Source organism: Odocoileus virginianus, chromosome 1 (genome assembly GCF_023699985.2).
Source record: "Odocoileus virginianus isolate 20LAN1187 ecotype Illinois chromosome 1, Ovbor_1.2, whole genome shotgun sequence".
Lineage (NCBI taxonomy): Eukaryota > Metazoa > Chordata > Mammalia > Artiodactyla > Cervidae > Odocoileus > Odocoileus virginianus.
The window spans coordinates 25,426,197-25,537,344 of record NC_069674.1 but is presented as its reverse complement, the minus strand read 5'-3'; the positions used below and the strand labels follow the sequence as shown (position 1 = coordinate 25,537,344).

General features: G+C 47.6%; 1 protein-coding gene and 2 long non-coding RNA genes across 5 annotated transcripts; 2 read left to right on the top strand and 1 right to left on the bottom strand.

Annotated features, from left to right (window-relative positions):
* Nucleotides 1-10,443: 10,443 nt before the first annotated feature.
* LOC110151504 (uncharacterized) lies at nucleotides 10,444-34,114 on the bottom strand. Of its 3 annotated transcripts, XR_011487229.1 has the most exons (5): nucleotides 33,276-33,366; nucleotides 29,263-29,358; nucleotides 28,624-28,843; nucleotides 25,626-25,757; nucleotides 10,444-10,587 (listed from the first exon to the last, which is right to left on the bottom strand). It is a non-coding gene; the product is annotated as an uncharacterized lncRNA (long non-coding RNA). The 3 variants fall into 3 exon arrangements; XR_011487228.1 differs by lacking the exons at nucleotides 25,626-25,757; nucleotides 33,276-33,366 and adding an exon at nucleotides 33,508-34,114; XR_002318097.2 differs by lacking the exon at nucleotides 25,626-25,757.
* A 325-nt stretch (nucleotides 34,115-34,439) lies between these two features.
* On the top strand, nucleotides 34,440-66,303 carry LOC139035583 (uncharacterized). Its single transcript, XR_011488191.1, has 3 exons — nucleotides 34,440-34,725; nucleotides 65,197-65,394; nucleotides 65,508-66,303. It is a non-coding gene; the product is annotated as an uncharacterized lncRNA (long non-coding RNA).
* Nucleotides 66,304-106,403: 40,100 nt separating this feature from the next.
* On the top strand, nucleotides 106,404-108,695 carry LEP (leptin). Its single transcript, XM_020914886.2, has 2 exons — nucleotides 106,404-106,571; nucleotides 108,336-108,695. Exons 1-2 carry the CDS (start codon nucleotides 106,428-106,430, stop codon nucleotides 108,693-108,695), a joined length of 504 nt encoding a protein of 167 aa, XP_020770545.1. The 5' UTR covers nucleotides 106,404-106,427.
* The last annotated feature ends 2,453 nt before the right edge of the window (nucleotides 108,696-111,148 follow it).

Genomic DNA, 111,148 nt, shown 5'->3' with positions numbered 1-111,148 from the left:
AGAGTCGGACACGACAGAGCATACACACACACATGCATGCATGTTGCAGTAGGTATCGGTACTTCTTCATTCCTTTAAAAAAAATTAGTATTACTATTATTTTTGGCTGCACCATGCGGGATCTTAGTTCTCCGACCAGGGAGCGAACCTGCAGCCTCTGCACTGCAAGCACAGAGTCTTAACCTCTGGACCACCAGGGAAGTTCCAGTACTTTGTTCTTTTTAATGGGTGAGAAATTTCCATTGTACGGACGTATTACATTTTGTTTACCCATTCATCAATTGAAGGACCTTTCAGTTGTTTCTACTTTTGGATATTATAAACAGTGTTTCTGTGGACATTCACATACAAGTTTTTGTGTGGACATATGTTTTTAATTTTCTTGAGTATATACCTAGGAGTAAAATGACTGAGTCATACAGTAATTCTATGTTTAACTAAGGAACCGCAAAATTGTTTTCCACACTGCAACCATTTTACATTCCCACCAGCAATGTATAAAGTTTCAAATATTTCTATACCCTAACTGACACTTGTCATTTCCCTTTTTCTTTCTTTCTTTTTCTTTTTTATATATAGACATCCTTACTGGATGTGAGTGGTACCTTGTTGTGGTTTTGGCTGTATTTCCCTATTGACTCATGATACTGAACTTCTTTCTATATGCTTGTTGGCCAATTGTATATCTTCTTTCCAGAAATGTCTATTCAACTTTTTGCCCGTTTTAAAACTGGGTTGTCTTTTTATTTTGAGTTGTAAGAGTTTTTAATATATTTTGTATTGAAGATTTTTTCAGATTGATGATTCAGATTAAAGATCTATGCATCTTTTTCTTTCTTGATTGCGTCATTTGATGCACAAAAATTTTGGTGAAGTCCAATTTGTTAATCTTTGCTGTTAATTGCTTGTATTTTGGGTGTCATATCTAAGAAATCATTGCTAAACCCAGTCATAAAGATTTACCTGTATGTTTTCTTCCAAGAGTTTTACACCTTTAGCTCTTACTTTTAGTTCTTTCCTCCATTTTCAGTTGATTTTTATGTACTCTATGAAATAAGGGTAAATTTCTTTTTTTTTTTTGCTTGTGGATTTTCAGTTTTCTCACTACCATCTGCTGAAGAGACGGTATTGTGTTTAGTCACTCAGTCGTGTCCAATTCTTTGTAGCCCACCAGGTTCCTCTGTCCATGGAATTTTCCAGGCAAGAATACTGGAGTGGTTTTCTTTTCCTACTTTAGGTTATCTTCCTGACTCTGGGATTGAACCTGAGTCTCTTGCATCTCCTGCATTATTTCCCTATTGAATGGCCTTGGTACCCTTGTCAGAAATCAACTGACCACAGATGTGTGGGTTTATTTCTAGACTCTAATTCTATCCCATTGGTCTATGTGTCTATCCTTATGCCACCTGTTTTAATTTTTGTAGCTTTGTTGTAAGTTTTGAAACCAGCATTCTGAATCTTCCAACTTTTTTGTTCTTTTTCAAGATGTCTTGGCTTTGAGGGTCTCTTGCAGACCTACCTGAATTTTAGAATCAGTTTTTACATTTCTGGGGGGGAAAAAAGCCATTGAGATTTTGATACTGATTTTATTAAATCTGAAGACTACTTGAGGAGTATTGTTATCTTAATAATATCCGATTTTCAGTCTTCTGATCCATGAATATAGATGTCTTTCCATTTATCTATGCCTTTAATTATTCAACTTGTGGCTTCCCTGTTCTCATCCATTTCACACTCGGTCTGATGAGCAGCATCTGCTTTCCTTTCCCATATGCCGTTAAAGAGCTTTTCTTTTTTACTCCTTGAATTTTCACTTCACTTTTTTTGAAATTCTACCAATTGCAATAGAAATTCATTTGCGTTAATAAGATTTGGTCTGCTTAAAACTTGTTTTTAACTATAAAAAGGGAAGGGTTTGTCAGTTACTATAGTTTACCGTGAAACTGTTTAACCTCCAAGTCTCGCGCCTTGAGGAATGAGTCGGATTGATGGAGTGTAAGAGAAATGTTAGAAAACAGAGTGCCCCAGGTTTGGCATTTGGGGTGAATAAGGACATTGGAATGGCCACCTCTCTCTCTTCCCTCTGCGTGTTTCTCCCCCTGGGCCAGAGCTTAAGTTGGTACTAAAAATCTGTTCCTTTATAGGTTCAACAGACTTTTCAAGGTCATATGTAAAACAGTTCATATGGAGAAAATGCATTCTGCATTCCACGAAAGGACCAACCAACATATAAAACAGTGGGAAGTCTATCCCTTTTACTAGGAGGAATGCTCATCTGCATTCCTGGATGTGTGAGGAAAGCTCCCTTGGTGTAACTACTGGCTTTTCTAACACCCCTTTACTCACTTTTCCTCCTGGGCATGAGCTCTTCTCAGCCGGGAATGAGTAAGCGAGTCTGTCTTCCTTTGGGTCTCAGTGAGTGATTCTTTTTCTTTTCAGACTGAACTGAGCCTGGAAACTTAGGCTTGATCATCAGGAAAGGTGACATTTTATTTCTCCATCTCCTTGCTGCTGTCTTTTTCTTTTTAAAGATTTATTTATTATTATTTTGGCTATGGAGGCTTTCTGTTGCTGTACTTGGGCTGTCTCTAGTTGCAGCGAGCAGGGGCTACTCTTCACTGCGGTGTGGGCTTCCCATTAAGGTGGCCTCTCTTGCGGCAGAGCACGGGTCCAGGCACTTGGGCTTCAGCAGTTGCGGCACGTGGGCTCTATGGTTTTGGCTTGTCGGCTCTAGGCCACTGGCTCAGTAGATGTGGCGCACGGGTTTACTTGCTCCATAGTATGTAGGATCTTCTCGAGCCAGATCACACCAGTGTTCCTTAACCACTGGACCACCAAAAAAGCTCCAATGCTGTCTTACTTTTCAATTCTCTAGAACCTAGTCAGAGAAGAGAGATGCTGTTTATTAGACTTTCTCAACATCTTGTTGAAGATGGCTGGTTTTCAGTGTCCCACCACATCCTGGATCAGATCTAACTAGGAAGGGAGTCTTAAAAAAAATACTCTGTTCTACTTCACAAAACTATGGCCTGGCAAGGTCCCAGACATCATCAAGGTGAGTCTAAATGTGTGCACATAATCATTTATTCATAATCGCATCAGCAGAAGATTGAACGTTTCCACCTGTTCACACAGGAATTTTTATTATTTGCAAAGATTCCTTTCCCAGGCTTTTCCGGACTCGCCAAGGAATGTCCTGGCCTGATTACGAATCAGCCTTCAGCATCATTCGTCCTTGCTCTGAAGCCTGCCACAGCCCTCCCCAGCTGCTGCCTTTGGCAGTTCCATCTCAGCCAGACAACTGCCCCGTCTCTGCTGCCTGTGGGTGGCGCCAGGGTTCTGTGGTCGCTGGTCTGGCGGCCGGACAGAGCTGCCCCTGGGCTGAGCTGCAGCAAGTGGGGCCAGGGACCCTCGGCCATGGACCCGGGGAGGCTCTCTGGGTGGGAGGAGAGGGCTCTTTGGTGGGTGCATTGGATTGGGCTTAAGTTCTGAGGAATTCAAGTCAGTGAACCATTCATCCCAAAGCCTTCATTCTCTCCAGGGCACACTCACACCCCAGGGCAGATGAAACAGGGTAAGTTCTAGTGCAAGCAGCCACATGGCCCCTCCTGGTGCTGATGCCCATGGCTGATCTGGCTGGCTGGACCAAACTCCCTTCTCCCTTAGAGAGACCTGTGTACAAGCCCCCCACGGTCCCTGCCTACACCGTGGTCTCATCCAGCAGCCCCCTCTGCCAAGCCCACATACTGTGACCATGTGTCTCAGCCCCACCAGCACCCCAGCTCAGACTAGGTCAAGTCGATTTGCTTTAAAAGCCCTCATGTAAATGTGAACTCAAATGCATACTGGGGATGGGATGGGGAATGTCTACCATGGAGAACCTTACTATGTAAACAACCATCCTGCTAACTAGAGCTTTACCAGCATCCCTGATTGTTCTTAATGTGAGTCTTAAAAGGCCAGATGAGAGCAAATACGGATGAGGGCATGAGACCTTCAAAGCAGGAGCCTCATTTTAGGGTTGTGTTTAGAAAAGACCCTGTCTTCAGAGCTGACCCAAGCTGCTTCTGGAACCTCCTCAAGTCAAGAGTGGACTTGAGATGTTTACTCTGGAATGGGGGGTCTGAGTGGGCCCTGGACCGTGGGCCCCCTGGTTCCACCGCCCGCCTGCGCTGACTGGAGCCGAGGAGGGTGAGCTGGAGGCTGCATTTGGAAAAGAGCCCATTCACAGCAGCTTTGGGGTTTGCCACCCGCTTCCGGGGTGGGCTGAGGGAACGAGGCGTGAGAAGGAACTTCGGGAGCCCAGGGGAATTTGGCCAGGCCGTCGCCCCCAGCCCTCCGCTGGCTTGGAGGCAGTCTCACTTCTGCCCCGGGTGAGCCCCGCCCGTCCCAAGTCAAGGGGACCCGGGCGGCACCGCGCAGTGCCCCCGAGGCTCCACGAGGGGGCGCGCGAGCTCAGTGTCTGCGGCGCGGTGAGCCTGAGAGGCGACCGGAGAACCGCAGAGGTGACCCGGTTCCCGCGCCTGGTTGGGGCCCCTGCAAACCACGCACCTCGGGAGAATGGGCTTTACCTCGGAGGCACAGCAGGTCCTTAACAAGTTTTTGCTGATTGAGTGAGTTAGCTATAAACCCAATCACACTGAGGATTTTGAGCTTTGGCTTGCTGTATCCTACTTAGTTTCATCCCCAGACGAGGAAAATTCTTTTTACATATTAAAGGAGGCCTGCTGGAAGAGGGCAGTGCAAGCCCAGACGGTCTTATGCGGTCCGTTTGGGGGAAAAATGATCGAAGAAGCGAGGTGGGATGAGACGGCTGGGCTGCGCTGGACTGAGGCGCGGGAGCAGTTGTCCCACTGGCCCTATGTGAACTGTTTCTGCTCAAAGCCTCAGCTAGGTTGGACCCAAGCCCCGGGGAATTTCCTTGCCCTGGTTGATCCATTTCCTGGGAGTGTTTCAGGTTAAGAACAGCACCCCAGGGCCAGAGGCAAGGTTCGCTGGTGCCGGGGGAGGGCATCATTCTTCAAGCCTTCTCAGGGACTCTTCTCCTGTGAGACACACCCTACACACCCTTCCTCAGACTTGGGCCTTCTCTGCCTGCTTATCCTTCTGTGGGACTTGGGCATCACTTCTCCAGGAGTGTCCTTAACCAGCTCTCCCGGACACTCTGTCTGGGTTAGGGCCCCTCTCCTAAGCTGTGGTGGCAGCGGGGGATGGGCAGTTCTACAGACCCACGTTCAAATCCTTGTTAACAGCTGGGTGATTTGGAGCAAGTTACTTAATCCTCTTTTTTAAAAAAATAATTAACTAATTAATTATTTTTTGACTGCCCTGAATCTATGTTGCTGCGCTCGGCCTCCTAGCGGGGGCTACTCAGCACTGCAGTGCGCGAGCTTCTTACGGCAGTGGCTTCTCTGGTTGTGAAGCACCGGCGCTAGGCACGCAGGCTTCAGTCGTTGGAGCACACGGGCTCAGTAGTTGTGGCTCGCCTGCTCTACAGTGTGGACTCAATAGTTGTGCGCAGGGTCCTAGTTGCCCTGTATTAGTTGCTCAGTCGTGCCTGACTCTTTGCGACCCCATGGACTGCAGCACGCCAGGCTTCCCTGTCCATCATCAACTCCCGGGCTTACTCAAACTCATGTTTATCAAGTCAGTGATGCCATCTAACCATCTCATCCTCTGTCGTCCCCTTTTCCTCCTCCCTTCAATCTTTCCCAGCATCAGGGTCTTTTCCAGTGAGTCAGTTCTTTCAATCAGGTGGCCAAAGTACTGGGGCTTCAGCTTCAACATCAGTCCTTCCAATGAATATTCAGGACTGATTTCCCTTAGGGTGGACTGGTTGGATCTCCTTGCAGTCCAAGGGACTCTCAAGAGTCTTCTCCAACACCACAGTTCAAAAAGATCAGTTCTTCAGCGCTCAGCTTTCTTTATAGTCCAACTCTCACATCCATACATGACTACTTGAAAAACCATAACTTTGGTTGGTTTGGTCCATAGACAGACCTTTATTGGCAAAGTAATGTCTCCGCTTTTTAATATGCTGTCTAGGTTGGTCATGGCTTTTCTTCCAAGGAGCAAGCATCTTTTAATTTCATGGCTGCAGTCACTATCTGCAGTGATTTTGGAGCCCAAAAATATAAAGTCTCTCACTGTTTCCATTGTTTCCCCCATCTATTTGTCATGAAGTGATGAGACCAGATGCCATGATCTTAGTTTTCTGAATATTGAGCTTTAAGCCAGCTTTTTCACTCTCCTCTTTCACTTTCATCAAGAGGCTCTTTAGTTCTTCTTCACTTTCTGCCGTAAGAGTGGTGCCATCTGCATATCTGAGGTTATTGATATTTCTCCCGGCAATCTTGATTCCAACTTGTGTTTCATCCAGCCTAGCATTTTGCATGATGTACTCAGCATATAAGTTAAATAAGCAGGGTGACAATATTCAGCCTTGACGTTCTCCTTTCCTGGTTTGGAACCAGTCTGTTGTTCCATGTTCAATTCTAACTGTTGCTTCTTGACTTGCATACAGATTTCTCAGGAGGCAAGTAAGGTGGTCTGGTATTCCCATCTCTTTAAGAATTTTCCACAGTTTGTTGTGATCCACACAGTCAAAGGCTTTGGCATAGTCAAGAAAGCAGAAGTAGCTGTTTTTTTGGAATTCTCTTGCTTTTTCTATGACCCAACAGATGTTGGCAATTTGATCTCTGGTTCCTCTGCCTTTTCTAAAATCAGCTTGAACATCTGGAAGTTCATGGTTCACGTTGAAGCCTGGCTTGGAGAATTTTGATCATTACTTTACTAGCATGTGAGATGAGTTCAATTGTGTGGTAGTTTGAACATTATTTGGCATTGCCTTTTTTGGGATTGGAATGGAAATTGACCTTTTCCAGTCCTGTGGCCACTGCTGGGTTTTCCAAATTTGCTGACATACTGAGTGCAACACTTTCACAGCAGCATCTTTTAGGATTTGAAGTAGCTCGACTGGAATTCCATCACCTCCACTAGCTTTGTTCATAGTGATGCTTCCTAAGGCCCACTTGACTTCGCATTCCAGGGTATCTGGCTCTAGGTGAGTGATCACACCATCATGGTTATCTGGGTCATGAAGATCTTTCCCTCGTAGCTCAGCTGGTAATCTTCCCAGACCAGGAATCAAACCCCTGTCCTCCGCACTGGCACATGCTAAGTTGCTTCAGTCATGTCCAACTCTTTGTGATCCCACGGACTGAAACCCACCAGGTTCCTCTATCCATGGAATTCTCCAGGCACGAATACCTTGCCATTTCCTCCTCCAGAGGATCTTCCCAACCCAGGGATCAAACCCCTGTCTCTTATGTCTCCTGCATTGGCAGACAGGTTCTTTACCACTAGTGCCACCTGGGAAGCCCCCTGCATTGGCAAGCAGATTCTTATCCACTGCACCACCAGGGAGTTCCTATTTAATCCTCCTTTTCTTCCCGGTTACACCATTAAATGAGACCTATCTACCTCAAGAGTAGCTGAGAGACACTCTAAGACCTTAGAACCAGAACTGGCACATCTTAACTAACCTCAGTTGGGATTGCTGTGGTATCTTTTCTTTGTGGCGGAGTAGGTCACCGTCTCATTATCAGTAGGTGTCAGCCCTTCAAAGGCAGTGGCTGCTTTACTCATCTGGAGCAGCGCCTGCACCCAGGGCCAGGCTCATGTGTGCTTACTGGAGACAGTATGTCCTCCCTGGGACCAGGCTGCCCTGGGCAGGACCGAGACATCTCCCACCCACTCCCCTTTCTCAGAGGCTCTCTGGGTCCTTGCTGAGGTCCCGGGATGACTCCTTGCTTCTCCCCTCTCTCTGCCCCAAGCCAGCTGCGCAGCCTACAGCCCATCAGCTCGTCTGTCTCCAGAGGCACTCTTGGCTCAGCCTTGCGAGCAGCTCCCGGTCTCTGCATGCAGGTGGTCCCCTCAGCAGGGGACCCACACCCAGGAGGGCTGCTCCCTTATCACTCACCTCACCTCATCCAGGCTCTGCCGCTGACCCCTTGCTCCACTTTAAAAAACAGAATTATGTGCTTATTAAGTAGTTGCGGCAACAGGATCTTTGATCTTCACTGCGGCATGCCGAATCTTCAGTTGTGGCATGCGTACTCTTAGTTTCAGCAAATGGGATTGAGTTCCCTGACCAGGGATTGAACCCAGGGCCCCTGCATTGGGAGCAAGGAGGGAAGTCCCCTTGCTCCACTTCAGAGTGAATCTTATGGAGGACCCAGTTCTCTGCTCCCTGCACATTCTGAAGTGCATGGCTCTCAGATAAGTCTGAACATCAGTGTCGCCAGAGGTGAGAGATAGCTGCACCATAGGGTTGGGTCAGAGAGCCGAGCTAGGCCCCAGAATGGACTCTGTTCTCTAGCACCCTTATACCCTGGCTTCAGCCTGCATCCTGGAAGCACAAGAGTCTTGCTGAAATGAAATCCCTTACCTGGCTTTACTTTCTCTGTAGCACTTATTACCACCTGATGTATTATAGATTGTATTTATTGTCCATTCATTCCCATTAACATTCCCCGCAGATGTAAGGGCAATGATTTACTGGAAGATTCAGTTAGGAGCTGAGGTTTCCAGGTGTCAGCCAGGTAGAGACTGTAACAAGAAGTGCCAAAGAGAGAAAGGGGGGAGAAACCCGACGACCCTTTCTATTGGAAATTATAAAACACATGAGGAATTTTAATGCTAAAAAAGACAACAAAAGCAATGAATCAAGACAGTTCATTGCAGTTGGCATTAATTTATAGACTAGTTTCTTTTTAATTTATTTATTAATTGAAGGATAATTGCTTTACAAAATTTTGTTGTTGACAGTTTTTTAAGAATAAATGTGTTGAAGGAGCTCAAGAAGATGGTTGAAAGGATAACACCTATTAAATAAAAATTTTAACAAAGAACAATACATTCTAATAGGTAAAAGTGAGCCAAGAAGTAGACATCTTGGACATGAGAAAAAAAAATTAGCCATTAAAAAATGTGATAGGATAGATTCCACAATTGAAACAAAGGCAATACTAGTGAGTTTGAAGATAGTACAAAAGAAATAGCTTAGAATGCAGCAGAGAACGAAGAGATTTAAATAAAGGCTAATTAAGACACACGTGTGATAAGAGGCTCCAGTGCATGAAAATAGAAGTCCCAGAAGGCAAGAAGGGAGAAGTAATATCTAGAGAAAGAAAACTGAGAATTTCCTAGATTGAAGTGGACATAAGTGCATTCAAGGTGCCAAACAAGGTTAATAAAAATGGGTCCACACCTAGACACACTGTACTGAAACTTAGAAGATGAAAAATAGCAAGAAATCAGAAAATCCATTGTCTTAGTCCTCTTAGGCTGCTAGAATACATTACCATAGACTGAATAGACATTGCTTTCTCACAATTCTGGGCCCATTTGGAAGTCTGAGATCAGGGTGCCAGAATGGTTAGGTAAGGGCTCTCTTCTAGGTCACAGAACTTGTCATATACTCATATGGTGGAAGAGGCAAGAGATCTCTCTGAAGCGTCTAAGTCCCTAAGAGTCCTCCTGCCAATGCAGGAGAGATGGTGTCCATCTCTGGGTCAGGAAGATCCCCTGGAGAAGGAAATGGCAACCCATTCTAGTATTCCTGCCTGGGAAATCCCATGGACAGAGGAGCCTGGTAGGCTATGGTCCATGGGGTCGCAAAGAATCAAATACAACTTAGCAACTAAACAGCAGCAATCCCATTCATAAGGGCTCCAACCTCATGATATAAGTACCTCCCCAGAACCAACTTTCAAATGCCATCACCTTTGGGGGTTGGAATATCAACATATGACTTGCAACATTCAGACCACAGCAGCTATTATGAAGAAAAGATAAAAAACACCTAAAGCCATGTCCGTTAGACTGTCAGCAGACTTCCCATCAATAGAAATGTCTGCCAGAAGACAATAGGCGTGAATTCTTTAATGCTGTGAGTTTATCTGCAGCTACATTATCATGCAGCAACAAAGAGAAAATAAAGATATTTCCAGACACACAAAGTTAAAGAGAATTTACCTCCCACAGCTGTTCACCACAAGAAAAAGTAATTCAGCAAGAAAAAAAATGAACCTAGAAGGAAGACATGGGATGTGATAAACAATGGAGAGCACAGACATCAATAAAATGTATTAGTGAAGTTAGTGAACTTTAAAAAGAAAATTTTGGGGACTTTAAAAGAGTGAAACAAACTTTATAAAACAATTAAGTCATAAGGAAGAGTGGTGTTCACTGGTGGTTAAAATAAACTAATGGGCTTGTGTTTAAGAGATTAGAAGTATGGAATTTTTGACATGGCTAGAAAAATTTATAATTTAAAATGCATATTAAAATGTAAAGATAATTATTAAAAGAAAAGAAATACAATTCTTATTGTGTTAATCTGCTCAGGCTGCTGTAACAAAATACCATAGACTAAGTGTCTGAAACAGTAGAAATTTATTTTCTGACAGTTCTGGAAGTTGAGAGTCCAAGATCAAGGTGCCAGCCTGGTTGGGTTCTGCTGAGACCTTCCTCCTCTGCTTTCAGACAACTGTTTCCTTGCTGCATCCTCATATGACCTTTCCTCTGCGTTAAGACAAAGAGATAAAATAGAAAACATGGAAGTCAAAAAGTAAGCCCACATTCAAGGGGAGAAGAATTAGCCTTTTGAAGGGTGAAGTGTTGAATGCATGGACACTCCCTCCAACACATTAGGAGTGGCTTTTTTCTTTTTAGTTCACCCTGCTCAGAAACAATAAAGACTGATGTCTTTAATCAGTTTTAGAAAATTCTCAGCTATTATCTCTTCTGTTCTCCTCTATTCTATTTTCTCCTCTTGAACCCTTGTCAGATATAAACCAAACTCTTTCATATCTCTTAATCTTTTCCATAGTTTCTATGTTCTAGTCTGTGCTGAATTATTGGGTAATATCTTCATATTTCTCTTCCAGCTCACTAATGTTCTCTTCAACTAAGTCTTCAATTGGGTCTCTAATCTGCTATTCACCCCACTCTAACTTTTTAATTTTAAAATCATATTTTTCATTTCTAGAAGTGCTATGTGCTTATCAGTACTTGCAACTCTTTCCAATTTTGATAGTCTTTCAATGCTGGCCTATTTTCATGACTCAGTCTCTCATTTCTTTATATACCTGCTACACAGTTACATTATCTAATGATTTCAATACCCAGTTTCCTTAAGTACCTAACTCAATTGTTGGTTTTTCTCTTGACTTTCACTAATGGGAGTTCTTCCTTGTGTCTCCAGAGATCTTTTACTGTGAGTTCACATTGAGAGATATTAATTTGTGGAAATCTTTGGGCCTTAATTGAAGATGACTTTCTCTAAGGAAGATTTGCATTTGCTATTTCTAGATGCCAAGGCATGTACCAACCCAGCTGTGGGCACTTTAGTCATTTTTCAAAGGTCAAGCTTATTGCAAGGGGTTTGGGTTTGGCTCCTCCTGTTATTGGCTGAAAGTTTAGTCTTACAAAGTTTATCTTGTTGCACAAGATACGTGGACATTGGCACTCAAGGCCATCCCATCTTTCCTGTGTGCTTATAATTTCACACTTTGGTTTCAGCCTATATGGTCCCCTAAAGGTTTCCCTTGCTTCTTGCAATCCCAGCTGTGAATAAGAACCATTTTGGCAAGATAATTATGACTGTGGCCACAAGTCTTATCACAGCATCTAGGCTTCCTCTTTTAGAAGTCCCAGAAATTAAAACAAATAAACAAACAACTTTTTATTTATTTTGGCTCTGCCAGGTCTTGGTTGCAGCATGTGAGATCTTTAGTTGTGGTATGCGAGATTTAGTTCCCTCCTCAGGGATCGAACCTGGATCCCCTGCACTGGGACACAGAGTCTTAGCCACTGGACCACCAGCAAAGTCCTCCAGAAATTCTTTACCATGAAAATATCCTGAAAAATAAATAGAATTAATAAAAGAACTCAGAAATGCTGAAAGAGGTCAACTTAGAAAAATTCATACTATTTCTATACATATGTAATAACCAATTAGAAAATACAATAAAAAAGTAATTCACAATGCAATAAACTTTGAGATACCTAGGAATAAATCTAACAAGATGTGCAAGACCTTTATGGAGAAAAATGACAAATTATTATTGAAGGATATAAAAGAAGATCTGAATAAAGGGAGATTTTCTTTATAATGTTCATGGATAATATTCATAGGTTGGAAGATACTATCATAAAGATGTCATCTCTTCTGAATTTAATCTATAAATTCAATGCAGTACAAATGAAATTTCCTCTGAATTTTTTTTTTTTTTTTCGTGGAACTTGACAAGCCTATTCTAATGTTAATGTGGAAGACCTCCCTTGCCTAAAAAAAAAAAGACAAAAAAAAAAAAAAAAAAAACACCCAGAAGAAGAGCTGAAGCAATTGTGAAGAGGCATAACAAGGGGCAAGGGGTGAAGGGGACTTTCCATAAAAGATATGAAGTTTTACTATAAAGTTATAGTAAGACAATGAGGCATTAGCCCAAAGACAGAAAAGTAACTCCATAGCTTAGAATAGGCTAGAGTCCAGAAAATAAACCCTCTCATGTTTGGAAACTTGATAAATGAGCAAGGTTTCCCACATTAGTGGGAAAGAGAAGAACTATTTAATAAATGATGCTGGGACAAATTATTATCTTTATGGGATAATCAATCTTCACAGATACCATACAAAAATTCTATGTTGACTTCAATGTGAAAAGCAAAACTTCATAATTCTTGGAAATATAGTAAAGTATCTTTGATCTCCAGTTACGAAGGGAAGGATTTCAGTTTTTTAAGGAGGGTGTTTTAAACAAGACACAAAACCTCCCATTTACAAAAAATGATAAATTCAGCCTCATTAAAATGTAGAACTTTTGTACAACAAAAGATACTATGAACACAATTAGAGACAAGACAGATTTTTTTTTGCAATGTAAATAACCAACAATGAGTTAGCATCTAGAATATATTTTAAAAGTCCTACAGATCAATTTCTTAAAAAGACAGAATTTAAAAATGGCACATGATGCAAATAGGCATTTCACAGAAGTGGAAGCCCAAGAGGTCGCTATGCAATCTGAAAAATGGCTTGATGTCAAAGCTAATCAGGAAATTGCACATTAAATGCACATCTTAACCTTGTCAGATATTAAACATTTAATATTACTGCATGTTTACACTTTTAGGTATGTAAACTGGTATAATCTCTTTTGAAGAGCAATTTGGCAAAATCTAGCAGAGCTTAGGGGTAAATCCTTAGAGCCAACAATTCTATTCACAGGCATATTCCCTAGGGTAATTATTATGCATATGCATAAAAGACTGTAAACAGGAATGCTCACCCCAGCACTGTTTGTAACAATGAAAAAAAGAGAATAACAGGAGAATGGATAAATCGTGATGTATCCTTATAACCGAGTACAGTCAGCAGTTAAAGTAAATGAACAAGAGCTACATATATCAATGCAGATGCCCTTAACACAGTGTCTGAATCATTCAAGTTGCAGAAGGATGCATGCTGTCTGATGCCTTTTATGAAAATTTCAAAATATGCAAAGTGATTCTCTATATTGTTTATGGTTATGGTTATACCATAAATCTGTAGGAAAAGTATAAAAACCTGGATGAAAAGTAAGTACAACAAAATGTTAAAAATGGAAAAAGTGAGTATTTGATGAAGTGGGCACATGGGTGTCTTATTATTCTCTTGTCTCATTTTTCAAAATACTTGATTTTTTCTTTTTTAAAAAAGCACTCCTCCACTGTGTGTGGGTTGGACCAGAAGGGATCAAAACCCATTGGGTGGCTCTTGCAGTGGCAGGGGTGAGAGGCAGTGGGTGAATACAGGAGAAGGTGTGGAGAGAGGATGGTTTCAGATTTATCCTTGAGGATATGGGCTCCGGGTTGCTTGTTTTGTTTTGTCTTATCCTGAACAACTGTGTGGCTAAGTAAAAAACTGAGAAGTCTGACAAGTTGAGGAGTTGTCAGTGAAGTGAGGAAATTGCACCCTAGTGCGTTGCTGGCCTGGGTCAGTGGCTTTTTTGGCACAGAGGTGGTAGCTCCATTGAGGTCAAATGTATGTGGAGGGAGGCTCGTGCCAGGCTATTCATGTGGCAGCAATCCCAGTGTCCAACCAAAGAAGGATGGATAAGTAGGTTGCGGTAAAGATACTCTCTGGGAATCCTATGATACTTGCCTGAGGTCTTTGCCAAAGTGATGCTTAAAATTTTGAGAAGCTTTCTTGCACAGCAAAGGAAATCATCAACAAAATGAAAAGATAATCTACAGAATGGGAGAAAAATATTTGCAAATCATAATTGATAAGGGTTTTATATCCAAAATATATAAAGAACTCATACAACTCAATAGCCAAAAAATTCCAATGGAAAAATGGCCAGAGGAACTGAACGTATGTTTTTCCAAAGAAGACATACAAATGGCCAACAGATACATGGAAAGATGCTCAACATCAGCAGGGAAATGCAAATCAAAACCACAATGAGATATCACCCCACATCTGTTAGAATGGCTGTCATCAAAAAGTCAAGAGCTAAGTGTTGGCAGGATATGGAGAAAAGAGATGCATTGCGCCCTGTTGATGAGAATGTAAATTAATGCAGCCACTATGGAAAACAGTACAGAGCTTCCTCAAAAATTAAAAATAGGACAACCATATGATCAAGCAAACCCACTTCTGGGTGTATATCCAAAAGAAATGAAAACAGAAATTCAAAGAGACATCTGCACTCCCATGTTCATTGCAGCATTATTCACAATAGCCAAGACACAGAAACAACCTAAATGTCTGAGTATGTGATTTAGTCACTAAGTCATATCCGATTCTTGCAACCCCATGGACTATACCTGCCAGACTCCTCTGTCCATGCGATTCTCCAGGCAAGAATACTGGAGTGAGTTACCATTTCCTTCTCCAAGGGGAGTATATATCGGAGTATTATCCAACCATTTGGGACAACATGAATATACCTTGAGGGCATTTGCCAAGCAAAATGTCAGAGAGAGAAGGACAGACATTGAATGGTATCACTATATGAGGAATTAAAAAAAAAAAAAGTCGGGGCTTTCCTGGTGGCCCAGTGGTAAAGAATCCATCTGCCCATGCAGAAGACATGAGTTAGATCCCTGGTTAGGGAAGATCCCACATGCCGCAGAGCAACTAAGCCCATGCGCCCCAACTATCGAGCCTGGGTTCTAGAGCCCCAAAGCCACAACTACTGAAACCCATGTGCCCCAGAGCCTTGTACTCCGCAACAAGACAGGCCACCACAATGAGAAGCCCCAACACCGCCAACTAGAGTAGCCCCGCTCACCACAGCTAGAGAAAAGCTGGAGCTGCCACAGGGTCCCAGCGCAGCCAATGAATAAATAAAACTACTTAAGAAAAAAAGTCAAACTCATAGAAACAAAGGGTAGGGAAAGTGGTTGCCAGGGGCTGGTAGGTGGGGGAAATAGGGAGAGATTGATTAAAGGGTGCAAACTTTCAGCTCTAAGATGAATCAAGTCTGAGCTATAATGTATAACATGGGACTATAGCTGATAACACTGTACTGTATAGTTGAAATTTGCTAAGAGTAGAAATTAAATGTTCTTGCCAAATAAAAAGGATAAATGTGTGAGGTGATGGATGTGTTCATTAACTAGATGGGGGGGAATCCTTTCACAATATACACATATATCAAACCATCATGACATGCACTTTAAATATCTTACAATTCTATTTGTCAATTATACCGCAATAGAGCTGGAAAAAAAAGAGGAAAATGATCCATTTTCCTATGGCTTGAAATGCAAATACATGTGTACAGTCATTTGTCATCTGACTCTTCTTATGATACCTTTGGTCATACAGACATTTTTTTTTTATTTCTACATAGCTGAATTTACCAATCTTTTTCTCTTACGGCAGCTAGGTTTTGTTCTGTGCTTTAAAAGACCTTCTTCACTTTGAGATTACAAAAACTCCTTCTATGATTTAAAAAAAAAGAAGAAAGAAGTTAGATCAATATATATCAACAGGGTGGTGCTTATGCTCAGTTGCTAAGTAGTGTCTGACTCTTCGCGACCCCATGGACTATACTCCACTTGGCCCCTCTGTCCATTGGATTATCCAGGCAAGAATACTGGAGTGGGTTGCCATTTTCTCCTCCAGGGAATCTTCCTGCATCTCCTGCATTGGTAGGAAGATTCTTTATCACTGAGCCACCTGGGAAGCCATCAACATAGTAAATCTCAAATAATAATATTGAGTGAAAAAAGCAAGATGTTGAATGAAATGTGCAGTATAACACTGATTTATGTAAATGAAAACTGCAAAATAAAGTTATATATTTTCTGTGGATACAATTATGTACATAAATTGCATTTTTAACAAGTGGAAGGAAATTACCAAATTCAATATAGTGTTTCTCCTGGTGGTGGAAGGGGATTAAGATGTTATGGTGGTAGAGGTCAAGGGAGACATTAGCTTTATTTCTTTTTTAATAGTATTTATTTATTTATTTGTGACTATGCAGAGTCTTCAGTGCCGCACACGGGCTTTCTCTAGTTGCAGAGAGCTGGAATTACTCTCTAGTTGCCCTGCTGCATGTGGAATCTTCCCGGTTGTTGTTCAGTCACTCAGTCGTGTCTGACTGTTTGCGACCCCATGGGCTGCAGCACGCCAGGGAAGGCCCCATGCTTACTCTCCGGTGAATGCGGGTACTCGCAGCTTGGCAGGGTGAAGATAGTGTTGACTGCTGCCAGGAGCCCAAACTTTTGAGTAAGGTCACTTGGGTTCAATTTTTTACTCTGCCTCCAAGTAGTTATTTCAATCATATCAATGAAGTTGCCTGAGCCTCAGTCTTCTCATCTGTAAAATGGGGATAATGGTGCTTACCTTGCAGAGGTTCTAGTGAGCACTGACCTCGTTCTGCAGATCTTGAACTGGTTCCGTTTGATCCTCCAAATACCCCTCCCTAGCTCTACCCCTTTCAAGAATCCATGCCCCTTTTCTGGGGCTTGAGGAGTGTGGAAAGTTTGGAGAGGAGGCTGTGTTTCCACACATGGAAAGCCAAGGGTAGATTGGGCAAAGTATTGCCTGTGCTGGCAGTCACCAGCCAGGCTGAATGCTGGCAAAAAGAGCAGTGAAGGGAGGTCTGAGTGTAGGTGGACGCAATACTGTTAAAATGAACTGGAGGCACTCTGGGACAATGACTCAGCTTCCACCAGGTGCTGGGGTTTCAGATAATCCTCCTTGCAGTGTCTTTGGCCAAGTCTTCCCCCGAGCTCTTTTCAGGCAAAGGCCTCCTTTTTTTAGGAAACTACCCTCTCAGGAAACCCCTTCTCCCTCCTCAATTATTTCATAAAAACACTTGATGGCTCATTAACTGAGAGTATGAGTCGATCCCTCTCTGGGAAGACGGACGCCTCCTGGCAAAGAACTGGAAGGCAAAGGGAAGATGATGATCTGAATCTGTGGCTGCAGGAACTGAGACCTTTCCTCACCTGGCACAACGCAGGTGCTGGTAGATGATACCAAGCATGCTTCCCCCTCCCCGACACATTGGATAAGCAAGTGATATTAAGAGGTAGACTCCAGTAGCTAAGACTCCTAGCTCCCAATGCAGGCGGCCTGGATTCAATCCCTGGTCTGGGAACTAGATCCCACATGCCACAAAAGTGCAGCCAATAAATAAATAAAAATAAATATTAAAAATAGGCAGCTAACAAATTGGGGAATTGCTGACTTAAAGTTAAGCAAGTCTACTGTGGGAATTATCTGGGCCTTTAAAGTCTATTGCTCCTTGTGACTTCCCAGGGAGAAATTTACATGGGAATCCTGTTCACAGTTCCTTAAACTTCCTGCACTGTAGGTAGGGCTCTTGTTCAAGGTCCTGTGAAACCATATCTGAGAACACTGTTTCAGAAATAGATTGCATAATTGGATTACAGTAATTCTGACTAATTCATTATCAAAAGGATGATGATGATTCTGCCTAATGAAGCCTTGGCTTTTAAACTATGGCTGCAAGTGTGAGGGTCTCCCGAGCCCAAAGCACCTGAGTGTTCATTGGAAGGACTGATGAAGCTGAGGCAGGAGGAGAAGGGGATGACAGAGGATGAGATGGCTGGATGGCATCACCGACTCACTGGACATGAGTTGGAGTAAACTCCAGGAGCTGGTGATGGACTGGGAGGCCTGGTGTGCTGCAGTCCACGGGGTCGCAGAGTCAGACATGACCGAGCAGCTGAACTGAGCTGAACTGAGGCTGGATGTGCTTTGGGCTTCCCTGGTGGTTCAGATGGTAAAGAATCTTCCTGCAGTGCAGGAGACCCTGGTTCAATCGCTGGGTCGGGAAGATCCTCTGGAGAAGGGAATGGCAATCCACTTCAGTATTCCTGCCTAGAGAATTCCATGGACAGAGAAGCCTGGTGGGCTACAGTCCATGGGGCTGCAAAGTCAAACATGACTGAATATGCACACACACAGAGGATATATGAGTGATGGTTAACCAAGGGAGAAGGGGGCAGGGTCCCCATATTTTAGTTACCTGGGGAACTGCAGCCCATACAACCTCTTTCTCCCCATCTGTCTGAGTTCTGTGTTCTCTGTACATGCTCCCCTGAATTCTAACTTGGTGCTCTCAAGTCTTGCTGCTCAAGACACATGTGGTCTTTTAACCACAATACAGCTTCTCACCTGGGCATATTTTTTTTTAAGCATTTCTTATTTCTAGGGTGAGGTATATTAAACTTCGTCAGATTTGAAAAAGAGTGATTGTGCTTGGCTAGTGAGAGGATGTATTCAGATAAAGATAAAAGAGAAAATTGTTTCATGAGCCCCATGAGGGGATTTTGCTCGAAAGCTCAACGTCTAACTTGTTGATTATGATTGCAAACCAGGATTTTTAAAATTAAACTTTTGATTTTCAGATAACTGTAGATTGAAGGGCATTTGTAAGAAATGACAGAGAGAGATCCAGTGTGCCCTTTATCTTGTAGCACAAAATCACAACTGGGAACATGACATCGATACAACCTACCGATCTTATTGTGATTTCCCCCACTTCACATATCCTCCTATGTGTGTATTTATTTCTACACAGTTTCATCACTTGTGTATGTTTGTGTATCTACCCCCACCATCAAGATACGGAGCAGTTCTAACATCCCAAGGATGCCCTTCTCCCACAACTGCAATCAGGGGGGCTTCAAGTGTGAAATGGGAGAGACTAAAGACAGGGTAAGTGCAGGGAAAGGAAAAAAAAAAAGAGGTAAGACCCTGGGTGACAAAATACAAAATATGTATTTGCTCTCTGCCCCATTTCCTGGAGCAGAACTCCTAAACCCCTCAAATTTCCTGTGATTTTTTTTTTTTTTTTTGGTCTAAGGAGGCAACTCCTGGTGGGTTCTTGGGTGGGGCTTGTTGTAAGAAAAACCAAGCCAGAATTAGAAGCTTAGATCTTTCAGTCCTGCCTCCCCTACTCCCAGGAGAGAAGTGGGGCAGAGACTGAATTAATAGCTGATCAAACATGTATGATGAAACCTCCATAAAACCCCCTACAGTACGGGGTACAGAGAGCTTCCAGGTTGGTGAGCACATCCACGTTCTAGGAGGAGGAGGACGCACCCCAAATCCATGGAGACAGAAGCTCCTTTGTTTGGGAACCTTCCACACCTCTTTCTATGGACTGCTTCATCTAGCCGTCCCTCTGTATTGCTTGTGATAAACGAGTAAACATTAAGTGTTTCCCTGGAGATCTATGAGCCATCATGGTAAAGTATGGAACTTGAGGAAAGGGCATGAGGACCCCCTAATGATGAGATAGATGCACTCCAGGTTAGATATTTACAACTGGCCTCCTGTTTACATTTCATGGGGCACAAAGAAGTGGGCTTCAGGCTGCATCCTTACAACTGTTAGCATTTTCTGAGACAAGAGATAGGTGTGCTCCAGTTAAGGCATTTACAATCGGCCTCCTGTTTGCCCTCTGAAATGGAAGTAACAACAGAAACAGGGTAAATAGCCAGTGTTTGTCTCATAAACACGTCAAGGTAGCCATGGCAAGGACAAAGAGGGGCAAAACTCGGTTTGAATAAAGAATTAAGGGGTCTCCGTTCTCCCCTCTTTGGGGACAAGGGAGACATTACGCATAGGCAGAAAGGTGCCATGTGGGTCAAAAGTCAGGGGATAACACCAGGCCATAATGAGTCTTGCCCCTCCCAGAAGCCTTCACTTTGAGACCCATCTTGGCTGATGGGTTTGTGTGCGCTCAGGGGAGGGTCTCAGGGTAGGTCAGGCAAGGAGAAAAGAAATCAGATAACTGGCTAAAGGTAGACAAAGACCCAGAAGAGCTGACCTATATAAATGACTTAACCACCTTTTTTCTCCTCCTCACTAGGGTGGACGCCCTCACCCTTTCTGAGTGTGCATCTCTGCCTTGTTTCTGTCTTAACTAAACAAACCATTTCTCTGTGTGCTCTCCCACTTGTTGTTATACTCTGTCTCTAATAATAAACTGTACCTGCCTTTATTGTTTCTGCCTCCATGATAAATGCATTTTTCACTGAGGTCAAAGATCCAGGGGCAAATAGCTTCTAGCCACTAGCCCTTGCTGGTCTGGTGGCTAGGATTCCTGGTTCTCATCCAAGCTACTCAGGTTCAATTCCTGGGCAGGGAATTAAGATATTGTTTCACGCCATGGCTCACTGCCACCTTGTTGAGACCCCTGTTTTCAGACACCCCTGGTGTCTGAAAGTGGGGGCAGTATAATGGGACTGAGCCCCATCCCCATGGAAACTGTGTCAAGTGCAGGTAGTTAATGTCAGGACTGAATTGTAGAGCTCAGTTGGTGTCCAGAGAGTTGGAGAACTGGTCATTGTGGGGGGACCCAATACATCTGGTGTTAGAAGTATTCCATGTCAAGAAGAAACAGTGGTTTTCTTCATCCTAGAAGACTCATGTGGCTGCAATAGTAGAGGGACTTCATGGAAAGAATAGAGGAGTTTAAAAGGAATTTTCAGAAAGTTCTGACATGCAATGAGTGATTCAACCTTTCATTCGCACCCTCCTCCCCTACCCCCACCAAAAAAAACCCACTAAAGACTCTCCCATTGATTCCTTCAGAGTTAGATATGTTTGGGAAGGGAGTGTTGAGATACCAGATCAAGTAGGAATCTAATCAGGGTCACATGAAATCTCTTCTGATTCTCACCACTGCCTAGACAGGGATGGGCATGAGATACTATCTCCATATTTGAGAGAAGAAAAAAGACTGGACCAGGACTTCCCCGGTAGCCCAGTGATTAAGGATCTGTAATGCAGGGGATGTACATTTGAGCCCTGGTCAGGGAACTAAGATCCTACATGACTCAGAGCAACTGAGCCTGTGTACTCTGGAGCCCAAGCACCACAACCGAAGAACTGGTGCGCTACAACAAAAGATCTCACATGACACAATGAAGACCCGATGCAGCCAAATATATAAATTAATTAGTTAATTTTTAAAAAGTTTGAACAGAAGTGACCACAGGGTCACACAGCTTGTAAGCTGCAGGCTCTGGGAAAGTCTCGGTGTGGACAGGCCCTACCTCCTGGGTTCCAAATCGCATCTGGTGAGTGTATTAAGACTCAAACTTGCAGATTCCTATGGTCCAGTGGTTAGGACTTGCCACTTTCACCACTGAGGGCTCAGGTTCAATCACTGGTCAGGGAACTAGTAATAAATCCCACAAGCCTCCACTTCCCCCAGATTCACTCCTTCCCTGTGGTCCTCAGTGAATTCCAGGCATCTGTGACCCCTCTCCTTTCTCACCCCACATCTCACTCATCAGCACATCCTGAGCCTCAATCCCTAACAGGCATCTCACCCCAGCATCCTCACCATCTCCACTGCAACCACCCAAGTCAAGCCTTCTTCACCTCCTGATGGAATATTTCGCAAAAGCCTCCAAAACAATTTTTCTGCTTCCATAGTCATCCAGCTCGAGTGATGTAAATCAAGCTTTGGCCAACAACAGCCTGCAGGCCAAATCTGGTTTGTGAGCTAAAAATGATTTTTACATTATTAAATGGTCGGGAAAAAACCCCAAAGAATAATATTTTGTGACACGTGAAAATATGGAATTCAGATTTTATGGCCCATATGTGAAGTTTTATTGGCATACAGCCACGTTCATTCCTTTATGTACTGACTGTGGCTCTGCCATCACAGAGCAAAACACTGCACAGAAATATCACTGTCTACACAGGCCAAAACCTTCACGGAAAAGGTGTTCTGATGTCACCTCTTTCCCAGCCTCCTCTGTGGGCTTCCTCCTCCCCTCAGAGTAAAACTTGAAGTCCAAGAGTCCCCTGCCCGCCTCTCTGAGTCCTTTTCTTTCCCTTGTGTCCACCATTATCACACTCCAGACATGTTGGCTTTGGGTGGGCCCCCACCTGGGCACCCACCCTCGCCCCCGCAAGCACTGCTGCCCATTTACTGTCTTTGCTAAGGTCTTTCCGCCTCAGGTCTCTGAATTGCTGTTTCTCTGTCTGGAATGTTCTTCTGCTCTTTGCATGACTGACTCCTTTTCTCCAGATCTCTGCTCAAGTGTCATCTCTTCCAAGAGGCCTTTCTTGTCTACTCCTTCACCCATTACTCCATTTCATTGCGTGTCTATTTCCTTCATTGCACTTTTGTCTATTACTTCCTGTCACCCCCACCATGACATAAATTTCACCTGGGCAGAGCACACACTAGACACTCAATGATTATTTGCAAATGAATGAATGAATGAGTAGCTTTTCTTGGTGCAAGAGTTGTGTGTCCATTTCCCTAGCAGGGTGACAGCCATCTCATGGATTGAGATAATTCCCATAAACTTCTCCCCAGCATTTTGTTCTCCTCTTGGATCCATTGCTGTTGTTAACCATTATGAGTCTATTTTCCTAAAATGTTGGGTCTTTCTGCAAGAAGCCAAGGAGACAGCTGGTACTTAGTCAGTTTAGGGAAGAACTGCATGTCCTTCTCAGCAGGTAAAGGAAGTCTTTCTTCTACTATCAAGAGACCCAATCCATAAAAAAGATTTATCTGTAAACATCCAAGTCTGGTGACTGGCACACTCATAAAAAGTTTCAGTTCACTTCTTTTTCTCCGTAACGGGGAAACAACCTCAGCTCAACAACCTTGGTGATAGGAAGCAACCTCAGGAACACAACAGATTGCTGGGGGTTGTGAATACATGAAACATACAGAGACTGAGCAGGATTGCCTAGGTTATAAATAAATAAATAAAATCTCCAAATTTTAGTGTGTGAAGACAACACGTTTATTTCCTGCTCGCCTCCATCATGGTTGGCAGGGACCATTGGATTCACTTAAGAATCCGGGTCGGTGGGGCGCTTTGCTACCAGCCAGGGTTGGTCTCAGGGGCTTAGTCCCCAAACACAAGGGACAGGAAGGGCAGTCTCTCCTGTGCCTGAGAGGGGTGGGGGTGATTGACGAACAACTGTAAGGACAACCACAGGCTTCCCAGGCGGCTCAGATGGTAAAGAATCTGCCCGCAATGAGGGAGACTCAGATTCAATCTCTGGGTCGGGAAGATCCCCTGGGGAAGAGAATGGCAACCCACTCCAATATTCTTGCTTGGGAAATCCCACGGACAAGAGAAGCCTGGTGGGCTACTCTCCATGGGTCGAAAAAAGTCGGACACGACTGAGCGAATAACACACAATGACAACCACAGGAGGATGAAAAGAGCATTTTCTCTTTAAAGGCAAAATGAGACCAGGGAAGAGGGCAAGAAAGATAGGAGCTGAGAAAGAAGGGCTTCAGAGGCTCTTAAAGGCATATCAGCGAGACTAACAGCTCTGGTCACACTCCTGTATTCACCTGAACTGTAAATTTCTGTGTCATCTATTGTCATGGTGTTTCAAAAGCTGATTATGCACTCTTAGGGAGCTCTTCAACGACTCTTTACTCTTAAACATTTATAGCACCCTTCCAAATGAGTGAGTTACAGCAATCCTCCTCAGGTGAAAGTATTCTCCAAGCTCTTGCTTCTGTAAGCAGATGCATGTAATCCTCAGGGACACACACAAAGGCATGAACTCTGACCAGGCTCAATTGCTCACAGAATCTCACACACACCTCACAGTAAGGCCTGAATCAATACCAGATGATTCATCTTTCTCTTTAGGGCTGACCCTAAAATGTGATTTCCGTTTATAGCCAACCCTTCCCGTGGAGCAGGAAACTTCTTCGATGACAGAGATGTTCCACCTGCCAATGCAGGAGACATAAGAGACACAAGTTCGATCCCTGGGTCAGGAAGATCCCCTGGAGGAGGGCATGGCAACCCACTCCAGTATTCTTGCCTGGGGAATTCTATGGACAGAGGAACCTGGTGGACTATAGTCCACATGGTCAAAAAGAGTCAGACACGACTGAAGCGACTTGGGACGTTCTATATCTGTGCCGTCCAATGTGGTAGGCAGACACTGGCTGAATGTGGCTCTTGAGCATTTGAAACATGGTTAATGTGACTGATGTGTGTGTGCTCAATAGCTCAGTCGTGTCCAACTCTTTGCGACCCCATGGACTGTAGCCCACCAGGTCCTCTGTCCGTGGAATTTTCCAGGCAAGAATACTGGAGTGGGGTGCTATTTTCACTCCAGGGTATCTTCCTGACCCAGAGATCGAATCTGTATCTCCTGTATTAGCAGGCGGATTCTTTACCATTTAGCGCCACGTGGTAGTACTTTATAGGAAGCACAGTGTGACTAAGGTGCTGAATTTTAAACTGTATTTAGTTTAAAATTTTTTTAATTTGAAAAGCCACATAGCCACACAAGGCTAGTGGCTGCTGTATTGAACAGCATAGCTTTGGAGTAAAAAGGAGAACCGTAGCTTTGTATTCAGCTCCCATCTTGGCTATGCCAAGAAAAAGGCAGCTATGCTGTGAAAGACCAATATAAATGCTAGTCATGATGCGTTCGATTCTATTATCTCCTTCTGACTCATACTGTCTTGCACATGGTCTCCTATTCAGGGAAGATGTCTAGACTGTTCCTTGTACAAGAGTGGCCTCTAACTGGAAGGGGTGGGTGGTGGTGGACCACTGACCAAAGGCTATCTACAGGCTGCCTAGAGCCCTGGGAGGTGGCCTGTCTGGAGTCTCTGAAGGAGCAGCAGTGATTGACTCAGCCTATCAGGGTGCCTCCCTTGGAATTTTAAAAGGTTTGGCCAATCAGCAGAGAGAGGAGGCGGGAGCAAGCAAGCCAGGAGAGACAAAGACACCAAGGTTCAGAGAGCTGGGTTCTCGGACAGCCAGCCTGTTCTAACCCCAATTGCCAGTCATATATATGCTTAAACAAGCAAGGAAAAAATTACCCTTTCCTTTCCTTTAAGGTGGACTGAGTGACTGTTTTTTCTTTACTTAAAAGAAATTCAGTAACTAAAAATTCCTCTAAGGAGGGGTTTCTCAACCTGGGTACCACTGACATTTGAGGCCAGAGAACTCTTTGTTCAGGGATGCTGACTTGCGCCTTGTAGGACGTTTAAGAGCATCCCTGGCTCATTCTCACTAGATGCCAGTAGCATGGCCCGCCCACCCCCACCAGTCGGCATTACCAAAAATGTCTCCAGACGTCGCCAAATGTCTCCTGGTGGGTGTGGGCATGGGGCAGGGGCAAGAATCTCCATTCTCCACCCCCTTGAGAATCGCCTCTCCAAATGTATCCCAAGTCCACCTCCTCTGGCCTCCTTGAGGACAAAAAGATAAAAATGGCAGTTTATTCCTAGCAACTCCCAGCTCTCCCTCCCTCTCTTCTCCAGGCTAAATAAAGATAGCTTTTTTAGTCTTTTTCCTAGAGTCTGTTTCACAGATATTGATGGCGACATCTAAAGATGAGACTGAGACCATTTGGTGGAGAGGAACTCTGTTCCCTTAGCTCTCCCTATTTATAGAGACAGTGGGCAGACACAGCTGTGCAACCCTGGGACAGTGACAGCTCCCTGGTCAAGGAAGGGGCATCTCCAAGCTCAGTGCTCCGTCCAGCCCTTTCTGCCCACGAGCTGATTAAGATCTGCTGAGCCAACATGCTGCTGATTTACGAAAAAAGAGGAAACGCTCTTTCAAGGCCCTCAGCTTTTGTCTCTTCACATCCCTTTGAATATTCCAATCCTTTGGTGGGAGTCTCTCCCCTTGGTATTCTCACAGACACCTCAAACTCAGTCAAATGAAACTCTTTATCTTCCTCCAGTGTTTTCTATTGTGTCCATCTCGTCTCCTGAGTCAGAAGCCTGAGAGTCATCCTCTGAAACGATGTGAAAGGAAGAGAGTGCTAGAAGAATCTGGAGAGGGAGACAGTAGCTAACTCAGGGAGGATTTTTTTGCGCTGTACTAAGGCTTTTCAATGTGGATGGCTGCCTCCCCTTTGTCATCAGCCAGTTCCTCATTCACCTCTCACAGTGTGAGCTGATTTTTTTCTTTTGGCCTCGTGTGCAGCATGTGGGATCTTGGCTTCTCAACCAGGAATCCAACCTGCATCCCCTGCAGTGGAAGCAAGGAGTCTTAACCACTGGACCACCAGGGAAATCCCTAGATGCCTCTTGAAAGCTTTCTTCATATTCACAAGTCCCATCCACGGGGAGGGGTTTATACAGGGTGTACAGACCATCAGGGTCAGAAATCTTGGAGCCACCTTAGAATTCTGCCAACGATAGACAATAAGTCTGTACTCTCCTACCCCATTTTGAAAATGTTTAAATATATATATATTTTCTCCAATTGACTCCATTTTCAACTTCACCATTTAAGAAAATGAGGCAATGGCAGAAATGGTTAGCTCTTTCCCAGTGCCCAAATTTCTCTTCTTTCATAGAAACGAAATTCATTTCTACCACAGGGGGTATCACTAGCTGGGTACAAGGCTACTTAGAAAATAAAGACCACTCTCCCTAGCTTCCCTTGCAAGTAGATGTGGTCACAGATCACTTTCCAGATAACGGAATATAAGTAAAAGTGATGAGTGGAGCTACAAGAAACCTCCCTCATGGAGCCTCTGGCTCTTTCCTTTCACCCATTTTTCATTCCTTTCTCCATGTGAATGCTAGAACCCAAGTGGCTCCAGCTGGTACCATGCCCCAGGATGGTAGATGAGTGAGCTGTCAGGAGCCTGGGGCTCCAAGGCCTTTGTGAACCAGAGCTGCCTTTCCAGATTTGAACTGCACACCACTGGGCTTTCAAGTGGTAGAGAAATAAACTCCCATTTTGTTTAAGCCATTGTTGATTTGAGTTGTCTGTGACTCAGAGTTAAATATAATCCTAACCAACACAGGGGGTTATTTCCTTAGTCCTGCTAGACTTGACAACTTAAATTTATTTTTTCTTCCTTTGATCCCTTTAAACTCCTATGTCCACGAAGGTCCTAACTCCTGTTGATTCTTCCTTTGCGCTTCACCTCACACTCATCCCTTCTTTTCAATATCTACTGACAGTTCTGATCCCAGACTATTCTCTAGGCTCCATCTCCCTCCCTCCCATCAAGGCTGCACAAGTCCCAGACTCCTGAGACATCACATTCATCATGTCAGTCCTCAAATTCAAACCCCCAAACCCAGGATCCTCTCGTGCTTATTAAGATAAGGTCCCAAAGAGTCTTGAAACCCTTTCAACATGGAGCTCCCACCATTTTTATTATTTTATTTTTTACTTTCTGGCTGCACCACATGGCATTTGGGATCTTAGTTCCAGGGAAGTGCGGAATCTTAACATGCTGGACCACTAGGGAAGTCCCCTTCAACCATTTTAGTTTCTCCTCCCTCTAATTCAGATCTTCCTCAACAACCAGGAAAGTCCCCAGAACAACCCAGTTTGTCTTTGCTTTATGCTGGAGATCTTCAGCCCTGGCTTGTATTAAATCATCTGGAGCCACTGAAAACAACCAGCGCCATGTGTCAGCGTTGTTCAACGCATGAAAACATTTTCTCATGTGAGGCACAAAGCAGCCTCATGAGATGTAGGCACTGGCATTGTCACCATCCTACTGATGAGGAAACAAGAAACTTAGGAACTTTAGGACATCATTTCTGGTCAGGTGGCCAGTGAGTGTGGAGGCAGGACTCCAACAGAGAGGGCTGCCCTCTAAACCGCTCCTGTGTGGTCCCTACAACTACAGTACAGAGCATTACAGATGAAAAATGGTTTCTGATGGCATGGCACATAATTGATGGCCAATAAATCACAAAGCACAAATGAAAATTTTAAAAAATACAAATGCCAGGGGATTCTCTGGCAGTCCAGTGGTGAGGACCCTGCACTTTGACTGCCAAGGGCACAGGTTCAATTCCCTGGTCAGAGAACTGGGATCTAGCAAGCTGTGTGGTGCCACCAATAATAATAATAGCAACAATAATAAATACAAATTCCAAACCTCCAGCCTAGACTAGTGGAATCTGTTTCTTGGGATTAGGGTCTGAGCACTTTTGTGTCATCTTTGGGTTGAGCCCAGGTTTATCACAGGGTGATTCCAAGCTGAGCTGGGGTTGAGACCCATTGCTTTACATAGTTGCTCCTGCCTATCTGTCTTCCTCTCATTCCCTCTCACCACCCCCAGGTTCTACTTACCTTTTGAGATTCAGTCCAAGTCTTACCTCCCTTTGTGGAGCTAGCCAGCTTTCTCCAGGCGGAGTGCTACCTTTTTTGAAATGTTAGTTGCCAAACATATCCACACCAGCTGAGCTGGCACCTCTTCTACCTCTAGGTTGAATCCAGCTCTTGGCTTCATGCCACTGGATCCTTGGCAGGTTTTTCCAAATTTAATCATTTGCTGCTCAGCTTTTTCCACCTTTGCCCAAAAAAGCAACAAGCATAATCACCCCTCTATCAGTAACAAGATCCAAACTTAGGGTCTTGCAAAGCCGTAACCTTGGCTCAGTGCTCCCCTCTCAGGGATTGAAAGCTAGGGAGATGCAGGGAGATGATGATTAAGGGGCAGGACCCCCAGCGCAGTAGAAGAGAGGAATGTGGGTGGGGCCTTTCCAGGACTCTCAGGTGCAGAGCTGGAGGTTGATAAGATGAGGGGGTGCTGGTGCCTCTAGGGGAGAGGTTGGACTCACAGACTGGAAAATCTTGAGAGCAAAGCTTGGGTAGGATATGGGATAAAATCTGGTGGTCAAGGAACAGAATCTGAGAGGGCAACAATTTGAGCAAAAATGATGTTGGTCCACTGGAGGTTGTTGAAGGACTGAATGAATGGATCTTCACCTGCGTTATTGGGAAGAATTTAGAGGGCTGTGGTATCCTTGCTTGCTGCAGGAGACCGCCAGGCAAGAGAGGCTAAGAAGGCATCAGATGAGGGGCCTGTTGGGGAAGAGAGGACCTAGTCAGACAGAGGCCAGATTCCGAGAGTAGTGCATTCTGCCATCTACTCCTCCCCCCTCGCCCCCAAGTTCAAGGGGCACAGGGCTCTTGCTGGCTGTCAATTTCCACTGAAGTCATGGGTGTGACCAGGTCTCCCTGTCTGTCCTGATAATCTTGCTTGATTATCTCCTTCCACCAGGCTATGAAGCAGGTGGTAAAAAGAGTCCCAGGGAAGGGGCATCACTTGTCTTGAGTTACATGGGGACTTAATGGCAGTGATGGAATTAGAAGCCAGTTCTAATTCCCAGCCCAGGGGTCTTTACTCTTGACTCTGTTGCCAAGGTAGTCACTTTACCCTTTGAGGGCTCAGAACAAGGCCTCTGGTGGGAGCGGCAGGACTAGGCGCCTCTTCTCCTGGTGGGTCTGTGTTCCACAGGAGTCCCAGGTCTTCTCTGACCGAACCTGTTCTTGGAGACTAAGTGGGGGCTGAGTGGGACAGAGAGCAGCCTCCGGGGAGATAGTCTGGCAGGCTCTTCCCTACACCTTTGGCCTTTCCGGTCCCATTGCCATCAGCTGCACACAGTGAGGTCGGCCACTGTTCTTTTGGGTCCTATGGGAGGCCTGGTGTGAAGATCAGCTCAGCAATGAAACCTGCTGTCCACATGATGAGTTTCCTGATTCACTCAGGCTCGGGATGGAGGGAGAAGTCAAGGTCTATTCCAGAACATGACTGTATTGGACAGGCTAGTCAAAGTGCTCAGTGCATCAAAGGAACATTTCCAAGAGACTCCCCATTCCTACTGCTCTGCCAAGGGCAGCCCCACCCCCACTGGATCCTACTCTAGTCTAGTGGGGAGGTCTGAGTTCAGGGTCCTAGAAGACAAGGGTTGTAGATCTCTGGACATCCTAAGAGCCCAGAGATGACCTGGGGCAGACACTCGTACTGACCAGGGACCCAGGCTAACCTGAGTCATTCAGGTTCTCTGCTTCTTAATAATTTGAACTAGAGCTGCAGACAGAGGGCCAGGAAGCAGGGATAAGTGAGCTGCTGAGCTGCCTTAGAGGCGGCACTCCAACCTGCAATCTTGGAGCTCCTGCTGCCTCGGGGCTACAAGACAGTCCAGGCAGTCAGAGAGACCCCTGGAGCCAAATAGCCCTCCAGGCTCCCCTGTGTTCCCGGGTCTACCAGGAATGATCACACACAGAACATCCCAGCCACCTTATTCCCAGGCATCTCTTCACAACACAGTCAGTCACCAGAGGCAACCTGAGTGAGTCTGTGTCACTAGATGGCCCCTGTGATGGGTGTGGAGACACACTCAAGGGGGGTTGCATCTAGGAGGCCAAGTGGGGGTGTCGTGGCCCCTCCCTGCACAGAGTACTCCTCCACTCCCCACCTGGGAGGATCAGAGTGTTCCATGAGGAGACCCCAGATGTGCTGACTAGGATGCAGAGCTGAGAGCCTGGGGAAGAACTGCAGCTAGGAAGGACCACAAATAGCCAGTCACAGTCCTGCAGGTGTGTGTGGAGGGGCTGGCTGCAGCAGGGCGCCTTCCTCACCCACAGTCTCCAGTTTATCATTGTTCTCTGAGCAGCAAATGCTGCTGTGGTCCAGATGAGCCTGGGGTCTGTCCCATCACTGCAAGACCCTGGCTTTTGTTTCAAACAGCTGACTGGGTAGATTGTGACTCTGACCCAGGGGGGTTTCTTCTTTCCATCACCTCCCCCTCATACTCCCAGGTTGCCAGACAGATTCTGAACTTCCTCCCAGGGTAGAAGAAAAGCAGGACAGGTGCTCTGCCAGGGCCTCCCTCCTCAGGTCTGGGTGGAGTGGGGCATCTCCAGACCAGATTGCTGAGGCTTCTCTCAGCCCAGATCTGCAGAGATACCACCATCAACATCAGTGTCCACCTCAAGTCAGGCCCTCAAATAAGAAATGGTGAACAGACCTGCAGCGCTGAGTTCAACAAACATCTCCTGAGCATCTACTGTGTGCCCAGGGTGGGCACAGCTGGGCAATGTGAGCCATGTAGAGATGGGCAAGACCCAGTTCTGACTCTGAGAGAACCAAGCAGGGAGGTGTAGAATTTACAGAGAGAATGGTAATTCAGGGAAGAATATGATCAAAGCCATTACAATCTTTTCCAACTGATTCAGGGACTAAGGAGAGTTGAATGCATATCCCTGGGGACAGAGAGGCCTGCATGGAAGAGTCAACATTTGACCTCGATCTAGGGGACTGGGGGCTTTCCTGGTGGCTCAGATGGTAAAGCGATTGCTTGCAATGTGGGAGACCTGGGTTCGATCCCTGAGTTGGGAAGATCCCCTGGAGAAGGAAATGGAACCCACACTAGTACTCTTGCCTGGAAAATTCCATGGATGAAGGAGCCTGGTAGGCTACAGTCCATAGGGTTGCAAAGAGTCATACACGACTGAGTGACTTCACTTTCTTTCTTTCTTTCTTTCTTTCTTTCTTGGGGACAGGGGTAGACTTTGATGTGGAAAGAGAGATGGAAATAGGCTGAAGCAGGAGATTCCCCAAAGAAGGACTGTCAGTCATTGGGTTACCAGTAATTAATGTCAGCTGCTGTGCCAGGCACTGTACCAGGAGGGGCTGGGGAACAGTGTGCCGCATGGCCCTCCCATGGTCAGTGGAGAACCAAACAGGTAGATGATGACTCTAGGCCAGTGGGACAGGAGCTGTGGGTGAGAAGGCAGGGGTGAGGGGGTCCCAGACCGTGTAGCCTTGGTGCATTGTCTGCTGGAAATTAAGCCTCAAGAAAGGGAATCAGAGCCAGACCATGTTGCCCCACTCCCACCCCACCCCCAGCCATCACCACTCTACTGAACTTGAATCTGAAAGCACTGCATGCATGCTAAGTCACTGCAGTCATGTCTGACTCTTTGCGACCTTATGGACTGTAGCCCATCAGGCTCCTCTGTCCTTAGGGATTCTCCAGGCAAGAGTACTGGAGTGGGTTGCCCTGCCCTCCTCCAGGCAATAGAACTCAGGTCTATTGCATAGACAGGTGGATTCTTTACCACTAGTGCCTCCTGGGAAGCCCCTGAAGGCATTAGAAACCTACTTTTCGACTTTGGTCCCCAAGCTGACAACATGGAGGAAAAGACCAAAGAGGCCAACATTTTGGGGGCTGGGACACTTCATGGCGCTGTTTACCCACTGTCCTTTGACCAATTTTCCCCCAAAGATATCACCAGGAAGTGTATCTATTGGGGAGCATGCGTTCACTCCCTACTGAGAAAACACCACCCACAGGAGGACCAGGAATAGAGTGTAGGTCATTTCTCCAGCACATTCTCGGGATCATCTCTTGTCATCTTCACAGCAGACTCTGGAGTGAGGTTTACGACCTGCTTTTCCAGATGGAGCCACTGCAGCAGCTAGGGGAGGGAAAGGCATGGGCAGAGGCGGACACACAGCTCACACGGGGCCTGTCTTCTCCAAAGCTTGCTCTTTGATCTGGTTCCTGTTTGATAGGTACGTCTGGGTTTGTCCACCAAAGGTTAGCGCGCTGGTTTTCTGTTTATCACCTTTGTGGTCAACGGAAACAAAGTCAAGAGGGGATACCTCGGGTCAGGGCGCTATTGCAGAGCCATTCCTTCCCACCAACCAACCCATCCCGGTGCTGCGGAAGAGAGGGCTGTGTGAGCCAAGTCACTGCCCTGAGCTCTGCGCACAGCCGAGAAGACACAGCATTTGGGGGACGTGTCTCCAAATCCCAGGCACCGCCCCCCGCCCGCCACTCCCCGCCCTGCCCCGCCAAGCCGCAGACAGCAAAGGCCAGAGAAGCCCAGGGTGCAATGAATCAGAGTGAAAGGATCTCTCTGCGACCTCTGGGAGGAAGGAGAAGTCTGAGCCGTCTCAAAAGACCCTCCCTCCCTGCTCCCCAGCTTACATTTAGGTGCCCTTGGGATCCCGCCGAGCCCGCTCCGCCCAAAAGGCGCAGCTTTTGCGCTCTGAGCTCCGGAGCCCTGCGCACCGCCTCCCTCCCCGCCTCCGCCCCAGGGCTAAGCGATTGCTATTTTGGTCGGGGTGGGGAGCGATCTCACCTCGCAGAGGTTGAGTGAACAGCCCCGTCACGGGAGGACGGAGAGCTTAGTAAAGAGCCTCTGAAGATGGGTGCTCACGTTTCTGTGTGTCTCGGGCCCCGCCGAGAGCGGGAGCGAGGTGAAGCTCAGAAAAGTCTTTCGCTCCCCAGCACAAATGACTGTGGAGTCTGTGACAGCAAACCCGACCAGTTCTTCCGTCCGAAATCAGTTCTCTCCCGATGCCAGAGAGTACCGGGCCGCCAAACTGTGGTTTGGCGGCGAGCTGGATCCCTGCAGGGTTTTTCCTCTCGCGGGGTCCGGGAGCCGCCGTGTGGTCGGGGGACGGTGGGGGGCGGAAAACGCCGGGATTTCTCGCCTGCTGTCCGAGAAAGGAGCCCCTCCCGCTCGGGTCTGTAGAGGTGGGTGGGGATGGGCATGTGGTGGGAGTTTGTCCCGCCCGCCAGCCCCGCGGGACGGATGGCTGGGCGGCGGGAGGGAGGTCGTCCTTCAAACCCAGCAGAGCTGGAGGCCCTGGCCTGGGCCTATCTTTTGCCCCGGGGATCTGGCCACACACCCCAGCAAGTCCCTGAAAGAGCCTGCATTCAAGGAGCGTCTGCCCGAGGTAGACAGACCCAAGTGTGTTGTGCACTGCGTGTGTGTGTGTGTGTGTGTGTGTGCACTCCATGTGTGTGCGCGCGCGTGTGTGTGCAAGGCGAGAGGGTCTCGGCGTCCCCCGCACTCTCTCTCCGGGATTCTATATTTTGCCATCCTTTGTTCTCAAAATAGGCGGCGAGCCTGCTCTGCTCTGCGCTCGGAGCCGGTGGGGGCCGTAGCGAGCTCGCTGGCGCGCGCAGAGTTAGCAGCAGGGTTACAAACAGTCTCTCCCTGCTCCCCCGGCCTGAATTAATGTGTTACTATTTTGGGCGCGCCAGTGTTTCCAGGGGAAACCTAATGACGCAATGACGTCAATGCAGGTCAGCAGCAGACTCTCCGGGAGGGCGGGCGGGCTCCCGGCTTTCAGGCTCCGCGCAGTCTACGGGCGGCAGGGCGCAGACGAGGTGGCGAAGGCGGCGGGCGCGGGGGCGAGGGAACCCCGGGCGGGACCGGGAACCAGAGGGCGCTCCCTCCTAGCGCCCGGACCCGGGTAACTTCCCATCGCCGGGCACGGAGTTTCCTTGCTGCCCACGGACAGGAGGCGGCTTGGAGGGCAAGCGGGGTAACCCCCTACGCCCACCCCACCTTTATCCAGGGGGAGCCAGAGGAGCCAGCAGGTTCGGACTCACTGAGAGGGCTCCACGCGGGGCCTCCCACGCACAGGTACGCGCAGGTCCTCAGGGTGTCCCCAGCATGGGGGAGGGAGACATTCACACTCATTCCTGTCCACACTCCTCTCGTGTTCTGGGACCGTAACTGGGAGTCTGGGGTCTGAGACCTAGCCCCTCCTCCTGTCTCCCCCACATTTCTGAGCCTAGGAGCCGCCTCTCTGCTACTCTCCAGCACCTTATCGGGTCGCAGGCTAGAACTGGGGCTTCGCCGCCGCTGGGCCTCCCTTAGAAGCGCCATCCGAGATCAGGAGACTAGGTGGAGAGGGACGACCAGGCCAGACGTGGGGGTGTGAGACTGGGGTGGGAGCCTCAAGAGCCTGGAGGGGGAGCCGGGCCCCTGTGCAGGGCGCGTGTATGGTACTGCTGGCGTACTTGGTGTGTGCGTGTTCTGGGAGCACGTCGTGTGTCCATGAGGTGTGTATGGCTGCTCTCATGGAAGTCTGCTGGGCGAACGTGTCAGTGGCATAAGTGTGAGAACACCTCAGGCGCTCCTCCTTGACCTGCAGCCGGGGTACCTGTCAGGAGTGTAGGCGGCCAGCAAGGGACCAGCCCGGGCCCAGGGTCTTTTCCCCCCAGCTCATCTGCCACGGCTGGCCAGGTCGCACCCTATTCCCAGCCACGCTGTGGCCCGCTTTGGCCTGACCTGGCTGTAGCTTCGTCTGGAAGCACAGTTCTCAAAGCTCAACCTACCTTCTTGGTCGCACTCACTTGTGCCCTTCTCTCCTTGGAGCGTGAGTGGAAGGGGGAATTCATTTCCATCCACCCCTCCCCACCCGGACAAGGCTTATGCTTGCTAACTGCTCCGCTCGGCGGCAGACCTCGTTTTCAGCACCGGAGTCCGGACAGCTCCACGCCCGCCCTGGCGCCGCCTCTTTCCTCCCAAAACTGGGTGCTGGGCCTGGGAATGAGACTCCCTGCCTGGGCCTCTCTGGCTTCTAACTTAACTCGTAGATCTTCCCACCCCACTGCCCCCAACACACACGTAAGTCTTGCCTTTGCTTCCCTTTCCCAGATCTCAGTCTGGAAGCTTGGAGGGGTAAAACCAGCCGGCAAAATCTCCAGAGCTGACTTGCCAGGTGTCTCTGGGTTGAAGTCAGGCTTCCTCCAAGGGATAGTGATTCTGAACAGAGGCTGCTAAGGCCTTGCTGCAAGTTCCCCGTTCCCACCTCAGTTTATTAAAATTAAGTAAATAAAGCCAGATTCCTTCCCTGAAAAGGCAAACCAGCCTTCAGAAGGCATTGTCAGGGTTTAGGATTTTCTGGATTCTCAAAACACAATTCATGGCCTCTGTCATCCCTTCCTGGGGCTTCCCAGGTGGCGCTAGTGGTAAAGAACCCACCCGTCAGTGCAGGAGATATAAAAGATTTGAGTTTGATCCCTGGGTTGGGAAGATCCACTGGAGGAGGGCATGGTAACCCACTCTGGTGTTCTTGCCTGGAGAATCTGTGGACAGATGAGCCTGGAGGGCTACAGTCCATGGGGTTGCAAAAAGTCGGACATGACGGAAGTGACTTAACTTGTTTTTCCTCCCCAGACATTTTTATAGCCCCGCCCATTCCTGTTTTCCTGAATCTGGGCCTCAGCTAGTGGAGGGGCAGTGAGGCTGAGTCCTGCTCACCTCTCTACCTCCCCTAGTAGTCAGTGGTCAGCTGAAAGTCATGTCTTTGGAGCTCTAGATGGAGCAATGTCTGCAGGAGTTCTCCCCAGAGCTGTGTCCTGGACGTCCCCAGAGGCCCCAAAAGTTATTTTTGTGGTTGGAGAACTCTGTGTAGCTCACACTCACTGCACTGGCCACATAGAGACCTCCAAGAGAGCCCACACTCCACACCACTCTCCAAGTGGAATCCAGGACACAGCCATTCTACCTGTGGTTCCCTCCACTCCTGGTTTCTTTGGCTGATGAAAGCACCAGAGGTAGTACTGGAATGTTGTCTGAGACACCTCTCTCCATTTGCTCAGGTGTCTCCTTACTGTCATCCCAACTCCTCCAAGAAGAGCAGATTCAGAGATGGATGAGGGAAGCCAAGAAGTCACCTCTGTCCATCCTGCCCCACCCCACCCTATTTCAGAGACCCTTGGCAAGGCTGGGGACCATGAACCACTTCCTCTACCTGGAAATGAGAACATTCTTCCTCCCTAGACATCCTCCTCTCCCAGATAGCAGAGATTAGGCCCCCCTTTTCAGAGCTGACCCAGGGGCAGATCCAGGTGTTGTCTATGTCCTACTGAGCCTGTAGCTCTAGAGGAGATCTGGGCTTACGGAGGAGGGTGCCTCTTTACAGAAGCTCTGGGACTTGGAGTGAAGCATACACATTGCCAGCAGGAAATGACCTTTTCTCTGAAGAAACTATTGTTCCACTTGCTTCCGAGCTATCAGAGAGAGGAGAGAAAAGAAATCCCAGGCTAGGGACAGGGAAGGAGGGACAGTGACCCCAGTCCAATGGCTTCCTTCTCACAAGGTAGAAGCCCAAAGCCAGCTCCTATGGCATCCTGAGTTTCCCCAGGTCTCAGGGGGAATCAGGAAAGGACTGTTATTCCAAAAGAATTAATTTTCATGATAAAGCTGTGGGTGGTGAAGGAGGTTGCAGTGTGGGCAACACGTGCAAACCACAAGGGTATATGGCTTCCACTGAAGAATAGTGCCCCCTACCCTTCACCCCAGGATTTCTGCAGCTCAAACTTGGTCCTCTGGGCCACCATCTGCCAAGCCCCACTCCTGGCTACTTTCCAGGATGCTCTGGCTTCCTAGCTTCCTTCTTCAGAGTTAGGTAACATGTGGCTGTGGCCTCAGGGGAATGCTGGCCAACGTCAGGCAGATAGATGTTCGCCCAGTGGACCCGAGCCTGGCTTATCCACTTGTGGGCACAATAGGGACCTGGGGAGGAGAGCCAGGGAAGGTGAGTGGTCCCAGCCCACAGGAAGCCTGCATGTAACATTGCACTGGGTGAGGGGAGAGCCCAGGTCTCTGAGATTGTCCTTGCCTGATCAAAGTCATCACTGGCCAGAGGAGCTTCGGTTCCACTCCCCAACCCTCCACCCTGCCTTCACTCCACCACTCCCATCAGGTACTCAGCAGGAAGCTGGACTGACTCAGCACCATTCCCTGCGTTAGCATGAGGCCAAGACTTGTTTAAGTAACTCTTTGTACCCAGCCTCATTTTCTCCATCTGCATAATGGGATTAGCTGAAGCAGGGATGATCCCCACAGCTTGAGAGTCCTGACAGTCAGTAGCATCTGAAATCTGAGATAGCCAGCTCCTAAAATACCTGGGTTCCTGAGAGGCTCAGGGTGCTGGTAACTTTCCTGCCCCCTGGCCAGGGTCTCAGCCTCTCCCTATGGATGGAAGCCCAGGTCCTATCAGAGCAGCAAGAATGCAGGAACTCACTGCTACTAGCGAGGTGCCCATAGGAAGCATGTGTGAGGAACAGCTCTGGGCTGGCCAGAGTCACACAGCTCTAACCCTCAACTCAGCGCTCTAGCTGGGAGCCCCCATCCCCACCCCCCAAACAAAGAATAGGAGAGCAAAGTGGAAATGGTCCTAGAGTTTAGTCTTGGGGCCTAGAAGCTCAGGGTATTTCCTTCCATAAGGAATCACATAGGGGTATCCTGATCACCTCACTATCCATCAGTGGGACCCTTGGGCTCAGCAGGGACAGAGACAAGGTCCAGGTGAGTTGGGACAAGGTCACTGTTCTCCTCCCTATGTGGAGCTTCCCAGGTAACATGGATCTCTTCCCCAAGGCTGACATTTGTATTCTGCAGCCCTCAGAAGGAAGACAAGGAGGGTGCCTCCTCAGTCAACAGGAGCAACCCCCGTGCACAGTGCGTCTGTTTCCCCAGAGGCTCCAGGTACAAGGTTGGCACTGACAGTGGGTTCTGAGTGACCTTGAACTAGTCATGTCTCTGCACAGCATGAAAACAGGGATGTAGCATCTGCCCCAGCCCCTCACAGGCAGTAGTTAGTCTGATGAGTACAGTGAAGACAAATGTGTCAGTGGGACAGGGGAGGCTATGGGTGGAGGACTGTTGACCCTAAGAGCCCAAGAAAACCCCAGAAAGCTATCTCCCCAAATGCTGTCTGGCCAAGTTCTGTTGTCAGAGTCTCGGCTTCTCTCTGTGCGTGGAAGCTGAGCACCGCCGTTCAGGAATACAAGAAAATACAAATGCACTAAATGTGATCAGATGGTTGGGCATACAACACCTGACAATGCACAGACGAGACTGGCAGCAGTTCATTAGTCACAAACACTCACAGCCTGCGGTGGGGGTAGGGGAGGACACCGCATACCTTGCAGGGCCACGTGACAGCCACACCAGGCTTGCCCTCCGGAGCTGCCCTTGGGAGCAGAGCAAGCCAGCAGGGACTGTGTAGTATAAGCTTTACAGTAATAAGAGGGCGCATGCCTGTGGGCTAAGTCGCTTCAGTCGTGTCCGACTCTTTGCAACCCCAGGGACTGTAGCCCACCAGGCTCCTCTGTCCATGGGATTCTCCAGGCAAGAATACTGGAGTGGGTTGCTATGCCCTCCTCCAGGGAATCTTTCTGACCCAGGGATCGAACCCATGTCTCTTACATCTCCTGCATTGACGGGGGTGGGGGGTGGGGTTATTTACCACGAGCACCACCTGGGAAGCCCAAGAAGAGGCTGGGTGCCCCTGATTCTTGTGGGAAGTCGTGATTGACTTATTTGAATAATTTCTTGTTCAAATGGTGGTCCAGGGAACCCCGCCATCTCCAGGTGCCCAGGAAGGCCCTTTCCCCTTTTAGGACAAGATTCTCAGCTGCTTTGCTTCTAGTTGAGTGGTAACCAGAGAGGACTGAAGGCCCTCTTTATTTCCTCTTGATCCTACACTGTGGAGCTAGGGAGTGGATTTGCACAATGTCATTGGCATTTTTACCCCGGTAGTCAGGATGGGGACAATGTATGGGGCTGAGGTGACCACGCTGATATGGAGGCCTGGCTCTCAGCCCAGCTCCTCACTCACCGCGTGGCTTTGAGCAAACTTGTCCCTCTCTGGTCTCAGACGTCTCCACAGGAAGCAGAAAGTGTTGGTTGAATTTGAATGCTCTTTCTGTTTTGTTGTGCTGTGACGCTCAAAGATTCTAACTGTGAAATACAAGGCTCCATACTCACAGGTAGAGGCATTTGAAGGTTGGAGGTGGGAGGGCATTTTGGCCCCTTAGAGTTGGGGTGAGTGATGGTGAATAGATTCTGGGGTGCTGGGAGTGTAGGTCAAGACCCTCCCCCAGCCTTTAGCCCAATTAGGGTCTCACGTGTCCCAGGAATTTGGGCTTTTCCCAGAAGAGGCCTATTTACAGAAGATGTGCTAGATACTAGATGTGCTAGAAGAGTTTGTGTTGTTTGGCTGTTGAGAAAACCAAAGCAGAAAACTGTCTGGTTTTCAGAACATGGAAGCCCCCAGCCCAGACCTAACTAAAACAGATAGGCCTTCCCATCCAGGCCTATCTCACAGGAGCACTTGCTGTTCCTTTTACTTCCTCTTTCCCTTCCTGGAGGCTTGCTGGATTTATCTCTGCCTGCAATGCAGAAGAACCAGGTTCAGGACCCTGGGTCAGGAAGATCCCCTGGAGAAGGAAATGGCAACCCACTTCAGTTTTCTTGCTTGGAGATTTCCATGGACAAGAGGAGCCTGGCGGGCTACAGTCCGTGGGGTCGCAAAGAGTCAGACACAACTGAGAGAACAACACACAGGCAATTTCAAGATTCCCTGGTACTGAGAACCCAGAGCCTGTTCCTAGCCCTTCTTCACACCTTGGGGCTCTGGGTTTCTGCTGCTTCCAGAGACAGAAGTGTGCCGGCTTGGTCCACAGCCTTTGTACGTGTATATATGATGCTAATAAACTGGAAAATGATAATCATAGTAGCTGAGGAAGCTAAGCCCAAGCTCAGGCAGCCAGGGGTGGGGAGTGCTGGTAGGAGGCCAGGCTTGAACCTGCTCTTTTTGTGTTCATTTTACACCCTTCCCGCAGCACCAGCATAGATTTGCAGAGACAACTCATCAGAAAGGAGCCTGTGCAGACCTGCAGGCTCCCTGCTATGGGTCAGGTGGCCGCGCCGCGGTGAGTGCGGAGAACAGCATTATGCCCTGTCTCTTCACAGGGCCAACCAGCCCACTGTGCAGCATCCAGGCTGCAGGCCAGAATGCCTCGCAGGGGTCGTGTTTGATTCCACCTCTCAGCCTGCCTACGAATGCAGGTCCCTGGGACGTCCCTGGTGGCCTGGGCTGCTCGTGAACCATCTGCTTCCTAACCAGACCTGCCAGAGACTGCCCCCAGCCATGGGCCTCCGAAGCCAAGCTGATAGGTGGGACGCAAGTCATGACCACATATGAGAGAGTGCAGACAAGCTCCTGTGTGGCCATTTTTCCCCATTTCATTTCCCTTTCCACTCCAGAAGACTTAAAATTAAAAATTGGGGAAGAGAATAACACAAAAGCATGTACACTACCATAAAATAGATATCTATAAAATAGATAACCAATGGGAATTTGCTATATGACTCAGGGAACTCAAATTGGAGCCCTGTAACAACCAAGAGGGGTAGGCAGGGATTAGAGGTGAGAGGGAAGTTCAAGAGGGAGGGGACACATGTGTACCTATGGCTGACTCATGTTGATGTATGGCAGAGGCCAACACAGTATTGTGAAGCAATTTTCCTTCAATTAAAAATAAATGAGTTTGGGGAAAAGAAAAAAAATTAAAATTGGGCAAGGAGGGCACATCTTTTTAATCTCATTTTAGTGATGAGGCTGAATTAACTGCTCCAAAATTATACATCACTGGAGAGCCAAGACTGGGGTCTGACTTCACACCTATTCTGCATCCTGGACTCCTTATCCCTCCAACCTGCAGCTCTTCCTCAGAGCCAGAGTCTGAAAACAATGAATTTGCAACCCTGGCTGCATATTACAATCACCCGAGGGCTTTAAAAACATTCAGGTCCAAACCCCAGAGATTCTGATTTAATTGATCTGGGTGGGTCCCAGGCTTCAGTAGGTGATTAAAAGCTCCTCAGCTGCTTCTAATAGGCACCCAGGACTCTGAGTCATCATAGGCAAACTCGGAGGTGGCTCAGGGTAGGAGTTCCCTGGCTTTTCTGCACATTGGAATCATCTGGGAATCTTTAATAATATTGCTGCCTGGCTCCCTCCCACAGACAGTCTGATCTAGTGTGGCATGCACCCTGGGCATCCAGATATTTTTTTTTTAAAGCTCTCCAGGTGATTCTAATAGTCAACAAGTTTAGAAACCATTGGCATAGGCTAAGGCCCGGCTCCTCAACATGTGTTCTGTGGACAGCAGCCTCAGGATCACCTAGGAGCTTGTTAGCAATGCAGAATCTCAGGATCTCTGGACCTGCTGAATCAGAATCCGCATTTAAACAAGATTTCCAGGTGATTTGTATGCACAGTCAAATCTGGCCTATGGAATGACAAAAAGGCAGATGAAGGCATAATTTTTTAATCAACCCATCTGCTCATTCATTTATTCAGTCATTATGCTGATAATCTAAGAGCGCTGGCTGTGTGCTAGCACCGTGCCGAGCACTGCTTATTCAAAGATGAATAAGGCTAGGGATGCGGTGAGAACGGAGCTGTCAGAACCCGAGGGCAATGCCAGCGCCCATGGAAGCGGAAAGGATGTACCGTGTGAGCGGGAACAAGGACTAGTGCCCTTCACTCTCTGGAGAGCAAAGGGCACATCTTATGAGGCAGGCGTGTTCAGGGGCTATGGAGACTCAGGATAGCCGCTGTGGACGTGGGTGCACAGGATAGAGAAGGGGTCCTGCGCCCTCCAAGGAGCCTCAGCTCGAGCTGTGGGCAATGAGGTGCCTATGGAGGCTGTAGGTAAGACAGAGGAGAGTGTTCTGACTCAGATGGGTCTTCTAAAGGGAGCTGTGAAAGATTAAGTGGAAGGACTGGAGTGGAAGAAATCTGGTGGCCATGGAGACCAACTGGAACATAGAAAGAGGTCCAATGATGAGGGGGTGGCTGAAAGGATGGAGAAGAGGGCCAGGTTTGGGAGAGCGTTCTGAGGGAGGATCGGCAGCACTTAGGGGCAGGTTGCATGTGGGCTGGAGGGGAGAGAAGTTGAGCATGGCTTCCGTGTGTGCAGTTTAGGCATCCAGGTGAAGGTGGCCCCGTCAGTTGAGGTGAAGAAACCAGGAAGCTGGGCGAGTTTGAACAGGCTGAGAAGTGACTGTGTGTTTGGGACTGGAGCTAAGGAGACAGGCTGAGGCTGGCTGGGGGTCTGGGACTCAACAGTGTCCAACGGTCATTGAAGTCACACGAATGAGTGAGATAATTTAAAGACAGAGGAAGTGGGGAGGAAGAGACAGAATACTGGGGCCTGACAGTTTGAGGGGAGATTGGAGGAGGAGGAGAAAGGAGGGGGGCAGGAAGGAGGTGGAAGAGTGGGAAGGAGCCAGTAAAGACAGGCTGGCAAGAATGAATCAGAAAAGGAAAAAGAACACCAAGATAGAGGACGCCTGAAAATAACAAAACATTCTTGTGGAGTAAAACGCTGCAGAGAATTCTGGAGGTGAAGACTGAAAGCTGGAGTTGGGAGTTAGATCATTAGTGACTCAGTGGTCTCAGTGGCACATGGGTAGAGGGACCAGGTCGTAGTGGGTCTAGGGGGTTGAGAAAGAGGACACAGAAAGTGGAGATTCATCTCCATCGTTGGTGGGAAGAGGGAGGGGGAGATAGAGCAGTAGTTTAAAAAAGATGTAGGACAGAGGGGTTTCTGTATCCTGTTTAGGTTGGAGAAGATGAGCCCATTTCTTTTTTTTTTTTTTTCATTTTTTATTTTATTGGGGTGTACTGGCTCTACTGTGTTGTTCTGGTTTCTGCTGTACAATAAAGTGAATCAGCCATATGTATACATGTATCTCCTCCATCTTGAGCCTCCCCCCCATCCCCCCTCTAGATGATCACAGAGCACCAAGCTGAGTTCCCTGTGATGCTGCAGCTTCCCACTAGCTAGCTACTTACACACGGTTTCATATACATGTCAATCCCAATCTTCCAGTTCATCCTACTTCCCCTTCCCCAGCCCCACCTTCACAGGTCTGTTCACTGTGTCTGCATCTCAATTCCCACCCTTGGTAATAGGTTCATCTGTACCATTTCTCTAGAGTCCACATACATGCATTCATATACAATATTTGTTTGAACCCACTTCTGAGTTAAGAGGAAAGAATTAAAAGTGGTTAAAGACAGCAGGGAGAGAAAATGACTGTCTTCTACCTGGGAGGGGGAGATGCAGTTCAGACCAGAGAGGGAGGAATTCATCTTGGAGAAGAGAGGGATGTTAAAGCGGTTCCTGTGAGTGTTTTCTGTGTTCCCTGGCCGGGCCAAGTTGCCTACAGACAGCCAGGAGGGAGTGCTGGGCTGAGCAACCTCAGGAGCCCCAAGAAGTTCTAGGAGCAGGAGAGAAGCGGTAGAGCCAGCCAGGTAGGAATCTTTATGTGTTGAAACACATACTCCTATATCATAATTGTGTCATTTTAATTTTTGTACGTGAATTAGAGAAATGTATTGGTTTTTTTATTGAATGAAAGATTCTTTAAATTCGGTAGTGCTTTATAATTTTCAGAAGTTTCACATACATGATTTCATGTAATCCAATGCGTGCGTGCGTGCTCAGTCGCTTCTGTTGGGTCCGACTCTTTGCGACCCTACGGGCTGTAGCCCATCAGCCTCCTCTGTCCTTGGGGATTCTCCAGGCAAGAATACTGGAGTGGGTTGCTGTGCCCTCTTCCAGGGGATCTTCCCGACCCAGGGTCAAACCCATGTCTCTTATGTCTTCTGCATTGGCAGGCGAGTTCTTTACCACTAGCGCTACCTGGGAAGTCCATGTAATCCTATAATAACCCCTTTTTTCCTTCACCCCTATCTTGCCTCTCCCCTTCTCCCTCTTACCACTGGTAACCCCTTGTTTGTTCTCTATGAGCCTGCTTCATTTTTGTTAATATTCACCAGTTTACTATATTTTTTAGATTCTACATATTAGTGATTGTATAGTATTTGTCTTTGTCTGAATTACTTCACTTAGCACAATACCCTCAGAGTCCATCCACATTGCTGCAAATGGCAAAATTTCATTTTTTTTTCTAAATATAAATTTATTTATTTTAATTGGAGGCTAATTACTTTACCATATTTAGTGGTTTTGCCATACATTGACATGAATCTGCCACGGGTGTACATGTGTTCCCCATCCTGAACCCCCCTCCCACCAAAATTTCATTTTTTTAATAGCTGAGTAGTATTCCATTTTGTGTCTGCATGTGTGTGTGTGTACCATATTGTCTTTATCCATTTATCTGTTGATGGAAAGTTAGGTTGCTTCCTTACCTTGGCAACTGTAAATAATGCTGCTACAAACATTGGCGTGTATGTATCTTTTCAAATTAGTGTTTTTGTTCTTTTCAGATATATATTCAGGAGTGAAATTGCTGAGTTATATGGTTGTTCTATTTTTAGTTGTTTAAGAACCCTGCATACTGTTTTCCACAGTGGCTATACCAATTTACATTGTATGCATTTTCTAAAAATATTTTAAAAGTAGTTTTACTCTTTTAAATACTCTTTACTCTTTTACTCTTTAAAATACTATACCACTGTTTTAGTATAGTATAATAAAGAGGATATTATCAACTATTTACTATGAAAGAGGGTGTTCTAACTCTAGTAGAATTAAGAAAGAATCTAGTCTAACCTCTCAAGCAGTGAGAGATCTCTATCTCTACAGTAACTCTAATAGCGGTTGCCTAGATCTGCTTGACCATTTCCAGGGCAAGGAATTCATCTCCTCTCCAACGATCTATTCCATCTGCTGAGAAATGAAGAGGCTTGCATGTAAGGCTTGCATGTAAGGAGTTGAACCTGTCATTGAATAACTCCCCGTGCCTCACCAGTCCAACTTATGTCCTCTGAGGCCACAAAGAAAGTGTCAGTCCTCCGGCATGAGATCTCTTTGATATTTGCATGTGGCCAGAAACCCCGTGCATATCCCCTTCTGGCCCCTTCACTCTCTTCTCTTCTCCAGACAAAATGTCTGCAGGCCCCCATCATTCTGCATGTGACACTGTGCTCTCCTGGCCATCAGACACTGTATTAAGTATGAGGGCTTCAGAGAGACCAGTAGGTTCCATTCTGCTTGGGAGGTACTTTACAGACTGCTGACCTATGCCATTCACTGTGCTCAGCTCTAGGGACCCAAAAATGATTGAGAAAAAGCTTAGCCACATGAAGTGACACATGGAGCAGAGTCCTAGCTCCCTTCTTTCTCAAGACACCTCTAGACTTATAGGAAGGTTATATTCTATATTCTATTTTAAAAAATACAAAGATTTCCCTGGTGATCCAGAGGTTAAGACTCCATGCTTTCAATGCAGGGGTTACGGGTTTGATCCCTGGTCAGGGAACCAAGATTCCATATGCTATATGGCACGGTCAAAAAAATAAATAAAATAAACTAATTTTAAAAATACAATGATGAGGAGAGGCCATCAGCAGACGAGAGGTTTCCACAAAATTCTAGAAGACTAAGAGCAGCTGGAGGTCTGGAACAGTCATATAGAAGAGTGGAGAAAGCATCGGCTTAGAGAACTCAGAGGAGGGACAGTAGATGAGAAGGGGCTGATGTGCTCCCGAGAACCCCTGAGAACTGGTCCCCACAGGGCCGGGCATGGCAGAAGGCAAGAATGAGATCTGGTGCCAGAGTAGAGAGATTATTTGAACATCTGCTTATGTAACTGTCAACCCATACCACCAGATTACCAGGTCTCCAGCCCTCACTCACATGATTGGAGGTTTCTTCTAGGAAAACTGAGTGGCCCCAGAAAATAGGCGTGTGAAGATCCCCAGAGAACAGCCAGCTCCCGCTGAGAACCCAAGAGCCAAACTCAGCTACTGAGGAAACCCCCAACGCACACAGAACTCCCACATGACTTTTCAGTGTCTTATTTTTCAATATATGAATAGACACAGCCAAAGATAACTCACCCCCCAAGGAGAGTCTCCACCATAATGAGGCTGAGGGAAACACAGAGAAAGAAGACCCCTGAGGAAACGGAAATAACCAAAGAACAGAAAAGAATTCAAACAAAACAAGCACAGCCTCTAATTAATGTCCACAGAGACAGTACCAAAAGGGAAAACTCAGAGGACAAGAAAGTGCTCTTGGAAATGAAAACATTTTAAGAATGACTGCCAAAATAAAATATTCAGTTAAATTAAAGATAAAATTACGGAAATTTCCTGGAAAGCAGAAGATGAAGATTCAATAGCATTCGAAGATGAAGTTTAGGAAATAACCCAGAAAGCAGAATAGCAGGTCAGATGAAAAAGATAATAGAAATGAAAAGAGAATCAATTTGGTAGGTTCACATGGGACTAATAGGAGTTCCAGAAAGAGAGAACAAAGAACTCTGAGGGGAAGAAACTATCAAATCAATAACACAAGAGAATTACCAACCCTGAAGTTTAGAGGTCTTTATAAGGAATAAAATCAGCAGTGTATGTCAACCTAAAATTTCAGTGTATCAGGAACAAAGAGAATAACCCAAAAATGTTCAGAGAGAAAATATAAAAGCCCATGAACATTACAGAGGCAAGAGAATTCTTTTTTTTTTTTTCTTCAAGAGACTCCAAAATGCAGAGGAACTAGAACTTCAAAATTCGGAGGGAAGGTAATTTCAACTTAGAATTCAATACATGACAAATTATCATCTAGCACAGAATAAAGACATTTAAAGATTATATAAGGGCCCAGACAGTAAAGAATCTACTGGCAATGCAGGAGACCTGGGTTTGATCCCTGGGTTGGGAATATCCCATGGAGAAGGGAATGGCTACCCACTCCAGTCCTCTTGCCTGGAGAATTCCATGGACAGAGGAGCCTGCGGGCTACAGTCCATGGGGTCACAAAGAGTTGGACACGACTGAGTGACTAACACTTTCACTTTCAACACATCAGTTAAGCACGTTGTTAATAATGTACTCCTCAAAATAAAGGCGGAAGCAAAGAAAGGTGGACAGAAAATTTCAGAAGCAGTGGCTCCAATCTGGAGAGCAATTGGGAGATGTCTCCAGCTAATAGCTGAGCCCGGGGAGCTGCTATGCTGTCCAGTTGGGAGCCCAAGAAGAGAGGACTCTTGGCAGGGGGGTTTTCAAAATTAAAGTAACTGAGGCACCAGAGCTTCTGAGTAAAGCATAAGACTTGTATAAAGCATGGAGAACTGTTTGAAGGAGATTATGGGAAAAAATAAAATAGAGCCAATTAGCAAGTCCTGGAAAAGCAAAAAAAACCTACACACACAAAGTTTAAACCTTGTATGCTAATTGATTCTGCTGTGGCCATGTTTGCATAGTCACCATAATGTAAACACTAATTAACCAAAGATGGTAAGGTTAGACCAGGAGAGGTAAGATGTGGGCAGTGTAATGCAAGTGAACCCTCATCTGTTATATAAGAAGTACATCTGCGGGTAAGCATCTATTCATATACTCATGAGCCATTTTTATTTCCTCTTCTGTTTTTTGTTTTGATTATTTTTCTGTTTATTTCAAACCAAATTCTTCATCTAGCTTAATGATAAAACCATAGAAGTCCCACTAGGGTAAGGAGCAGTTAGATGAAGTGTTAACTAAAGCAGTTAAGTAAGAGAAAGAAATGAAGCACCAAATTAGAAAACAGGAAGTAAAATTGTATCCTTAATGTAAAATGATGTGATTGCATAACTTGAAAACCCAAGAGAATCAATGGAAAAAATTGCAAATAGAAAGAATTCTATAGGATTGCTGATGCAAAATTAATATGGCAAATTGACAGCATTCCTCAAGAAAACAATCAGAAGTTTAAAAATGCAACAGAGAGGAAAACCAGTTGTAATAGCAATAAAGGGCAAGATCCATTATGAAGAATTTTGAGACGTTGTTTAGTAATGTGATAGAACTCATCAAATGGAGATGAAAAACTCCTTGGGTTGGAAAATGTTGATCTTAAGTATAATGATGTTAATTCTTCTTAAATTATGCAATATCTAGATGATACCTACATAATTATTTCTTGAAATCAGACAAGCTTATTCTCAAGTTGATATGGAAAAATAAACATGCATGAAGAACCAGGAAATTCTCATAAAGAGGAGTTGTGAGAAGAGGACAGTTCTACTGTATGTGAAAACATAATTAAAATAGAGAGGTACTGGAGAATACTTGGTCAGACCAATATGACAGGATAAAGAGCTCAGAAAAGGCACAAATTTATATGGGACTTCAGAATATCATAAAATGGCATTTCATATCAGAAAGGAAAAACGGATTACTCAATAAATCGGCCTGAGCACATCTGGAGACATATCTGGGGAAAAAGTTGACTCCAGCTCACTCTTTACTTCAAAATAATGGAACAAGTATATAAAAGTTAAAACTGAAGCTATAAAGGTACTAGAAGAAAATATGGAGTATCAGCTCAGTTGCTCAGTTGTGTCCAACTCTTTGTGACTCACGGACTGCAGCACGCCAGGCCTCCCTGTCTATCACCAACTCCCGGAGTTTATAATATTAATATATAAATATATGGTCTTAGAGTAGGGGAGAACTGTGTGCTTATGAAGCTTTATTCAACAAAAGACTAGTTAAATCAACTACTTAAAAATATATCCCTGCATTGGAAAAAAGCACAAGATTAAACAACAAATGATAAATTGCTAAAAGATATTCGCAGACATATGGCAAACAAATGCCTACTTTTTTCTATAGAAAGAACCACTACAAATCATATAAAAAATGAAAAATCCCACTGAAAAATAGGTAAGGGATGTGAATAAATATCAGAGATAAAGAAAAATTCATTGCTCTTGTCCAGATAAAAAGATACTCAATCTCATAATGAGGGAACTGCAAGTGAAGATTACAATGAGATGTCATTTTTCATCCTTCAAAACTCAACAAAGATGGAAGACAGAATAGTGTATTGGCAAGGATGGAGAGCATTCATGCATTATTGGTGGGAGACTAAATTGGTACAAACCAATATCTACTGTCAAGTAGAAAATCAAGGATAGAATAGTGTGTAGAGCATGTCACCTGTCATTTACATTTAAAAAAGTAAATACATATACTTTATACAAATGTAAAGGGGCTTTGAAAGAAAGCACAAGATACAAGCCTCCTTTCTTCCTCCTTCCCTTCTTTTTTTAAAAAAAACTTTATTTCTTTATTTATTTTTGGCTGCGCTGTCTTTGTTGCTCTGCACAGGCTTTCTCTAGCTGTGGCGAGTGGAGGCTACTCTCTAGTTGAGGTGTGTGGGCTTCTCACTGCGGTGTCTTCTCCTGTTGCGGAGCACCAGCTCCAGGGCTAAGGCTCAGGAGTTGTGGGCCATGGGCTTTATTGCTCCGCAGCGTGTGGAATCTTCCCGGACCAGGGGTCAGACCTGTGTCTGCTGCATTGGCAGGCCGATTCTTAACCACTGGACCACCAGGAAAGTCCTCTCCCTCCATTCTTCCTTCCTTCCTCTTTTTCTTTCCCCCCTTTAAAAAGAAATAGAAATAATTTTATGTTTTTCTAATTATAAAAGTATTCATTGCTTCTTATAAACAAGAATCTGGAAAATACAGAAAGAGTTTTGTTAAAAAGAAAGCAAAACCATCTTCAGCCTTATCAGAAAAATCACAGTGAATGTTTTGTTGCATATTCTTTCAGATATTTTTCCTGATGTATATTTTTGAAATATTATCCCACCTTGCACATTATTTTCAGTCTGATGTTTCTCACTCAACAGCATCTGCCTCTGCCTATTGGAATGGTCAAAATTTGTATTGCTTTCTAAGAGAAATGTATGTATTATGGACATTTATCTTTGTGTGTCATAGGGCAAATATTTTCCTAGTTCAGATTTCTAATTTGTATGATTTTTTTTTTCTTTTTTTTCCATTTATTTTTATTGTATGATGTTTAAAACTGTTTTTTTTTTGACCTCTTGGAGTGGTAAGTGGATTTTTCATTCCCCAACTAGGGATTGAACTCATGCCTCCCGCATTGGGAGTGTGAGTTCGTGCGCAGTCACTCGGTCATGTCTGACTCTTTGTGACCCTATGGACTGTAGCCCGCCAGGCTCCTCTGCCCATAGCATTTTTCAGGCAAGAATACTGGAGTGGGTTGACGTTTCCTCCTCCAGGGGGTATTCCCCGACCTAGGGATCAAAACTGCATCTCCTGCATCTCCTTGCATTGGCAGGCAGATTCTTTCCCCTGAGTCACCGGGGAAGCCGCACAGAGGCGTAACCACTGGACCACCAGGAAAGTCCCCAAACTTTATTTGGGGGGATTTTCAAATGTACATAAAAGAAGGCAGAATAGTGTAATAAGCCTCGGCATATCCATCACCCAGCTTCAGCCATTATCAAAATATAGCCAATTTTGTTTCATCTTTATCCCTTCTACTTCCCTCCTATTATTTTGAAGCAAATCTCAGACATCTCATCATTTTATCTGTAAACATTTTGGCAATGTAGTGATTTTGACATATGGAAAATTTCAGTGTTTCAGTAAATCAAATCAAATCAGAAGACAATAGTCTTTGTGAAATCCCAGCATGATTTCTTGAACAGCATATTCTTTCCCCCACTGACTTGAAATGCCAGTTGGGTTTTCTGTTCTCTTCCTTTGATCCGTCTGCTTAATCTGACACCAATACTTTACTGCTGCAGTTACTATAGGTTTAAAATATATTTGTTCACATTTGATATGACAAGCGTCAGGGGATGCTCTAATTCAGTCTTTTTTTTCTCCCCCAAATTTTCTTATGTATTTCTTCACATTTATTCATCCAGATTAATGTCAGATTTATTTTATCAACTTCAACTCAAAAACTCAATTGAGATTTTGTTTGCAGTTATGGGAAATATATGGTGAATTTGAAGAAGATTGACATTTATACAATATCAAGTCTTCTTATCTTAAAACCAAATATGGCCCTCTATTTATTTGAATTGTTCAGTAAAGTGTGAAAGCTTCTCTTTATGAGGTCCTGCACTTTTCCTGTTAAGATTCTTTCCCTATATTTTGTATTTCAGTTGCTATTATGAATGCAAGTCCTTTTCCCATTGTAATTTCCATAACATCTTACAGAAAAACCAAAAGAACTTTTTGGTCAACCCAATATATTCTAACTGATTGTTATCATTATATAGGAAAGCTAATAGTTTTCCTGTGTTTCTTTTGTAACTACCTGCCTTAATTAACTTATTAATTATGATCATCTTCACTTGATCCTTGGATTTTCTATGGAGTTCATCAGGTTTTGATTCTCCCTTTCCAATAATTATATCACTTTTTCTTTTTCTTTTATAATGGCATTGACTAGACCTTACTCCCACGCAATCTTTCATGATAGCTCAAATCAAGGACGTCTTTGTGCAGTTATAGAGTAGTATTTTATCATTAAGCATGACACTTGCTCCTGATTTAGATTTGTTCTTTATCCTTCTTTGGAATTATCACTCTATTCCCAGTGTACTAAGTGTTTTTTTCTATTTAATATATACTATATTTTATCAAGTGCTTTATGGACATCTATCAAATGGTCATAAGATTTTTCTCCTTTAATCTCTGTTCCTGAGATAAATTGCACTGATAGATTTTTAAGATTGACAATCTTTGAACTCCTGGAATAATCTTTGCTTTGTCATTTATACTATTATATTTATTACTCTTCCACTGGACTCTATTTGTAATATTTTATTTTTCCCATTAATGTTGGTACATGACACTAAAAATTACTCTTTCGAAAACCTTAGCTGAGGAATAGAGAGGCAAACATAGGGAAAGGACATGTGGATACAGGGTGGGAAAGGGAGAGTGGGACTTCGAGTTGCACTCACACATATACACTGCCATGTGCAAAATAAGTAGCTGGTGGGAAGCTGTGGTATAGCAGAGGGAGCTCAACTCGGTGCTCTGTGGTGACCTAGAGGGGTGGGTTGGGGTGGGGGTGGGAGGGAGGCTCAAGAGGGAAGAGATGGCGTATGCATATGGCTGATTCACTTTGTTATACAGCAGAAGCTGACACAACATTGTAAAGCAATGATTTTTGTTGTTGCTGTTCAGTGGCCCAGTCACGTCTGACTCTTTGCAACCCCATGGACTGCAGCACACCAGGCATCCCTGTCCCTCACCATCTCCCCAGATTTGCCCAAGTTCATGTCCATTGCATCAGTGATGCCATCCAGCCTTCTCAACCTCTGCACCCTCTTCTCCTTCTGCCCTCAATCTTTCCCAACATCAGGGACTTTTCCAAACAATTATACTCCAATTAAAAAAAAAAAAAGCTTAGCCGAGAAGGGCAGGAAAGAGGAACCAAAGCTGTAGGGACTCAAGGATGCATATGTTTTGAGCATATCAATAAGTCTGGGGGGACATGGCCAGGAGAGAGGAAACCCCTGAGGATGTAAGAGGAAGAGGATGTGACTATGGAACAGGAGCCTGTGGAGGGGGCGACCGTGGGACCAGCACACCAGGGGCTGGGTGGCCGTGAGCAGAAGGGGTCATGTGAGAGAGGCCACAGCAGTTGAGGCCAGTCACAGCTGGAGGCCTCGGCTGTCATGGAGCCAAGGAAGGGTGGTTGCCCTCCCAGGTTGGTGGGTGAGGGCTGGAGGCACACTGGGAAGCTAAGAGGGCGGCTGAGAGAAATGGGGCAAATCAAGATTGTCACGCATGCCAGGGCCTCACTGAGGTCAGAGACCTTGACTTTGGGGGGCTTTAGTTTGCAAGGTGATGCAATGATTTTTTCCTAGGACACTATGGGAGTAGAAGGGGTCTCTGGGGCCAGTGGGGCATCAGTGGAGGGAAGGCAGTTTCTGATGGGTTGTTGAGTGGGGAAGGCAGCCAGCAGGGCCAAGCAGGTAGCAGGTCCCACACATTGACAATGGGGATCACAAGACCTGGAAGGACACACACGACATGCAGACCTCTCCTTGAGGTGGCTAGCACAGGTTGTCTTTTGCAAAATTTCCACCTTGAGGCAAAATTTTCCATTTCTGCCCTGTCACAAAGCAAGCAGAATGCACCATGGCTTAAGCCAGATGAGTTATGTAACTGATTTCATGCCCTGCCACATTTCTGACAGTTACAAAAAGTCTGTACTGTTGGGACATTGTGTTGGGACCACAGGAAGAATGTTCTACTGCAGGGCAAAAGCTGAGCAGGGGAGGGGTTCAGGGGGCCGGCCCAGCCCTGCTGCTCTGATCCCCTGGGAGAAAGCGGTCTGGTGGGGACAGGGCAGCTGGGAGCTGACCAAGGGTGTGAATGCCTGAGGGGCGCTAGAGGTAAGACCCGGAGAGCAGGCAGCACAAGGCCCCCGAGGCTGGCCTGGAGAATGGATCTCGATCCTGCTTGGATCGCGAGGTCACCCTCAGATGATGTTGGGGCTTGGGAGACAGGGAGCTAAACAGTGGCCAGGGAGTTGGGAGGTGAGAGCATGGTTGGAAGGCAGGTCCTGCAGAGGAAAAGTAGGAATGTTTGGAAAGTTGCAGTGGGGAGCGAGGCGGCCATGGAGCCTGGGGGGCCCAGAGAGGGGCGTGACCCACTGGAGACCATCCCTCATCCCCACCCCGACCACCCAGCTAATAAGCAGCAGGGCTGGGATGCACACCCAGGTCTGTGGCTCCCTGAGGGACAGCAGGCATCCTTCTGGACTGGCCTGCAGACACTGCTGTCCCCATGCCACAAGACCCGGTCAGCACTGGCTGTCCCTCCTGAAGGTGGCCACTGGGTGGCTAGGTTAAAAGTCTCCAACCCTGAATGCACACAATGATGGAGCGCCCTCCTAGGACCCAGGGGCTCTGCCTCCAAGCGGGAGCGACTCAACTGGCTCTCCTGCCTGGTGGGTTCTTTGGGGGCTGCCCCCTCCCAGATGAAAGAGGATGTAGTGAGTGTGGGATTTGGCTCTGGATGGACACACTTCTGAGTGCTGGCTCTGGGTCCTTGGTCAAGTGGCCATCTAAGCTTCAGACTTCTTGGGCTTCCCTGGCGACTCAGACAGTAAAGAATCCACCTACAAGGCAGAAGAAGCGGGTTCGATCCCTGGGTCAGAAAAATCCCCTGGAGGAGGAAATGGCAACCCACTCCAGTATTCTTGCTGGGATAGTCCCATGGACAGAGGAGCCTGGTGGGCTGCAGTCATGGGGTCTCAAAGAGTCAGACACAACTGAGCAACTAGCACTTTCACTTTTTGCCTAAGAGTGGGTGCAGGACTTAATCTAGAATGCATACTTCCCTGGTCAGTTCGTGTTATGATGAAAGGAGAGAATCCACGTGTTACCAGTTGAATGCCCCAGGTTCTCCCAGGAACTGACTCTTTGAGGGTGAGTAGCAGATGGGAGGTTTATTAGGGAGCACTCTTAGGACTCCGTGGCAAGGGGAGGAGCCCCTCATAACCGAGTCAGTTAACCTCTATGGTGTGCCTTGGGAAGGCGAGGGGCCTGGGCAAGGTGACCCTCCTCAATCGAGGAGAGTTACAGAAGAGGGAAGTGAGTTCTCAGGATGGCGGCACCCCCCACAGCTGGGAGAATAAGTCCATCAGCTATCAAGCCAGGATAGCTCCATCAGCTATCAAGCCAGTCCTGGGCTCAGCCCCTGGTGAATTGATTGATCTGGAGCAACCATGAACCCCCTAATATCATGAAAACGTGGGCATCCCTTCTAAGGCAAATCTACTTTTTATCAGCTCCCCAAAGGGGTCTCTAACCCCAGTGTTTTAGGAATGATTATCTTGCTAGGGTCATGTTCTAAATGGAGAAGAGGATTTCCTTGACCATCCCACTCCACACTCTGCCTCTCCCCACCTGGTCATGTCTGGGAAGCCCTCTCTGGAATCCTTTCCCTCAGTTCCCTTCTCTAGTCCAGTAACCACCACGCCAGTCCAAGTGCTAACCTTCAGTGTGGACTTTGGTGCTGAACATCTGGATTTAAACAATTTCCCTGCCACTCACCCTGTGTGTGGCCTTGAGCAAGCTTCTTGACCTCTGTGAGTCTTAGTTTCCTCACCTGGGACGTAGGAATAATTGTACTTATGTAATGGTTACGTTCTAGAGATGGACTCTAGAATGGAGAGCTGGTTTAGGGAAGTGCTCCACTGCACAGTGCATAGAACAGGGTAGGTGATTCATAACAAAAATCATTTTCCAGGGTTCAATCACACTTTCTTGTCTATCAGCCTCTCCTTGCATAACTGATGGATGCCTCAAAGCCAGGACGGTTCAGATAGGAGCTGGATTCACAGTCCCCACGTTGGGGCTGGAACCCTAGCAGACACTCTTGCTCCTGAGAAAATGCCAGATCAGTAGGAGCCCCAAGTTACATCTGAGGAGCCCTTGCGCATTCACAAAGGGCATTCCCACCCTGCTCTCACAGCCGTGCTGGGCAGTGGACAAAGCAACCATGACACTTGAGTGTCCCGGGGGTAGAATGGCCTTCCTCAAGGTAAACCCAACTCCCCAAGGTCACAGAGCTAGTTGAGCAGCCTCGCTTCCTCCCTGGATTGGTTACCAGGGAGGTGTTGGCGCCAGACTCACTGCCTGGGTTCTGATCCTGGCGGGCTCTGCCCCTTGCTGGCTGTGGCACCCTGGGAACTTTTTTCACCTCTAACAGTAGAGAAAACAATAGCCCTTCTCTCACAGGCAGACATGGGGGCAAATGTTGTGTCTGGAGCAGCGCCTGCTCTTGTCTAAGTGTGAGCTGCTTGTAGAAAGGTCACAGTTTGTACCACACTTTCTGGGATTGAGGGGGTTTCCCTCATAGCTCAGTTGGTAAAGAATCCACCTGCAATGCAGGAGACCCCGGTTTGATTCCTGGGTTGGAAAAATTCACTGGAGAAGGGATAGGCTACCCACTCCAGTATTTGTGGGCTTCCCTTGTAGCTCAGCTGGTAAAGAATCTGCCTGCAATGCAGGAGACCCTGGTTCGATCCCTGGGTTGGGAAGTTCCCCTAGAGAAGGGAAAGGCTTACCCACTCCAGTTTTCTGGCCTGGAGAATTCCATAGACTGTATAGTCCATGGGGTCGCAAAGAGTTGGACACGACTGAGCGACCTTCACTTCTGAGAATGGAGCTCCGTCACCCTCCTTTTCCCACCACTCACCATATTCTCTGTTTCTCCTCAACATGTATTGGTATTTTCAAGGGACTCCGCCTGAGGCCTGGGCCCCATACCTACTCTTTCAAAAACCTTAGTTTTTCTTCTGTTGTCAGTCACTTCCCTTAAGCCACCTGCCTCTTCCCCATGACTATAAACAGCAACAGCTCCCCTCGCCTCCTCAGCTGCTGCCCTCTTTCTGCTTCCTTTCCCTTGAACTGTAAACGTCTAAAAAAATAAAATAAAATATCTCGGCTGTGGCCTTCCCCACGCACTTCTCAAGTATGGACTGTGGGCTCTGCCGGGTTTATTTCCTGGAAGCTGCTCTCTGCGGTCACGTGGCTGCTGAGAGGGCGGCCAGGCCCTGAGGCTCTTGCTTCCCCTCCCCCCCTTCCCTCCCTCCTTCTTCCCCTCCACTCACTCAGCCCAGGTCATTTTCCCAGACTAACTCCCAGATCACCAGCCTTCTCCAGCTTTCTGGGGCCTGCCCAATCCCCTCTTCCTCCTCAGCCTCAAGTCAGGGCACTGCTCTTAGATCTGTAGTTTCTTAGATCTGTGGGTGGATGTTTTTTCACCAAATGAGGGGGATTTTCAGCTTTTATTCCTGAAAAATATTCCTTTCTGCTCAATTCTCTCTCTCTCCTTTTTCCTTCTGACTCTTTTATGTTAAATTACCTGATATCGTCCCATGGGTCAGCAAGTCTCTTGACTTTTTAAAAATCCATTTTTAAGTTCCTTTCTAAAATCATGTTTCTCTGTGGGCTTCACATGGGATAATTTCTATTGATCTATTTTCAAGTTCAATGACCCTTTCTTCTGCCGACTCCAATCTGATGTTTTAAGTTTATCCAGTGAATTTTTTATTTTAGATCTTAGTAGCTTTGAGTTCTGAAATTTCCATTTGGATCTCTTTTATAGTTTCTGTTTTCTACTGAAATGTGTACATCTGTTCACTCATTATGAATATCTTTTCTTTTTAACCAGGTCCCCCAATAACAGAGATGTTAGAATTAAGAGATAGAAAATTGTAGACAACTATCATAAATATGTTTAGGCGTTTAAAAAGAAAAGATATTCATAATCAGTGAACAGGTGTAGACATTTCAGCAAAAAATAGAAACTATAAAAGAGATCCAAATGGAAATTTCAGAACTCAAAGCTACAAGATCTGAAATAAAATAAATATTTTATTTATTTCCTTATTTGGCTGTGACCAGGTCTTAGTTGTGACTTGCGGGATCTAGTTCCCTGACCAGGAATCGAAACTGGGCCCCCTGCATTGGGAGCACAGAGTGGTAAAATCCAGGTGGTTCAGTGGTAAAGAATCTGCCTGTCAATGCAGGAGACATAGGAGAGGCGGGTTCGACCCCTGGGTTGGGCAGATCCCCTAGAGTAGGAAATGGCAACCCACTCCAGAATTCTTGCCTGGAGAACCCCATGGACAGAGGAGATTTGCAGGCTATAGTTCATGGGGTTGCAAGGAGTCAGACAGGACTGAGAGACTAAGCACATGTGCACATATATATCAGTATATAAATGTAAAAGCCCTGTTGCCAAATATAGTCACATTCTGAGGTATGGGGGTTAGAGCTCCAGTGTGTGAATTTGGAGTGGGGGTCCAATTCAGCCCATAACAGCTATCCTGCCCCTCAGAATCTCGCCTCTTCAGCAGCACGACACTCTGACCTCTGCCTTGTGGAAAGTGCCACAGCTCCCCACAACTTGGACATGCCCTTGGCCACTATGAGTCCCAGACCCTCTCCAAGGGCCCCTCCAGGCAGGTCTAGCAGCACAACGCCCTGAAGCACTCCTCCTTGGGTGTAATATGCCCACCTGCTGTGCCATTTACTGTGCTTCTTGAAGTGAAGTGAAAGTCACTCAGTCGTGTCTGACTCTTTGTGACCCCACGGACTGTAGCCTGACAGGCTCCTCCATCCATGGGATTCTCCAGGCAAGAATACTGGAGTGGGTAGCCATTCCCTTCTCCAGGGGATCTTCCCAACCCAGGGATTGAACCCAGGTCTCCTGCAGCCCAGGCAGATTCTTTGCCGACTGAGTCAGCAGGGGAGCCCACCGTATTTCTTGCTCCCCCTAAATCCAGAGGGTGATGCTTCCAGACCTGGTCTCCAGGAAAGAGGGTTTTCTCTGCACATATGATTATCTGACCTTTGGGAAAAGTTCTTTCTCCTGGAGGTCAGATCCTGGAGATCCCCCAGGGAATTATTGCAGCTTTCAGCTTTTAAGGCCCTCTTTTCAGAATCCAACTCTGCAGATCCAGTGAGTTCAGTTGGTGGAGTGGGGGTGGGAAGTTGGGTTTCTATTAGCATCAGAAAGAAACAAATCAGGAAACTCTAAGATTATTAATAGAATGAAATTCTATAAACTGCAGTACCTCAATTCACCCACCATTCAGAATATACAATAGTTATTTTTATCTAAATTATTTCCTGAACAAGAATAAGATTCAGATGTTAAACAACTGTTACTCTATTTAGTTTCATTTTATGGTTAATGAAACTATGAGGACAATATGAACTTACAATCAATCTGGAAAATATTATTACTGAGCAGATAAAAAGAATGGTCTATAAATTAATGAGTAACACTTGAATAAGGAATGTTTCTATTTTAACATGAAAAAGGGAAAATGTAAATATGAAATGGAGAAAATTACAAGGGACAGCATGTCACCAAGCAGGTGACAAATCGCACAACACGAAGCTAAAATGCCAAAAGATACAGAAAGAGTGATTCAGCTAGTGATGAAATCACAATGTAAACATGCCTAATTTTAGCAGGAGTTCTATTACACAGCAATGGATTGGATGCATGTATGAAGAGCCTGCCTCCTGCATCTCTTGGGGAGGGAAGGTCAGCTGGGGTAACAGCAGTTGTAATAGGAAAACATGGCTGGTCCCCCTCCCACCTGTCCCTCCTTTCTTATCTTCCTTCTTTAATTCCTCCTTTCCTTCATCCCATCAACACTAACAGTGGCTGCTGGGTATACATCAGCTAATAAGACAGGCAAGATTTCTATCCTTACGGATTTATAGTCCAGAGGAATAGGCAGACATTAAACAAACAAACAAATCATTCTAATAACTATATATTTGCAAAAGGAGATTAAGTGCTGGGAAGATGCTGAGTGGACTTCATTTGGGTGCTCAGGGAAGGTCTCTCAGAGGGATTGCCCATGAAGCAGGGCGTTATCCAATTGAAAGAGGGAGGGATGATGTTCCTGGCAAAGGGGACAGCAAGGGCAAGGGCCCCAAGATGAGCTCAGAATGTTCTAGGAGCTGGAAGAATGCCAGTGTGCCTGGAGGATGAGGAGAGAGGGAAAGACATGAGGAAATAGAGGAGCTGGGCAGGGCAGGTGTTCACGCGTGATTTAATGATAAAGGTGATAACACTTAGAGATTTCTTTAAGGAGAGGAAGGACATGAGCAGATTTGTACTAAAAAATTAATAATAATAATAATTAATTAATAATAATAATCCAGAGGGACATGTGGATGTGGAGTGAGCAGGTAGGAGGCTGCTGTGGCCAAGGTCACCAGTGCAGAGGGTCTTCTATTGGGCAGAGGCAGCGCAGAAAGGGTGGGAAGTGGGTGGATTCAAAATACATTCGGGGTTTGAACATGAGACATCTAAGAAATAAGGGGTGAGGAAGTGGAGGTGCTCATGGTGGCCTCTGTTTTGTGCAGAACAGCCAAGAGGTAGGAGCACCCTCTCCTTCGTGTGTCTGAAACTCTCTTGTTTTACAATTAAGGGGCGTTAGCGCTGGCCTTTGGGAGGAAGCCTGCAAAGTCCTTAATGTCATTCTGTCAGTTGGCAGAGAGAGCTGGAACCGGAACCCAGGGATCTACCTGTGCCCAGCACCCACCCCTCAGCAGTACTGGGCACAGATCTCCACTGAGTTCCCTGCTCCGAGCTTGGAGTTGGGGTATTCAACAGTCTCAGGAGACCCCAGCCCATCCACTCCCCACCACCACTCCCATGCAGCCCTGCCTCCCTCCCAGGCTGGACATCACCCCAGGCCCTGCAGCCTGCGGGGTAATCCCCACCCCGCCCCAATGTGGGCCTGCCCTGCAGACCCCCCTCCACCCAGCCCAAGCGGCAGGGACAGTGCCAGGCAGGCCTCCACACGCCAGCCTGGAGCACAGCGGCCGCATCCACGTGCCCGCCTCCCTTCCTCCTGCTCTGTTTCTCCTCTCTGGGCAGCCTCCAGCTTCTATTTCTGCTTCCCTCTGTCCCTTCTGCCCTTCACTTATCACGGTCATTATCAAGTCCTACACTTTGAGAGCTGAAAGTGACCCTCTACACGGGGGTCCTCAACTTCTGATTATTGAATTGGACTTCAGGTCACTTCCCACCTGAGTTTGCCCCTGGGTCCTCACCACTCTGACCCCTCTCCTCGCTCCCAGACGACCTGTACGTTGTCCGCTCCTGACTCTTATATCCTCATAAATCTGCTGCATCCGTGCCGCCTTCCATCTCTCTGGGTCAGGTCCCTCCTATTACCTCTCCTCGGAACTGTCGCAAAGCCTCTAAACTCTCCCCCCGACCAGCAGCCTCTCCCTCTGCCAATCAATTTCATAAAGTTTTCCTGTTCCAAAACCTTCAGAATTCTTTTCCCATTTAGGTTGTTACATAGTATTGAGCAGAGTTCTCTGTGCTATACAGTAGGTCCTTGTTAGTTATCTTTTTTTTTGGCTCCACTATGCAGCCTGTGGGGTCTTAGGTCCCTGACCAGGGGTTGCAACCATGACCCCTGAAGTGGGAGCATGAATCTGAACCACTGGACTTTCAGGGAAGTCCCTGGTTATCCATTTTAAATATAACATATGTAGAACTGAATCACTTTACTATATACCTGAAACCAACACAACATTGTTAATCAACTATACTCCAGTATAAGAATATATATAAATGGGCTTCCCAGGTGGTGCTAGTGGTAAAGAACTTGCCTGCCAATGTAGGAGGTGTCAGAGACGTGAGTTCGATCCCTGGGTAAGGAAGATCCCCTGGAGGAGCGGGTGGCAACCTACTTCAGTATTCTTGCCTAGAGAATGCCATGGACGGAGGGAACCTGGCGGGCCACAGTCTATAGGGTCGCATAGAGTCAGACATGACTTAAGTGACTTAGCATGCACACGCACATATACAAACAACCTTCAGAAGCTGCCCATTGCCTGCCAGAGTAAATACCTGACACTGAGGCTACTCTTTGGCCATTTGACCTTTTATTTGTCAAATGGCCATTTGACCTTTTCTCACTTCTCCCCATCCTTCACAAACCACCCCACCCCTACCCCCAATCTGTTTCCACTTGGAGACTTTGCTTCAGCCAGTCTCTCTCTCCACCTCCAAGTCCCAGAAGTTCAAACCCCTCCTGCTCCCCCGGGCAGCTCCCTTCTGAGCTGGGAGCTCCTGGCGGGTAGGGACTGTGGTGGGCTCGCCCCCGCCTCCCAGCATCCTGCGCAGGGGTGGCATGTGGCAGGCACTCACTGACATCTGCCAAGTGAACAGCCAGGGGTCTAGAGAGTGACCCTGAGACACATGCGGGACCAGGATTAGGGAACCCAGGAAAGTGCCAGGAAGAGGTGGAGCTGATGGGCTGAGCGAGGAGTTCAGTAAGGAAAGAGAGGAGAGGATGGAGAAACAGCGGGTGGAGGGGGCAGAGGGTAGGGGGAGAGACAGCCTCCTTGGGAGGAGCAGAGGGGCTGGGGCTCAGACGGGGGACGGTGTCTGGATCTGGTGAGGCTGGTCCTGCCTGGACAGATGGTGGGCCAGGCAGAAGAGCTGGGGAAACAGAGGGAGCCCTGGCCTCACCCCACACCCGTGGACAGGTCCCTCTCCCCTCCCACCAGCAGGGGCATGGCTGGAGGAAAGTGCTTCTGAGAACCTTGTCCTGCCTGTGTGGGAGGGAAGGGCTGGAAGCTGGGGGGCAGCCTGAGGCCCTCTTCCCTTGTGCCATCCCATGGTTTATGCCTTCCAAATCCCAAGAGGTAGGATGGGGAAGGTGAGGATCTCAGCAAAGCACACAGCTGTTGCCAGAGCAGTGCAGGGCCAGGATCAGAGCCGCCTGGCCAATGCTGGGGCATCAGCAGGGGTGCACAGAGATGAAGAATCAGAGAAGCCTATGGAGGCACAACCTGCTGCTGCCCGGAAGTGGGGGCGGCGAAGGGGGAATCATAGTTGACCTGGATGGGATCACTAAGGGCTGAGCGTGGAGGGAGAGGAGGGGAAGGGCCACCTGGTTGACTCTGGTGCTGGGAGCTCTGGAAGATGAGGTGGGTATTGCCAAGCAAAGGACTGGCCAGTGGGAAAGGTGGCAGACAGGCTGGGGAGGGGTGTTCCAGGAGGACTGGGCAACCAGCTGTGTACAGCGCCATTGGCAGGTCAAGTGAGACCAATTTGGAGAATCGACCACTGGACTTCCAGCACGCACATGATGGTGACCTTGATAGGAGTGATCTTGGGGACAAAAATGACTGCAGGGGATTCAGGAGAGAGTGGGAAGGGGGTGATCAGAGCAGTGAATAGTTTCGCCTGCAAGATGGACAGCTGGAGAGAGATATCTGGCCAGCAGAGGCCTTTTATTCAGGTGGTAATGACCCAGGAGGGGGCCACTGGCCAGTCGGTGTCCACGAGGTGGCCGGGGGAAGGGGTTCCGGGCCGAGGGGAAGGGTGGGCCTCAGGGAGGAGCAGGATGGCTCATCAGACGTCAGAAGGGGAACACAGGTGTGCACAGGTGGGGAGACTTGGTAGCAGGAACACAAGGTGTTTCTGTCCAAGCCCCACACGGGGTTACTATGCCCCCTTTAGTGATGAGGAAGCCGAGGTACACACAGGTCAAATACCCACTATCAGGCAGTGGAATTAGAACTTGGCCTGAGATTGGAAGCCAGCAGACACTCCCCAAGGAGTGGGAGAACAAGAGAGTCAGGGCAAGGCCGTCAGCAACCTTCTAGGTCCTCTCTGTCCTGGAAGCCAAGGGCAGAGGGAGCTGCGCGGGCTTTAGGGTCAGACAGACACCAGTTCCGGCTGGGTCTCAGCCACTCACGGGCTGTGTTAGGTCAGCTTCCTCCTCTGGGGGAGGGTGTGGAGTACCCCCTCCACGGGGTCTCTGTGAGATGTGAGCAGCATGTGATGACTTGCAGCAAGCCCTCCACAGTGGAACGCCCTGGAGGGCTGACATCAGAGCAAGGAGGAGCCTTGAAGAGGAGGACCGAGCACCCTGTGGAGGGCGAGCGGCCCGTGCAAGCAGGAGGGGGCCGGCAGACTCCCTGAAGGTCCTCGGTTGTCCTGCCTCGCGGTCCAGTATCGAGGCCCGCGTGTCTCAGCTCAGACCCTGCATTGTGCTCCCCCTACGCCTTCAAGGTCCGGCCCAGGCGGGCTGCGGCACAGGCTGGAGCCGGGGAGGTGGGGCCAGAGGAAACCGCGGGGCCCCCAGGGAACTCTGGAGCTGGGGTGGGGAGAACAGGGTGGAGGGCCCCCGGGAACAGTCCGAGCTCAGACAGGCTGCGGGTGATTCTCCGCTCCTTCGAACACTCTGAAGCAGCCCCAGGCCCCAGTCCTCAGAATGCAAATGAATTACCACCAGGTACGGAGTCCGGAAGGCGGGCGGGGCCAAGCATCGAGGAGGGGGAGGCTGGGCCGGGCCAGTGTCTCTGGGTGGCCCCTCCTGACAAGCCCGTGTTGGGAGCTGGGGAGGCATAAGCACCCTCTCTCTGGCAGGTTCCAGATGTGTCCTCGACTCCTTCAGGAAAAGCACAGAACAAATCACCCTATCTTGAGCTCTTCCATGGACCACAGACCAAAGCTGTCTGTTCTGCAGATCTGTGATGCTGAACCGACTATGTCTCCCTCCACTCCTCGGCACTTATGGCCTCTGGGGGCGAAGCGGGGCGGGGGTCGTGGGGTGGTAGAGTCCTCCAAGTAAGACAGGTGAGACCCAGGCCAGGCCAGCTTGGGCACTTATGGGAGGCTTTTCTGACTCCCCTCATTAGGGAAGCAGGAGGGAGCTGAGATGTGGGCGCTTCACTGCCACCTCCGTAAAGCAGCTCATTTGATACATGCAAGGGAGGTTTTACAGGCTAAGCCAGCTGGCACTTGACCCCTGACTTCACCATAACCATGTCATCTGCTGAAATAGAGGGCACTGTCAGAACACACCAGGGCCCATGCCTGCAAGTTCACAGTTGTCTGGCCTCAGAGATTTCATCTGACAACTCTCATCCAAGCCCCTCTTCTTGGGGTTCCAGGCATTTGTAACTCTGGGGGGGGGGTTCCTGACAGGACCTGGGTGCACGGATCCGCCCACCCCAGCTCTCTAACTGAACCCCAAATCACAGCAGGAGACCAAAACCTCCAAGGTCAAAGAGAATACAGAGAGGCGTGGACCATGAAAAGGAGACATGCAGGCTCAAACAGCCCTCGCCTGAGGATGCATTACCGTCCTCCCAGCCCTGCCAGCCTCCCCACCAAATGGACCAGGTAAGATTTAGGTTGTGACACTGAGTGGGGGGAGGAAAGGGTTACTGAGATTCTCGCTGCCCACTTGCTTCCTAGCTCTCAGCTCTCTCCTCCCCCCTCCTCCCTCTCCCCAGGTCCTGGCCACATCTCCTATCAGAAGGCCACCTGCAAGCTGAGCCCCCGGAGGACAGTGCCTTCCCCTCCTGCCTGCCCTCCCTCCCCGACAGGGCTTCCGGCCCCTTTGGATCTTTTTGCGGTCTGGGCTTGCTGTTCCTCTCTATAGTAGTCAGGAAGCCCTTACCCCAAAAAGTATCTGCGGGAGGCCTTGTCTACAGAGGGCACGCCCCGGAGGGCTCCTGGTGGGTCACATGCCAAACCCACGGACATGGAGTGAAGCCATCAACCTAGCTGTCCCGTAGAGGGGCGGTGTGACCTAAGGGCGAGTGCTGAGCTCCACCACTGGACTGTCAGTCAATTGACCATAAGTCAATTACCGGTGCGGGAAGTCTGTGGGAGATTCCACGAGGTAAGAAGAAACAGGAGTGGCTCAGTTAATGTGCTGGAGGTTGTGTGATGCCCTGGCCCCAGCCATCTGTCCTGTCTGGAGACCACCTCCCTCTAAGCTTCTTTTGGAGAATTACCTCTCCTACTCCTGGCGGGACTGTCACTTGAGGTATCTCACATTTCCCTGCCCACTGTCCCAAGACAGGCCTGGGAATTGAAATTCTGTGGGGAGGGATATGAGATTGGGAATGAAACGTCGATGCTGATTTGAGTGGCAGCTCTGCTAGTAGGAAGACTGTGAGCTCGTGTTTCTGGAGTCCCCTGAATTGCCTGGCGCCCGCCCTCCCCCAGCCTGGACCCTTAACTGCCCCCCTTCATCTTATGAACCACTCCCAAATCCCTGCAATAAAATGCTTTATTGCTTTAGTTAAGCCGTCAGTAGAGCTACTTGCCTCAAGATCCAGAGACCCCTAGAGACAGGAGGTGGGATTGCTAACCTTGCAGAGGAGGCGGGGCAGGCCCTGGGGGATCTGAGTGACCATCCTGAGAGGGGGTGTGGGGGGCTCCGCTGGTGTCAGCCCCCAGGGCACAGGGGACAGAACAGAAGACAGAGATCACATGCACGGCTTGGGTTAGGGTCCCAGGAAATGTTCCTGGAAGGTGAAAACAATGTTGGGACGCAGGACAGAGAAGGACCCATGTAATATGGAGAAATGTGAGATACAGATAAATAGGGTCCTCAGGACTTCCCTGGGGGTTCAGTGGCTGGGACTCCAAGCTCCCAATGCAGGGGGCCCAGGTTCCATCCCTGGTGGGGGAACTGGATCCCACATGCTGCAACTAAAGATCCTGAGTGCTACAATTAAGGCCTGGTGCAGACAAATAAATAATTTAGGAAAAAGATAAATAGGGTCCTCATTTTCTAACCGGGGGACAGGATGGGTTATGACAACCACAGGTGGCTGTGGATTGCTGCCCCTCCTACCGGCTGCGGGTTTCTGGGGACGGCTTCTGTGGCTGCAATGAGCACAGGCCTCGCTGTCATGCTCCATCACTCAGAGAAGTCCCAAGGCACTCTCCATCCGGGAAAGGCTCGCTCCCCTGCCCCTCTGTACCTGAAATCCTACCTCCAGGGGCCCTGGCTGGCTGCTGTGCCCGGGCAGCCCACAGTGAGGGGCACGTGTCAGGCCTCCCCAGGCCCTTAACCCTTAGAGGCCACACCAGAACCACAGCCTACAAAGCAGCTGGGAGTTTCCCTCCCCATGCAGAAGCCACTAGAGGCAAGTCGGAGACGTCCGGTGAGCTGGAGTATGACCCACACTGAGATCAAAGGTGCAGAAGGAACCTGAATGAGGCTCGGAGTTCACTGGGAGGGGGAGAAGGCTTAAGGAAGGCAGGCTTGGGTCCCAGAGCAATTAACTGTAGGTGTGTGAGGTCACCCACCCAAACACAGTCAGACATCAGTGGGAAATGACAGGATGGTGACAAAGCCTGCAGGGCTAACTAGTGCCTGTGACTGCCAGAGCTCCTGCCCCCGGTGCCATCCTGATCTCCCTACCCCGGCCAGCTGCGGAGGAGGTCATGCCCTGCCACCTGCCTGCAGCCACGCAGGTGGGGAATGCGTATGCGGCTCAAGGGTGGCATCGTGTGGTCATTTTGAGGTAGTGCACCCCACAGCCTCCCAAGAGCTCCAACCATGGGTCACTCTCCCAGCTCCGAGTCCGACTCTGTTCTAGGAGGGCAAGGCCTATAGACCTTGGCCACAGAATCGGAGTTCTTGGAGGTGCTGTCCTGAGGGGCTCAGAGCCTGCGAGGGGTGGTGTAGAGGAAAAAGAGGTGGAGTAAGAAGGAGGTTGCTGGGTGGAAGAAGCCCCTCAGGGAGGGTGTCTGCCCCCGAGGCTGCTCTCCTGGGCCTAGGCCACCTTTCAGAGTGGGTTTCTGGGTCCACATCACAGGCATCTGACTGTCCTTGGCCCTTCACTTGAGCCCCTCAGGCTGCAACTCAGATCCCTGCACCCTAGGGAAGCTGCTCCCAGGGAATAGAGTGGAACCCAGGGAGAGGGAGGATTCAGAGAAGACTCCTGTTTCTGGTGTGAATGAAAGAATGTCAACGGCAGAATGGATCGGATCTGGATTTCCATCTCAGGTCCTCGCCATACGAGCTGTGTCACCTCCTTCACTCTCCCTGTGGGTACCTGTGGCCTCATCAGTGACCCCGCTACGATGCCCGCCTTGCAGGGGCATGAAGAGGAGTCAGTGCTGGTACAGTGAGTGGTAAAAACCATGGGGGGGGGGGAGGTCCCTGACTCTGAGTCTAGGGGTGTCAGCTCTGGGGAGTATCTGCCTGGCTGCCTAAGCGTTGCTATGTCTTTCTGCTTTTGTGTGTTTGTATTCATTTGGCAGCGAGCTGTTTGATTGAAAACAGCCACGTGTGCATGCCCCCCACCTAATGCACCCCAACAGACAGGAGGCATGCTAAGGGCCCGAGGGCTGTGGCCAGCGCTGAAGCAAGTCCACAGGCGCCAGGAGCTGGGAGGGAATGGGGGCAATGGGAGGGGCACGGCTGCCAGAGTGGGAGGGGCCAAGGCTGAGTCTTAGGGAGAGGGAGGAGGGGGAGGGGAGACGGTAGAGGGGCAAAAGAAAGTCAAGAAAGAAAGGGAAGAAAGGGGGAGAGTTCATGGCAACATGGGAAGTCTCTCCAGGAGGCCAGGGTCCCCCTCTTTGGGGGCTGGCACTGATGGAGTGTCCCTGCACTGGTCCTTCTCTGGGCCTCAGCTTCTGCCTCCAAATCCAGAGGAAGTTGGGTTCCTTCTCTTAGCTACCATTGCTCCCCTCCAAGGCCCATCAGCTCTCCTGAGCATGGGAGCCGTGAGGGCACAGGAGGAACTTGGGGGTGCACCAGCCAAGGGGTCGGGGGCGGAGGGGCAGTGGAGGGGGCGGGACTGAGATAAACTCTGGGAGAAAGAGTCAGAGAAATTACCAGCAATGATACCTATAGGTTTCCCCAAAGTACAGTTTGAATAGAAACGTCAACTGCACCTGGAGTTATTACACCCTGTAATCCTAATGACATCTGATCCTGTATACCAACTTGATAATATCATGAGCATGAATGGCAATACCACTGCATGTTAATCCTGCCTTCTTCCCGAGAAGAGCTTCCTCCTCCCAGCAGCGTCTGCGGAGCTGCCTTTGTCCTCCCCAGAGGCGGCCTCATCCCTGCTGAGCCTGGGGAGGGACAGTGGGAGGACCAGAGCACTCCCAGAAGACTGCAGTTGTTTCACCAGGAGGGAGGGGACAGTTGTCATTTGGTTTTTGCCTAATCTGGCTGGAACCCAAGTCCCTGAGAGTTGCTGAGCCCCCACCTTCAGCCTCTCTGTTCCAGACTCTCTTTTCCCCACCCTTCCTCTGTATCCTTTTCTTCTCTTATTCTTCCTTCCCATCTCCCTCCCTTCTTTTTTTCCTGGCATCTATGGCATGTTTTGCCAAGGACACCCTCAGACATGGTTCTGTCCTTCGAGAGCCCCCAGGGACTAGCCCGTCTCCTCCTGCGGGGCTCTGTCCCCCAGCTGTGGGGTCTGGGGTGGGGAGGGGGAGCAGACCGTTGCTTGAGGTGGGAGAAGCATGGTTAGTGGTCTGTGGACAGGGGGATTTCAGGATAGGGGACAGAACATCTGGGCCAGTGTACCCCTTATGATGGACCCTGGGCTTGGCTTGTATGCAGGGGAGCCCATGATGGTCCCCAGGGTGTAAAGCTTCCTTTGCTATCAGAGCAGGAAATCTCCTGGGCTCTTTTAATGTTTTTGGTCACACAGCATGTGGGATCTTAGTTCCCTGACCAGGGATCAAACCAGCATGTGGGATCTTAGTTCGATGACCAGGGATCAAACCCCTCCCTCCTGCATTGAAAGCATAGTCTTAACCACTGGACCACCAGGTCCCTGGGCTCCTTTTAAGGAAGTGGGATTTTTAAGGTCAAAGTTGCAGAGTTATTCACGCAATCCAGGAATCCCATCCCAAACTCCATGCCCCTGTGCTCAGCCTTCTAGAACCGTGATTCCGGAAGCCTGGTCTCCCTGGACTAGCAGCTTCAGTGCCACCTGGGATCTTATTAGAAATGCAGATTCTCAGGTCCCGTGACAAAAATGTGCTGAGATGGTTTGCATCACCTTGGGAGAAAGAAAAGTGCCCATCCCCTCCCCAATTCCACATTTAGTGACAGTCAAGTTGGGAGTTTGAAATCAGCTGTGATGGGAATATTTACACCATGGGAACTGGCAAGCACTGCAAATCAGTGCCTATTATCCCTTCAGAGAGCAGCTTCCAGCACACCACTGGGCCCCATCCAGACCTACTGAGTCAGAAACTCTAGAGGTGGGGCCCAGCAGTCTAGGTCTGAATAAGCTTTCCAGGTGATTGATACACATCCAAGTTTAAGAAACCCTCAGTGGAGGAGAAAAAAAAGAAACCCTCAGTGGGAATCATGAATCTTGAGATTGGGATAGAAAAGGAAGATGTTGGGACTTCCCTTGGGGTCCAGTGGCTAAGACTCTGCACTCCAAAAGGAGGGGGCCTGGGTATGATCCCTGGTCTGGGAACTAGGTCTCACATGCTGCAACTAAAAAGTTTGAAAGCTGCAACAAAGATCAAAGATCTCACCAAGTGCTGCAACTAAGACTCAGTGCAAACAAACAAATAAATAAAAATATTAAAAAAGAAACAAAGGAAGAAAGAAAAGGGGGATGTTGAGGGTGACCAAGGAGTAGCATTCCCAAAGTAGAAAACTTTGGGAAAGGTAAAGAAAGGAGAAAGTAAACCAGACCTTGAGCCTTCCCTCCAGGCAGAAGAGCAGAAGGCTTTTAGCAGGAAGCCCACCTGTGCAGTTGGGTGCAGCCTACCTGGAGCAGTCTGCCCTCTCCTGCTATCTGGATGAGGGAACCACGCCTGAGATTAGGAGGGGCCAGAATAACTGGCTGGAAAAGTGCGCCTCTTGATATTTCCACAACAACAAAAGCACATTTACGAGTATTTTGTCAGAGATACAAGGAAAGGAAGTCTTGGAAAATTTTTTTCAGATACAAGATAAAAATGGAAAATCACAGTACCATACTCATTACTGCTCATGTCAATGGGTACAAAATGCCATGGGAATTTTCTCTGTCCAACTTTTAAATATTTCAAATGTACAGAAAAATATAAGGGGGTGATACAACAAAATCCTTGCACCTACTCCCAGAAATAGCAAAGTTGAACATTTTCCCACAGCCATATCAGATCAGTAAAAAAAAAAGAAAAGAAAAGAAAAAACTTTTGTTTGGCAAAAGTTTTGGCAAAGTTCCCTTTGCACCACTTTTCCTCCCTCTAAAAAATAGCAACTGTCTGAGACGGATGGATTTTCTTTTCATATATGTGTTCATACTTTGCTACATATGAATTACTCATATATCACACCCTGCAATGCTCTGAGTGCTTCTTAATTTACATAAGTGGTGTCACACTGAATGTATCATTCGGGAACATGCTTTTTTTGTTGTTTAACCTAACATTACATTTCCAAGATCTACTCTAGTTGATGGGTGGTGACCTAGTTCATTCATTTTGATTGATGAATAACATTACACTGTACAAATAGACCACAATTTATCAACTCACCTACTGATAGTGATTTAGGTTGCTTCCAATTTTTCACTACCACAAAGGATTCTGTGGTGAACATCCTTGAACTTGTTTCTCTAGGACACTTCCCTAGAAGTGGTCCTGCCACTCTAGGGAGGGTGCATTCCCAGTGACACTTATGTTGCTCAACTGCTCACTAGCTTGGCTGAACTGGTTGACGCTTCCACAGGTGTGGATATGATATATCCTAGAAGACCCTTTATTCAGTATGCTCTTGGATTGTGCTCTTTTCTGAACAAAAAACCCATTCTAAGAGTTTTCTCTAGTTCATTCCTGACCTTTCTTCTCTTAACTTTACTCTCCTTCGAAGTCTTAAATTCTTCAGTCATCAGTTCTCCTTCCAGTAGAATTTTCTAAGATCTGAACCTAGTGGCCCACAAGGCATGACCAGTATGTGTGTTATAAGGTGGAGTGGTGTGTGTGTGTGTGTGTGTGGCTGTGTTTGCAGCTTTGTACCAAAGCCAGCAAGAAGGACTGGAAAGGGCAAGACTTCCCACAACATCTTTGCAATAATCCATCAAAACTGAGGGGTGGGGGGTACCCGCTGTGATGGAGAATCCTTGCTTCCTCCATCCCTCCCTCTTACTTGGCATGGGTGGGGGGAGAATTGTCCCAGGATGTCACCCTACTACACATCTGCCCAGCTCTCCTTGTTGTTTAGTCTCAAAGTTGTGTCCGACTCTTTGCAACCCCATGGACCATAGCCCACCAGACTCCTCTGTCCATAGGATTTCCCATACTGGAGTGAGTTGCCATTTCCTCCTTCAGGGGATCTTCCTCACCTAGGGATCTAACTCGCATTTCCTGCTTGGCAGGCAGATTATCACTGAACCACCTGGGAGCTCCCAGCTCTCCTACTCCCACCCAACTCCAAATACTTCTTTAAGCCACACAAACCCACCAGAGAGGGGAAGAAGTGTGCTTTCCTGGGGAGGGGCAGCTCCATTTAGGGGAAAGTGTTGATTTCTTGGCCCTGAGCCTAAGAGTTCTATGTTCATGCCAAGGGCTGCCTCTTGCATCTGGGCCTGTGGGATTAGGAGAGCTGCCAAAATCCTAGACTGGGAGTGACAGTGGACAGCCTAGATCTTGGTCACTGACCCTGGGGCCATTCGGAACTGCTCTGCTTCCTTTCCTTCCAGGCCCTGAAGCAGGCAGTCTTCAAGGCCTTGGAAGTAGACTTGAGAAAGGGACACCACAAAATCACCTGCCTCAAACTAAAGGCCTTTCAAGAAACAAGAACCCAAAGTGAATTAAAAAATACAATTCACAGTTAAGTGGGAATAGGGAGGGCAGGGATTCAAGGACTATTTCTGGATGAGACATTTCTTCCCCAACACTTTAGGTGCAGCCACAGGAGTTTGTTGTAGGGGGAATTTGTCCTTTCTCAAAAAGATGAAGCCTGAGACCCTTGGCTTCCTTGTTCCAGGGATTCTTCTTGGCCTTAAGCAGCCCAGTCTCCTGGGCAACAGGTGGCTTTTTTCATGCTGGAGGACAGGAGGCCTACCCCTGTTGGCAAGGAATTCCCACTGGAGTCCTTACCTTTGAGCCCTGCCCACCAACCAATGAGGACTCGCGGAGGTGACGTGACTACATCCTGTTTCCCAGCCCAGTGGAGGAGGATGGGACCAGCTAGGGAAAAGAGCCAATGTAAGTGACGGATGCCACGACCATGTTGGTAAAGAAGTGGAAGGCAGATGAGTCAGCAGCAAGTTTAAGCAATGAAACAATTGCACCACGGGGTGTTTCTTAAATTCTTGTCTACTTTTAGAAAGTATGCAATGCCATTTGGTTGAGCCTCTCAGTTCTGAAATAGCTACAGAAAATGTTAAAAATGTTGTGGGTGAAGATGTGCACACATCTACCTCTTCTAAAACAGCAGTTAACGATTGCACTGTGTGTCTCGCAGCAAATCTTTTAACCCAGTTGTTCCTTAGTTTCCTCATCTGTAACAGATGAAAGTTGTCTCTGGAAATTCCTTTCAGTCTAACATTCCATGATTTGATATTATGCTCACACTCTTAATGCTCAGGCTGGGTCCACACAATGCCAAGGCCACTAGCCAATTCAGTTAGCGTGGACAAAATGTTCTCTCCCATCAATTCCTTGGCACCATATAGATAAAACAACCAGTTAATTGACACAATTTTTCATTTCACAACAGGTTGGTCTGGCATCATCTTGACCAGTAATTCATCCACGGTGGTGTCCTGACATGCTGCATATCTCGAGCAGTTATGAGGTGTGTCATAGGCAATTTGCTATTAATCATTAACTATTGAGATTTTCAAACAATTTGATTCACTTTTTAAACAATTAGAACAGATCCAACATATCCCTGTGATGATGCTCCTGTCAGTCACTTGTGTTCTGATATGCCTCCCTGTCTAAAAGAAGAAAGGGTGGAGTTACAGCTGCCAGCCAGGGATTGCGTGTAGCCCTGAGCTGATGGCGATGCCCATGGGAGGGTGTCACGTGTCATGCATGTGAGTGTTGCCCATCACCTGCAACACGGCGTTTGACCTTGACTGATGGAGACCCTTGATACATAGTAAGACATCAAGTCACTGGAGACTCAGGCCCTGGAGCAATCTGATCCAGATGTGAGCTGCTGCCAGCATCCTATGATTCAGCTGTAAGTCAATAAAGTGTTGAAGAAAGTACAAAATGAAGGGCCTGTTCATTATGCCAGTCTCTTATTCCAGAAAAGCAGGGTTTCATCATAATCTGTTCACAGTTGGGGGAAGGGAAGGGGTATGAAGTAGTGATTATTGAGCATGTAGGTGCCAAGTACTGTGTCATACACTCATGGCAGGTTTGAATGCTACTTGCCATGTACTTCCCGGTCTCTGCTGTCCAATGGGATCGCGCTTCCTCCCCCCTATGGTTTGGAATCTTAACCTAAAATTCTGGCCAGTGAGTTGTGGGTAGAAGCAAAGTGTGTCGATTCAATGCCTGGGCATTTAATTGCTAGTTTTAGACCCTCCAGAGAGCCCTCTCCCCCTACCCTGGGGACTGGCAACAGTCCAGCGGCTGTTGCATCTTCAGCGAGTGTCCTGGGGGACTAGAGCGCAGGGCCCCCCGCCAACTGTGATGCATGTGAATAAGGCATCACATGTGAGGATAAAGCAAAACTCGGTTGTCAGAAGTCACTAAGATTTGGGGGTCGCTCGTTATTGCAGCACGACCTAATTTTGTGCTGGCTGGAGCAATGTTTTATATAGCATAGTACCAGAGAGGGAAAATGTGAGCTTTAGAGTCAAAAAGACCAAGGCTGGAATCTTAACTTACTGACCTTGAGCAAATTCATAACTTCTGTGAGTTTCTTCATCTATAAAGTGGTAGTTATGATTCTTATCATGATCTTGCCATTAGGTTTGGAAACAGTATTTATAAAATACCTAGTACATGGCTGATTCATGTCAATGTATGACAAAACCCACTACAATATTGTAAAGTAATTAGCCTCCAACTAATAAAAATAAATGAAAAAAACCAACAAAAAAAATAAAATACCTATGATTGGCATGTAGTAGATGGTTGACCATATTTTTAATTTCATTTATTTCTCAAAATAAGCCTGTAAGTAAAGAGAGATCATGGGAGTGTAAGAGAAAGGACAATTCATTATTGATGTTTCAAATGGCTTTATATGCTATGGACAACATGGACCAGGGACCCCAGGGGTAAGTGGACGTGTGGAGTCATCTGTGCCTATCCCCTCCCACCCCCTCCCACCCCCCCCCCCCCACCCCGAGCTCAGAGAGGCTCTAGAAAAGAGAGGAGGCCCCCAGGATACCATTTACAATTCAGTCTTTCTATTGCCAGAGGAAAGATGAATTCCACTTACAGAAGTGATTATCGATACCATCAGCATATAAAGTAAGAATATAGCAGCGGAGTAGGCTAGTATCCTTGTTAGTTTCACAGAAGCTTGTTATCTTTCCAGGCAAGGGCCAGCTGAGATCTATCCCAAAGGCCCAATGAGCTAAACACTTCTGTTAAATCAGCTTATTAGTAGTATCATGCCCACTTCAACTGGCTCACCCAGGATAAGAAAAAGTTTGTGTAAAGTAGAGAGGAAGGGAGAGGAGACCATGCATGGGACAGGGGTGACTGGGGAGCCCTTTGCCTCCTCCTACTCCCCACCATGCCTGGCCTGATAGAGCAGCAGGGGCCAGGGAAGGAGGTGGGGGACCCATCCCTTCCTCCTCACCTCAGTCAGTCTGGAAACCATCACATTCCAGGGCTAATGCTTGCTGCAACTCCCAGTTACAGGTAACTCCACCAAAGTGGAGCATGTTAAACCTTCAAGCCTTCTTTTCTCCACTGTCTGCTCCCAGACCTCTGTTTTCTTCCGAAATGCCACATTGTGGCCATGAACTTGGAATTACAAATATTCAGTGACCTGCCCCATAAACGCCTCGGTTCTGCCTCTCTCTGGGATGGAAGCTCCTTAGACACACTCACACACATGGAATGCAGACAGCCACACTCAGGGCCCAAGGAGAACTTGACCACCACTTCGACTACTTGCTCAGCAGTAGGTCAGGCAGGAAACACTGGTTGAGGTCCCCACAGCCTTAGTTGAATGAAAAATAAAAGAAATGTCCAGTTCCAGACAAAGTACCACAGGCTGGGGCAGCTCTTGGTTGCGGTGAGTGGGCTTCTCCTTGCGGTGGTTTCTCTGGTTGCGTAGCACAGGCTTTAGAGCTTGGGTTCAGTAGTTGTGGCACCTGGGCTTACTTTCTCTGAGGCATGGGGATCTTCCCGGATTAGGGACCGGACCATGCCTCTTGCATTGGCAGGCAAACTGTTAACCACTGGACCACCAAGGAAGCCCTCTTGGTGAACTTTTGACTTCTCCCAGGCAGATCAAGGCCCCGTGAAAATTCCCAAGGCCAGTGAGGTGACTGATCCCCAGCAATCATCTAAGTTGGGGTGGTTTAGCAAAAGCATGTGTTAGATGTACATGGATCTGTGCTCAGGGGATTACAGCGTGATGAGAATGGAAATGAGATTGTGGGTTGGGTCCTACTCCAGGGGATCTTCCTGACCCAGGGATTGAACCTGAGTATCTTGCCTCTCCTGAATTGGCAGGCGGGTTCTTTACTGCTGTACCACCTGGGAAGCTCCAAGGTATGCATGGCTTCTTGCAAAGTCATTCCTTTCATTGGAAAAAATGTTCTAAAGATAGGACCAGAGAAACCAATTTTGTGCATGGAAAGATCATAGCCCTCTGGATCCTGAGACAGCTATGAGAACTCAAAAAAAGAAAAAAAAAGGAGTACTGATAGAAACTTAGATCAGATAAGGGGCTGTAGCTTCAGTCCCCATGTCAAGATGGTACACGTAAAAACTTTAGCTGAGGTGAAAATTACATGTAAATGTTGGGTTTTATAGAGCTGCAAGGAGTCTGTAGTAACATGTACATGTAGTAACATATATATATAAGTCTTTATTGAATTCTCAGTAGGACATTGGTCTCTCAGGGGTGTGACTTCCGGAGAGCAGTCTTCAGCCCCCAGGTCTTGCAGAGAGGGGCAGATACCTGGGGTTGGCCTGACTGTGCCCCATGCTGTGGGGGCTGCTATAGAAGGGACACAGAACTTTGAATCATCTACGTGGGAGACTGAATTGTACCCTTCAAAATCATATGTTAAAGCCCTAGGCCCTAATGTGACTGTATATGGCGACAGGACCTTTCAGGAGGTGATTAAAGTTAAATAAGGTCATAAGGGTGGGGCCCTAAGCCAACAGAGCGGGTGGAAGAGACATCAGGATGTGTGAACACAGAGAAAAGGCCACGCGAGGACACAGCCAGAAGGCGGCCGCCTCAGTTCTTGCCGGACATCTATCTTGCCAGCACCTTGATCTTAGCCTTCCAGCCTCCAGAATTGTGAGAATATAAATTTCTGTATTTAAGCCACCTGGTCTGTGGTATTGTTTTGCCAACTGTTGCGATCTACAATGCAGATTGTTTGTTTTCTGTTGTCTGTTTGTTGATCAATTTTGCAGAATAAGACACCTTTCCACAATTCTTCAGACCCTCTTAGTCCTGCTTGAGATTCTGAGTGGTCCCATTCACCCAAGTGTGAAGCCAAAGGCTAGAACCCTGTAGACTGAGTCTGAACCATGGCAGGTGACTGCCTTAAGGAGACTGAGACTGAACATGGGGAGAACTTGCTTGTTAACCCCTAGTTGTGGGAGAGTGAGTGAGCAAATCCTCATCCTTTCTGTGCCTCAGTGTCCTCATCTGTAAGACGGAGCAAAAATACTATCCTCCCTCATAAGATTATGATGAGGATGAAATGAGATAACATAATGATTAACACATGGTGTGATGCTCAGCGAGCAATTCCTCTCAGCACAGGTGGCCTGGGTGCAGCGTGAGTGGGACACACGTCTGCTCGCCCCGGCTCTGGTGGGCAGAGGAGACCAGGGAGGGCGCGCTGAGAGAGCATGGTCTTGGCTCTCCAGGAGACCTGCACTGTCCAGGAGGAAGTCGTCTTACTAGGGCAGCTGCTCTTGACATCAGCACCTGTCCCCAGTGGAAATCTCTCTCTCCTGACTGTTTCCAAATAGGAGGAGACTGTCCTCCTCTGGAGAACCCTGTGCATCTTAATTAATAAGGTAATGAAGAAAAGCCTTCACCAAAAACCTGGCTCCCAGCAAACACTCAATAAACGTTAATGATTTCTATCTACACGTGGCCCACAGGCAGTTTCCACACCACCCCTCCATGGAGCTGTGGCCTCAAGATTAAGGCATAATGTGGACCCTTTTGATAAGACCAGCATTGGGTAACTTTATTAACCAAGTTGGCTCAGCTGTTCTAAGGCGAAAAGCTCTGTTGGTGTCAAAGGTTTCCCCAGGCCTTTCCCAAATGTCCCTGGAAGGCTGAACTTCCCACGACCCCCACCAGGACACAGCAAAGCCCAACAGTGATCCTTCCTGATGCTCTGGGCCTTGTCACCCTGCCTGCTGAGGGGCGACTGAGCCCTGTGAATTTACTGAACTCCTGTCCTGTCAACTCCCCACGCTCGTGTCCTCCCCCATGAGCGAGAGCTCTTGTGACCTGGGAGAGAGTCGAAACCAACACCAATCCTGGGCAGAGAGTTAGATTTGCAGGAGGATTGGGAGCTGCAGGAAACAGCGCAACTTACAGGTGGTCTGAACCCAGGGGAGTTCACCTCATTGAGTCAGACTCGATGGGCTGCGACAGTCTGGCCAGGGTGCTTCATATCTGACTCCAAAGGGTTCTCGCTAAAGTGACTGCCAGCTCCTCCAGCACTTTTCTATTTTAGCATCCCCTGGGATCGTGCTGAGCACACAGGGACGCTCAGATAGAAATCTTTTTCTGTCTTTGTGTCCGCTTTTCATTAAAAAGGCTTCAAAAATCATGTTCTGGCATGGACTGCTTTGTACCTACAAGAGAGCCAGCTTTGCAGAATCAGGTGACATTAGGGGTCAGCTTACAATCTCACTTTGTCAGGACCTGGTTGCTAAGGGATCTTTCAATGGAGATTGGTGATAACAAACTCAGCAAAGAGCTGATTCTTGAGTAAGGGATTCAGGTGAGGAAAATTCTCCTGCTGATTCAGAAAAAGGCAGACACAAGTTTTGAACATTCTGGAAACATCACACTTTTGTATAATTTACTCTTTCTTTCCACAAGGAAGCAGGGATGAGACAAAGAAACCTACAAGAAACTGACTCTTTCTTCTGAGAAATTGTAAGAGGTCAGGAGGGGGTTCTTAATTAAAGAGGAGAGATCAGGGCTGGAGAAAAGCTACAGACCAGGTCTCAAAAGATCTAACCAGATTTGGCAAACACCTAAGACAGAAGATTCAGAGTCAATGAATGCTACTCAAGCCTGAGGAAGACCAAGATTAAATTAAATAAAGGGGCTTGAGGCTTCAGGGCACAGCTCTCCCAACACTGCTTGCCTGAGGTCCCAGCCCCCTTCACTCCGTGGCTGCTCTCCTAACGTGGAGATTGCTTCTGGGCTGGAAAGTGGGGACATAGACAGTCAGGAGACACCTGTTAACCAGCCAAGCTCATGACCCTCCCTAGTCAAATGGGAATAACACTGTCCACCTCTCCTGTGCTCTGGCCTATGGCAGGATGAGCAGAAAACTGTAGGGAGAGTGCCTGGTGAGTGCCATTCAACTATGAGGTGCTGTCACTCAAGATTCATTCATGTTGCAGACTCACTTTCTGCTCAGAACGGTGCTGGGTGGTAGGAAGCCAGGGATGATGGATGCATTCTGTCTTCAAGAGGCTCCCCATCTAGTGGATGAGACGAAGGGTGAAAGTCGCTCAGTCATATCCAACTCTTTGCAACCCTATGGACTATACAGTCCATGGAATTCTCTAGGCCAGAATACTGGAGTGGGTAGCCTTTCTCTTCTCCAGGGGATCTTCCCAACCCAGGGATCAAACCCAGGTCTCCCAAGTTGCAGGCAGATTCTTTTACCAGGGTGTGAATCACAAGGTGTGAAGAGTGCTCTAAGAGATGCATGTCCAGGGTGAGATGGGAGCACAAAAGAGGGACTCCCTCTTCATCCCAGAGAGGCGGGGAAGGCTTCCTGCAGGAGGTGACATGTCACTGAAGGATGAGTCGTGTTTAGCCAGATGAAGAAAGATGGGGAGGATGTTCCAGACTGAGGGACCTGAGGTGCAAGGGCTTAGGGGCGTGGGAGAGTTTACATGTTTGGAGTCAGGCTCACAGCCAAGTGTGGGGCCGGGAGAATGAAGAATAGTGGACCAGGTGCAGCCCAGAGCATGTGGCAAAGCAGGTAGAGACTGCTCCCCAGTTCCCTAGGCACTGGGCCCTTCAACACATCATTCTAGCCTCAGTGGGTGACCCTCTCTCTCTGCTGACACTGCCTATAACTAAGAAACTGCCAGACTTACTTCTGGCCACAACTTGCAAGGTGGGATCCCATGGAAACCTCCCATCTGCACCACGCACAAGAACATGGACCACATGGGACAGAAACAGAGATACAGCAAAACTTGCTCAGGGACACACAGGGGTGTAGAATCTCGGATTCCCCTCTGCATTTTCTAGCATAAATATGAGGCCACAAGCTCACAGACACGCCCTAAAGATGCAAGGTCCTGCTCAGAATTTGCCAACAGAAAACAAGCCTGTTCCCACCACCTGCATCTCAGAACAATCCCTCCCTGACCTGTACCCACAAACTGCCCAGAGCCACCCAATGAGCCCTCAGCCGGTCAGCTCTCCCTGCATCCATCCCCTCAACCCCATAGCCCCCCCTCCTGGGATGGTTCTGCCCGATTATTTGCAACATGAACACTCAGGGCTTGGAAAGACTAAGCAGCAATTGTGCTGTGCTTTGCAACCTGCCCCTCACTCCTCAATAATTCTTTTTTTTTTTTCTTTTCTGGAGAACACTTAGCAGGAAAAGCTAATTTATGAAGTCCCTAAAGATCTGAACTTTCCGCAGAATTGGCTGCAGCTTCTAGTGGGTTAGAGTCTAATTGGAGTGGAGCAGAAGCCAGGATCTGTGCTGAGGAGGAGGAGGGAGGCATGAAGCCACAGCCCAGGAGTCACCCCTGGCTGGGGTCCCCAACCCGCCCTCCTGCCCAGCAGGGAGCAGGGAGAAAGCAGAATGGGGGAAGGGCAGCGCACAGAATGAGTCTGGAAAGACAGAGGCGTCAGGGGACTCGTGTGACACTTATTATTGCTAACATCTAGCCAAATCTGAAACTCCCCAAGAGCTGGAGGCACTGTCCACCCTTCTTCTTGTCCAGGTTGCAAGACCAAATCCAGCTTAAGTCCACACTACCCCTCAGGTCGGGGCTTCCCAGGTGGTTCAGTGGTAAAAAGATCCACCTGCCAATGCAGGAGATGCAAGAGATGTGGGTTCAATCCCTGGGTCAGGAAGATTCCCCTGGAGAAGGAAATGGCAACCCACTCCAGTATTCTTGCCTGGAGAATCCCATGCACAGAGGAGCCTGGTGGGCTGCTGTCCATGGGGTCGCAAAGAGTCAGATACATGTATGTGTTGAGCAACTGAGCACACACAAACGCACCCTTTAGGTCTTGAGCCGACAACACTCCCTCAAGTTAAACATTCCCATCGCTCCCCTACAGGCTCTGCCGGAGGGCCAGTGTTCTGTAAGGGTAAATAGAAATTCAAAATAAGAAGCTTAACTCTCTCTGTTGAAAATAATAGAAGAGACTTTTCCACCTCACCTCACTCTCTTTTCTTAGAGCATTTACTTTAGAAAACTTGTAATTGGAAGTGCTTTCTCAGTCTCTTGGAAATGTATGTAAATTTTTTCAAAAGCCAAATAAGCCTCTTGCCAGCTTTACTACCCAGGCATGTCTTTCTCAAGGACTCAGGAATCATTCATCGCTTTGAAATGGAATCGTCCCGGAAGAAGTGCCCCATCTCCTAGATTCTGTGAGAGAATAGGACCCTAACTTCGGCTTCCATTGCAAAACTAGCTCTTGCCATAAAGAGATGAGTTTGTTTTTCTTTCAGGTAAAGGCAGTTAGCCAACACAGGTGGCCACTGCAATAAATGAATCCAGGATGAACTACGTGTGACCAATGGTGCTGTCAAGTTCTCTCCCCCGATGGGTGGTGGCTGCTCGTTTAGAGAAAAGACGAGTGATTTCTTTCCATCTTTGCACTTTCTGAGCGGATCACCTCACATTCTGGTTTAATGATAATTCAATAGTAAAGTTGTTTTTCTTTGCTACCTCTGGGGAGAGGTTTGCCAGGTTGGGAGGAGAGTTTGTTTCAAACTCTGGGTCCCCAGAAATTCCCACGCTCTCCTAAAGGGAGTTCATGGCAGTGTTCTGTCCAGGCTTTGCCCGAGGAGGGAGGGCGCAGAGTGGAGAGGGGAGAAGTACACAGGCTCTGCCAAGGTCACAACCAGCGTGGATTCAGGAGCCTGGACGTCACCTAGAAGAGGCAGGCCCCGTTCCACCCTGGACTGGCCCCATGTTTCCCAGCCCCCAGCCTGCCCTCACAGGGCTCCTGGCCCCGGGTTCACCTTGCTCTTTCAAGCACTGAGTGTTAAAGTTCTTTTGTTTTCCCCGTCAGCATAGCAATCCCATTCCGCAGCTCTTTTCCGCTTTGCATACAAAAGCCGGTGTATAATAGACTGCACAGATTCCATTGCTGTCCGTCTGCTGAGTCTCCTTTGTCCCATAGTCAACCTCATTCATCTGGGCCCCATTCATGATGATTTTTTTTATATCACTTTTCTAGGCAAGGACTAAAGTGCACTTTGCTTTCTCCATGAAGAAAGAATCTGTCAAGTAAATTTGTCAAGGAATTTGCTGGAAAGCATTTAATTGATTTGAGAGCAGGAATTCTTTCTGAGCATTTAACGACGTCTTTGCATACTGACTGTTGGATGCTGATTCTTTTTCTCTTTGTCTTCCCTCCCCAGAGCTAGCTGAGAATCTAGCAAAGGAAAGGTCCCTTTCACTTGGTCTCTGCCCTGGTCAGGTTGGGATTGCTAGCTGCTTCCCCAGGCCATTTGGTTCTAGTCTTTGGAGTCCAGTTCTCAACACTGGCTACTTTTAACACCTGGGGAGTTTAAAAAGTATATATGCTGGGGCTTCCCTGGTGGCTCAGTTGTAAAGAATCTGCCTGCCAATTCAGGAGACATGGGTTTGATCCCTTATCCGGAAGGATCCCATTATTGCGGAGCAACTAAGCTTGGGCACTGCAACTATTGAGCCTGTGCTCTAGGGCCTGAGAGCCATAACTATTGAGCCCATGTGCTGCCCACACACCCTAGAGCCTGTGCTCAAAAACAAGAGAAGCCACCACAATAAGAAGCCAGCACACCACAACTAGAGAGTGGTCCCTGCTCCCCGCAACTGGAAAAAAAGCCTGCACATCAACAAAGACTCAGCATAACCAAAAAAGTGAATAAATAAATTTTTAAAAAAGAGTATATGCTGATGCGTGGATCCCACCCCAGCCTCTCTGCCTTCATTGATCTGTAGTGGAGCCAGGGCAGCATCTGTCTCAGAGGATCCTGGGTGACTCTGAGGTGAATGGAGAGGAGCTCTGTAACCTGGGTCAGATTCCTACCTCCCTGTGACAGCTGAGAGGCAGCACCGCCCGGGCCCCTCCTCCCCCACCCTGCTGCTCATTTAAGCACCTGAGGAGCTTTTTAAAAATGCAGATACCTGGCACTGAGCCTAGTGATTCTGATTTTATTAGGCTGGAGTGGAGACTTGGGCCCCAAGAGCCTCTGGTGTGCACCCACGATGAGAACCACCCAGACAGGGGAGCGAGCCTTGGCTTCTGAGACTGACCAGAACTAGAATCGGGGCTCTGCTGGGCAACTTTGAGCAAATTAATTAACTTCTCTGAGCCTCAACCTTCTCATTCCCAACCCTGGAACTGTTACCCACGTTAAAGGGTTGACTGTAGCCTACACGCGTAGAGTCTTCCTCCACCCTCCTGGTACAGCAGGGGTTAAAGGGGTTAAATAATGCTCCCTTGTGCAAATTTACTGTCAGTAATTAACCATGCTACCAATAAAAATTCAAATTTTATTAATAAAAGAGTGCTGCTTTAGGGATGAGAGAAAGAGGATGCCAGAGCCTGCCCATCCTGCCAGTCTTTACTAAGTGTCAGCAGCTTCTTATCTCATAAAACCCTGTTCAGGGCGCTGGCACTTCTGAATCAAATTTTAGTTCATTAAAATCTCCCTGGAACTCCCAAGGGGAACTCTCTGCATATATTTAAAGCTCTGCACGCTAGATGTTATTGTAAAGAAGTGAATGCTTTTCTATTAGAAATAATCACATTTGTATTACAATATAAATATGCAGTGATTGAGCTCAAAAAGAGAGCCTCAGACTTGAAATCAGATCAGATGGATTCTCGATCACTGTATCACAATGCCCTTCACCTCTCTTGGCTTCCACTGGCTCACCTAAATTTTAGACAAAGATTCTAAAAATTGGGGTTGAAAATAGTGCTGCTGCTACAAAGGGCGTTTGATTCTGAAGCTCATCTCTCATGCCAATATCTACAGGCAGAAGATGTGGTCTCAAAGTACCGCAGAGAGTCACCGCGAGGCTTTAAAAGAACCTCCTTTTCCGAAGGGCACCCTTCCATCCAACTTTCTGAACCTGCTATTGGTACCGCACTCTGCCAGATGTAGAGAAGGATGAAGATAAAATAGCTGTGGATTCTGCCTGCCAGCCCTCAAATAGATTGTGGTTGGGAGGTTCAGATAAGTCATGCATGTAACTGACTCTAATGCAGAGTAGAAAAGATGTCCAGCTGGGGGTCAGGGCAGGCTTGCTAGAGAAGGTAGTATTTTAACTGTGCCTTGAGGAGAAGAATTTAGGTAATGGGGCAGGAAATAGCAAGAATGCTGAGGAACTCAGGATGTGAATGGAGAGTGTGTGAGTGGAGGGGGCAGAAAGAGAATCCCCGGGAAACAGAGGCGAAAGGCAAGCAGGCAGTTCCTGGGGGTCTTGGATTTCTTTAGGGTGTTCCTAGAGGTGAAATCGCCAGTCAAAAGGAATGTGTATTTTAAAGCCTTAGGTATACACTGCTCAAGTGGCCTATGGAAAGAGTGCTCAATGTACACTTCTAAGGCAGCGAGATGCTAGAAACTGATCTAAACATGGGGGACGAGGAAGTGCAGGGGCTGTGAGTTGGGGTGCAGGCTGTCAAGTCAGTTTAGTCAATATTTATGGATCACTGGGCTGGGTGTGGGGGTGCAGAGACAAATATACACATCACTGCTCTTGGGGAGCTTGGTCTGGCAGGACAGACAGACCACAGTCCGGCAGTGTGGGCAACCCCAGAGCTCCCTTGAAAGCTACAAGCAGGTTTTTGTGTGGAAGAGTGTCCTTTCTGGGATTTTCCTCTTTGAGGCACCTCGCTTACCTCCGCAGAGTTACATACCTGGTTCTACCTGTTCTCATCAGGTTACCTGCTCTCCAAGGGGCAGCTCAAGGTTTCTACCGAAGTCCTTACCCCAGCCACCACCCTTCAGCCTTGGGGGAATTTCCAAGATGCTTGGTGGCATCTGCCCAGCTCCTTGCAGGTGACTCCCTCCTCTGGGCCACAGGTAGGACAGCCACCACGGGGAGTCTCAGCTGGGGAGTCTTTGCAATAGGCATCCAAGGCCTTAAAATATACATACCCACTGACCCAGCTTTTCTAAATGAGCCCAAGGAAGTAAGCATGAATATTTGATTTATTTACAAGATTAGGCATGAGAACATTGTTCATGAGAAAAAAAAAAAAAAACAGTGAAAATAATCTAAATTTTCAACCATAGGAAATTGTTTAAATAATTTATGGCACAGTTGTACATTGCCAGCATTATAAATTACACGGTAAAAGCATATTTAGTAATACGAAATGAAAGTTGAAGACAATTGAAAATATCACATTGCAAAATGGTATTACTTTATGATTCTATTTATGATAGAAAAAAGTATATATGTATACACACACACACACACACACACACACACACACACATCTGTTAGAAAGGGAAATAACAACCCTCTCCAGTATTCTTGCCTGGGAATCTTATGGACAGAGGAGCCTGGAGGGCTACAGTCCATGGGGTCACAAAGAGTCAGACACACTGAGCAACTGAGCACACACACACACACATCTACAGAGACACAAAGAAAAGAGAAGAGCTATGCATAAAAACATAAAACATTAGTGATTTCAGGATAGCGAATTATAAGAAATTTAAAGCATCTTCTCTGGATGTTGTCTACAAGAATGTTCAGTACTTACATAATAAGAATAAAAGATACTCTACTTCTTTCTTTTTATTTATTTATTTGTCAGCATTGCCCATGAAGAATCTTAGTATCCTGACCAGGGATTGAACCTGTACTCCCTGCAATGTAAGCATGGAGTCTTAACCATGTGCCCACCAGGGAAGTCCCAAAGATACCCTGTTTATTAAAGTGACATCTTCCCAGGCACAGGGTGACGGGCAGTGTCTCTCATCTGAGGTATACCCAGCAGGAGCTGGGTACTAGGGTCTGGGTGCTGGGGAACCACACTGCTTGGGAGCTGGCCTGGCCCAAGAGGGTCCTCCAGACCTCCAGATACCCAGGATTCAGCCAGGCAGGTGCCACACAGCAACCTCTGCTTATGCAACACATTGCAGGAAAAATGCTCTTGGAAGTCTGGCCTCAGCCCTGGGCAAACAGATCTGCCCACTCCTTGGCCTCATTACAGGCCATGATGGGACAAACCAGGACTCAGGCCTGGTGGTTGCATAAAAGAAGGATAGATGGATGGAGCTTCTGGTCATTGCATTCCACTCCACTGAGCAGGCATATTCAAACTTCCCCTCCCTGACTGCTCAGCCCATACAAGCCAGGAGCCTTCTTTAGGAAGACTTCCAGACTAACCCCACCATGCAGTGTACCCTCAATGTCCCCTTCTCTAATTAATAACTTACATTTGTAGAGTGTCTACCACTGCTTTACTTGTAACAATCTGAATACCCTGATGATAACGGTGTGAGAAGGTACTATCAGGATCTCACTACCAATGAGGAAATAGAGGCAGAGAGAAACTCATTCCCTAAAGTCATGTCTGACTCTTGCGACCCTATGGACTGTAGCCAGCCAGGCTCCTCTGTCCATGAAATTCTCCAGGCAGGAATACTGGGGTGGGTTGCCATTCCCTTTTCCAGGGAGTCTTCCCGACCCAGGAATTGAACCCAGATCTCCTGCATTGCAGGCTGATTCTTTACCATCTGAGGCACCAGGGAAGCCCCTTCCCTAATGTCACAGGCTTCTAGATCACAAGTCCAGGATTCAAACTCAGACTGTGTGACCCCAGAGCCAGCCCTCAGAGATACCACACCTTATAATCTCTCTGGTAGATGATCGATGTTACAGTCATGTTTCCACGATTTTGAGTTGCTCCCAGATTTTTCCTGGAAGACTGAATTCCTCCAGGGTCACCGAGAAGGTGCTGGATACCGTGTTACTATTCTAACTGCAGGAGAAGTAGGGGTAGCCATGGAGCTTGCTTCCAGCTGCTGCCACCATATCTACAGGTGACTGGGCAAGTCGTCTGATAAAACCTTTAGGGACAAAACTGGGCTGGTGACTTGGGAAGCCTCGGAATGCATTAGATCTCGGTTTTCTGTAGCATTGAAGGCTTCTTGCTGCTTTCCCACAGCATCTTCCCAAATGCCTGTTCAGCCCCGGGTACCTGGGGAGGGTCCAACTCTACACAGGATCATGGCCCGCGTCCTTCCACTCCAGTGGGGAAGACAGATTAGGACAGAGAAAGAGCATGCAGCCCAGAGGCTGAGCCTCTTGGAGTCAGTCTCTTGGCTGTCATCTCTTTCTTCAGAGATTCCAGGCTGGATTCCAGCCCGGGATGTAAGAAGCCATTACCAAGTCTGGGCAAATCAGCACAACCATATTAACAAGTTATCTCCACATGGTGGAATTAGAGATGACTTTTTGTCATAGCTTTGCTTCTTTGCATTTTCTAATTTTCTGAAATGAACATGATTACTTGGGCAATTAAATCATTAAAGGGAGCAAAAGTCACTGTCCTTGTTCTGTTCTTCGCAGGACTCTTTCCCCAGCCATCTGTAGACAGCTATCTCAAGGTGCCCTCTACTATATACGGCTTCCTCAGAGCCCCTTCTGTCCTTCACATCAACAAATTCCCATCACCGCCCTCTTCTTCCACACCCTCCACTGCACACTAATCTACTCAAAACCTTGCAAATGACATAGTGTTTCACAGGCCTGAGGCTGCTGGTCCCCCAAACCCTGGTTTCACGAGAAGTCATCTTTCCTGTCTTTGAAGAGGTTGCCTAGAACCATGTCTCCACCTGGAATTCAGCCTCAATTAACTGCTGGACATCTGCAACCAGAGGTTCTAAACAACCACACTAGCAACACACCTTTAGTCCCACTCTTATCGCCCCCCCCACCCCACATGCAAACACCTCCTCAGTTTCTATCTCTGCCAGGGACACCGTCATTGAGCTCTAGGTAGGAAAGCTGATGGAACTTAGTTTCTCCCCAGAAAAAGATTCAGTTAATAAGGCTGCTGTTCTTTTATTCAAAGTGTCTCTTGGGTCTTTCCTTCTTCTGTCTCCTCACTCATGCTCCTGGACTACGGCTGAGGTGCGGGACTAAATCTTCCTCATTTTTAAAAGCATCTTTCATTTTACTATTTATTTTTGGCTGTGCTGGGTCTTCGTTGCTGCATGGGCTTTTCTGTAGTTGTGGCGAGTAAGGGCTACTCTCTAGCCAGTGGCTTGTTTTGCTGTGGAGCGGAGGCTTCAGTAGTTGCAGGTGCTGGATTCTAGAGAACAGGCTCAATAGCTGTGGTGTTCTGGCTTAGTTGCTTTGCAGCATGTGGAATCTTCCTGGATCAGGGATTGAACCCATGTCCCCTGCACCAGCAGGCAGATTCTTAACCTCTGCGCCACCAGGGAAACCCAAATCTTACTCATTCTTGCATCTCCAGGATCTAGCATAGTCCTCAGCACACAGTATACTATGCTTTCCTGGTTGAATGAATGAATAAATGGGTATAAAAGAAATCTTTTATAACTTATCTCTTTTAGTTTTTCCCTACAATCTTTCTTATATTGCTCTGCAGTTTAATCTCCCCAAATGGTGAATTGACCATGTGATTCCCCTCTGGTGCCTTCAATGGTTCCCATTCTCTGCAAGGGGAGAGAATTCTCTCTTCAAAATCCAGCTCCCCTAGAGACACAGATGTAGAGAACAAACATACAAATTCCAAGGGGGAAGGCGTGGGCGTGAGATGAATTGGGAGATTGGGATTGACATATATACAATGCCACGTATAAAATAGATAACTTATGAGAACTGACTGTATACAGCACAGGGAACTCTATTAAGTGCTCTGTGGTGATCTAAATGGGAAGGAAATCCAAAAAAGAGGGGATTTAGGTATACATATAGCTGATTCACCTTGCTGTACATCAGGAACTAAAACAACATTGTAAAGCAGCTATATTCCAATAAAAAATAATTTTAAAAAATCCAACCCCTCTTTGCTTTTCTTTATAAAGAATTTGCTGTCTCTTGCCCTGCGCTCTCCTCCAGCTATGATCCTGTGGAAGCCAGTGGACCTCGGGTGGGCCGTCTGTCCATCCCGGGCACTGCTGGGCAGCCTGGCTCCTTGGCCCTGCTCTGCTTTGTCAAACTGGAGTCTTCAGCTCAGCTGTCAGAGGTGTGTGATCATGAAGTCTCTGTGGTTTGTAGTCAGGGTTTATTCCAGGAATGTTTACTGAGGGCCCACTATGTGCCAGACACTGCTGAAAGCATTTGCTCAAAGCTTCATTTAACCGTTTCTAAATTCCTTCCTATGTTTCAGACCCTGGGCTAGAATTGAGCAGACCCAGTCTTGACTCTCATGGAACGTACATTCTCATGACAAAGATAAAATCATTGACAAATTAGTAATTAACTGATTGTAGTTTTTGATTCATGCTATGTAGAAAGCAACACGGTGCTCTGACAGATGGCAACAGGGAGGACATCAGTCATTAGCAGAAGTAACTCAGACCACTCCTGCATCTGATAGGCATTTATGGACCCCTTACTATGCATAAGGAGCCATGCCAGGGGCAGGCAACAGTGAGGTGAATAAGATACAGTCTTTGCCCTTAGGGAGGTCACCCCTGAGAAGCCACATACATACCAGGAGAACCGATCCAGTCCACCCACCCACCCATTCCCACCTTCACACAAATATTTAACTTAGAGAAAAATAGCCCATTATTTGACTGAATTATCCTGTTACTTTTTTAGTCCAATCTATAAGCTTATATAGGTCCTCCTCACTGTGGGTTGAAAGGCACATTTCACACAAGAGAAGGTGCCTGGGATTGCCTAAGATCATAACAGAAATCTAACCTTTGTCTGCCTTTTTCCTCCTTCAACAGGGCACCAGTAGTGACTCTGCAAAGCATAGAGCTCTGTGAGGACACCTTCAGACCCTGGCGCACCCACGTGAGCCTGCAGCTTGTGACTGATCTCAGTGCAAAACCACAGGGGCCATGGTAGCTGGGAACTGCGGTCTCTAATGACGCCACTTGCTGGGCCGTCCCTTGACCACGCTGAATCGCAGGCTCTCATCCATAACAGGGAAATAAGACCCATTTTATCTCTTTCTGTGGGTGACTGTCAATCAAAAACCATGAAAGTGCTTTGAAAAAGAAAAAGCAATATTCAAATTCAAAGGGTTAGAATTACCGTTTTTATTTTAACTGTGAGGGTTTTCAAAGGTTCAAACAAAAAGGATTTTAAAGTTTTACTATTTAATAATGAAGTCAAGTGTATCAGACAGAAGTTTGATAAAACACCATAGTTGAGTATGCTGTTTAATCACTAAGTCATGTCCGACTCTTTGTGACCCCATGGACTGTAACCCACTGGGCCCCTCTGTCCATAGGGTTTCCCAGGCAAGAATACTGGTGTGGGTTGCCATTTTCTTCTCCAGGGCATCTTCCCAACCGTGGGGATTGAATCTGGGTCTCCTGCTTGGAAGGCAGATTCTTTACCACTGAGCCACCTGGGAAGTATAGCAAGCACTGTTCACTGTATACACAAGATCCATTTCTCCTCTTCTTCTGAGCTCACAGAACCCCAATTTTTTCAGGAAAGAACAAAGATTCCTTTCATCTGCTTTGAGCTCCCCCAAACCCAGGGGATTATGATTTGTCTTATCAGTCATGGCAATTACCTTCCATTTGGCCAGTGATGAGTTTAAGGTTATTTCCCAGTTCCAGTCAATGAGAAATAAGGGAAACCATGACTTCTTTTTCTCAACTTGAAATACAGTCTCAAAAGAAGAAAGTCGGGGGACTTCCTGGTGGTCCAGTGGTTAAGACTCTGAGCTTCCACTGCAGGGGGACACAGATTCGATCCCTAGTCCGGGAACTAAGATCCCATATGCCACATGGCTTGGTGAAAAAAAAAAAAAAAGACAAAACCTTTTGCCTCTGCCCTGCCTTTTGTGAGGCCCTGGTGCCTGGAGGAGTAGCTTCTGTCTCCCAACAGTGAAGCAATGAGCACAAGAGCACAATGGAAGAACAGAGAATCAGAAGAAACAGGATTCTTGATGATGTCTCCAAGCTACTGCAACCGTCCTCCTCCAGTTATAAGAGAAAATGAAATGCCCTTAATGTTTGAGTCAGTGTTACTTGCTGCCAACTGCATATGTAAATCAGTACAATCTCTGAGGAATGTAGCTTGACAATGTATTTCTATTTTGAATGCATGTACCCTTGAATTCAACAATTCTATTTATCAAGAAATCTCCCACAAATATACTCACACTGTGCTCAAATAAGTACTTCTGAGTCTATTAATTAACAACATTATGTATCTAACAATATGGTTAGATTGATTATGGTGCATCTGTAAAATGAAACATATGCTGACTCTAAAAAGATTGGCACAACCCTGTGTATTGGCAAGAAACTGTATTCTGGATATATTAGGTGAAAGAAGTAAGGTTAATAATGGTTGAAATTGGGCAATGGTACATGGACATTTGTAATGCCATTTTTCCTTATAAGTGTATTGTGGAAATTAAAATTTTTCCAAAATAAAAAAAAAATGTAGAAGCAAGGGGCAAGAACATTAGTGTGAATAATACGACATCGTTTAAATGCTCCTAAATATACATATTTTAAATTAGTTAATTTATTTTTTGCTATGCTGTGTCTTCATTGCAATGTGCAAGCTTCTCACTGTGGGAGCTTCTCTTGTCATGGAACATGGGCTTCAGGCGCCCAGGGCCTCAGTAGTTGCAACACACAGGCTCTAGAGCTTGGGCTCAGAAGTCATGTCACATGGCCTTTGTTGCTCCCAGCTTGTGGAATCTTCCTCAACCAGGGACTGAACCCATGTCCCTGCACTGGCAGGCGGATTCTCATCCACTGTACCACCAAGGAAGTCCTGCATGCTTTTTTTTTTTAAGGAAATATGTATATGAAGGACAGAAAAAGAATATCCATGGAAGGACACACCATAAACTGAGAACTACTACTTGTAGGGAAAAAAGGAGGACTAGGGAGAGACTGAGTTTTCATATCCTTGTTCCTTTTGAATTTTTAAAATAATAATACATTAATCTAACACAACATTGCAACATTGTAAAGCAATTATACTTCAATAAAAAAATTAAAAGTAAAAATACTTCATTATATAACATATAATTATAATATAATATAAAATATATTATATAATATAAATATAATTATATTTATAAATATATTAATAATAATATATAATGATTTATTTAAAATAATTATTAATCAACACAAAATGTAAAAAATAGGTAGGTGATGGGTAGATAGGCAGATAGGCAGTCCACATCCTTACACTGTGGTCTCAAGTGCTACTTGGTGTTCAGGCAATAACTCTGGTCCCAATCTGACCTCTGACCCTTAAAAAAGTGATGGTAAGACAAGTAACCTGAGGCTGCCAGGGCCCCTGCCTGTGAGCTAAGTCTGTGCTTAGAACCAAGTTACACAGATGTTGTGGACAAGAAAAATTTGGTCGTAGTGGATGCTACTGCCTCTATATGAAAAACAACACAAAACACCATTTCCAGCGGGGTGGGGGTGCGGACAGGGGGAGGAAAGATTTTCTTCAAAATAAAATTTCATTGTAGACACTTTAAAAGAAACATTTCTTTATTTGACAGTGCTGGGTCTTAGTTTCAGCATGCAGGATGTTTAGTTACAGCATGAGAACTCTTAGCTCCAGCATGTGGGACCCAGTTCAGTTCCCTGACCAGGTATTGAACCTGGGGGCCCTTGCATTTGGAAGCAGGGAGTCTTAGCCACTGGACCACCAGGGAAGTCCCCTGTAGATGCTTTTATGAAAAGCAAAAAAGCACAAAGAAGAGCTTAAAGATTCCTGATCCTACTCCCAGTAGTGATAATGCACATTTTGGTGTGAGAGTGTATGTATTGATTGGCATGTGTGTGATCAGAAAACACATACCATTTTATAACCTGATTCTTTCCAGCTCACAAAATAAAGTTATTTTCCTACAGCGTTAAATATTATTTTACAACATAATTTTTAATGTGTGCATATTGCTGCTATGTGATTTTCAATAACTTACTAATTTCCTACGCTGAACATTTAGTTGTTGCCCCACCTTTTTAGTGGCCATGTAATTATAAATCATGGTCAATGCTAACAATTTCTGACTTTACAAATATATAGTACAATATCCTTCCTTTCTTCAATAGATAATTATTAAAAGCAAAACAACCAGACTCAAACAAAGTAATTATAAAATATCTTTAAAAAGATATTGGGTAAAATTCAAATGCAAACTAGCTCATGATGTTAAAGAATTACTCTTGTGTGGTAATGGTCTTGTGATAGAGAAAGAAATGCTTCCTTATTTTTCAGAGATAAACACTGAAGTATTTAAGGATGAAACGCCATGATGTTTGTAATTTGCTTTAGAATATTTTAGCCAAAAAAATTAATGATGCAAATATGCAAAAATAATACGTTAAGCCTAAATTTGCCATTTTCATTTAAAAATATATCTTAAAAATGAAATTCTTCGTGCAAGGCACCAGGCTATCAATGTGGGATACAGATGTGAACAAAACGGACCCCTGTGGGACTTGGCGGAGCACACAGATTTGGGGGGAGCACGTTCCCGTTAGGAAATGCAATACGACCGGTGCCTCCAGGACCTCTGTGAGCCTGACTTTCATCATCCCCTCCACCCCATCATCAAGGCAGGTGTGATTTTCCAGGCCAGGAGCACGCCCGGTCGCTCTCGTCAACCCCGGGTTTCCCCGGGCGCCCAGAGCCGTCGGGTCCCGCCGCCCAGCGGAGCTGGCTGCTCCGGCCTCACTGTCGGGGCGCCACCGCTCCCAGCAGGCTCAGAGGAACCCCTCACCGCCACCCTGTTCCAGGCGGCCTTTCCCCGAGGCCCGAGGGGCAGATCCTGGGGCCACCTCGAGGATTTCTCACACCTGCCCAGCCGCCCCCAGCTTTTCAGGAGATACCGGAGGGTGGGCATGGGGCCCCTGGCGTATCCGAGACCCTTCCTGGAGGCCCCGACCCGCGGCCGCCCGGCCCGACGCTGCCCCGCCGCCCCGCAGGGCGGGAGCTGGCGCTGCGGGTGCGCCCCGGCCTGTAGGGCAATTGCGCAAGTTGCGCTTGGGCGGCTATAAGAGGGGCGGGCAGGCATGGAGCCCCGGAGGGATCGAGGAATCGCGGCGCCAGCAGCGGCGAGGTAAGTGCCCGGCTCTCTCCTTTCTCCTTCTCCGCCGGTCTTTCTTGGCAGGCCACCCAGCCCAGCCCACCCGGGACCCTGGGGAAACTGAGGCGCGTGAAGGGCAGGGCGGACGGCTTGGTTCTGGATTGGGGTAACTTTGCACCAGAGTTCTAACCGGTGGGAAGGCGGCTGGGAGCCGGGGGACGCTAGCTTTGCGGCTGGGCTGTGCCTGTCCTCGGGGCAGGAATCAGCGCTCCAGGAGCCAGCCTGGGCCCCAGGAGACTGCCAGAGACTCCAGCCCTGCCTTTGACATGCTTTGGAAATGGCCTTGAGCACACCCCCAAAGATCGGGATACCCCGCCCCCATGTGCAGGGGACGTTCGTTGAGTTTCTGAGGAGTGTAGAGTTCTGAGGGTGTACAAGGAGTCTTGTTCTGCGGATGAGAATTCAGGCACCGTTTTCCAGCAGGGTTCCTGACTTGTGAATGCGAAGGACTGTATAAAACCTAGGCTATAGGATGGAGATGAGGAAGTAGGGGTGAGCAGAAAAACTGGGAGAACCTGAATCTCCCAAAGAAATTATGAAAGATCTCACTGCATCTGGCCTCAGAGTCATGAGAATTGCCTTTTACACTATGGATAAAATAGGGTTCCTTTGGGGCCTTTGGGGCGACGAAACAGGGGATCCTGGGAAAGCCCTGTTAAACTTTTCCCACTGTAACCATTTAGCCAAAACTGATAAATGCACACTATTGGCAGGTGGGCCCCCGGGTGACACCTACCAGGCCTGCCATCTCTCCCGGCTTGGTTTCAATTTCATGGTGGATGGGTTTGCCTTCATACTCCAGTTTCTATAGCTTAAAGATGTGGCACTTTGGAAAAGTGAATTCTTAAATACAGTTTTTGATCCAAATGACACTTGATGGTGGCCTGGTTGTCATTTGAGAACAGCAGCCTTGGAGGGGATGGGAAGATAGTCTGCAGGGGAGGCGAGGCAGAGGGCAGGGACTGGAAGGCAGCACCCCAGTGCAAGAGCTCAGACTCCCCAGGCTGTCCTCTGTCCAGGCTCTGGTGTTTGCTCTGTAGAGCCTAAGGTGGCAGTGCAGTGGGCAGCTAGGACCAGGTGGGACAGAGGGTATCCAGTCTCTTCCCACCAGGACAGTGTGCAGAACCATACTCGCTCCCACTCTAACGCCCTCCTGAGCAGGAAGGTCTTGCTGATCTTTTCTCTCATGTAGGCAGAGGGAGAGGGCATGAGAAAAGCAGTGGGTGTGACTCGGTTCTTCCCTTTTCAAGCAGTTGAGGACATTGGGCAGAGGGGAACGTTTCCATGTTGGCCAAAGGAGCATCCCTCTCACATTTTGTACATCTTATGCCCAAAATAACTCTTCTTGGTATTTGGGGGAAATATTTTCCTCCCCCTCCATTCCAGGAAATGGCTCCAAGCGCCAAGGACAGAGCCAAGGAGATTGCAATGAATTCCTGCCCGTCAGCCGCAGGCGGATGCCTCTCGCATCTGAGTGGCCTGTGCAGGGTGTGGAGGTGACCGCTTGGGAGAACCTGGGTCTTTGTCCCCACTCTAGCCTAGGTGCCACTTAGGGGGACGTGGTGGTGGTGGTCAGTGGGAGTCAGAGAGAGATTAGGGCTCCAGGGATGGGGAATCCTCATGGTGTGTGTATCCTTCAACCACATGTGTGCAATTGAAAGGAAAACCGAGCCAATTTCTCCTGCAGTCAGTCAGTCAGTAGGCCCTGTTCCCACCAGCAGCAGGGGTCCAGTGGTGACAACTCCCTCCTGGCCTGCCAGCGAGAGCCTTGGAATTCTTTGTCCACACAGTTGTCTCAGAGAAGTAGAAAGAGAGGATGTTTCGGCTTAAAAACAACACACCTGCCTCCTGGGCCCACGGAATCCTTTGCACTTCATGTGTGACAACAGATGTGCCTTGGTTCTCAGCAAACGGCATTTTACAGTCTTTCCTGCTCCATTCCTCAGCTCTCTGGAATGATCGGTGTCAATGCTGATAGCTCATCCATCCCACAGAAGATTTCATTCCCATCTCTGCACACACTGAGTTGGTACTCTGGGGTACTCCAGACTGGGTGTGCTAAGGAAGAAGTAGAGAAGCCCCAGAGAAGACAGGCTGGGCAGAGCAGAGACCTCTGGGAAGGGCAGGAGGCCGAGAGCGCAGTAGGAGGAGCCAGGCTGATGAGTGGGGCCAAGCCAGGGAGTATCTGGGACAATAGTTAAGATGGAACAGAATTCAGGAAGCTGAAGGGAATAGGGGCCCATGTGGTGTTAGAGGACACCTGTGCAGTGCAGGAAGCCGTGAAAAGGAGATCAGGATTCTGCAGCATTTTCTGTCTTCATTAAGAACGCTTCTTAGGAATTCCTGCTGGGCAAAACTGAATTCTAGATAGATTTTAAAATGGGAGCAGCCTAACCATCTAGAGGTAGGTTAACCTCATTAGATAATGAAAACCAGAGATGGGAAATATTTCATTCATTCTTTCCACAAATATTCAGTGAGGACCTACTCTGTGCCAGGGCCCTGGGGGAGATGCTGAACAAGTGACATATCCACCACTCCTGGACCCAGCAGACATCAATAACTGATCACGGCACCTTGTCCCTCTCATACTGGAGGGAGCTTCAGATTCCTCTCCACTCAGCACTCCAAGGAACCACTAAAAACTGATCAGAGTTGACACAGGAATTGAAACCTATTTGTTGTCCCTGATGAGATTGAATCTAAGGGTAGTTTCTGATGAACAGAAAAACTATAACCCTTGCACCCACATTCTGGCTACCAATTAAGTATGTTAACCTGATTTCTCAACCAGGCTCCTACTTGCAAATAAGAGAAAATCACTTGTACTAGCTCCGTGTATATTGCAACCAACATTTAAAACCAGAATGGAGACTCTCCAGTGTGTATCACCCATAGTGAAGATGAATTTCATTTCCTGACACTTGTTTTTCTTACAGGTGTGTATCTATATGTCTCCTGGATGAAAAAATATATATTCAGAAAGTTGAAAACTACTCAAGTGAGCAGTATATGTGAAAGAGTATCTCACCCTTGAGGCTAAGGACAGGGCAAGCCTAGAACGAACAAGGACAGGAACCAGAAAGAAGGTCAAGAAAAAGCACAAGCATTGACCATAATCCGCACGCCCCCCCTCCCCCAAGTGGGTAGACGGACCCTGGTCTCTCTTAACTACTCCATGCATGTGATGTCAGCCATGGCTACACTTGAGTTTCTGAGTCTTCATCAGAAGCAAACGGGACTCCTCAGAGCATACTTTAAATTCCTGGGAGAGATGTTAACTGACCCAGTCAGGATGTGGAGGAGGAAAGGGAAGAGAAAAGAGTATTCTGCTTCTCTTGCCCACTATTGTTCACACAAACATCACCTCCAGGATTCGTGTGTGTGTGTGTGTGTGTGTGTGTGTGTGTGTGTGTGTCCTGCATAGGGCAGATCCCCCAGAAGGTCCCGACCACCCATAGAATCAAGCCCAGGACCTTCTAGTTCTCCAGCCTCACATACACTACTCTTCTACCATATTGAATTCTCTCAAACCCACCATGGTATATCCCAGCTCCACACTGTCCCCTTGGCCTGGAATGCCCTGCTTGCTTCCCTCCCCCTGTCCTTCAGGTCTCAGGGCAAAGCTATCTCGGCTGCCCAGAGTCAGCCCTTTTCCCTGTGCTCCCCCAGCTCCAGGTTCCTTCCCTTATAACTTTCACCAGATTGTATTAAAATGAGTTGTTTAAGCTTTTGTCTGTTCCACTGGATTCTGAAGAACTCAGAGGACCCAAACTTCTCTGTCTCCTTCATCCCTTGTCCTTTCTCCATCCCCAAGTCCCTTCCCACTTAGAGTTAGGGAGAAAGGAATGAAGGAAGGCTGAGAGGGAAGAATTCAAGGGAACCAACAGGCAAGATTTCTACAGGGAGATAGAGGGCATAGACTGCCCAGAGCTTTTTCCTTAAAATGAATAGTAAATACCACATTCAGTTCAGTTCAGTTCAGTCGCTCAGTCGTGTCCAGCTGTTTGCGACCCCCTGAACCACAGCATGCCCGGCCTCCCTGTCCATCACCAACTCCCAGAGTTTACCCAAACTCATGTCCATTGAGTCGGCAATGCCATCCAACCATATCATCCTCTGTCAAATACCACATTACCTGAATTTAATTTTCATTAACAAACCAAAGATCATTGGAGTTGTTGTTCAGTTACTCAGTTGTATCTGACTCTGTGACCCCATGGACTGCAGCACACCAGGCTTCCCTGTCCTTCACCAACTCCCAGAGCTTGCTCAAACTCAAGTCCATTGAGTCAGTGATGCCCTCCAACCATCTCATCCTCTGTCCCTATCTTCCCCAGCATCAAGGTCTTTTCCAGTGAGTCAGCTCTTCACATCAGGTGGCCAAAGTATTGGAGCTTCAGCTTCAGCATCAGTCCTTCCAGTGAATATTCAGGGTTGATTTCCTTTAGGATTGACTGGTTTGATCTCCTTGCAGTCCAAGGGACTCTCAAGAGAGATTACTGGAGAGAGGGGTATAAAAACCTGCTGGCTGGAGAAGAAGGAAGAGAGAAAGCCGTGCCGGGCCCCTTGCTTACCTCTGGTACCTTCTACAGGGAGAAGGCAGAGGAGTTTGCATAGCTCAAAGGTAGTGGCCCTTACCAGCAAATGTTTGTGACCTGGAGCTTTCCCTATCTCCCCCACCACTCTCTCCACTGCTGGAACCCGGGGCAGGCCTGCCCTGGGCCCAGCTAACTTCATGTGTGTGTGTGTGTGTGTGTGTGTGTGATCTAGAGAAACACCTCCTACCTGGACATGAAGGCCCCGACTTGGTCTGTTGCATCCCCCAGGACAAAAGGGAAGGTGAGGGAGCTTATGTCTGGAGGCCACCAGCTTCTTGAGGAACCAGGAGGCAAGTTTGTCTGTGGAGAAGAGGGTGCTGCAGGGAACTGCCAAGTGGGGGAACAAGGCCTGCAGTCAACCCCAGATGAATAGAGGGGGGGCCAGTGCCCAGGACCCAAGTGAAGTCAGACTAGGGGTCATAGCGGGGTTGAGGGCAAGGTTACAGGAGCCTCTTCCATTAGCCTTGAGACTTTTTCTGTGATTACATTTCATTTTCTAGTGCTCCCCTGGGGGTATGGGGTGGAGCTCATTCACTGGTTTTTCTCTTTTCTTCCCCAGTGCCTCCTTGGCAGGGGATGCTGGTTTACCTGATGGGGCGTGGTCAGGTCTTAATTCAAGGAGAAGAAAGCCAGTCTGCAGCACAGGTTAGCTGGCAGGGCATCTAGAGGATGCACAGAACAGAGTGGGTGGTGGGGGAGCCAGGGGAGTGGAGGGGAGACCTCAGGGTGGAGAGCAAGCCTCCCCGCTCATGAGCTGCACACACAGTCCAGCCACCCCTACCCTCTCCCAGTGGTGACCCCTTCCTCTCCAGGCTCAACATTTCAGCAGTTCTTCTGAGAAAATGACAGCTCCTTAAACAGTTAAAACCTCTAGAGGGAAAAGGCTTTGCAGCCCAGGCAGAAGGCTGACACTTGCCTTTTCCCCTCATGACTCCTCCCACCTCCACTCTCTACTCACTCTCGTCAGTAGCTCCAGCCAGAACTCCTGGGTCTGTGTTTGAAGTACCCCTCCCCTTTTTTTTTTCCTGAACTGAGACCCACACCCCCAGTTCCAGCTGTCAACTGGACAGGCCCATCTGAGGTCCCACCAACACTAGTGAATCAGCATGAACGCTCGTTCATCAAACCTCTCCTGGTGCCTTTCCCAATTTCCAGCTGCCTCCTTCTTTTCACCTGGGCTGCAAGCCTAAGCCTGGAAGTGATCAGAGCACCTCACTTCCACAGAGATAAGCCTGGCCTCCCAGGCTGGCACTCACATCTCCACCCCTCCCATCACACCTCCCATGCCAGCTGGGAGCCACCATTTTCTGAGCCGTCTGCTGGGGCTTCCCCGCTCCTCCACCTTACAGACACAATCCCACTCCTCCATTCTCAGTGTGTTAGTCGCTCAGTCGTGACTGACTCTTTGTGACCCATGGACTGGGTCCTCTCTGCCAGGCTCCTCTCTCCATGGAATTCTCCAGGCACGAATACTGGAGTGGTTGCCATTCCCTTCTATAAGGGATCTTCCCAATGCAGGGATTAAACGCAGGTCTCCTGCATTGCAGGAAGATTCTTTACCATCTGAGCCACCAGGGAAGCCCCCACATTCTCAGGGCCCTTATTAAATGCCACCTCCTCCAAGATGCTTCCTCCATTCCCTCACTGGAAATAACAGTGACAACGACAAATATGTATTGGGATTGACCGTGTGCCAGGCACAGAGCAAGCATTTTCCATCACGTAACACCCACAGGTGGGAATTATGATTTGTTTCATCCCCATTTTACAGCTAAGCAAACTGAATCTCCAAGAGATCAGCAAACTTTCCCAAGGCCCTATGCTCCAACTGAAACCTCGCTCTGCTGAGCTCTAGAGCTCATAGAGCTCATGACTCCCTCCCTTGAGTTATCCAAGGCATTTTATTTCTTTAAACATTCTTCCTTGCATTGTATTGATAGTTAATTAGGTAAGTTCTGAAGCCTGTTGTTGAAGAGCATAACAGTTTTGTTCTTTACTTTTATTTTTAACAAATAATATATGTAAGTAGTTGACAATGCTGAATACTGTGGTGTACTACCTGGACTTCCTGGGAAAACCACCAGTTCAGCCCCAACCATCCCCACTCCTGATCCCAATTTCCTGTGATTTCATGTCTCTTTCATCTCTGCCTCTGGCCCACAGTGGGCCATCCATACATGTTAGATGTCAACCATCAAATAGATGCTGAGTAACTATTATGCTTCCAGTAGTCATGTTTTTTGAGAAGCTAGGCCTTAAAGAAGACAGCATTGAAGAACTGATGCTTTTGAACTGTGGTCCTGGAGAAGACTCTTTAGAGTCCCTTGGACAACAAGGAGATCAAACCAATCAATCCTAAAGGAAATCAACCTTGACTATTTATTGAAAAGATCGATGTTGAAGCTGAAGCTCCAATAATTTGGCCACATGATGAAAGGAATCAACTCATTGGAAAAGACTGATGCTGGGAAAGATTGAAGGCAAAAGGAGAAGGAGGAGACAGAGGATGAGATGGTTGGATGGCAACACTGATTCAATGGACATGAATTTGAGCAAACTCTGGGAGATAGTGAGGGATGGGAAGCCTGGCCTGCTGCAGTCCAAGGGGGCTCAAAGGGTCAGACACAACTCAGTGACTGAACAACAACAGCAAAACTATTATGTGTCCAGCGCTGTGCTCAGTGAAGGTGTAATTGCTGTCCTGCTCTTACCAGACACTCCCCAAGAACTGAAACTCTCAGGCCACAGCCAGGCCCCACCCTGGTTGTGAACCAAAAAAGACTTGACATCTGATCAAGTCTGATGTCTGTGTCCAGGTGAATAAATTAATTAGCATTAAGTTTGGCCATGTTTAGCAGAGATCCAAAACAATAGTGGCTTCACCAACACAGAGGCGATGTCTCTCACACTCAGCACACGTCCAGAGATAGGTGGTCCACGCCAGTGTTTCATCTCAGCTCCAGGAAGTGCTCAGGGACCTGGCCACCTCCAGCTGCCTGCGTCACCATTCACAGTGAGGCCGTCATCCTCATGATCCGAGAGGCACAAGAACGCAGGCGGTGCGTGCGTGCTAAGTCGCTCAGTCGTGTCCGACTCTTTGCAACCCCGTGGACTATAGCCCTTCAGGCTCCTCTGTCCGTGGGATTCTCCAGCAAGAACACTGCATGGGGCACGATGCCCTCCTTCCAGGAGATCTTCCTGACCCAGGGATTGAACCCTAATCTCTCACATCTCCAGCATTGGCAGGCTGGCTCTTTACCACTAGTGCCACCTAGGTAGCCCAGGAGCACAGACTGCCGCATCCTTAATTCCGGCATCCGGATGGAGGAGGGGGCAGAAAAGGGAGAGCAAAGGCACACAGCGCGAGAACTGCCACATCGTACTTCTGCTTGTATTCAGTTGGCCAGAATCGATCTGCATGGCCACACCAGCTGGGAAAGAAAGTATTTATTCTGAATGGCCACCTCTCTATCTAAACTTGGATGTTCTGTTAATTGGGAAGAAGGGAATCGATCCTGGAGATGAATCACCAGCCTCTAGCAAAAGGGTTAGATGTGTAGATAGGACTTCCCTGGTGGTCCAGTGGTTAAGACTCCATGCTTCCAATGCAAGGGACTAGGATTTGGTCCCTTGTTGAAGAACTAAGATCCCACATGCCTCAAAGTGCAGCAAAAAAAGAAAAAAATTATTTTAATTAAAAGGGTTAGATATGTTGATGTGTATGTGTGCACACCTGAGTGTGATGTGTTATACATGTGAGCAAGTGGTTTCATGTTGTGTGTGTGGGTGGATTGGGGTTTCCTCAACACTTCTATCTCAAATGGGCCTGTTAACGTGTTCTCTCTGCAGCGACCCCAGGGAGCTCCCCTAACCCTGGTCTCTCCTCTTCGGCAGGCTTATTCAGCAGCAGCTTCTCAATTCCACATCTCAAGGAACTGTGATTTATTTTCAGTGCCCACTGGAGCATATTATCCATGGTGATCGAGGGGGCTAGTAAAACTGTTTTTCTACTCAGGTATTACAAGGTGGCCATGACATGCGAGTGACTATGATCAGAGTTAATCTGGTAATAAATTCTCTCGGGAAGGAGGGTGTCATTAATACATAAATCCTAGAAAAGGTTACCACTCAATCTTGTGCCTCAGGGGGAGGACCCCGAAATACCAGGCACCCTCTTGAGATGCCCAGGGAAGGCAAGGGGCCAAATGCTAGATTAAGGGCTGCCTACAGGTAGTGTTGCCCAAGCATTTCAAGTTCTGCCAAGTAATTACACAATTAAAAAAAAAAAGCTGACATTTTCCCCCTGTCCCCCACCTCCATCCCCCACCTACACCCTTACACACACATGTACACACAGCAGGCAGGGACTTTACAGGTGCTTTTCAATTACCCTTTGAGCCAAGTGATGTTATTTGTTCCATTTCACTGATGGGAACTGATGCTTTAGGGAATTAAATCTTGTCCAGAGACACTCGGTAAATAAGGGCGGAGCCCACTGATGAAGCTTTGGTGTCTAACCACTGGCTTCCACTTTTGGGTTTCATGGACTCGTGCTGAGGGCTTAGCAGTATTTATTTCCATTCCTCAAGCATTTGGTGGAAATGTTTACTCAGAGAATAAGGAGTTAATAGAGGTAGTGTTGAATTTTTAGGAGCCACAACAAGCACAAAACCATTTGAAGTACCCTCTCTTGAATTACTTATATTTTTCATACATGAAATAGTTATGGGGGTACAATCTCTTAGCTTCATCTTAGAATAGAGCAGGGTGTTTGTTCCCAAGTGCCACGGTCCCGGGAGCTGCCCTGGGTCAGGCATTGGGGTGGCTTATAATTTGGGCTTTTCTCCAGGCTTCCCTTAAAGCCTGGAGAAACTGGTGGGGTGGGGTAGAAAGTGTTCCAGCTTTTCTGGGTGTGGCACCTTTGGCTATGAATCCTAGCTTTGCAGCTTACTTGTTTGACTTTGGACAAGTTAGCATGTTTTCTTGGGTTTCACATTTCCCCTTGGATAAAATTCAGATTAAAAAAAAACAATACTTTTGATCAAGCATTATAATATAGAAATAGACTGCTTCTTTCTTTTTTGAATTAATGAGTTAGTTTTGGTTGTGCTAGATCTTCGTTGCTGTGTGTGAGTTTTCTCTAGCTGCGGAGAGCCAGGGCGACTTCGTGGCAGTGCTCAGGCTTCTCTCTGCTGTGGCTTCTCTTGTTTCAGGGCACAGCCTCTAGGTGCATGAGCTTCAGTAGTTGCAGCACATGGGCTCAGCAGCTGTGACTCGAGGGCTCTAGAGTGAGGGCTCAGTAGTTGTGGCTCATGGGCTTAGCTGCTCTACCGCATGTGGAATCTTCCCAGACCAGGGATCCAACCCGTGTCTCCTGCATTGGCTGGTAGATTCTCATCCACTGTACCACCAAGAAAGTTCCAACAGCTTATTTATTTTCTTTTCTTACTTGTGGGATAGTAGTTCCCCAACCAGGGATTGAACCTGGGCCACCATGGTGAAAGCACCAAGTTCTAACCACTGTATCACCAGAGAATTCCCAAGACTGCTTACTTCTATTATAGTGTCAGAATATGAATTATACTAATATTGCCACCTATGGACAGAAAATGTGTTACCTGTTTTTAATCAAGACCCAGATGAAGCAGAACACAAAAAGCAGAGATGAACTTCTCTGCCATCTCCAAACCTTCATGTTAATACTTGCTGACCCATGATCATTCTTTCAGGCTCATCCACACGTACTTAGCATGGATCATTGGCCACAGGCTTGCAGGCATTTAACTTGATTACCTTTTGCCTCATGTATCTCATTAAAACTTCGCAGCTTAATCAAGGATCTGCACATTATGAATGTTAGAATTCACAGTTCCATGACTTTGGAAGTTTCAGACATCCTGAGCGAACACGGTAGGCTGAGAGTGTATGTGCTCTCTCTGGCCTTCAGGTCGTTGCGCCAGCTGCTCTCTTGGCCACTTATGGCAACCACTTTATACTTTTCCGGAAGCCTGCCTGGACTTCAATGCCCAGCTCAGGCGACGCCTCTTTCCAGGGAGCCTGCTTTGTAATCCCGCGATATCTTGCCCTTCTTGCAGAGCTCTTTCTTAAAAATATATATATGTATAATTTATTTTCAACTGAAGGATAATTGCTTTACAATATTGTGTTGGCTTCAGCCGTACTTGCAGAGCTCTTTCCTCCTGTATTGTTATGGCCTGTTTACTATCTCCCCTATTAAACTGGAAACACTTTGAGAGTAAAAAACATCCGTTGTTCACTGTCGCATCCTTGGTGCCCAGCACTGCATCTGACATTATCAGACCTTCTGTAAGTGCCTGTCAGAGTCAGGCTCCCAATGGGAGAGAAAGGAAGTAATAAAGCCAGTGGTAAATGCCATCATGGAGGTATCAGCACGCTGCTGTGAGTGAGTAATGAAGAGGACAGTCACATAATCTCTAATAATAGGGTAGTAATAGAGAACCTTTCACAACTCCTTTAAAGCTCTTTGACTCACATTATCTAATTTGATCCTCATAAAAGCCTGGAGATAGGTATATTGCTGGGGATACAGGGGGAGTTTTTAGCGGTTATGGGATATGCCTGAAGCCCTGCAGCTATTAAATGGCTGGATTGAAACCAGACCTTAAAAGCCTGCAGTCCATCCACTCCTGCCTTGGCTCACTGCTGTGTGGCCTACCGCACACCTCACTGTGGTTTTCTTGATTCCGCCACACCTCTCCCAGGGGAATGTATTTCATTACTGTTATTTCTAGATAATGAATTGTCTTTGAGGAGATGATAGCTATGGCAGACAGCAAACCTCGTTGTTATCCGCATCCAAAGACGCGGATGCGGGTGGTAACAGAGCACATGGGTGTTCTCGGAGATCCAGCGACGTGCCACTTATGGTTCCTTCTGTTTTCAGGCCCCAGAAGCCTATCCCGGGAAGGAAAATGCGCTGTGGACCCCTGTACCAATTCCTGTGGCTTTGGCCCTATCTGTCCTACATGGAGGCTGTGCCCATCCGCAAGGTCCAGGATGACACCAAAACCCTCATCAAGACGATTGTCACCAGGATCAATGACATCTCACACACGGTAGGGAGGAACTGGGAGATGAGGTAGAACCGTGGCCATCCCGTGAGGGACCCCAGAGGTTGGCGGAGGAGGCTGTGCAGCCTTGCACAGGGGCCCCAGCAGCCTGGACACCCCCCTAGCATAAAGACCGCTCCTCTCCTCTTCCACTTCCCTTGCCTCCCACCTTCTCACTCTCCTCCCTCCCAGATTGGAATCCTAGTGCCCAGGCCCAGAGGGAGTCACAAAGGTCCTGGTGTCCCCTTGGCAGGTGGCCAGAACCGCAGCAGCTCTCCCTCTGGGCCTCCATCTCATTTCTAGAATGTTTTAGTCGTTAGGCATTCTTCCTGGCTGGTAGCTGAGCTCTGACCCTGCGAAGCTTCTCCTCATTACTGCCAGCCCTGCCCATCAAGCCCTCTTCAGATACAACCCTCTGTGTTTTTGTAAACAGTTATCAATGTCTCTTGGGGCATTTTTTCTGAGGTCCACAAGCTCAGACCTGCAACCACAGATGAGGTCTGTATTTAGAATGAGGGAGATGAAGTGTGAGTTCTCACCTTTCTGTTCTCTGTAAAGTCTTAAGTTAGTCAGGTTCCTCAAGGTCTTTAAATCCCAGTTTCCTCATCTAGAAAATCAAAGTGGGAAAGTGTTAGTTGCTCAGTCATGCCCAACTCTTTGAGACTCCATGAACTGTAGTCTACCAGGCTCCTCTGTCCATGAAATTCTTCAGGCAAGAATACTGGAGTGACTTGTCATTTCCTTCTCCCAACGAGATCTTCCCAACCCAGGGATTGAACCTGGGTCTCCTGCATTGCAGGCAGATTCTTTACCATCTGAACCACCAGGGAAACCCATAAGACCCTGTGAAGACTATTAAGATAGTCATCTAGACAACAGGACTATCTTAATAGTCTTCATAAGGTCTTCATGAGACTAAGTTAGATAAAGCAAGTGATCCCCCCTGCATACCCTTGCAGAACCAGAACTGTGCGTGCCCTCTTCCAAGGTTTTCAGTCATGACTTTTGATAGCTTCCCACCTTAAAAGTCAACTTGTAAACCTGCATGGAGCAATCTAGAGACTTCCACATCTGACCACTCTATATTTCTAACAGTGGCTTTGGGCAGCCAGGGAGCAGTTAGGTGGCCAGAAGCGGGGACAGATCAGAAATAGACAGCATCTGCATTTCCTAGAGAAAAGCCCTTAAGTTCCTTGCTTTCCAAACAGTCATTCAGCAAGCTGGACACAATAGACCCAGGGTACCCCAACCTGTGTGGTGCTGGGATTGATTGCTGTGGGTGGCGGGGGAGGGGAGAGCCCCTCCTGGTAACCAGGGTTACTTGAGCGGGGCATTGAGCTGGGGCATCGCTGGGGTAATGGCCTGAATCCCTTAGGGAGTGAGACTTCCTGGAGAACCTGACTGAGAGGGAGGAGTCTGCTTGGGGTGGAAGAGTTGGGGACAGGGCATGTATGGAAGACCTCAGTGCCTGGGGAAGAAACTCAAGTAAGAAACAGGGAGTCGTGGCTGGTCCTATAGCAGAGTCATCTGGAAAAGGGAACAACCTTCAAAGGCTGGTCTGGAAGCGAAGGGCAGAAAGACAGGAGCCCAGGAGACCAGCTTGGAAGCATGGCGGCCACATGGGCACAAGAAATAAGGGCCCAGGGCGGATGGTGTGGAAGGGGGGAAGGAGGCACCTCCACACTCGAGGGAAGGGCGGAGTTGGGGGGGGGGTCTGATGAGCTACCCTCTCTCCCACTGAGCTCTTACTCTCCCCTTCCTCCTGCATAGCAGTCCGTCTCCTCCAAACAGAGGGTCACTGGTTTGGACTTCATCCCTGGGCTCCACCCTCTCCTGAGTTTGTCCAAGATGGACCAGACACTGGCGATCTACCAACAGATCCTCACCAGTCTGCCTTCCAGAAATGTGATCCAAATATCTAATGACCTGGAGAACCTCCGGGACCTTCTCCACCTGCTGGCCGCCTCCAAAAGCTGCCCCTTGCCGCAGGTCAGGGCCCTGGAGAGCTTGGAGAGCCTGGGCGTCGTCCTGGAAGCCTCCCTTTACTCCACTGAGGTGGTGGCCCTGAGCCGGCTGCAGGGGTCTCTACAGGACATGTTGAGGCAGCTGGACCTCAGCCCTGGGTGCTGAAGCCTTGAAGGGCTCTCTTCCCAAAGTCCAGGGAAGAAACCTGAGCTTCTGGCTGTCTGCAGGAGGAGAGAGCCTGTGTGGGCATCCTTTATGCAGGCCAGCGGGCCATTTCTCTCTCGCTCCTCTCAGCTGCTCTTCCAGAGGCAGAAAACTGCAAGGCAGGAAACCAAAGATATAAATACAGGTTCCATGCCCACCGGGAAGGGGGGTCCATCCAGCAAACAGTAGACCAGAGCTGGGATTTTCACAGCAGTCTTCCTCCCTGTTCCAGCTCCCTCTCACTGCATGCTTCAGCATGACCTGGGGTGATTTCAGAGCCTTTGGACCATCAAGCAAGATTCCCTCTGAGAATCCAGGGAGCATCATGAAGGCTACGGGCACATACAGCTGGATATTCCCACATAACACATGATGGAAGCATCTATTTATTTATTATGCATTTTATTCTGGATGGATTTGAAGCAAAACACCAGCTTTTCCAGGCTCTTTGGGGTCAGCTGGGGTGAGGGATGCTACTGGGGTGCCCATCGACAGGCCTTGCCAAGGCAAACCCATTTTGAGTGACTTGAGGGCTCTCGAATTTGTTCTCCGGGGACTGGCTTTGTTTCTACTGTGACTGACTTTAAATTACAGTGTTTGCAATGGCATTGCTCTGAACGGATCTCGAAGGACCAAGTTATTTTAAAAAGAAGATGAGTTTTGTCAAGTGTAATATACTGCTGGGTATACCTGGAGGTGGGAAATGTGTTGATGGGAGGGGGGAAGATCTAGAATGTGTTTTCTGAATAACATTTGTGTGATGGACTCTTTGGATGGGGTGAGGTCATCTTCTCATCTTTGTGGTTTTCATGAAGAGGAGATGACTTCTTCGGGGGGATGTGGGGATTTGCCAACCATCCATGGATGGAGTGGTGGGGGTACTGAAGCTGAAGACCGTCAGGGTAGTGGTGAGCTCTGGCCTTCTCTGACTGTTAGAGAGTGGTCTTGCTCATCAGGAAGTGAGGGCCCCACATCGGAGATGGTGATCCCCAAAGCAGGGGTCCTCAGTGTGAATGGTCTGGGTTGACCCCACATTGTGTTGATAACATGGTAGTGACCTTCTTTGGGATTTGCATACTTACCCAAAGCAAGGCCATGTTTCCCATCCATTTGGGAAGGATTTTTATTCCAGTGGGAGAGGGAAGTTTTCAGGAAGTCTGTGGGCTTCAGGGGATGGTCCCTAGACCTGGGTCAGCAATGGGTCAGTTGAGGCCCAAGACCCCAGGACCAGCCTCCAGGATCCTCCTTCTCACTAGTGGTCATGTGCAGTAGAACAAAGGAGGAGGCTTGGGTTTCCCACCATCCTGCCATTGTGATGCAGCCATCACACAACAGGAGGTGGATCAGTCGGAGGGAATTGGAATCTAAGCAACCAATTTTAAGACTGAGCACCTACTTGTGCTCAGCCTCAACTGGTGCTATGGGCTGAGAAGCTCACCAAATAAATATTAAAATGCAAGCCCTGCCCTCAGGGACCTTGCATTTCAGATGGTAGAATCCCACTCACCAGCATGCAAAGGCTGCCATTTCACCATGGCAACGGAGCAGCTGAGACAGTGCAGTCCTCAGCAGGTGGGAAATGCTGAGCTGTGGAGGGCAGTGCCCAGGGGCCCACAGGCTAACTGTGCTTGCACTAGGTAGCATTTTTACTTTTCAGGGCACGTCAGCATCTATTACTGTGATGCCACATCCCTTTGAAGCGGGATAGCTAAGAATTTAGTAAGAAGAAAATACCTAAGACCATAACAGCAGGCAGGGGGCAGGACCAAGACTAGAATCCAGGCCCTCTGACCTCCAGAGTGTCCCTTGAGCCAGGTGGTAGTCTCTGGAGACGTGAACAAGAAGGGCAGGGAGAGCAGGAGTGTTTGCTGGAAGAGAGGCGTCCTGAGGCCAGTTTTGCAGGCGATGAGGGAAGTGAATTGCCTGGAGGGAGGAGGCTGTTTTGTTTGAAGCTTCGGTGTGGTCTGAGACACCGAGGGGAGGTGATAGGGTGGGCAGCTAGTTACAAAGAAAGGCAGAGAAAGGAAAGATGGGAGGGAAGGGTTATGCTGAAGAGGAATTCAGGGGCAAAGATGTTTGCTACTGAAACATATAAGGGTGAAAGTTCTAGAATGAGACTCATGTGATGGGCAGAGTCAGATCTGCTCGAGAAGACATGTCCTGATGATCACAGTCCAGTCAGGCCGGGATGTTTTAAGCTTTTTGCTCACAAAACCTGGCATGGCACTAGGGCTCGTTCCCAGAGTGCGAAACTTCCAAAATGTAAACGATTGTGTTTTTCTGTAACTTAAAACAATTGTTTTTGTTCCAAAAAGTCCAAATAAATGACCTTTGCCCCTTGGTCCTTGTTTTTGGTCATCCGCTGTGGAGGGGCTCCAGAAGGGCTGCCTGTGTGTGACAGGGCACCGCCTGGC

Bases quoted from the DNA above. Each gene is read 5' to 3' on its own strand.
- LEP (XM_020914886.2), top strand. From the start codon at position 106,428: ATGCGCTGTGGACCCCTGTACCAATTCCTGTGGCTTTGGCCCTATCTG. The intron at 106,572-108,335 runs GTAGGGAGGAAC...CCTCCTGCATAG, and splicing joins TCAATGACATCTCACACACG to CAGTCCGTCTCCTCCAAACA.